Raw genomic sequence first — 138,524 nt, forward strand, 5'->3', positions numbered from 1 at the left:
CGGAGGCCATGCCCAGCCAGAGTGTCCCTTCCCCGCGGTGAGTCTGGAGGAGTGGGGGGTGGCTCTGGAGGTGCTCCGGGGGCTCCAGGGGGTGCTTGGTGGAGACCATGCCCAGCCAGAGTGGCCCTTCCCCGGGGTGAGTCTGGGGAGAGTGGGGGGTGGCTCTGGAGGAGCTCCAGGGGTTCCAGGGGGTGCTCGGCGGAGGCCATGCACAGCCAGAGTGGCCCTTCCCCGGGCATAGTCTGGGGAGAGTGGGGGGTGGCTCTGGAGGTGCTCCGGGGGGCTCCAGGGGGTGCTTGGTGGAGGCCATGCCCAGCCAGAGTGGCCCTTCCCCGGGCAGAGTCTGGGGAGAGTGGGGGGGTGGCTCTGGGGGTGCTCCGGGGGCTCCAGGGGGTGCTCGGCGGAGGCCATGCCCAGCCAGAGTGGACCTTCCCCGGGGTGAGTCTGGGGAGAGTGGGGGGTGGCTCTGGAGGGTCTCCGGGGGCTCCAGGGGCTGCTCGGCGGAGGCCATGCCCAGCCAGAGTGTCCCTTCCCCGGGGTGAGTCTGGAGGAGTGGGGGGTGGCTCTGGAGGGTCTCCGGGGGCTCCAGGGGCTCCAGGGGGTGCTCAGCGGAGGCCATGCCCAGCCAGAGTGGCCCTTCCCCGGGGTGAGTCTGGGGAGAGTGGGGGGTGGCTCTGGAGGTGCTCCGGGGGCTCCAGGGGGTGCTCAGTGGAGGCCATGCCCAGCCAGAGTGGCCCTTCCCCGGGGTGAGTTTGGAGGAGTGGGGGGTGGCTCTGGAGGAGCTCCAGGGGTTCCAGGGGGTGCTCGGCGGAGGCCATGCCCAGCCAGAGTGGCCCTTCCCCGGGCATAGTCTGGGGAGAGTGGGGGGTGGCTCTGGAGGTGCTCAGGGGGCTCCAGGGGGTGCTCAGTGGGGGACATGCCCAGCCAGAGTTGCCCTTCCCCGGGGTGAGTCTGGAGGAGTGGGGGGTGGCTCTGGAGGTGCTCCGGGGGTTCCAGGGGGTGCTCGGCGGAGGCCATGCCCAGCCAGAGTGGCCCTTCCCCGGGCAGAGTCTGGGGAGAGTGGGGGGTGGCTCTGGAGGTGCTCCCGGGGCTCCAGGGGTTCCAGGGGGTGCTCAGTGGAGGCCATGCCCAGCCAGAGTGTCCCTTCCCCGGGGTGAGTCTGGGGAGAGTGGGGGGTGGCTCTGGGGGTGCTCCGGGGGCTCCAGGGGGTGCTCGGCGGAGGCCATGCCCAGCCAGAGTGTCCCTTCCCCGGGGTGAGTCTGGAGGAGTGGGGGGTGGCTCTGGAGGTGCTCCGGGGGCTCCAGGGGGTGCTTGGTGGAGACCATGCCCAGCCAGAGTGGCCCTTCCCCGGGGTGAGTCTGGGGAGAGTGGGGGGTGGCTCTGGAGGAGCTCCAGGGGTTCCAGGGGGTGCTCGGCGGAGGCCATGCCCAGCCAGAGTGGCCCTTCCCCGCGCATAGTCTGGGGAGAGTGGGGGGTGGCTCTGGAGGTGCTCCGGGGGCTCCAGGGGGTGCTCAGTGGAGGCCATGCCCAGCCAGAGTGGCCCTTCCCCGGGGTGAGTCTGGAGGAGTGGGGGGTGGCTCTGGAGGGGCTCCAGGGGTTCCAGGGGGTGCTCGGCGGAGGCCATGCCCAGCCAGAGTGGCCCTTCCCCGGGCATAGTCTGGGGAGAGTGGGGGGTGGCTCTGGAGGTGCTCCGGGGGCTCCAGGGGGTGCTCAGTGGAGGCCATGCCCAGCCAGAGTGGCCCTTCCCCGGGCATAGTCTGGGGAGAGTGGGGGGTGGCTCTGGAGGTGCTCCGGGGGCTCCAGGGGGTGCTCAGTGGAGGCCATGCCCAGCCAGAGTGGCCCTTCCCCGGGCAGAGTCTGGAGGAGTGGGGGGTGGCTCTGGAGGGGTTCCAGGGGGTGCTCGGCGGAGGCCATGCCCAGCCAGAGTGGCCCTTCCCCGGGCATAGTCTGGGGAGAGTGGGGGGTGGCTCTGGAGGTGCTCCGGGGGCTCCAGGGGGTGCTCAGTGGAGGCCATGCCCAGCCAGAGTGTCCCTTCCCCGGGCAGAGTCTGGAGGAGTTGGGGGTGGCTCTGGAGGTGCTCCGGGGGCTCCAGGGGGTGCGCGGCGGAGGCCATGCCCAGCCAGAGTGGCCCTTCCCCGGGCATAGTCTGGGGAGAGTGGGGGGTGGCTCTGGAGGTGCTCCGGGGGCTCCAGGGGGTGCTCAGTGGAGGCCATGCCCAGCCAGAGTGTCCCTTCCCCGGGCAGAGTCTGGAGGAGTGGGGGGTGGCTCTGGAGGTGCTCCGGGGGCTCCAGGGGTTCCAGGGGGTGCTCAGCGGAGGCCATGCCCAGCCAGAGTGGCCCTTCCCCGGGGTGAGTCTGGGGAGAGTGGGGGGTGGCTCTGGAGGTGCTCCGGGGGCTCCAGGGGGTGCTCAGCGGAGGCCATGCCCAGCCAGAGTGGCCCTTCCCCGGGCAGAATCTGGGGAGAGTGGGGGGTGGCTCTGGAGGTGCTCCGGGGGCTCCAGGGGGTGCTCAGTGGAGGCCATGCCCAGCCAGAGTGGCCCTTCCCCGGGGTGAGTCTGGAGGAGTGGGGGGTGGCTCTGGAGGAGCTCCAGGGGTTCCAGGGGGTGCTCGGCGGAGGCCATGCCCAGCCAGAGTGGCCCTTCCCCGGGCATAGTCTGGGGAGAGTGGGGGGTGGCTCTGGAGGTGCTCCGGGGGCTCCAGGGGGTGCTCAGTGGAGGCCATGCCCAGCCAGAGTGGCCCTTCCCCGGGCAGAGTCTGGAGGAGTGGGGGGTGGCTCTGGAGGTGCTCCGGGGGCTCCAAGGGTTCCAGGGGGTGCTCAGTGGGGGCCATGCCCAGCCAGAGTGGCCCTTCCCCGGGCAAAGTCTGGCCGTGTGCGGGGTGGATGATCCCTGCTCCGCCTCACGCGAGTTCGAGACCGGCTGGGTGCCCTTTTATCCATGAGGCACTGCACTGCCTCCGGCAGCCGAGTTCGGGGCCCGGTGAGGGCTCCAGGCTCCAGGTGCTCCGACCCGGAGCCTCCGACCCGCAGAAGGTGCTCCCTGGCCGGGCAAAGTCTGGCCGTGTGCGGGGTGGATGATCCCTGCTCCGCCTCACGCGAGTTCGAGACCGGCTGGGTGCCCTTTTATCCATTAGGCACTGCACTGCCTCCGGCAGCCGAGTTCGGGGCCCGGTGAGGGCTCCAGGCTCCAGGGGCTCCGACCCGGAGCCTCCGACCCGCAGAAGGTGCTCCCTGGCCGGGCAAAGTCTGGCCGTGTGCGGGGTGGATGATCCCTGCTCCGCCTCACGCGAGTTCGAGACCGGCTGGGTGCCCTTTTATCCATGAGGCACTGCACTGCCTCCGGCAGCCGAGTTCGGGGCCCGGTGAGGGCTCCAGGCTCCAGGGGCTCCGACCCGGAGCCTCCGACCCGCAGAAGGTGCTCCCTGGCCGGGCAAAGTCTGGCCGTGTGCGGGGTGGATGATCCCTGCTCCGCCTCACGCGAGTTCGAGACCGGCTGGGTGCCCTTTTATCCATGAGGCACTGCACTGCCTCCGGCAGCCGAGTTCGGGGCCCGGTGAGGGCTCCAGGCTCCAGGGGCTCCGACCCGGAGCCTCCGACCCGCAGAAGGTGCTCCCTGGCCGGGCAAAGTCTGGCCGTGTGCGGGGTGGATGATCCCTGCTCCGCCTCACGCGAGTTCGAGACCGGCTGGGTGCCCTTTTATCCATGAGGCACTGCACTGCCTCCGGCAGCCGAGTTCGGGGCCCGGTGAGGGCTCCAGGCTCCAGGGGCTCCGACCCGGAGCCTCCGACCCGCAGAAGGTGCTCCCTGGCCGGGCAAAGTCTGGCCGTGTGCGGGGTGGATGATCCCTGCTCCGCCTCACGCGAGTTCGAGACCGGCTGGGTGCCCTTTTATCCAAGAATCAACTGGAGTGTGGAGCTTCTACGGGCCTCCAGGGGCACTGCCGACCCAGAGCTGTGCCCCGGCTTCAGTTCTCTGTATCTCAGGAAGTTTTTTATTTATACATTTATTTCATCCATAATCTCTGGCGCCTAACTGATGAAAGGAACTGCTAAACTTGGTTCAATTACCACAGAATCCCAGTGTGCTATAGGCTGGCCACTGCTTGGTAGGAGTTTCCCGTACGTGAGTGACTGTTCCTTGCTTCCTTCACGCCCCGCTCAACCTCGTCTTCTTCTAAAGAGTTTGGCGCTGTCCTCAGAAGCTTTGGTCTTACTCAGCACCTGAGTGGCCCCACCAAGAGCAAAGGGCACACTCTGGACCTGCTAATGACAAAGCGGGTTAATATTTCAAATTACAGTGTGGTAAATGTTACTTTGTCTGATGGTTTCTGTATTTCTCCAGGTGCAATGAGTTTGCAGTCTTCTTTGCAAGACTCAGTTCAGAACATTAAAAATACCATTATTTGCAGATAACAAGCACGCAGCCAGCTAGACAACTGGAGTTAACCCATTTTGCATTTGTGGCTGACAAAACTTTCCAAGAGATCACCACAAGTCTGAATTCCACTACATGCTGTCTTTATGCATTGCCGACTAGATTTTTAAAGTCTATGGTGAGCAGTCTGTTGGCTCCAATCAATCAAAAAGTCAACATGTTGCTTGGATCTGGAATTTTCCCAAGATCCTTAAAACTGCAGTCATTAAGCCTCTCTTAAAGAAGAGCAGTCTTGATGCCACAGTGCTAAATAATTACCGGCCCATCTCAAACCTACTACTACTCAGTTGTCCATTCAAGTATGCAAATTATTTACAACGACAGAAAATGCGCTGCTGTTACAAATTGGAATAAGATGGAAAAGTATCCCTGCACACACAGATTAACTGCACTCTTTTCACTTTTTGATTCTCAGTTTGTTGGCAAGGAATGACTGATGTGGACTCATTTTGGATGAAAAACGTGTTTTGCGTTTGTGGAAACGCACCATGGAAGGATGTATGGACTCTGTGGCGCAATGGATAGCGCATTGGACTTCTAGGCATAATTTGCAAGGGCATTTAAAGGTTGTGGGTTTGAGTCCCACCAGAGTCGCTAATGGTGAGAGAACATATTAGTTTTTTACAATGGAAAATCTGCTCGCTTTACTATCTGATGAAAGGCACTGCTGAACGAGGTTCAATTGCCAAGGGTGCTTGAAAAAGTAAGCAAATACATCGGCATTATGTCAAATAACATTATCTTGCAATTTTTCCTCAATATCCAGATTAACTGCAGTATATTGAGTGCGCAATAAATTGGCGAGAGTCGATTGATTGAAAGACTTCCAGTTTTTTTATAGCTACATTGGTACAGGGGATTTAGCTCTAAGGTAGAAAGATTGATGCCCTCGTTCTCCATTAAACACAGTTGATTGGACAGGGGCTGAACTTTCGAATGTTGCTGGCTCGCTTTAAAAAAAAAGATATTGCGGCTTGTCGAGTCACAAATATTTAATTGGGCGGGCTGTTTGTCTCTGTGGCGCAATTGGCCAGCGCGCTCTGCTGTTAACCTGGAGGTTGGTGGTTCGAGCCCACCCAGGGAAGATTGAAAGAGCTATCGCAGGCAAAATCTATGAGGTAACATTGGTCACTGAATATCTTGGTGAAACAGGTTAAAGTACCATTTAAGAGGCTCTGTGGCTTAGATGGTCAAAGTGCCTGTCTAGTAAACAGGAGATCCAGGGTTCAAATCCCAGCAGTGCCTTAATGATAGCCTTTCAAGCAAATCAGTTGTTTACATGTACAGAAAACCTTATCACCCGAAAGAGCTCTTACATTTTGCAATTAGAGATTGAAAAGTATCCCTGAATAAACAGAGTAAATGCACTCTTTTCACTCCTTGTTTCTCAGTTTGATGGTAAGGGTTGATTGAATGATTGATTGATTGATTGATTGATTGATTGATTGATTGATGTAGACCGTTTTCGGATGACTGTTTTGCTTTTGTGAAAAAGGGGAATCAGACAAAAGTTGCAAAGGCATTCAAAGGCTGTGAGTTCGAGACCCACCAAAGTTACTGTTGTAACCCCTGTTATCTACATTGGTAAATAGGAAAGCCTGCTTGTGTTATTAACTGATGAAAGGAACTGCTAAACTTGGTTCAATTACCACAGAATCCCAGTGTGCTATAGGCTGGCCACTGCTTGGTAGGAGTTTCCCGTACGTGAGTGACTGTTCCTTCCTTCCTTCACGCCCCGCTCAACCTCGTCTTCTTCTAAAGAGTTTGGCACTTTCCTCAGAAGCTTTGGTCTTACTCAGCACCTGAGTGGCCCCACCAAGGGCAAAGGGCACACTCTGGACCTGCTAATGACAAAGCGGGTTAATATTTCAAATTCCAGTGTGGTAAATGTTACTTTGTCTGATGGTTTCTGTATTTCTCCAGGTGCAATGAGTTTGCAGTCTTCTTTGCAAGACTCAGTTCAGAACATTGAAAATACCATTATTTGCAGAAAACAAGCACGCAGCCAGCTAGACAACTGGAGTTAACCCATTTTGCATTTGTGGCTGACAAAAGTGTCCAAGAGATCACCACAAGTCTGAATTCCACTACATGCTGTCTTTATGCATTGCCGACTAGATTTTTAGAGTCTATGGTGAGCAGTCTGTTGGCTCCAATCAATCAAAAAGTCAACATGTTGCTTGGATCTGGAATTTTCCCAAGATCCTTAAAACTGCAGTCATTAAGCCTCTCTTAAAGAAGAGCAGTCTTGATGCCACAGTGCTAAATAATTACCGGCCCATCTCAAACCTACTACTACTCAGTTGTCCATTCAAGTATGCAAATTATTTACAACGACAGAAAATGCGCTGCTGTTACAAATTGGAATAAGATGGAAAAGTATCCCTGCACACACAGATTAACTGCACTCTTTTCACTTTTTGATTCTCAGTTTGTTGGCAAGGAATGACTGATGTGGACTCATTTTGGATGAAAAACGTGTTTTGCGTTTGTGGAAACGCACCATGGAAGGATGTATGGACTCTGTGGCGCAATGGATAGCGCATTGGACTTCTAGGCATAATTTGCAAGGGCATTCAAAGGTTGTGGGTTTGAGTCCCACCAGAGTTGCTAATGGTGAGAGAACATATTAGTTTTTTACAATGGAAAATCTGCTCGCTTTACTATCTGATGAAAGGCACTGCTGAACGAGGTTCAATTGCCAAGGGTGCTTGAAAAAGTAAGCAAATACATCGGCATTATGTCAAATAACATTATCTTGCAATTTTTCCTCAATATCCAGATTAACTGCAGTATATTGAGTGCGCAATAAATTGGCGAGAGTCGATTGATTGAAAGACTTCCAGTTTTTTTATAGCTACATTGGTACAGGGGATTTAGCTCAAAGGTAGAAAGATTGATGCCCTCGTTCTCCATTAAACACAGTTGATTGGACAGGGGCTGAACTTTCGAATGTTGCTGGCTCGCTTTAAAAAAAAAGATATTGCGGCTTGTCGAGTCACAAATATTTAATTGGGCGGGCTGTTTGTCTCTGTGGCGCAATTGGCCAGCGCGCTCTGCTGTTAACCTGGAGGTTGGTGGTTCGAGCCCACCCAGGGAAGATTGAAAGAGCTATCGCAGGCAAAATCTATGAGGTAACATTGGTCACTGAATATCTTGGTGAAACAGGTTAAAGTAGCATTTAAGAGGCTCTGTGGCTTAGATGGTCAAAGTGCCTGTCTAGTAAACAGGAGATCCAGGGTTCAAATCCCAGCAGTGCCTTAATGATAGCCTTTCAAGCAAATCAATTGTTTACATGTACAGAAAACCTTATCACCCGAAAGAGCTCTTACATTTTGCAATTAGAGATTGAAAAGTATCCCTGAATAAACAGAGTAAATGCACTCTTTTCACTCCTTGTTTCTCAGTTTGATGGTAAGGGTTGATTGAATGATTGATTGATTGATTGATTGATTGATGTAGACCGTTTTCGGATGACTGTTTTGCTTTTGTGAAAAAGGGGAATCAGACAAAAGTTGCAAAGGCATTCAAAGGCTGTGAGTTCGAGACCCACCAAAGTTACTGTTGTAACCCCTGTTATCTACATTGGTAAATAGGAAAGCCTGCTTGTGTTATTAACTGATGAAAGGAACTGCTAAACTTGGTTCAATTACCACAGAATCCCAGTGTGCTATAGGCTGGCCACTGCTTGGTAGGAGTTTCCCGTACGTGAGTGACTGTTCCTTCCTTCCTTCACGCCCCGCTCAACCTCGTCTCCTTCTAAAGAGTTTGGCACTGTCCTCAGAAGCTTTGGTCTTACTCAGCACCTGAGTGGCCCCACCAAGGGCAAAGGGCACACTCTGGACCTGCTAATGACAAAGCGGGTTAATATTTCAAATTCCAGTGTGGTAAATGTTACTTTGTCTGATGGTTTCTGTATTTCTCCAGGTGCAATGAGTTTGCAGTCTTCTTTGCAAGACTCAGTTCAGAACATTGAAAATACCATTATTTGCAGATAACAAGCACGCAGCCAGCTAGACAACTGGAGTTAACCCATTTTGCATTTGTGGCTGACAAAAGTGTCCAAGAGATCACCACAAGTCTGAATTCCACTACATGCTGTCTTTATGCATTGCCGACTAGATTTTTAGAGTCTATGGTGAGCAGTCTGTTGGCTCCAATCAATCAAAAAGTCAACATGTTGCTTGGATCTGGAATTTTCCCAAGATCCTTAAAACTGCAGTCATTAAGCCTCTCTTAAAGAAGAGCAGTCTTGATGCCACAGTGCTAAATAATTACCGGCCCATCTCAAACCTACTACTACTCAGTTGTCCATTCAAGTATGCAAATTATTTACAACGACAGAAAATGCGCTGCTGTTACAAATTGGAATAAGATGGAAAAGTATCCCTGCACACACAGATTAACTGCACTCTTTTCACTTTTTGATTCTCAGTTTGTTGGCAAGGAATGACTGATGTGGACTCATTTTGGATGAAAAACGTGTTTTGCGTTTGTGGAAACGCACCATGGAAGGAAGTATGGACTCTGTGGCGCAATGGATAGCGCATTGGACTTCCAGGCATAATTTGCAAGGGCATTCAAAGGTTGTGGGTTTGAGTCCCACCAGAGTCGCTAATGGTGAGAGAACATATTAGTTTTTTACAATGGAAAATCTGCTCGCTTTACTATCTGATGAAAGGCACTGCTGAACGAGGTTCAATTGCCAAGGGTGCTTGAAAAAGTAAGCAAATACATCGGCATTATGTCAAATAACATTATCTTGCAATTTTTCCTCAATATCCAGATCAACTGCAGTATATTGAGTGCGCAATAAATTGGCGAGAGTCGATTGATTGAAAGACTTCCAGTTTTTTTATAGCTACATTGGTACAGGGGATTTAGCTCAAAGGTAGAAAGATTGATGCCCTCGCTCTCCATTAAACACAGTTGATTGGACAGGGGCTGAACTTTCGAATGTTGCTGGCTCGCTTTAAAAAAAAAGATATTGCGGCTTGTCGAGTCGCAAATATTTAATTGGGCGGGCTGTTTGTCTCTGTGGCGCAATTGGCCAGCGCGCTCTGCTGTTAACCTGGAGGTTGGTGGTTCGAGCCCACCCAGAGAAGATTGAAAGAGCTATCGCAGGCAAAATCTATGAGGTAACATTGGTCACTGAATATCTTGGTGAAACAGGTTAAAGTAGCATTTAAGAGGATCTGTGGCTTAGATGGTCAAAGTGCCTGTCTGGTAAACAGGAGATCCAGGGTTCAAATCCCAGCAGTGCGTTAATGATAGCCTTTCAAGCAAATCAGTTGTTTACATGTACAGAAAACCTTATCACCCGAAAGAGCTCTTACATTTTGCAATTAGAGATTGAAAAGTATCCCTGAATAAACAGAGTAAATGCATTCTTTTCACTCCTTGTTTCTCAGTTTGATGGTAAGGATTGATTGAATGATTGATTGATTGATTGATTGATTGATGTAGACCGTTTTCGGATGACTGTTCTGCTTTCGTGAAAAAGGGGAATCAGACAAAAGTTGCAAAGGCATTCAAAGGCTGTGAGTTCAAGACCCACCAGAGTCACTGTTCTAACCCCTGTTATCTACATTGGTAAATAGGAAAGCCTGCTTGTGTTATTAACTGATGAAAGGAACTGCTAAACTTGGTTCAATTACCACAGAATCCCAGTGTGCTATAGGCTGGCCACTGCTTGGTAGGAGTTTCCCGTACGTGTGTGACTGTTCCTTCCTTCCTTCACGCCCCGCTCAACCTCGTCTTCTTCTAAAGAGTTTGGCGCTGTCCTCAGAAGCTTTGGTCTTACTCAGCACCTGAGTGGCCCCACAGAGGGCAAAGGGCACACTCTGGACCTGCTAATGACAAAGCGGGTTAATATTCGGCAGGAGTTATTAAAAGTTGGTTTAATAACTGTAAAGAGACTAAAAATCTTGGGAGATATACAAGATAAGCATTTGTAAAGAAACTTGGAAAGACCTTTTTTCCACATCAAATTTTACAGTTCTTCAACCACACATGAAGAGTCACCTGAACAGGGACTTGAACCCTGGACCCTCAGATTAAAAGTCTGATGCTCTACCGACTGATGGACGCATCATATGGCAATGGCATACAGTACATACATTGGCCATTCACTCACCTTAGCCAGCACAACAGCCCAGAGGCAGCCATGAAGACACGTGAAGAGGATCCATTGCGTTGTCAGTGCAGGCAAATAAATGAACCATTTTATTGTCACCACTTGTGCTTCTTCATGTTCCTCATTTGGTTTGTCTTGTCAAAAATAGGAATTGTACTGCAGCAATCATGACTCTTGTTCCAAGTTTTATTTCCAATTAGACCTCAACCAGAGCCACTGTCTGTCTGCAATTCACAGAAAGTGCTTCATAGTTGGATTGTAGTTTTAGCTTCGCCCCCACTTGAATTGAATATTTTTGTATGGGTACTTTCTTTGTGTGTGAGTATTTTTCATTCTGATCATTTTTGCCAGAGTTCATTTCTATACAGCTACTTTTTGCTAAGGTAACATTTTGATCCAAGTCGTGTCTACCCTTGCCCTCATGTGCTATGTCTGTGTGCATTTAATAGTGCAATTATTTGTAAAATGGCTTATGATTTTCATATTTTGGCTAATAAATAAAAGTAGATCCTGATTACCTTGTCTTGATCAATGTTCGTGTAGTTCTGCACCTTTATAATGTAGCTCCAATTTGAGCTATGTGAAAGACAGTTACACAAAAGACTTGCAAAACAAATAGTAGATTTACTCAACAGGGCAAATCAAAGAGAGCAGCCATGTAGGATGCAGGCACATGCTCTGTGGTTTCATTGTGTAGAGGTCATCACATCTGCTTTACACGCAGAAGGTCCTGGGTTCGATCCCCAGTGAAACCAGCTGTGTGTTTCATGCAAACTCTCATTGACTTTGAGCATGCTGTTGGTGCTTTAAAGCTCCATGACTTTACTGTGCCCCTCTTGCATACTGAAATAAAAGCTTCATCTGTTGAGCTCATATTGTGTTCAATAGCTACAGCGTACCTATCATCTTGTATCTTTCATTCAGTCCTCTAATTCTTTCAACAAGGTTTAAAGAAATGCGCTTTCTATGTTCTCATGCAGAAATCTGGGGATGAACCAGGGACTTCTAGATCTTCAGTCTATCGCTCTGCCAAATGAGTTATTTTGGTAAGGACAGCTGGTGGGTTCATGTCTTAAACAGGAACCTACTTATACACCCCAAGCATTTGATATTTGCTGGATGCCAATGGAAATGCGTGTGCACAATCTCTCTAGGTAACTTTGCTGTGGGTTGGTTATCAATCTGATATGATTTAAAACACACGTTCAAGGGTGTTTTTTACATAGGGGGACAATGTGAAGATTGTTGCGTCATTCCACCCCAAATTCTGTCAACAAGTCGGCAGGAGTTATTAAAAGTTGGTTTAATTAAAACCCTTTAAGCGCCAAAGTCGCAGAAATCGACTTTACCGTACAAGGAAATTTATGAAATAATAGTAGAAAATGAATCACTTCAGTCATTGGTCGGTTCGGTGCAACTTCCTCTTATTAGCCAGGTATGATCTAGGGCAGATCCGGTAAGGAAAAAAATGGCCGGAGGAAGTACACGTGGCATGCAATTTACAGCAGATTCTGACTCTGAAGGAAATTATCTCCCCGAGAGTGACGATGGATTTCCAAGTGGAGATGAAGGGACTTCGAAACAACGGACAGGTGCAAAGGACAGACGGAGGCGAGGAACCAGTGGAACCAGTGGCTGCAGTAAAACTTGCCCGGTGGATGAGAGCTGGGACATGCTGAGAGAGGTCGAGGTATTTGAGGCATGGATCAAACCTTTTGAAGACCCAGTTGGCTACACAGGAGAGATGGATCTGACGGATGCTAATCCATTTGATATTCTGTCACTCTTTCTGACCGATCAGTTTTGGACTTTCATTACTGATGAGACAAATAGATATGCACATCCGTGTATGGCACCTATGATTCTGAAGCCACATTCAAGATTTCTTGAGTGGTATCATGTATCAGTCACCGAAATGAAAGCTTTCTTCGCTTTGCATCTCTCCATGGGCCTTGTTGAGAAACCTGAAATCGAGGATTACTGGGGAACATTTTGGCTTACACAAACGCCTGGATTTGGAAATGTAATGTCAAGAAACAGATTTGAAATCATTCTTTCGTTCTTTCATTTTGTCAACAATAATGATTATGTGAGAACAGGCGAGCCCGGGCACGATAAACTGTTCAAAGTCCGCCCAATAATAGATTTGATTATTCCCAAATTTGCAGCAGTTTACAGTCCAATCAAGGAGCTTTCTTTAGATGAAATGACAATAGCTTTCAAGGGGAGATCTTCACTAAAATGTTACTCTCCGAATAAACCTGACAAATATGGCTATAGAGTGTATGCCCTGAGTGAAAGCTGTTCAGGGTATGTTTTGCGCTGGTCAATGCACACTGGACAGTACAAAAATAATGCAAGCAACATCAGTGCAACACACGCAGTTGTCCGTGAGTTGGTTTCTCCCTTTACGGGCAAAGGACACGAGATTTACATGGACAGTTACTATACCTCGCCTGTAATTGCAAATGAATTAGCAGATTTGGAAACTGGACTGTGTGGGACGGTAAGGATTACCAGGTTGGGGATGCCAAAATGCCTTGGTAAAAGTGTCTTACAGCTGAAAAAAGGAGATGACCCAGTTTTTTGCAGAAAGGGAAAACTCCTGGCTTGTGCTTGGCACGATACTAAACGTCTCACCATGTTGTCCACAGTCTATGGAAATGATTGTGTTCAGAGGAGGATCCGATCCAAGACAGATGACACTGGCTTCCGTGACATCAAAAGACCTGTATGTGTCGACCAGTACAACGCCTACATGGGTGGAGTGGACACTGCTGACCAGAGGATGAAGACATACCTCTTTCCACACAGGTCCCGGAAATGGTATCATCGCATATTCAATGCCATTATAAGCATAAGTATTGTCAACTCACACATCATATACACCAAATCCACTCCAGGCCCACACAAACCTTTAAAGGTTTACATTCAGAACATTATTGATGCATTACTGGCTGATCACTCCAAAAAACAAGAGAGGCGCTCAAGACCGGAGGGTGAAATGCCACAGAGACTCACAGAGCGTCATTGGCTTTGTCAAGCAGAGGGACGTCCAGACTGCGCCGTGTGCTCTGACCGCTCTCGTACCAAAGGCAGGCGGCAAACAAAGTACAGGTGCCGTCAGTGTGGCGTTTGTGCGGTTCCATGCAACGAGAGATACCATACGCTAAAAAACTTTAAATGCTGTCATTTGGATATGTAAAAGTGCAGGGTACCTTGACCCTGGATGGACATCTTTTCTGTGATGGCTCTCTCCTTTCTTCACTGCTTTCTCCACAACCTGCCTGGCACCAATGATGGATGTATAAGTTGGAAAAATAAAAAAAATGAAAAAAATACATAATAAATACCGTGTTTGTCATCATTTGGTCAGAACTTGTAATCAGGGCCCGAGTTTGAAGATGTGAGCAAAAGGGGTGAAAATGGGTTAAAATGTGAAAAAACACCAAAATGAGCAAAATGAAATAATCCCCCATCATCAGTGCACAGTTTGCCCCCAGAAAAGCACTCCCCTGGGGCCTGGAGGTGATCTGACCACCAGAATATAGTACCATATACCCCTGCTGGACTTAGAAAAAAAACCGAGCTTCCAGCCAATAGTACACTATACCCGAGGGACTCTGTCGTTTTTCGGCAATAGTACACTATACCCGAGGGACTCTGTCGTTTTTCGGCAATAGTACACTATACCCGAGGGACTCTGTCGTTTTTCGGCAATAGTACACTATACCCGAGGGACTCTGTCATTTTTTGGCAATAGTACACTATACCCGAGCGACTCTGTCGTTTTTCCGGGCCGTAGTATGAAGTTGTGAGCAAAAGGGGTGAAAATGGGTTAAAATGTGAAAAAACACCAAAATGAGCAAAATGAAATAATCCCCCATCATCAGTGCACTGTTTGCCCCTAGAAAAGCACTCCCCTGGGGCCTGGAGGTGATCTGACCATCATAGTATAGCACCATATGCCCCTGAGGGACTTAGAGTAAAAACCAAAATAGTACACTATACCTGAAAAGACTCTGTCAGTTTTCGGCAATAGTACACTATACCCGAGCGACTCTGTCGTTTTTCCGGGCCGTAGTATGAAGTTGTGAGCAAAAGGGGTGAAAATGGGTTAAAATGTGAAAAAACACCAAAATGAGCAAAATGAAATAATCCCCCATCATCAGTGCACTGTTTGCCCCCAGAAAAGCACTCCCCTGGGGCCTGGAGGTGATCTGACCATCATAGTATAGCACCATATGCCCCTGAGGGACTTAGAGTAAAAACCGAAATAGTACACTATACCTGAAAAGACTCTGTCATTTTTCGGCAATAGTACACTATACCCGAGCGACTCTGTCGTTTTTCCGGGCCGTAGTATGAAGTTGTGAGCAAAAGGGGTGAAAATGGGTTAAAATGTGAAAAAACACCAAAATGAGCAAAATGAAATAATCCCCCATCATCAGTGCACTGTTTGCCCCCAGAAAAGCACTCCCCTGGGGCCTGGAGGTGATCTGACCATCATAGTATAGCACCATATGCCCCTGAGGGACTTAGAGTAAAAACCGAAATAGTACACTATACCTGAAAAGACTCTGTCATTTTTCGGCAATAGTACACTATACCCGAGCGACTCTGTCGTTTTTCCGGGCCGTAGTATGAAGTTGTGAGCAAAAGGGGTGAAAATGGGTTAAAATGTGAAAAAACACCAAAATGAGCCAAATGAAATAATCCCCCATCATCAGTGCACTGTTTGCCCCCAGAAAAGCACTCCCCTGGGGCCTGGAGGTGATCTGACCATCATAGTATAGCACCATATGCCCCTGAGGGACTTAGAGTAAAAACCGAAATAGTACACTATACCTGAAAAGACTCTGTCATTTTTCGGCAATAGTACACTATACCCAAGCGACTCTGTCGTTTTTCCGGGCCGTAGTATGAAGTTGTGAGCAAAAGGGGTGAAAATGGGTTAAAATGTGAAAAAACACCAAAATGAGCCAAATGAAATAATCCCCCATCATCAGTGCACTGTTTGCCCCCAGAAAAGCACTCCCCTGGGGCCTGGAGGTGATCTGACCATCATAGTATAGCACCATATGCCCCTGAGGGACTTAGAGTAAAAACCGAAATAGTACACTATACCTGAAAAGACTCTGTCATTTTTCGGCAATAGTACACTATACCCGAGCGACTGTCGTTTTTCCGGGCCGTAGTATGAAGTTGTGAGCAAAAGGGGTGAAAATGGGTTAAAATGTGAAAAAACACCAAAATGAGCAAAATGAAATAATCCCCCATCATCAGTGCACTGTTTGCCCCCAGAAAAGCACTCCCCTGGGGCCTGGAGGTGATCTGACCATCATAGTATAGCACCATATGCCCCTGAGGGACTTAGAGTAAAAACCGAAATAGTACACTATACCTGAAAAGACTCTGTCATTTTTCGGCAATAGTACACTATACCCGAGCGACTCTGTCGTTTTTCCGGGCCGTAGTATGAAGTTGTGAGCAAAAGGGGTGAAAATGGGTTAAAATGTGAAAAAACACCAAAATGAGCAAAATGAAATAATCCCCCATCATCAGTGCACTGTTTGCCCCCAGAAAAGCACTCCCCTGGGGCCTGGGGGTGATCTGACCATCAGAGTATAGCACCATATGCCCCTGAGGGACTTAGAGTAAAAACCGAAATAGTACACTATACCTGAAAAGACTCTGTCATTTTTCGGCAATAGTACACTATACCCAAGCGACTCTGTCGTTTTTCCGGGCCGTAGTATGAAGTTGTGAGCAAAAGGGGTGAAAATGGGTTAAAATGTGAAAAAACACCAAAATGAGCAAAATGAAATAATCCCCCATCATCAGTGCACTGTTTGCCCCCAGAAAAGCACTCCCCTGGGGCCTGGAGGTGATCTGACCATCATAGTATAGCACCATATGCCCCTGAGGGACTTAGAGTAAAAACCGAAATAGTACACTATACCTGAAAAGACTCTGTCATTTTTCGGCAATAGTACACTATACCCGAGCGACTCTGTCGTTTTTCCGGGCCGTAGTATGAAGTTGTGAGCAAAAGGGGTGAAAATGGGTTAAAATGTGAAAAAACACCAAAATGAGCAAAATGAAATAATCCCCCATCATCAGTGCACTGTTTGCCCCCAGAAAAGCACTCCCCTGGGGCCTGGAGGTGATCTGACCATCATAGTATAGCACCATATGCCCCTGAGGGACTTAGAGTAAAAACCGAAATAGTACACTATACCTGAAAAGACTCTGTCATTTTTCGGCAATAGTACACTATACCCGAGCGACTCTGTCGTTTTTCCGGGCCGTAGTATGAAGTTGTGAGCAAAAGGGGTGAAAATGGGTTAAAATGTGAAAAAACACCAAAATGAGCCAAATGAAATAATCCCCCATCATCAGTGCACTGTTTGCCCCTAGAAAAGCACTCCCCTGGGGCCTGGAGGTGATCTGACCATCATAGTATAGCACCATATGCCCCTGAGGGACTTAGAGTAAAAACCAAAATAGTACACTATACCTGAAAAGACTCTGTCATTTTTCGGCAATAGTACACTATATCCGAGCGACTCTGTCGTTTTTCCGGGCCGTAGTATGAAGTTGTGAGCAAAAGGGGTGAAAATGGGTTAAAATGTGAAAAAACACCAAAATGAGCCAAATGAAATAATCCCCCATCATCAGTGCACTGTTTGCCCCCAGAAAAGCACTCCCCTGGGGCCTGGAGGTGATCTGACCATCATAGTATAGCACCATATGCCCCTGAGGGACTTAGAGTAAAAACCGAAATAGTACACTATACCTGAAAAGACTCTGTCATTTTTCGGCAATAGTACACTATACCCGAGCGACTCTGTCGTTTTTCCGGGCCGTAGTATGAAGTTGTGAGCAAAAGGGGTGAAAATGGGTTAAAATGTGAAAAAACACCAAAATGAGCCAAATGAAATAATCCCCCATCATCAGTGCACTGTTTGCCCCTAGAAAAGCACTCCCCTGGGGCCTGGAGGTGATCTGACCATCATAGTATAGCACCATATGCCCCTGAGGGACTTAGAGTAAAAACCGAAATAGTACACTATACCTGAAAAGACTCTGTCATTTTTCGGCAATAGTACACTATACCCGAGCGACTCTGTCGTTTTTCCGGGCCGTAGTATGAAGTTGTGAGCAAAAGGGGTGAAAATGGGTTAAAATGTGAAAAAACACCAAAATGAGCCAAATGAAATAATCCCCCATCATCAGTGCACTGTTTGCCCCCAGAAAAGCACTCCCCTGGGGCCTGGAGGTGATCTGACCATCATAGTATAGCACCATATGCCCCTGAGGGACTTAGAGTAAAAACCGAAATAGTACACTATACCTGAAAAGACTCTGTCATTTTTCGGCAATAGTACACTATACCCGAGCGACTCTGTCGTTTTTCCGGGCCGTAGTATGAAGTTGTGAGCAAAAGGGATGAAAATGGGTTAAAATGTGAAAAAACACCAAAATGAGCCAAATGAAATAATCCCCCATTATCAGTGCACTGTTTGCCCCCAGAAAAGCACTCCCCTGGGGCCTGGAGGTGATCTGACCATCATAGTATAGCACCATATGCCCCTGAGGGACTTAGAGTAAAAAACGAAATAGTACACTATACCTAAAGACTCTGTCGTTTTTCGGCAATAGTACACTATATACCATTGGACTTAGTCGTTTTTTGGGCTCGTGGAAATAAGCGTTCAGCTCAAGAGTCCCGGGCTAAATCACGCTGCTCCCGAGAAATTCCTACGCTGCTCTCACGCGGGATGTGCAAAATGGTAATGCTGGGAGGGACGGGCGGGCGGTTTTTGAGAATGACGTTTTTCGCAATCGAAACAGGTACATTTCCTGGTTGTGCGGCTACCGGGGGAGGAGCTCGTTTGACGGACACACGAGAACCGCGATCGATGGGCCCCGTTCTGGTTTTATCCAGCTTCCAAGGCTCCTTCACAGCCGTAATCTCAAGTCATGGTTCGGAGGTGCGGAGGTGAGCGTCGGATCACGGAGCCTCTGAATGGAGCCCCGCGCTCCGCGCTCCTCCGCGCTCTAAGCGCCGCTCAGACCGGGCATGAGAGGGTCTATTTTCGGCTTGATTTTACCAGACTCGCGGGCACTTCCAGAAGCTTGCTGTTTGCTCTGATTGCTCGGGGCAGAGCACAGTGTCACGCTGACCACGGGCTGTACGTGGAGGTGAGAGCTGGTTGTAAGGCGGATCATGGAGCCTCTGAATGAGCCCCGCACTCCTCCCGCTCTTAGCGCCGCCCAGACCCGGCATGAGAGGGTCTATTTTCGGCTTGATTTTACCAGACTCCGGGGCACTTCCAGGCTGACAACGGGCTGTACGCGGAGGTGAGTGCTGGTTGGAGATGCTGGGAATTGAACCCAGGACCTCATACATGCTAAGCATGAGCTCTAAAATGATAGAATGGACAAAAACAATCAATAAGATAAGATAAGATCAGATCAGATCAGATCAGATAAGATAAGATATTCCTTTATTGTCCCACATGGGCACGATGGGTTCATACACAGGCCCCAGATGTACAAGGTTGTGGTCCGAGCTGCCCAGGGGAGGGAGGGGGAAAGAGGAATAAGCCTCCTTGGTGTTGGCAAAAAACAAGTCCAATGTTCTATTGTTTCTGGTGGGGCAGGTAACATACTGGGTGTATGTTGGTAGAACAGAAGAGGGAGAAGCGTGGTTAAAGTCACCAGAGACGAGGGAGAGAGCCTGTGGGTGCTGTGTTTGCAGCCTACAAGTGCAGGAGAGCAGTGCTTCACAAGCATATTCAGCATTGGCAGACGGGGCCACATAGACTGCGATCAAAATCACATGTGAGAACTCCCGGGGCAGATAATATATCTTTTCTTCCCGCATTCTCTCGTTCTGTCCGCCCGCAGCAGATGAAAATTGTCCAAACCTACAATAGAGTCTGGCATTTCTGCTGTTAACCAGGTCTCTGTGAAAATCAAGACACTGCTGTCCCTATAAATCCTCTGGGACCGCATGAGGCTCGCTATTTCCGTCATTTTATTTTGAAGGGACCTCACGTTACCCATGACTACGGCGGGAACCGACTTCCTGTTTGTCCCTCTCTTCTCTCGGAGTTTACGTCCAGCCCGTCTGCTTCGTTGCGTTTTCCTTATGATGTCCGCCGGGATAACGTGAAGATCTCCGGGTAAGACGACTGTTCTCCGCAGTTTCATTAGTTCCTCCTTTGTGTAAGCGCGGTACGGCGCCGACTCAGAGCCAAGACACATCGCCACGACACGACGAAAACACTCAATCCAGCCGAATAAAGTCAAAAACAGTTGAATTAAAAATGATTCCAGCGCGTGTCCCTATCCTACAGTAAAATAGAAAAAATATACTAACTATATTTACAAAATATAGGAGATAAAGCACAATAAGTGTGAGAAAAAAGAGAGAGCGTTTACACCGGGCTGCTAGCTGTACCAGCGCCTTATGACGTATAAAGAAGGCCTCATTGATGCTTGAGAGTTAAGGAACAGTTCTGTATGTAATAGATATAAGCCCATTCCACGTGCAACAAGTCTAGGGATTAGTATTTTCCTTGTGGCTCAGCCTATTAGACCATGGACCTGAAATCCACAATCCCGGATTTTGGAGGCTAGTATCCTGTGCATATTGCTTATGGGGTTATGTACCCATAATAGACTCAAATTGCTTCAAAATGTCTATTCATGGGTCTTTTTTGACCTACATCTTCTTTCACTACTCAGCTATCCTTTTCCCCAAAAAAGAAATAACAATATAGGATGGAAAAAAGAAATGTGCTGCTAGATTCAAAGCAAATGTGGAACTGGGAGCTTGCGCTGAAGATCGGCTTCCATCATCCAACACATTACTGACTAGCTTGGTTCATTTGGATTGACAATCGCAATAATGCAAGTAAAAAAAAATCTAGCAGAGGATGGTTTCGATCCATCGACCTCTGGGTTATGGGCCCAGCACGCTACCGCTGCGCCACTCTGCTGAATGGCTATGAGCATGGGACTCAAACCCACAATCCCGGTTCAAGAGGCCAGTGCGTAATGCCCATGGGGCTGTATACGTCTAATAGACTCAAATTGCTTCAAAATATGAAATCTAATTTTAAAGGAATGTGGAACTGGGATCTTGCTACGAAAGACTGTGCTCTAACACTGAGCTACATAACCATCTCTTGTCTGTCATGATTATTTTCCAAGCAAGACCTGGAGTCAACACTTTTCACTTTGTGCCATCAACAGAATATTGAATGGAGATGCAGGGGATTGAAACAAGGATTTCATACATGCCCTCGTTCTGAAGTGAGGCTCCGAAATTAAACATCACCAAACATGCTGGTTTATAGAATAGAACGCAATCTCAAAATCTGTGCTGCTAAACACACGTTGCTGACAGGAATCGAACCTGCGCGGGGAAACCCCAATGGATTTCAAGTCCATCGCCTTAACCTCTCGGCCACAACAACAATACACCTTTAAACTGTGTTTAAGAAAGTGGAAATTACCCACATTATTTTCTGAAACTAGCGCAATTACATTACCAGATTTAACTCTCCATGAATTCATGGAGACAGCATGTTTTACTAAGCATTCTAAGCTCAGGTTTGGCGAGACATACCTATACTGGAAGTTGGGAATGTCGCCCAGGCTGCCTGAATGGGCCACTTTGTCTCACCTTCCTGCAGGTAGTGTGGATGGATGAAATAATATTGTTTGAATTTTATAAGTGCTGCAAGGTTCAAAGGTAATGCGGGACTGGGAGCTTGCACTGAATCACCACATGTGCTGATTTGAAATATTTCAGTGAAGGTCTCTAAAATTCACTGCAGTGTAATCTGGCAATTGTCTAAGAGAAATGCTCCAAAAAGAAACACCAACCAACCTGCTAGTCTATAGATGCATAGAAAAGCTAAAGGTTGATTACAAATTTTCACATGCTGCGCCCAAATCGATACCATGTTTCTATGCCTCTCTTCACCTCCGTCCAGCTTGAATGTACTCGTAACCCCAGCGAGTCTTGTACATAATGCAGCTACAAGTGTTCCAGCAGGACAGACTAGATATTCCCATACCGGGAGTTGAACCCGGGCCACCTGGATTCTTTAGCTAAACAGCCCTAAACAGAATCCCATTCATTTCCTATGGTAGTGTTAAACCACTACGGATGTAATATACTTTTGGCCAGCGGCGGCGCTGTGGCGAGAGCGCGCCATGTTTGAATGCAGAGTGACGTCATTCATTCAGTGCGACCTGGACAAGTTTAGCACTAGATCTGCTCCTGTTTTCACCTTCTTATGGACATTTTACTGCCCCAGAACACTCGTATTTTGTGGCATTTATAACGGGCATTTGAAGACGTTTTCAGGTAAAGTTCGTCTTGTGTTTTGCACTTTTGAAACTGTGTTTTTAGTCACATAAAGTCACTGCTACTTCCATGTCTCTGTTGAACAACTAAACGCGACTTTTCTGTCAGTTTTGTGTGATATTCAGCCCTGTGAAGTTAAACTTTATTACATTTAAAGGTTTGCAGTTGTGCAGTTTTATATAAGGTGCAATATTACGTGATCTGTGTGTTGTGTTGTCTCTTATTGTGCATAAAAGTAGTTGTAGCTTCAACAATTCATCACAAGTAAGAGAGACTTTGTCCCACAATGGGGAAATGCCTTCACTTCATGTTAATGTGGAGGACATTCCACAACTGTTACCTAGCAACAGACTATAAACAAGAGCCAAAATCCATATGAATGACTCAACAATTCCTCCTGTCCTCCTCTGCCCCATCCTCCTCTGTCCTGTCCTCTGCCCCGTCCTCCTCTGCCCCGTACTCCTCTGTCCTGTCCTCCTCTGTCCTGTCCTCCTCTGCCCTGTCCTCCTCTGTCCTGTCCTCCTCTGTCCTGTCCTCCTCTGCCCTGTCCTCCTCTGTCCTGTCCTCCTCTCTCCTGTCCTCCTCTGCCCTGTCCTCTTTTCCACCCACTCGTGTCCCCACCAGCTCTCCTCGTGAGCCCTTGGGTGAGTATAACTACATAAATCGTGTGTTCTTGGTTTGTGTGGAGTCACACAGAGTCACACCGTGTAGAGGAGCAGTCACTTCTGTTTCATTTCATGTCTTTTCCTTTAGTAGTGGCTGAAGAGGACGCGCTGGAGAGGACAATGCTCAGCATCTCCGTCCAAACAACACGTGGATGTGTGTAATGTGTCTGTAACGCTTAAGCTCCATTTTGGATTTATCATGTGTTAAAAAGGTTTGTCTTTTATTCCAGCCGTGTCCAGTCGCTGCTGAGCTCCATCATCCTCAGGTTTACAGAAGTTCACACACAGATGTCCTGCCATGAAAGACACTTTGGGACACGTTCTGTCCTGTGCATGAGTTCAGTTGTTCCTGACCCTGTTCAGGTCCTGCTCTGAATTCATGCATCTGTGATGAGAGTAAGTCATATTATCTGGTGTTCAATATGAATGAGTGAGAGCTTCTTCTGCTCATTCACACTAACATTGCTAAATAAAACAGCAATATAAACTTACTTATGATATAAACAACAGGTCAAATGTAAGTGTGTGTTGTTACTAACAGCTAAATATGACTCATTATTCTTCTTCTTCTCTTACAGCAACTGTTCTGGAGGAACCACAGGATGTAAGAGCTTTTACTTGTTGCTTATTCACTGTAAGATCAAAGTTGATCAAACGTATCATATATTTCTTTCCTCTCTTCAGCTGCTGCAGATGTGCTGCCCCTTAAGCCTCCAGTGCCACTTCCACAGGAGCTGAGGTTTGTTCTGCCCGAGTCTGGAAGTACTTCAGCTCCAGGTCTGACATTTTAATAGAATAATCTAAACAAACATAAACCTATATTGTGGTGTTTTGGTTGTTTCAGATGCAGCTCGTCCCACACATTCTGCATCTGATGCTCCTGGAGAAGAGACAACCCAAAGTGAGTGAGCTCCATGTGTGTCTGTGTCTGTCTCAGTCAAACCATCACAGAGTGAACAGATGAATGCTTCATGCTCCATGTGTGTCTGTGTCTGTCTCAGTCAAACCATCACAGAGTGAACAGATGAATGCTTCATGCTCCATGTGTGTCTGTGTCTGTCTCAGTCAAACCATCACAGAGTGAACAGATGAATGCTTCATGCTCCATGTGTGTCTGTGTCTGTCTCAGTCAAACCATCACAGAGTGAACAGATGAATACTTCATGCTGACTGTAGTTTCACAGCCAGTGCAGTGGTTCTAAATGTGTGTCATGTGTTGTATTTCATGTGCACACGTGTTGCTTATCACTAAAACATTCATCTGTTTTGTTCTGTAGTTCCTCCTCCAGTGAAGCTTCAGCCGCAGTCGTCACAACAGGCCGCCTCCCCCTCCACTGCCCCTGAGCCAATCAGCCAACAGCGCGCTACACCCGACCACAAAACTACATATTTGTCATTACATCATCATCACATCAAATTATTAAATGCATCATCTTCACTCAACATCAGCCCGAAAAAGCTGGAGCAAACACAGACACTCTGGCAGCACCACAACTCTGCCTGTCGTCACCACGACAACTGTCGTCACCACGACCATCACCTCGTCTCCTACAGCTCTGACCATCACCGTCTCTTTCTCAGGACGCCCTGAGCAGCAGCCCTGAAGAAACACCACCTTTAAGGACATTGTGGACACAGAGTTCTTCCAGAGGGAGCTGGAGGCCACAAGACAGAGAGAGGAGGAAAGGAAGCAACAGAAGAGGAAGAGAGAGGAGTCACCTGCCCCAGGGAGAACGTGAAGGTTCTGCCCCAGGGAGAACGTGCAGGTTCTGCAAACTGGTGCTGAAGCAGGCCCCGCACAGTCCTCACATCCACACATACTTCCCTGGACTCTATATATCTGTATATTTAATGTAAATACTACTGTCAAGTAATGAATGCTGTCTGAAGTGTAAATAAATTAAACTTAATATTTCTGGTATTTTCCCTGTCAATAAATATTCTTAAAAGTACATGTTTTTTTGTGTTTTCTTTCCAATATAACAATACAACAATATTATTTAAATGATTGAGATATCATATCATTAACAATATGAGTCAATGTTTTATTTCTCTGCAGAACATAAACTGAACACAATAGTACAGTTCAGTGCTGCAGTGTTAGAGATGTGATAGTGTGACCTCTGACCCCTGCGGACTAAACACCTGGAGTTTTCTGACCCACTCCAAGTTTATTTATGCAGAAGGTGTGACGTGGGTAAATCTCTTAAGGTGAAGCAGAAATCACTATTTGTGATCAATTTGTGATTTTATTAAAATTGCAAATCAGTACCAGCAGCTGCATGTGAGTCCTTCTCATGATCTGACCTTTTAACAAGTGCAAACTGACACACCAACTCATAAACTTTATACATTTAATGTTTGAACTCATAAACTTTGTACATTTAAAGTTTTGATCCTTTGAAACGTTCCTCTTCTTCTGGGCACAGCAGGAATTGAACTCTGGTTTCTTGAGATGAATTTGTGAACGAACACGAATCTCTGCATTCTGATTGGTTGGCCTTCATCACAGTGGCACATGGCACACAGGCTCATTCTGATTGGCTGGCGCTCTATGCCCACTATCCACGGCTGGCCCCTGGGTGAGAGCCAGGAATCCTAACCGCTAGACCATATGGGAAGGCTTTGAGAAGGTAAGAGTTGATTTCATGGTAAAGAAGATAAACCAATGGGAACGAGAAGTGAACCTGGTTTTGTCTGACCAAGAGTGTAGAGTGTTTAATCGAAAGAAAAGAAAAAAGGACACACAGAAATAGTTCATTTTCTCGCTACGTTATGCCACACGTTTCCCTCCCTTGCCTAATTTATTCGATAAAGTAGCCGAAATAGCTCAGTTGGGAGAGCGTTAGACTGAATATCTAAAGGTCCCTGGTTCAATCCCGGGTTTCGGCAGGTGTACCTGAATGTTAGTCTTTGCTCAAAAATACAATGAATAGGAATGCTGGGTCTATTGGATCTTTTGCGAGATCAGGACATAAATGGCCTGGAAAGGATCTATAAAACATAAACAGCATGCTTTCATTGGAACATTGTTAGCATGAACATGTTTGGTAACATGTTTGGTTTCGCTGAATGTTGTACCCAAGACCTTCTGCGTGTAGGGCAGATGTGATGACCACCACACAATGAAACCATGAAGCAGAAGTTTGCCTACTTCAATGCTGCTCTCTTTGATATAGCCCAATGATCAAATGTCATACTTATTTTCAAAACAGGACATCCTGTAGAAAGGTGTGGTTCAACGGTATAGTGGTTAGCGCTCTGAATCCAGAGTTTTTCTTCATTTCTTATTGCAATTAGAGGCACAAGTCTTTTATGGATACGCCTAGATTCTCGTCTCTGTGGCGCAATCGGCTAGCGCGTACGGCTGTTAACCGAAAGGTTGGTGGTTTGAGCCCACCCAGGGATGACTGCTCACCTTGCCAGAGCAAGCAAGAAATACAATCCCAGAAGTAACCACTGTATGTAATTATGTAAGGAAATCAGGAAATCGTTATGGCGCTGCGGCTTCCTTGGTCAAAGGGCCTGTTTAGTAAACAGGAAATGCCTACTCTTTTGTCTATGAAAAATATTTACAAGGACAGAAAAGCCCACAAGAAGAGCCCTCAAACCCATACCTTTCTCCCTCAAGTTTACTGCTGCTACACTTTGCATTAAGAGAGGGAAAAGTATTGCTGCACATCAAGATTATTTGCACTGTTTGCACTCCTTGTTTCTCATTTTTTTGGCAAGGGATGATTGATGTAAAGACTCAAAGGAAAAGTCTGCGGTTCCATGGTGTAATGGTTAGCACTCTGGACTCTGAATCCAGCGATCCGAGTTTAAATCCCGGTGGAACCTTGAGTGCCCCGAGAGCAGCGCTACTCTTTTGAAAAAGTGCAGAAACAAGAAGAATCTTTGGGTAAAATCTGTGCTTACCCCCTGAAAGGAGCCAACCAAAGCATACAAACTAAACAAAGCTGTTAAAATCTGGAGCTGGTTTTCTCATGACCAAGCTTATGATTCAACGCCTGGATTACAAAAGGCGTAAACGTTTCACCGCATTGCAAAAGAAAATCAAATGAAAAGCATTGATGTGTTGAAGGAATCCTTTGACTTGGAGAGATAGGACATTTATAGGACTTATTATAAGCAAGAAATGAAACAAAGAAATGACCACTATAATCCTCTGACAGTAATCTTTGTTGAAACCAATCAATCAGAACTTGCGAGGGGAATCATTTCTAAATGATCTCAATGCATTGGTAATCTGGACAAAGTTGTGCTAAGTATATTCTAAACCAATGGGAACGAGAAGTGAACCTGGTTTTGTCTGACCAAGAGTGTGGAAATGTAGGAACAGCCCTGAGGAAGACCACAAAATCACATGCCTGAAGGGGAAAAATATGTTTTTTTCACCACACCATGTCAAAGTGCCCATTATTCACAAGGAAATGCTAACTGCTGGAGAACCCAGCAGGCAAACCACTATCAGGTGTTTTGGGGCTGTGCTGTTGCTCAAAAATAATGGACTGAAATTCACAGGGCACTGCAGACTGTTTTTGACTTTTCCATCCCACTCAAATTTAAAACTATGTACTTGGGCCTCAACACTCCTGCCATGGACACAATAAATGGATACCCTTGGAACATACTTTTGGCTGTAGAGAAAAAGGCCATCACAAAGAAATGCTCGACACCAACCACGCCAACGATCAAAGACTTGACTGACATAGTAACAGACATTAGACATTGGATGAATGGAAAACAGTGATATTCAGGCTTAACTTGGATAAGCACTAATTTGATTGACTTGGACCAAGTAGGACCCTTATTTTCATTTAAATGTGATTTTGTTTTTATTTTATTTTATGTTATGTTTTATGTAACTATTAAGTTCTTTTAATTACGATTTTTGCTCCCTGGTCGTGTCCTGTATTGTTTTATGTTTAATCAAAAGAAAAGAAAAAAGGACACACAGAACTAGTTCATTTTCTCGCTACGTTATTCCTGGTTCAATTCCGGGTTTCGGCATGTGTACCTGAATGTTAGTCTTTGCTCAAAAATACAATGAATAGGAATGCTGGGTCTATTGGATATTTTGCGAGATCAGGACATAAATGGCCTGGAAAGGATCTATAAAACATAAACAGCAAGCTTTCGTTGGAACATTGTTAGCATGAACATGTTTGGTAACATGTTTGGTTTCGCTGAATGTTGTACCCAAGACCTTCTGCGTGTAGGGCAGATGTGATGACCACCACACAATGAAACCATGAAGCAGAAGTTTGCCTACTTCAATGCTGCTCTCTTTGATATAGCCCAATGATCAAATGTCATACTTATTTTCAAAACAGGACATCCTGTAGAAAGGTGTGGTTCAACGGTATAGCCGTTAGCGCTCTGAATCCAGAGTTTTTCTTCATTTCTTATTGCAATTAGAGGCACAAGTCTTTTATGGATATGCCTAGATTCTCGTCTCTGTGGCGCAATCGGCTAGCGCGTTCGGCTGTTAACCGAAAGGTTGGTGGTTAGAGCCCACCCAGGGACGACTGCTCACCTTGCCAGAGCAAGCAAGAAATACAATCCCAGAAGTAACCACTGTATGTAATTATGTAAGGAAACCAGGAAATCGTTATGGCGCTGGGGCTTCCTTGGTCAAAGGGCCTGTTTAGTAAACAGGAAATGCCTACTCTTTTGTCTATGAAAAATATTTACAAGGACAGAAAAGCCCACAAGAAGAGCCCTCAAACCCATACCTTTCTCCCTCAAGTTTACTGCTGCTACACTTTGCATTAAGAGAGGGAAAAGTATTGCTGCACATCAAGATTATTTGCACTGTTTGCACTCCTTGTTTCTCATTTTTTTGGCAAGGGATGATTGATGTAAAGACTTGTAGCTTTGGATGACCGTTATCCTTCCAATGACCAGTCTGCGGTTCCATGGTGTAATGGTTAGCACTCTGGACTCTGAATTCAGCGATCCGAGTTCAAATCTCGGTGGAACCTTGAGTGCCCCGACAGCAGCGTTACTCTTTTGAAAAAGTGCAGAAACAAGAAGAATCTTTGGGTAAAATCTGTGCTTACCCCCTGAAAGGAGCCAACCAAAGCATACAAACTAAACAAAGCTGTTAAAATCTGGAGCTGGTTTTCTTATGACCAAGCTTATGATTCAACGACTGGATTACAAAAGGCGTAAACGTTTCACCGCATTGCAAAAGAAACTCAAATGAAAAGCATTGATGTGTTGAAGGAATCCTTTGACTTGGAGAGACAGGACTTTTATAGGACTTATTATAAGCAAGAAATGAAACAAAGAAATGACCACTATAATCCTCTGACAGTAATCTTTGTTGAAACCAATCAATCAGAACTTGCGAGGGGAATCATTTCTAAATGATCTCAATGCATTGGTAATCTGGACAACGTTCTGCTAAGTATATTCTAAACCAATGGGAACGAGAAGTTAACCTGGTTTTGTCTGACCAAGAGTGTGGATATGTAGGAACAGCCCTAAGGAAGACCACAAAATCACATGCCTGAAGGGGAAAAATATGTTTTTTTCACCACACCATGTCAAAGTGCCCATTATTCACAAGGAAATGCTAACTGCTGGAGAACCCAGCAGGCAAACCACTATCAGGTGTTTTGGGGCTGTGCTGTTGCTCAAAAATAATGGACTGAAATTCACAGGGCACTGCAGACTGTTTTTGACTTTGTGTCAAGAAATGAGACATACACCCGATGCTATTCCTTAACACATAGAGAACACAATTCAACTTAGAATATGAAACGACACAGAAAGATCAGACATTTGTATGGCATGCATGGGAGAAAACGCGGGGACTGATCACGCAAGCTGTTGTAAGCAGCTTACGTGATCCTCCTGCGTCTCACCCCCGCGTCTCACCCTGTTATTTCCCATGCTGGTTGGTTTTATTAGATATTCTGGAATAGGCGGGTCACATTTCTCATTGGTCAGCCTCACATCAAGGCACTTGGTATTTTTCCGTAGAGATCAAGCCTTGGGTAAACATTACCCAGACTCCTCTGGGTTATCACCCCCCCTCTGGTAAACATCCTTTGGCCATCTTTACGACCCCTTCACAAATCCAGTTTGTCACACACCCGTTCTTCTCTTAGACTAATGATGCAGATAATATATCACTATTATGCAGATAAAATACATCACAGAAATATAATCATATATTCACATTTTATCACATTTCCCTCCTGTTTATCAAAGCATTAGTCTACTGTCTCATATGCCAAACACATTACTCTTTTCAGTTTTCAACATGTCTTTCATATAGGTGTTAAAATGACACTTTTACACTCAAAAAGTCTATGCACATTTCTCAACATTGAACACACTTCTTTTCTCTCGGCCCACAACATTTCTACAGCATTACTGTCCTAAATTTTGAGTCAGATTGGTCAATCTCTGTAATTTGACAAACAGACAATTTATCTTGTCTATATTTTGTGCGGTGTGATGGGAAATATAGAAGTACAAGCGGAAAGCCCTTAAACCCGCTGCTCTCTGGTCAGTCACTTTGACTCGTCAGGGACCTCTCTGGACACCCCAATAGAATCAAATACGTAGTATCAGGTGCTACTGGGACCAGATTGTCCACTAACCTCTCGCCCTTGACCCTGCGGTATGGTTCTGGGTGATGCTGATCACAAAAGCGATACATAGGCACAACGTCCCACAAGTGTCCCCACATCACCATACGTCCTTGCTTGGTTTCTTAAGAGACCTCCTCCCGCTGCTCGCTTCGGTCACACCTATGACACATATGAACTGGTACATTTCCCATCTCAATTCATAATCTCATTAACATTACATGTAGTTATGTTGTAGCAGATAAAAAATACACTCTGTTCGTGCAAACAACAGTGGCTGTATAATATGCCATTGTGTTTCTTCAGCCTCTGTCATGTCAATTATACATTGTACATTATTACACATCATGCATTTCATAACCTTTCAAGTTGATCACTTATTTGCTTCCCTCTATTCCAGGTCTGTGTATGTTTCATTTCCCGGTATACACAGTTGTGTATGTTGATCGATTGTCCCGATTGTCCCGATTGTCCGGTGCATAATACAGGTGTTCAGCACCCATATTACCGTCATCACTTGATGATGATAACTCGTTGATTCTTTTTCACAGAGTATGGTACTCTGCGCACCGTAGCCTCTGGCTCTCGTTCATCGTAGCAGAGTATAGTACTTTGCCTACACGAATCTGTCTGTCGTCTCTGCATACAGAAACGAAGAATACAAACAAAGTCCTGCGTCTGCGATGTTAAGGATCTGCCGCTGTGTTGTCCAGACATTTCTCTCACTTTCCCATGAGAGCACCCATGTTCTCGTCCCTCCAATGGTCGGTGTGAGGACGACACGATGTGGCTCCGTCCACCTTGCTCGTCCACTTGGCTCGTTTCTGTAAACACCACATCTCCAACACGTTCTCTGCGGTGATAAAGTCTTTTCGACAATTCAGTGTATTTCAGTTTTCTTGTTTACAATTTTTTTTTTAGTAATTTTTGATTCGGAATATTTGTTTACACGTACAATAGCCCTCCTTTTTGAGATATGGCTTTGCCCATTTCTCAAACTTCTACATTTAACCAAAATTCAATAATCCAGATAGTTTACAACGTTCACTAATCCAGGATGTAATCAAGGAAGAGATGGAATTGCGTCTGTCACTCCACTCCGCAATGTCACCTCTTGACTTTTCACAGTTCAGTGGTCACATCCCTGGCTGAGCCCCCCTTCCACGGCGCTGGGCCCCCACCCTGTGTGTCTGTAATCCGACACTGCCTCTGCGATCTGTAACTTGTAAATCTGTTTTACCACCATTTGTTTCAAACTCTAAAAGTTTCAAACTCTAAATGTTTGGTTGTCCACGTGTGCGCGCGTATGTATGTATGTGTGTGTGTATGTGCAATACAACTACAAATACATCAAACAATAATAATTATCTCAATAATTCCCCCGTTGAGCTGGCCATAAGGGTCAGTTCACAACTTAGAATTCTTCACATAATTAATAATTTCACATCTCCTCTGTTTGTGTGGCCTGCATAAAGTCACACATCTAATGTAATATGTGCTAATCTTTTATATGTGCTTCAGGTGAGATTCAAACTCAATCTCTCACACCTGCTCATGTGGTGCTTTACAAACATTGTGTATTAGTTTGTTCTAGCAAGTCTATATGTGTATTAACAATCAAAATGATTCTAAACCTTCCCCTTATCCATAAGGCACGTCATTTTATCAGTCTAACCATCTCTTGCCTCCGTCCTGAGTCCTATAATGTTTAAGTCCTATTATCACTGGTTTTCATAACTTCTATAGCGTCTAAATTTAGATGATATTGTCTTATTTAAATCTATTCAATTCTTGATTGAATCTCAACAATCCTTCAGGTATTTACTTTAGAATGTCAAATTCTTTCCCTGTTAATTTTAACTTTTCCTATTACCCATCACGTCAACCCCCCCTGAGGTGGAGTTGCTGTTAATTGTCACTGTGATACGTAAAGATAACGACATCTGCTCCATCCTGAGTCCTCTCCAGATTCTTTGCCAGTCAATAGCCCCTTATCTCTGACTATCTTTATGACTTGGTGTCCTGTTGTCTTTAGTTAATGACCCATTCATGTCTTTCCAAGGAGGACATTGGCACGTCACTATTTAACTTATTCCCTCACTTACGTCTACATCGCAATACGAGGTTTCCTCATGATAATACAAATAAATAAGTTACTGATATAACTTTTCACTTTACTTACTGCCCATTCTACTGTCCAAAAACATCAGTAGTCATTAATTTACCCACATTATCACACCAGGCCTGTGCCTGCATTTGATTCTAAATTTAAAAACACTTCTGTCTTTTCGTCCTGTACTTTGATCTAGTCATGCATTAAGTCCAAAAAATATTTTTTGTCAAATCCAAAAATAAAACAAAACAAAACGTAGGTTTGTTCTGTGCACTCAAAAAAACACGATACCGTAAAAACACAACTTTTGTCATCTATGTCGGGGACAGGAAGTGTCCTGTCTGTGATCACATTCCCCAAAATATTGGCCATCTATAAAAATCTGAATTCATCTTCATCTCTTATCAAGTTTAATGAAATCTTTATAATTGATTGTTGTCAATCAAACAAAACCCTTAAATTTGTTCTACAGACTAAAATTTAAAACAGCTGAGTTTAGTTCCTAATTCATTCATTCAGAGCGTCCTCTGAGTGCTTTCTCCCCATTCTCCTGTCTTGTTGACCCCCCTTATCTCCCCCTCTCTGCCACGTCATCTGAGCACGCTGGAAGTCTCCCTCCAAAATCCTCTATAACTTTTCCTTTGTCTTTTTACAGTTTGGGGTGATAATTCTGGCATTATGTGGTCTCGGTCGTCTGAGAGAAATGCTACTTGCTTTACAGTCACGGTTAATGTCAAGCTTCTAGAGAAAATTCCTTATTAGATTCCTCCGGACATAAACGTGGTGTTTAAGATTCACCCGTGACTGCAAATTTTAGATCTCTCAGAATAACGCCTTGTGACCCTTGATTAATTGTGATTCTCACACTCGTTAGTTAATCACTTATTAATCCTCATTCACACATTCACACTTCTCTCTTACTTACTTCGCTCGTGCACAGCGCTTACATTCACACATATTTCCTCAGTAATATTAAACTGGGTATTTCCTCAGTAATACCTAAACTGCGTATTTCCTCAGTAATTTGAAACTGCCTTGCTTTATGTGAGAAACTTATCTCGTCCATAAGCCTACAATATTTTTCCAGTAAATATCAAACTAATGCATAAAAACGTTTTATGGCTAACTCTTTTTCACACACAAAATTTTGTCTGACCTTCTTTGTCGCCTGTGTTCTCCTGCTGCTTCGAAACGACGCGCTCTCCTGGCGGAGAATGAGGTGCGATGGGCGGCCACGGGAAAAGTGGACTTCTTTCAGCTGTGCACAGACTTCACCGATTCACCCGTCAATCTCCGCGAAGGGGCTGCTTGTCATCCGGCTCGATAGGACCAGAAATGTCAAGAAATGAGACATACACCCGATGCTATTCCTTAACACATAGAGAACACAATTCAACTTAGAATATGAAACGACACAGAAAGATCAGACATTTGTATGGCATGCATGGGAGAAAACGCGGGGACTGATCACGCAAGCTGTTGTAAGCAGCTTACGTGATCCTCCTGTGTCTCACCCCCGCGTCTCACCCTGTTATTTCCCATGCTGGTTGGTTTTATTAGATATTCTGGAATAGGCGGGTCACATTTCTCATTGGTCAGCCTCACATCAAGGCACTTGGTATTTTTCCGTAGAGATCAAGCCTTGGGTAAACATTACCCAGACTCCTCTGGGTTATCACCCCCCCTCGGGTAAACATCCTTTGGCCATCTTTACGACCCCTTCACAAATCCAGTTTGTCACACACCCGTTCTTCTCTTAGACTAATGATGCAGATAATATATCACTATTATGCAGATAAAATACATCACAGAAATATAATCATATATTCACATTTTATCACACTTTGCCATCCCACTCAAATTTAAAACTATGTACTTGGGCCTCAACACTCCTGCCATGGACACAATAAATGGATACCCTTGGAACATACTTTTGGCTGTAGAGAAAAAGGCCATCACAAAGAAATGCTCGACACCAACCACGCCAACGATCAAAGACTTGACTGACATAGTAACAGACATTAGACATTGGATGAATGGAAAACAGTGACATTCAGGCTTAACTTGGATAAGCACTAATTTGATTGACTTGGACCAAGTAGGCCCCCTATTTTCATTTAAATGTGATTTTGTTTTTATTTTATGTTATGTTATGTTATGTTTTATGTAACTATTAAGTTCTTTTAATTACGATTTTTGCTCCCTCGTCGTGTCCTGTATTGTTTTATGTTTAATCAAAAGAAAAGAAAAAAGGACACACAGAACTAGTTCATTTTCTCGCTACGTTATTCCTGGTTCAATCCCGGGTTTCGGCATGTGTACCTGAATGTTAGTCTTTGCTCAAAAATACAATGAATAGGAATGCTGGGTCTATTGGATATTTTGCGAGATCAGGACATAAATGGCCTGGAAAGGATCTATAAAACATAAACAGCATGCTTTCGTTGGAACATTGTTAGCATGAACATGTTTGGTAACATGTTTGGTTTCGCTGAATGTTGTACCCAAGACCTTCTGCGTGTAGGGCAGATGTGATGACCACCACACAATGAAACCATGAAGCAGAAGTTTGCCTACTTCAATGCTGCTCTCTTTGATATAGCCCAATGATAAAATGTCATACTTATTTTCAAAACAGGAAATCCTGTAGAAAGGTGTGGTTCAACGGTATAGCGGTTAGCGCTCTGAATCCAGAGTTTTTCTTCATTTCTTATTGCAATTAGAGGGACACCAACCAACCTGCTAGTCTATAGATGCATAGAAAAGCTGAAGGTTGATTACAAACTTCCGCATGCTGCGCCCAAATTGATGCCAAGTTTCTATGCCTCTCTTCACCTCCGTCCAGCTTGAATGTACTCGTAACCACGGTGAGTCTTGTACATAATGTGGCTACAAGTATTCCAGAAGGACAGACCAGATATTCCCATACCTGGAGTTGAACCCGGGCCACCTGAATGAGAGCCAGGAATCCTAACCGCTAGACCATATGGGAAGGATTTGAGAAGGTAAGAGCTAATTTAATGGTAAAAAAGATAAGATAAGATGAGATGAGATAAGATAATAAGATAAATACATAAATACCATTGCATGTGATCACAACAGTAATTGCACATGAATATGTGTCATGAAGGCACATAGATTGCACATGAATTTCACAGTAATTGCACATGAATTGCACATGGATTCCAACAGCAATTGCACATATGACGGAATTGCACATCAGTATTAGGTTAGGTCAGTATTGCGAGTGTTCAGGACTAACAGTGTTTGTTATAAAGTCTGACAGCAGCAGGAAGGAAAGACCTACGAAACCTTTCCCTCACACAGCGAGGGTGGATTAGTCTCTCACTGAAGCTGCTCTCCAGAGCGGACATAGTGTCCTGCAGGGGATGACACTCATGGTCCAGCATAGATGTGAATCTAGCCAGGACCCTCATGTCCCCCACCTCCTGCACCGAGTCCAGAGCACAGCCCAGGACGGAGCTGGACTTCTCGATGACTTTGTCCAGCCTTTTCCTCTCCCTCTCTGTGATGCTGCTGCTCCAGCAGGCCACACCGTACAGGAGGGCTGATGCCACCACAGAGTCGTAGAAGGTCTTCAGGAGTGGCCCTGTCACTCCAAAAGACCTGAGTCTCCTCAGGAGGTAGAGCCGACTCTGTCTCTTCCTGTACAGTGCGTCTGTGTTATGAGTCCAGTCCAGTTTGTGGTTCAGATCAACACCCAGGTACTTGTATGAGTCCATTCTCTCAATGTCCCGTCCCTGGATGTTCACTGGTAAGGGGGCAGTGGGGTGGCGTCTGCGGAAATCCACCACCATTTCCTTGGTCTTCCCCGCTTTGATGAGGTGGTTCCGCTGACACCAGTCCACAAAGTCCTGCGCCAGTCCTCTGTACTCTGCGTCATCTTCGTCCGTGATGAGTCCGATGATGGCAGAGTCATCAGAGAACTTCTGCAGGACACAGCTGTCCGTGTCATGTCTGAAGTCTGCAGTGTAAAGGGTGAAGAGAAAGGGCGCGAGGACAGTGCCCTGGGGCGCCCCCACACTGCAGGTCCGAGTGTCAGACACACAATCCCGTGCTCTCACAAACTGTAAATCCTCTGGGACCGCATGAGGCTCGCTATTTCCGTCATTTTATTTTGAAGGGACCTCACGTTACCCATGACTACGGCGGGAACCGACTTCCTGTTTGTCCCTCTCTTCTCTCTGAGTTTACGTCCAGCCTGTCTGCTTCGTTGCGTTTTCCTTAGGATGTCCGCCGGGATAACGTGACGATCTCCGGGTAAGACGACTGTTCTCCGCAGTTTCATTAGTTCCTCCTTTGTGTAAACGCAGTACGGCGCCGGCCGGGGGGCGGGGCCGGAGCCGGGGGACTCAGAGCCAAGACACGACGAAAACACTCAATCCAGCCGAATAAAGTCAAAACAAGTTATTTTAAAGCGATTCCAGTGCGTGTCCCGATCGTTCATGAAGTTCCTCTTTCATATAAACGTGTATATAAGCGTGTACCGACAACACGCCGTACTTTGGCGGCGGCCGGAGGGCGCGGGGGGGCTAGCTCGGATGAAAAACGCTCAAATCCAGCCGAAAAAAGTCAAAAACAGTTGAATTAAAAACGATTCCAGCGCGTGTCCCTATCGTACAGTAAAATAGAAAAAATGTACTAACTATATTTACAAAATATAGGAGATGAAGCACAATAAGTGTGAGAAAAAAGAGAGAGCGTTTACACCGGGCTGCTAGCTGCACCAGCGCCTTATGACGTATAAAGAAGGCCTCATTGATGCTTGAGAGTTAAGGAACAGTTCTGTATGTAATAGATATAAGCCCATTCCACGTGCAACAAGTCTAGTGATTAGTATTTTCCTTGTGGCTCAGCCTATTAGACCATGGACCTGAAATCCACAATCCCGGATTTTGGAGGCTAGTATCCTGTGCATATTGCTTATGGGGTTATGTACCCATAATAGACTCAAATTGCTTCAAAATGTCTAATCATGGGTCTTTTTTGACCTACATCTTCTTTCACTACTCAGCTATCCTTTTCCCCAAAAAAGAAATAACAATGTAGGATGGATAAAAGAAATGTGCTGCTAGATTCAAAGCAAATGTGGAACTGGGAGCTTGCGCTGAAGATCGGCTTCCATCATCCAACACATTACTGACTAGCTTGGTTAATTTGGATTGACAATGGCAATAATGCAAGTAAAAACATTCTAGCAGAGGATGGTATCGATCCATCGACCTCTGGGTTATGGGCCCAGCACGCTTCCGCTGCGCCACTCTGCTGAATGGTTATGATCATGGGACTCAAACCCACAGTCCCTGGTTCAAGAGGCCAGTGCGTAATGCCCATGTGGCTGTATACGTCTAATAGACTCAAATTGCTTCAAAATATGAAATCTAATTTTAAAGGAATGTGGAACTGGGATCTTGCTACGAAAGACTGTGCTCTAACACTGAGCTACATAACCATCTCTTGTCTGTCATGATTATTGTCCAAGCGAGACCTGGAGTCAACACTTTTCACTTTGTGCCATCAACATATTGAATGGAGATGCAGGGGATTGAAACAAGGATTTCATACATGCCCTCGTTCTGAAGTGAGGCTCCGAAATTAAACATCAGCAAACATGCTGGTTTATAGAATAGAACGAAACCTCAAAATCTGTGCTGCTAAACACACGTTGCTGACAGGACTCGAACCTGCGCGGGGAAACCCCAATGGATTTCAAGTCCATCGCCTTAACCTCTCGGCCACAACAACAATACACATTTGAACTGTGTTTAAGAAAGCGGAAATTATCCACATTATTTTCTGAAACTAGCGCAATTACATTACCAGATTTAACTCTCCATGAATTCATGGAGACAGCATGTTTTACTAAACATTCTAAGCTCAGGTTTGGCGAGACATACCCATACTGGAAGTTGGGAATGTCGCCCAGGCTGCCTCGGCGAGAACTAGAAATTCTAATCCCTAGACCATATGAGAAATATAAAGATCAAGTGTAACAGATTGAATTGTAACATAAGCCTCATTGATGTTTGAGAGGTTAAAGAACAGTGCATAGTTGGGTCACCAGCTTTTAAGCAAGCATTTTTAATATCTAAATGTGCTTGGTTCTGCATGTCATGGAGAGAAGCACATAGCTCGGGATTTGTATCTTTCTTTTGGTTCAGCCAAATAGAGCCAGGTCTTGGTTTTTAATACAGTTTTTTTTAATGGGGTAGGAAGCACTATCAAGCAGCTCTGAGTTTGTGTTGTCCCGCTCCAGAAAATCTGGCTGAGTGCTCTAAGGAGCTAGATTTAAGTTCCAGTCCCTGTGAAGGGATGCTTTCAAGTACAACCGCTGCTACGTTGCATGGAACAGCTAAAGGTTGATTACTGCATATTGCACGCTGCATCCTAAATGGATGGGATTTTTCAATGTCTCTCTTAACAACCCACAGCGTGTCTTATTCATACTGTGGATTCAAGTCTTCCAAAAGGCTGACCACAATGTTCCCATGCCAGGAGTTGAACCCAGGCCACCTGAATGGGCCACTTTGTCTCACCTTCCTGCAGGTAGTGTGGATGGATGAAATAATATTGTTTGAATTTTATAAGTGCTACAAGGTTCAAAGGTAATGCGGGACTGGGAGCTTGCACTGAATCACCACATGTGCTGATTTGAAATATTTCAGTGAAGGTCTCTAAAATTCACTGCAGTGTAATCTGGCCATTAGCAAAGACTACAGTGTCACCTGGAGATGCTGGGGATTGAACCCAAGACCTCATACATGCTAAGCATGCGCTCTACCACTGAGCTACATCCCCTTCCTTATCAATGCCTTAAAATGATAGACGGATAGATGGACAAAAACAGAACAGAGAATAGAATCAACAGAAACAGTGACCAGATAGGCAATTCAATTCTTCATTTTTTTTTGTTTATTCCAATTTGACTGGTTGTGACACAAAGGTTTGTCCCATTGTTACTTTACTTACATGTGCGTCACTTTTTGTGTGTTACAGTAACTTTTTTGGCCTGATCACCCAGTCCACAAGTGTTCCTGTACCTATATATTTACAAATCAAGCACTGTTAAGCAGGTGGCATCCTTTGCTGGTCAGGGGGAAGAGAAAGGTATGTTTCCAGCAGGGTTCTAAGAAATATGAAGCAATGCCAATGGATTTTTTGCCCATCAGCTTGACCACCTGGCCACCACAATACTGCATCTTTGGAAAATTACGGTGAAAGCTTGAGACCAATAAAAAAATCAAGATATGCTTGTCCAGTCAAAAATTGCTGGAAAACATGACTGATCCCAAATGAAGCAAAGTATGCGCTCTACCGCTGACCCACTTTGTCTAGAAATGCTCCAAAAAGAAACACCAACCAACCTGCTAGTCTATAGATGCATAGAAAAGCTGAAGGTTGATTACAAACTTCCGCATGCTGCGCCCAAATTGATGCCAAGTTTCTATGCCTCTCTTCACCTCCGTCCAGCTTGAAAGTACTCGTAACCACGGTGAGTCTTGTACATAATGTGGCTACAAGTATTCCAGAAGGACAGACCAGATATTCCCATACCGGGAGTTGAACCCGGGCCACCTGAATGAGAGCCAGGAATCCTAACCGCTAGACCATATGGGAAGGATTTGAGAAGGTAAGAGCTAATTTAATGGTAAAAAAGATAAGATAAGATAAGATAAGATGAGATGAGATGAGATGAGATGAGATAAGATAATAAGATAAATACATAAATACCATTGCATGTGATCACAACAGTAATTGCACATGAATATGTGTCATGACGGCACATAGATTGCACATGAATTTCACAGTAATTGCACATGAATTGCACATGGATTCCAACAGCAATTGCACATATGACGGAATTGCACATCAGTATTAGGTTAGGTCAGTATTGCGAGTGTTCAGGACTAACAGTGTTTGTTATAAAGTCTGACAGCAGCAGTAAGGAAAGACCTACGAAACCTTTCCCTCACACAGCAAGGGTGGATTAGTCTCTCACTGAAGCTGCTCTCCAGAGCGGACATAGTGTCCTGCAGGGGATGACACTCATGGTCCAGCATAGATGTGAATCTAGCCAGGACCCTCATGTCCCCCACCTCCTGCACCGAGTCCAGAGCACAGCCCAGGACGGAGCTGGACTTCTCGATGACTTTGTCCAGCCTCTTCCTCTCCCTCTCTGTGATGCTGCTGCTCCAGCAGGCCACACCGTACAGGAGGGCTGATGCCACCACAGAGTCGTAGAAGGTCTTCAGGAGTGGCCCTGTCACTCCAAAAGACCTGAGTCTCCTCAGGAGGTAGAGCCGACTCTGTCTCTTCCTGTACAGTGCGTCTGTGTTATGAGTCCAGTCCAGTTTGTGGTTCAGATCAACACCCAGGTACTTGTATGAGTCCATTCTCTCAATGTCCCGTCCCTGGATGTTCACTGGTAAGGGGGCAGTGGGGTGGCGTCTGCGGAAATCCACCACCATTTCCTTGGTCTTCCCCGCGTTGATGAGGTGGTTCCGCTGACACCAGTCCACAAAGTCCTGCGCCAGTCCTCTGTACTCCGCGTCATCTTCGTCCGTGATGAGTCCGATGATGGCAGAGTCATCAGAGAACTTCTGCAGGACACAGCTGTCCGTGTCATGTCTGAAGTCTGCAGTGTAAAGGGTGAAGAGAAAGGGCGCGAGGACAGTGCCCTGGGGCGCCCCCACACTGCAGGTCCGAGTGTCAGACACACAATCCCGTGCTCTCACAAACTGTAAATCCTCTGGGACCGCATGAGGCTCGCTATTTCCGTCATTTTATTTTGAAGGGACCTCACGTTACCCATGACTACGGCGGGAACCGACTTCCTGTTTGTCCCTCTCTTCTCTCTGAGTTTACGTCCAGCCTGTCTGCTTCGTTGCGTTTTCCTTAGGATGTCCGCCGGGATAACGTGACGATCTCCGGGTAAGACGACTGTTCTCCGCAGTTTCATTAGTTCCTCCTTTGTGTAAACGCGGTACGGCGCCGGCCGGGGGGCGGGGCCGGAGCCGGGGGACTCAGAGCCAAGACACATCGCCACGACACGACGAAAACACTCAATCCAGCCGAATAAAGTCAAAACAAGTTATTTTAAAGCGATTCCAGTGCGTGTCCCGATCGTTCATGAAGTTCCTCTTTCATATAAACGTGTATATAAGCGTGTACCGACAACACGCCGTACTTTGGCGGCGGCCGGAGGGCGCGGGGGGGCTAGCTCGGATGAAAAACGCTCAAATCCAGCCGAAAAAAGTCAAAAACAGTTGAATTAAAAACGATTCCAGCGCGTGTCCCTATCGTACAGTAAAATAGAAAAAATGTACTAACTATATTTACAAAATATAGGAGATGAAGCACAATAAGTGTGAGAAAAAAGAGAGAGCGTTTACACCGGGCTGCTAGCTGCACCAGCGCCTTATGACGTATAAAGAAGGCCTCATTGATGCTTGAGAGTTAAGGAACAGTTCTGTATGTAATAGATATAAGCCCATTCCACGTGCAACAAGTCTAGTGATTAGTATTTTCCTTGTGGCTCAGCCTATTAGACCATGGACCTGAAATCCACAATCCCGGATTTTGGAGGCTAGTATCCTGTGCATATTGCTTATGGGGTTATGTACCCATAATAGACTCAAATTGCTTCAAAATGTCTAATCATGGGTCTTTTTTGACCTACATCTTCTTTCACTACTCAGCTATCCTTTTCCCCAAAAAAGAAATAACAATGTAGGATGGATAAAAGAAATGTGCTGCTAGATTCAAAGCAAATGTGGAACTGGGAGCTTGCGCTGAAGATCGGCTTCCATCATCCAACACATTACTGACTAGCTTGGTTAATTTGGATTGACAATGGCAATAATGCAAGTAAAAACATTCTAGCAGAGGATGGTATCGATCCATCGACCTCTGGGTTATGGGCCCAGCACGCTTCCGCTGCGCCACTCTGCTGAATGGTTATGATCATGGGACTCAAACCCACAGTCCCTGGTTCAAGAGGCCAGTGCGTAATGCCCATGTGGCTGTATACGTCTAATAGACTCAAATTGCTTCAAAATATGAAATCTAATTTTAAAGGAATGTGGAACTGGGATCTTGCTACGAAAGACTGTGCTCTAACACTGAGCTACATAACCATCTCTTGTCTGTCATGATTATTGTCCAAGCGAGACCTGGAGTCAACACTTTTCACTTTGTGCCATCAACATATTGAATGGAGATGCAGGGGATTGAAACAAGGATTTCATACATGCCCTCGTTCTGAAGTGAGGCTCCGAAATTAAACATCAGCAAACATGCTGGTTTATAGAATAGAACGAAACCTCAAAATCTGTGCTGCTAAACACACGTTGCTGATAGGACTCGAACCTGCGCGGGGAAACCCCAATGGATTTCAAGTCCATCGCCTTAACCTCTCGGCCACAACAACAATACACATTTGAACTGTGTTTAAGAAAGCGGAAATTATCCACATTATTTTCTGAAACTAGCGCAATTACATTACCAGATTTAACTCTCCATGAATTCATGGAGACAGCATGTTTTACTAAACATTCTAAGCTCAGGTTTGGCGAGACATACCCATACTGGAAGTTGGGAATGTCGCCCAGGCTGCCTCGGCGAGAACTAGAAATTCTAATCCCTAGACCATATGAGAAATATAAAGATCAAGTGTAACAGATTGAATTGTAACATAAGCCTCATTGATGTTTGAGAGGTTAAAGAACAGTGCATAGTTGGGTCACCAGCTTTTAAGCAAGCATTTTTAATATCTAAATGTGCTTGGTTCTGCATGTCATGGAGAGAAGCACATAGCTCGGGATTTGTATCTTTCTTTTGGTTCAGCCAAATAGAGCCAGGTCTTGGTTTTTAATACAGTTTTTTTTAATGGGGTAGGAAGCACTATCAAGCAGCTCTGAGTTTGTGTTGTCCCGCTCCAGAAAATCTGGCTGAGTGCTCTAAGGAGCTAGATTTAAGTTCCAGTCCCTGTGAAGGGATGCTTTCAAGTACAACCGCTGCTACGTTGCATGGAACAGCTAAAGGTTGATTACTGCATATTGCACGCTGCATCCTAAATGGATGGGATTTTTCAATGTCTCTCTTAACAACCCACAGCGTGTCTTATTCATACTGTGGATTCAAGTCTTCCAAAAGGCTGACCACGATGTTCCCATGCCAGGAGTTGAACCCAGGCCACCTGAATGGGCCACTTTGTCTCACCTTCCTGCAGGTAGTGTGGATGGATGAAATAATATTGTTTGAATTTTATAAGTGCTACAAGGTTCAAAGGTAATGCGGGACTGGGAGCTTGCACTGAATCACCACATGTGCTGATTTGAAATATTTCAGTGAAGGTCTCTAAAATTCACTGCAGTGTAATCTGGCCATTAGCAAAGACTACAGTGTCACCTGGAGATGCTGGGGATTGAACCCAAGACCTCATACATGCTAAGCATGCGCTCTACCACTGAGCTACATCCCCTTCCTTATCAATGCCTTAAAATGATAGACGGATAGATGGACAAAAACAGAACAGAGAATAGAATCAACAGAAACAGTGACCAGATAGGCAATTCAATTCTTCATTTTTTTTTGTTTATTCCAATTTGACTGGTTGTGACACAAAGGTTTGTCCCATTGTTACTTTACTTACATGTGCGTCACTTTTTGTGTGTTACAGTAACTTTTTTGGCCTGATCACCCAGTCCACAAGTGTTCCTGTACCTATATATTTACAAATCAAGCACTGTTAAGCAGGTGGCATCCTTTGCTGGTCAGGGGGAAGAGAAAGGTATGTTTCCAGCAGGGTTCTAAGAAATATGAAGCAATGCCAATGGATTTTTTGCCCATCAGCTTGACCACCTGGCCACCACAATACTGCATCTTTGGAAAATTACAGTGAAAGCTTGAGACCAATAAAAAAATCAAGATATGCTTGTCCAGTCAAGAATTGCTGGAAAACATGACTGATCCCAAATGAAGCAAAGTATGCGCTCTACCGCTGACCCACTTTGTCTAGAAATGCTCCAAAAAGAAACACCAACCAACCTGCTAGTCTATAGATGCATAGAAAAGCTAAAGGTTGATTACAAACTTCCGCATGCTGCACCCTAATTGATGCCATGTTTCTATGCCTCTCTTCACCTCCGTCCAGCTTGAATGTAATTGTAACCACAGTGAGTCTTGTACATAATGTGGCTACAAGTATTCCAGAAGGACAGACCAGATATTCCCATACCGGGAGTTGAACCCGGGCCACCTGGATGAGAGCCAGGAATCCTAACCGCTAGACCATATGGGAAGGATTTGAGAAGGTAAGAGCTAATTTAATGGTAAAGAAGATAAGATAAGATAAGATAAGATAAGATAAGATAATAAGATAAATACATAAATACCATTGCATGTGATCACAACAGTAATTGCACATGAATATGTGTCATGACGGCACATAGATTGCACATGAATTTCACAGTAATTGCACATGAATTGCACATGGATTCCAACAGCAATTGCACATATGACGGAATTGCACATCAGTATTAGGTTAGGTCAGTATTGCGAGTGTTCAGGACTAACAGTGTTTGTTATAAAGTCTGAGAGCAGCAGGAAGGAAAGACCTACGAAACCTTTCCCTCACACAGCGAGGGTGGATTAGTCTCTCACTGAAGCTGCTCTCCAGAGTGGACATAGTGTCCTGCAGGGGATGACACTCATGGTCCAGCATAGATGTGAATCTAGCCAGGACCCTCATGTCCCCCACCTCCTGCACCGAGTCCAGAGCACAGCCCAGGACGGAGCTGGACTTCTTGATGACTTTGTCCAGCCTTTTTCTCTCCCTCTCTGTGATGCTGCTGCTCCAGCAGGCCACACCGTACAGGAGGGCTGATGCCACCACAGAGTCGTAGAAGGTCTTCAGGAGTGGCCCTGTCACTCCAAAAGACCTGAGTCTCCTCAGGAGGTAGAGCCGACTCTGTCTCTTCCTGTACAGTGCGTCTGTGTTATGAGTCCAGTCCAGTTTGTGGTTCAGATCAACACCCAGGTACATGTATGAGTCCATTCTCTCAATGTCCCGTCCCTGGATGTTCACTGGTAAGGGGGCAGTGGGGTGGCGTCTGCGGAAATCCACCACCATCTCCTTGGTCTTCCCCGCGTTGATGAGGTGGTTCCGCTGACACCAGTCCACAAAGTCCTGCGCCAGTCCTCTGTACTCCGCGTCATCTTCGTCCGTGATGAGTCCGATGATGGCAGAGTCATCAGAGAACTTCTGCAGGACACAGCTGTCCGTGTCATGTCTGAAGTCTGCAGTGTAAAGGGTGAAGAGAAAGGGCGCGAGGACAGTGCCCTGGGGCGCCCCCACACTGCAGGTCCGAGTGTCAGACACACAATCCCGTGCTCTCACAAACTGTAAATCCTCTGGGACCGCATGAGGCTCGCTATTTCCGTCATTTTATTTTGAAGGGACCTCACGTTACCCATGACTACGGCGGGAACCGACTTCCTGTTTGTCCCTCTCTTCTCTCTGAGTTTACGTCCAGCCTGTCTGCTTCGTTGCGTTTTCCTTAGGATGTCCGCCGGGATAGCGTGACGATCTCCGGGTAAGACGACTGTTCTCCGCAGTTTCATTAGTTCCTCCTTTGTGTAAACGCGGTACGGCGCCGGCCGGGGGGCGGGGCCGGAGCCGGGGGACTCAGAGCCAAGACTCATCGCCACGACACGACGAAAACACTCAATCCAGCCGAATAAAGTCAAAACAAGTTATTTTAAAGCAATTCCAGTGTGTGTCCCGATCGTTCATGAAGTTCCTCTTTCATATAAACGTGTATATAAACGTGTACCGACAACACGCCGTACTTTGGCGGCGGCCGGAGGGCGCGGGGGGGCTGGTGGGCTAGCTCGGAGCTAGCTCACATCACAACAACACGACGAAAAACGCTCAAATCCAGCCGAAAAAAGTCAAAAACAGTTGAATTAAAAACGATTCCAGCGCGTGTCCCTATCGTACAGTAAAATAGAAAAAATGTACTAACTATATTTACAAAATATAGGAGATGAAGCACAATAAGTGTGAGAAAAAAGAGAGCGTTTACACCGGGCTGCTAGCTGTACCAGCGCCTTATGACGTATAAAGAAGGCCTCATTGATGCTTGAGAGTTAAGGAACAGTTCTGTATGTAATAGATATAAGCCCATTCCACGTGCACCAAGTCTAGTGATTAGTATTTTCCTTGTGGCTCAGCCTATTAGACCATGGACCTGAAATCCACAATCCCGGATTTTGGAGGCTAGTATCCTGTGCATATTGCTTATGGGGTTATGTACCCATAATAGACTCAAATTGCTTCAAAATGTCTAATCATGGGTCTTTTTTGACCTACATCTTCTTTCACTACCCAGCTATCCTTTTCCCCAAAAAAGAAATAACAATATAGGATGGATAAAAGAAATGTGCTGCTGGATTCAAAGCAAATGTGGAACTGGGAGCTTGCGCTGAAGATTGGCTTCCATCATCCAACACATTACTGACTAGCTTGGTTCATTTGGATTGACAATCGCAATAATGCAAGTAAAAAAAATCTAGCAGAGGATGGTTTCGATCCATCAACCTCTGGGTTATGAGCCCAGCACGCTTCCGCTGCGCCACTCTGCTGAATGGCTATGCTCATTGGACTCAAACCCACAATCCCTGGTTCAAGAGGCCAGTGCGTAATGCCCATGGGGCTGTATACGTCTAATAGACTCAAATTGCTTCAAAATATGAAATCTAATTTTAAAGGAATGTGGAACTGGGATCTTGCTACGAAAGACTGTGCTCTAACACTGAGCTACATAACCATCTCTTGTCTGTCATGATGATTGTCCAAGCGAGACCTGGAGTCAACACTTTTCACTTTGTGCCATCAACATATTGAATGGAGATGCAGGGGATTGAAACAAGGATTTCATACATGCCCTCGATCTGAAAGAAAGGCTCCGAAATTAAACATCAGCAAACATGCTGGTTTATAGAATAGAACGAAACCTCAAAATCTGAGCTGCTAAACACACGTTGCTGACAGGACACGAACCTGCGCGGGGAAACCCCAATGGATTTCAAGTCCATTGGCTTAACCTCTCGGCCACAACAACAATACACATTTAAACTGTGTTTAAGAAAGCGGAAATTATCCACATTATTTTCTGAAACTAGCGCAATTACATTACCAGATTTAACTCTCCATGAATTCATGGAGACAGCATGTTTTACTAAACATTCTAAGCTCAGGTTTGGCGAGACATACCCATACTGGAAGTTGGGAATGTCGCCCAGGCTGCCTCGGCGAGAACTAGAAATTTTAATCCCTAGACCATATGAGAAATATAAAGATCAAGTGTAACAGATTGAATTGTAACACAAGCCTCATTGATGTTTAAGATAAGATAAGATAAGATAAGATATTCCTTTATTGTCCCACATGGGGAAATTTCATTGGTGCAACGCAGGTAGATACAGAGGTAGATACAGAAGAACAGATCACTTATAGGAAGTCTGAAAAACACTTTCAGTAGAAGATCTCCTATAAATAAATAAAAACTCCCATAAATAAATAAATACATAAATACCATTGCATGTGATCACGACAGTAATTGCACATGAATATGTGTCACGACAGCACATGAATTGCACATGAATTCCAACAGCAATTGCACATATGACAGAATTGCACATCAGTATTAGGTTAGGTTAGTATTGCGAGTGTTCAGTACTAACAGTTTTTGTTATAAAGTCTGACAGCAGCAGGAAGGAAACTATTCCAGCGCGTGTCCCTATCGTACAGTAAAATAGAAAAAATATACTAATTATATTTACAAAATATAGGAGATAAAGCACAATAAGTGTGAAAAAGAAGAGAGCGTTTACACCGGGCTGCCAGCTGTACCAGCGCCTTATGACGCAATGGGTCATCAGCTTTTAAGCAAGCATTTTTAATATCTAAATGTGCTTGGTTCTGCATGTCATGGAGAGAAGCACATAGCTCGGGATTTGTATCTTTCTTTTGGTTCAGCCAAATAGAGCCAGGTCTTGATTTTTAATACAGGTTTTTTTTAATGGGGTAGGAAGCACTATCAAGCAGCTCTGAGTTTGTGTTGTCCCGCTCCAGAAAATCTGGCTGAGTGCTCTAAGGAGCTAGATTTAAGTTCCAGTCCCTGTGAAGGGATGCTTTCAAGTACAACCGCTGCTACGTTGCATGGAACAGCTAAAGGTTGATTACTGCATATTGCACGCTGCATCCTAAATGGATGGGATTTTTCAATGTCTCTCTTAACAACCCACAGCGTGTCTTATTCATACTGTGGATTCAAGTCTTCCAAAAGGCTGACCACGATGTTCCCATGCCAGGAGTTGAACCCAGGCCACCTGAATGGGCCACTTTGTCTCACCTTCCTGCAGGTAGTGTGGATGGATGAAATAATATTGTTTGAATTTTATAAGTGCTACAAGGTTCAAAGGTAATGCGGGACTGGGAGCTTGCACTGAATCACCACATGTGCTGATTTGAAATATTTAAGTGAAGGTCTCTAAAATTCACTGCAGTGTAATCTGGCCATTAGCAAAGACTACAGTGTCACCTGGAGATGCTGGGGATTGAACCCAAGACCTCATACATGCTAAGCATGCGCTCTACCACTGAGCTACATCCCCTTCCTTATCAATGCCTTAAAATGATAGAATGGACAAAAACAGAACAGATAGAATAGAATCAACAGAAACAGTGACCAGATAGGCAATTCAATTCTTCATTTTTTTTTGTTTATTCCAATTTAACTGGTTGTGACACAAAGGTTTGTCCCATTGTTACTTTACTTACATGTGCGTCACTTTTTGTGTGTTACAGTAACTTTTTTGGCCTGATCACCCAGTCCACAAGTGTTCCTGTACCTATATATTTACAAATCAAGCACTGTTAAGCAGGTGGCATCCTTTGCTGGTCAGGGGGAAGAGAAAGGTATGTTTCCAGCAGGGTTCTAAGAAATATGAAGCAATGCCAATGGATTTTTTGCCCATCAGCTTGACCACCTGGCCACCACAATACTGCATCTTTGGAAAATTACAGTGAAAGCTTTAGACCAATAAAAAAATCAAGATATGCTTGTCCAGTCAAGAATTGCTGGAAAACATGACTGATCCCAAATGAAGTAAAGTATGCGCTCTACCGCTGACCCACTTTGTCTAGAAATGCTCCAAAAAGAAACACCAACCAACCTGCTAGTCTATAGATGCATAGAAAAGCTAAAGGTTGATTACAAACTTCCGCATGCTGCGCCCAAATTGATGCCATGTTTCTATGCCTCTCTTCACCTCCTTCCAGCTTGAATGTACTCGTAACCACAGTGAGTCTTGTACATAATGTGGCTACAAGTATTCCAGAAGGACAGAGCAGATATTCCCATACCGGGAGTTGAACCCGGGCCACCTGAATGAGAGCCAGGAATCCTAACCGCTAGACCATATGGGAAGGATTTGAGAAGGTAAGAGCTAATTTAATGGTAAAGAAGATAAGATAAGATAAGATAAGATAAGATAAGATAAGATAAGATAATAAGATAAATACATAAATACCATTGCATGTGATCACAACAGTAATTGCACATGAATATGTGTCATGACGGCACATAGATTGCACATGAATTTCACAGTAATTGCACATGAATTGCACATGGATTCCAACAGCAATTGCACATATGACGGAATTGCACATCAGTATTAGGTTAGGTCAGTATTGCGAGTGTTCAGGACTAACAGTGTTTGTTATAAAGTCTGACAGAAGCAGGAAGGAAAGACCTACGAAACCTTTCCCTCACACAGCGAGGGTGGATTAGTCTCTCACTGAAGCTGCTCTCCAGAGCGGACATAGTGTCCTGCAGGGGATGACACTCATGGTCCAGCATAGATGTGAATCTAGCCAGGACCCTCATGTCCCCCACCTCCTGCACCGAGTCCAGAGCACAGCCCAGGACGGAGCTGGACTTCTTGATGACTTTGTCCAGCCTCTTCCTCTCCCTCTCTGTGATGCTGCTGCTCCAGCAGGCCACACCGTACAGGAGGGCTGATGCCACCACAGAGTCGTAGAAGGTCTTCAGGAGTGGCCCTGTCACTCCAAAAGACCTGAGTCTCCTCAGGAGGTAGAGCCGACTCTGTCTCTTCCTGTACAGTGCGTCTGTGTTATGAGTCCAGTCCAGTTTGTGGTTCAGATCAACACCCAGGTACTTGTATGAGTCCATTCTCTCAATGTCCCGTCCCTGGATGTTTACTGTTTTTTTTTTTTGTTTTTTTTTTATCTTTTATTATCAAAAACATCAAAACAAGTATTTACATATATTTACATGAATGTACAGACAGACATGACACACAAGGGCAGGGGAATGGGATACACAAGGGCAGGGGGAGACGAGACAAAAAATTACAGAAAATCAAACACACAATCATTCTCCAAACATTCTTCAGTGATGGGGGGTGATGCCGTGGTTGGGGTTGATGCCGTGGTTGGGGGGGTTATGCCGGGGTCAGAAGATGATGTCCAGGTTTCCAGAGGGTGTGAGGTGGATCAGGGTGTTGTGGGGGACGAGGTGGGTGATGAACCGGTGCTCTGCTGCCATGTGGAGGTGTCGGAGGTGTGCGGCCAAGAGTCCTTTGAAGATGGGCCAGGGTTCTGCTGTTTTATTGTCACGGAGATGGATGTTCCTGTTGAGATATAATGTGTACCGGCTATGGAGAGGGTTAGTCGGGCGAGATGGGTGTTGGCTACAGAGCGACTCTGTCCGGGACCAAAGAGGAAGAGCCAGGGCTCCTGGTCGTCCCCTCCTAGGGCCGCCGGCAGTGGGAGCCTCCAGGACAGCCTCCGAGCGAGGAGGTCCTGCAGTCGGGACCAGAACGGGCGGACGGCCGGGCAGGTGTACAGCATGTGCTCCAGGGTCTCGGGGGGTCCGTGGCACACGGGGCAGTCCGCAGCGTAGCTGTCGGGAAGAAATGCGTGCAGTGCTGCGGATGTAAAGACGATCCTGTGTCTAAATCTGAAGTCAAAATGACCTACGTTATGTGGGGTGTACCAATTATAGATGTTGGCCCAGATGGTTGCAATGGTGCGTGCGGGGAATGTTAATGACCATTTGTGTTCCGAGGCGGGACGCCTGAGCACTCCCGGCAACAACAACTGATACAGGATGCGGGTGGGTAGGTCTGTGAAAATCCTAAACCTCCCCGTGCTAACAAATACATTAAAATTCAACTTACCTGTCGTGCTCCCCATTTGGCCCAAAGTGCTTCCCCAATGCCTGACCAGATTCCTGTTAAAAATACTTACCATACCACTAATATACTTTTTCCTAAACACTTTACCTGCTAACCTAAAACACTTCCCTATATAATCTACACTAAAATTACCTTTCACGTCAAATACCTTACCTACATATTCCAGCCCAGCCTCCTCCATCGCCCCACTGATCATGCACTCACGCTTCCCGGGGGGAGCGGAGAGCAAGTCAGGGTTATGACGGAGGGGCATGTGCGCGAGACCCTCACCGCTGTCTGGAACCGCCACAGTCAGGGGCCTGAAAGTCCTCCACGCCTCCAAGAGTTCCCTCTCGAAGGGGGGGAGGCCTTCCAGGACCGAAACAGGGGGCAACAAACACAAATTATAAACACCAAACTTACCTAGACTATTAACAAACTCACCTATATAATCCTTCCATGGAGCATCTACCTCAACGTCTAGAAATTTCCGAATTGTTTTCAGCCGGAAGGCCTTCTTCCTTAACTCTAAATCTGCTAACTTTAAACCTCCCTGATCGTACTCACCTATCATAACCTTATGTGCAATAAAGCCCCTCTCACGATTCCACAAAAAGTGGTTTATCACTAACCTTAATTTGTTAGCATAGACCCCCGGCAGGCCGTACACGGAGAGTGCATGGTTCAACATGGACATGCACAAAGAATTTACAACTAAGACTTTACCTTTTAATGTCAGATTACGACGTCTCCAAAAATTCAAGCGCGCTGTAATTTTCTCGCACAAAGGCGACCAAAGTGCAGTATGACACGCCTCCTCGTCTCTGCCCAGGGGGACGCCGAGGACCTTGTAGGAGTCCCCGGCCTCCCGGAGCTGGACAGGGAGAGGAACAGGCGTGACGCTGCCGCAAAATTTAACCGTGGTTTTATCGAAATTTATTTTGGCCCCTGAAGCGAGGCCATAAACATTGAGCACGTGGAGAGAGGCGTTCAGGCTCTCCACGTCTCGGAGGATCAGATTCGTGTCATCTGCGTACTGAAAAATTTTGACTTCCCTACCCGCAGGCGTGGTCAGTCCCCTCACCGCCGCGTCCGCCCGCAACATGGCCGCCAAAGGCTCAGCGGCGATGCTGTAGAGGAGCGACGAGAGGGGACAGCCCTGCCTGACTGATCTTTTTAAGGGGAAAGAGTCAGTTAGAAACCCGTTGACTTTGACCTTACTGACCGCAAAGGAATAGATGAGCTGTAGCCAATTAACAAACCGTTCGCCGAAACCTAACTTACCTAATACAGTCCAGAGGAACGAATGCTCAACTCTGTCGAACGCCTTGTTAAAGTCTACACTAACGTGAATACCACCGGTCGCGTGCATCTGCCGAAGGAGATATCTCAGAGACAAAACTATGTCTGAGATGTCCCTCCCGGGGACGCTGTAGGCCTGCGAGGGGTGTATGATGGATCCAATCACACGCTTTAACCTACCTGCTAATACCTTTGCTAAAATTTTATAGACTACGTTCAAAAGGCTAATGGGCCTGTAGTTGGCGAGGCTGCTCCTGTCGCCCTTCTTAAAAAGCAGAGTGACGACACTCATCGCAAAACCATCGCCAACTCTACACTCACTCTCAAAATCCTGATATAATAGGAGTAGGATCGGAGCTAACCTGGAAGCGAAACGCTTGAAAAACTCACAGGTTAGTCCGTCCTCTCCGGGGCTTTTTCCTGTATTTAAACTCTTGACTGCAGCCTCTATCTCCATGAGAGACAGAGGCGCGTCGCACAGCTCCCTATCCTCCCTGCTCAGTTTGCGCTCCAGAGCACCTACAGCCTGGTCTAAAGCCTGCTCTGCCACTCCGTCTGAACTAAAAAGCCTACTATAGAAATCCTGCGCTGTCTCTAAAACCTCACTTACCTCGGAAACAATCTTACCTGTCTTCTCTATCAACTTATCTATGTGCATCTTTCCCTGTGTAGCCTTCTCACAGCCGAAGAAGAACGCTGTCGAGCGTTCTCCTTCGACTGTGTGTCTGGCTTTTGCCCTCAAAATTGCACCCTGACACCTACTTACCTCCAGCTGCTCCAGCTCAGCGCGCACCACCAGGTACTCTGGATCCACAGGGCCAGTGGTGGAAGCTGCGCCCTGGTCCAGGACCTGCAGGCGCTGGCGGAGAGCGGTCTCCCTCCTGGTCGACAGCCACGCCTTGTGTTTGCTGTAATTGACACAGAGCTTTTTAATGCGTGTTTTTGCCGTCGGCCACCAATCGACCACGCTGTCGATCAGCTCCAGCTCCATGTCAAATACATCAAACAAAAAGTCCATTTTCCTACAAAAAGTTTCATCACCGAGGATGGAGCTGTTTAGGACCCACAGTCCTCCATTCCTCGGTGATGAAACTAACCCAAAATAAATATCTAAAGTGGAGTGATCACTCAAGCCTGACCACTTGTAGGAAGCACCACTGACTCTCTGTGCCAGGTCTGAGGAGGCAAAACAGAGGTCAATGCGGGACTGCTTCAGGACGCCCTGCCACCTGGAGAAATCCTTCAGGAAGGGGTGGACGAACCGCCACACCTCCGTCAGGTTCCTGCTGGCGGCTTCTTCCAACAGGGCTGTCCTGGCAGTGCTGTTTTTAAAAGAGTTGTTAATGCCGATGTCTGTCTTGCAAAGTGTTGTATTAAAGTCACCGATTATGATTGTATTGTCGTTTGCAAAGCGAAATATTTTTTTGAAGAATTGCCTCCTCAGACCATCATCGTTCGGGGCGTAGATATTAATTAGTCTGAACTTCACTGTGTCCGTGAAGTCCAGGACCAGGAAGGAGCCCTCTGGGTCGGCGTGTACCAGGGTGGGTTGGCCTAAGACACCAGGCCTCACCACCGTGGCCACATCGCGCGAGCACGCCGTGCCCAGGGCCCAAAATACAGAGCCTACTCCCACGTTCCGCACTCGTTGCGCGTGGCTGACATCCCAATGCGTTTCTTGGATGCAGAGCACGTCCCACTTGGAAAAGTGTAACGCGCTCTGCATCCGCACTGGGCTCCGCAGGCCGCCTGCGTTCCAAGAGGACAAGGAGAACGCCATTAAGAGGAGACTTTGGAGGATACAACCCATCTTTTATTTCGACTTCTTTTTGGCGCCCGTCGCATCTGACTCCCACACTCTTTTTCTGACTTCACGGGTGGAGAAATCCATGAAGTCATCATTAAAAACAGTCTCGAGCTCACCTCGTGGGGCAGAGCTGCGTGTGGAGGATGGTGGGTTGATGGAGCTTTCTGCTGGCGCTTTTGATGTGGCTGGAATGGAGGAGGCGGAGGAGGTGGAGCCGCTCTGAGCAGCAGCGCCCTCTCCATCTCCTGCCACCTGCTTCCTGCGTCTTGTCCCTTTCTTTTCCTTCTTCTCCACCTGTCCCCTCTTACCACCGTCCGACTGGAGCTTGGGATCATCACCCAGCCCTGTGGTGATGTCCCCCCCTTTGGAGGTAAGATGCGGGGCCTGTCCCGCACCCATCCTCCTCCCGGGTTCAGCCTCTGCCTCCACGGGCTTAGGAGTTGGACCCTCACGAGTCCCTTCCCTCTGGTCAGGAGGAGCAGTTTGTCCTGCTCCCACCTTCCCAGACGCCAGCGCTGAGCCGAGCACCATCTCCAGTGCGACGGGCGCCTCCTCGTCTGAGGAGTCAGAGGAGCAAGAGGAGCCGAACACCTCTGGCTCCCCTGACTCCTCCACAGCCTCCTCCTCCAAAACCTCCTCTACTTCGGAGAGAGCAGTTGCGGGCACGTTCTGGGCCACGTCACTGCTCTCTCCTCCAATGGCGTCCTCCCTGTCCTCCCCTCTGTCCTCCCCTCTGTCCTCCTCTCTGTCACCCGCACCACACGGACATAAGTGGCGGAACATGCGGCACTCTCTGCACTTCGGGGCCCACTGCGCGACACACTCGCGCGCGTAATGCCCCTGGCTCCCGCAGTTGCGGCACAGAAAGTCAGGGCACTCCCTCAGAATATGGCCAGGCTGGAGACACCCCCTACACACCCGCACCTGCCTGTCGTGTATTACCCTGAAGTACTCGGGGCCCCCCGCGGTGTCAAACCTGACAGAATACGGTAAGGACTGCACCGTGTCCGTGAACCTTACCCGTACAAACCTGGTGCCGTCCGCCATGTTCGTCCCCGGCCACATTCTCCTCCTCACCTCGGAGACCGCAGAGACCCCCCAGGCGTAGAGCTTGGCCAGGATCTCCTCGTCCTCGATATAAGCCGGCAGCCCCATGAAGGACATGACCAGCTCATCAACCGAGATGTCACGGGCGTGAACCCTGACTCCTCCAATGCAGTACCCATCCAGGAGCCGCTCCTTCGCTTTGGTGGTACTGACGGTTACTTCATATTTGTCCTTTGAGATGAGTCTGCACGCTACTATGGAGCCGCACACCTCCTGAGTTGATTTCAAAAAAGCTAGTGGCGTGATTTGTGCTCCCTCCGTTAGTTCCAATACCACAGTGAGTTCTTTCATAAATTTCATCCTTCTTTCTTTGTTCTTTCTATTATTTACAGATTCTTTCAAACTTTGTCTTGCCTTTGTCGTGTCCATTCCAGTGTCCGATGCCGTGTTGTCCGTCCTTTGAGCCATGCTCACAAAAAAACAAAAAATCCACCTCCCAGTAAGTTTACTGGGAGGGGAACAAACAAAAAAACTGAAAAAAGTAAATGAAAATGATCAAAATAACGATTAAAAACTCCAAAAAACTCCCAAACCTCCAGCTCCAGACCATGCAGCACACCACAAATTGCACGCACCTCAAAAAGGCGAAATCTACGAGGTAACATTGGTCACTGAATATCTAGCTGAAACAGGTGGAGTAGCATTTAAGAGGCGCTGTGGCTGTCTAGTAAACAGGACATCCTGGGTTCAAATCCCAGCAGTGCCTTCATGATAGCCTTTCAAGCAAATCAGTTGTTTACATGTACAGAAAAACTTATCACCCGAAAGAGCTCTTTTACATTTTGCAATTAGAGATTGAAAAGTATCCCTGAATAAACAGAGTAAATGCACTCTTTTCACTCCTTGTTTCTCAGTTTGATGGTAAGGATTGATTGATGTAGACTGTTTTCGGATGACTGTTTTGCTTTTGTGAAAAAGGGGAATCAGACAAAAGTTGCAAAGGCATTCAAAGGCTGTGAGTTCGAGACCCACCAGAGTCACTGTTGTAACCCCTGTTATCTACATTGGTAAATAGGAAAGCCTGCTTGTGTTATTAACTGATGAAAGGAACTGCTAAACTTGGTTCAATTACCACAGAATCCCAGTGTGCTATAGGCTGGCCACTGCTTGGTAGGAGTTTCCCGTACGTGAGTGACTGTTCCTTCCTTCCTTCACGCCCCGCTCAACCTCGTCTTCTTCTAAAGAGCTTGGCGCTGTCATCAGAAGCTTTGGTCTTACTCAGCACCTGAGTGGCCCCACCAAGGGCAAAGGGCACACTCTGGACCTGCTAATGACAAAGCGGGTTAATATTTCAAATTACAGTGTGGTAAATGTTACTTTGTCTGATGGTTTCTGTATTTCTCCAGGTGCAATGAGTTTGCAGTGTTCTTTGCAAGACTCATTTCAGAACATTAATAATACCATTATTTGCAGATAACAAGCACGCAGCCAACTAGACAACTGGAGTTAACCCATTTTGCATTTGTGGCTGACAAAACTTTCCAAGAGATCACCACAAGTCTGAGTTCCACTACATGCTGCCTTTATGCATTGCCTACTAGATTTTTAAAGTCTATGGTGAGCAGTCTGTTGGCTCCAATCAATGAAAAAGTCAACATGTTGCTTGGATCTGGAATTTTCCCAAGAGCCTTAAAACTGCAGTCATTAAGCCTCTCTTAAAGAAGAGCAGTCTTGATGCCACAGTGCTAAATAAATACCGGCCCATCTCAAACCTACTACTACTCAGTTGTCCATTCAAGCATGCAAATTATTTACAACGACAGAAAATGCGCTGCTGTTACAAATTGGAATAAGAGATGGAAAAGTATCCCTGCACACACAGATTAACTGCACTCTTTTCACTTTTTGATTCTCAGTTTGTTGGCAAGGAATGACTGATGTAGACCCATTTTGGATGAATACCGTGTTTTGCGTTTGTGGAAATGAGCATCATGGAAGGATGTATGGGCTCTGTGGCGCAATGGATAGCGCATTGGACTTCTAGGCATAATTTGCAAGGGGATTCAAAGGTCGCTAATGGTGAGAGTACATGGTTGTTTTTTACAATGGAAAGTCTGCTCGCTTTACTATCTGATGAAAGGCACTGCTGAACGAGGTTCAATTGCCAAGTGTGCTTGAAAAAGTAAGCAAATACATCGGCATTATGTCAAATAACATTATCTTGCAATTTTTCCTCAACATCCAGATCAACTGCAGTATATTGAGTGCGCAATAAATTGGCGAGAGTCGATTGATTGAGAGACTTCCAGTTTTTTTATAGCTACATTGGTACAGGGGATTTAGCTCAAAGGTAGAACGATTGATGCCCTCGCTCTCCATTAAACACAGTTGATTGGACAGGGGCTGAACTTTCGAAAGTTGCTGGCTCGCTTTTTTCAAGATTGTTTGCACTGTTTGCAATCCTTGTTTCCCATTTTTGTGGCAAGGGATGATTGATGTTAAGACTTGTAGCTTTGGATCACCGTTATCCGTCTAGGGAGCATTCTGCGGTTCAATGGTGTAATGGTTTGCGCACTTTGAATCCAGCGATCCGAGTTCAAATCTCAGTGGAACCTTGAGTGCCCCGAGAGTAGCGTTACTCTTTTGAAAAAGTGCAGAAACATGAAGAATCTTTGGGTAAAATCTGTGCTTACCCCCTGAAAGGAGCCAACCAAAGCATACAAACTAAACAAAGCTGTTAAAATCTGGAGCTGGTTTTCTTATGACCAAGCTTATGATTCAACGCCTGGATTACAAAAGGCGTAAACGTTTCACCGCATTGCAAAAGAAAATCAAATGAAAAGCATTGATGTGTTGAAGGAATCCTTTGACTTGGAGAGACAGGACTTTTATAGGACTTATTATAAGCAAGAAATGAAACAAAGAAATGACCACTATAATCCTCTGACAGTAATCTTTGTTGAAACCAATCAATCAGAACTTGCGAGGGGAATCATTTCTAAATGATCTCAATGCATTGGTAATCTGGACAACGTTCTGCTAAGTATATTCTAAACCAATGGGAACGAGAAGTTAACCTGGTTTTGTCTGACCAAGAGTGTGGAAATGTAGGAACAGCCCTGAGGAAGACCACAAAATCACATGCCTGAAGGGGAAAAATATGTTTTTTTCACCACACCATGTCAAAGTGTCCATTATTCACAAGGAAATGCTAACTGCTGGAGAACCCAGCAGGCAAACCACTATCAGGTGTTTTGGGGCTGTGCTGTTGCTCAAAAATAATGGACTGAAATTCAAAGGGCACTGCAGACTGTTTTTGACTTTTCCATCCCACTCAAATTTAAAACTATGTACTTGGGCCTCAACACTCCTGCCATGGACACAATAAATGGATACCCTTGGAACATACTTTTGGCTGTAGAGAAAAAGGCCATCACAAAGAAATGCTCGACACCAACCACGCCAACGATCAAAGACTTGACTGACATAGTAACAGACATTAGACATTGGATGAATGGAAAACAGTGACATTCAGGCTTAATTTGGATAAGCACTAATTTGATTGACTTGGACCAAGTAGGACCCCTATTTTCATTTAAATGTGATTTTGTTTTTATTTTATGTTTAGTGCTATTTATGTTCTTTTTATTTCGATTTTTGCTCCCTGGTCTTGTCCTGTATTGTTTTTATTTTTAATCAAAAGAAAAGAAAAAAGGACACACAGAACTAGTTCATTTTCTCGCTACGTTATGCCACACGTTTCGCTCCCTTGCCTAAATTTTTGAAAAAGTAGCCGAAATAGTTGGGAGAGCGTTAGACTGAAGATCTAAAGGTCCCTGGTTCAATCCCGGGTTTGGGCATGTGTACCTGAATGTTAGTCTTTGCCCAAAAATACAATGAATAGGAATGCTGGGTCTATTGGATATTTTGCGAGATCAGGACATAAATGGCATGGAAAGGATCTATAAAACATAAACAGCAAGCTTTCATTGGAACATTGTTAGCATGAACATGTTTGGTAACATGTTTGGTTTCGCTGAATGTTGTACCCAAGACCTTCTGCGTGTAGGGCAGATGTGATGACCACCACACAATGAAACCATGAAGCAGAAGTTTGCCTACTTCAATGCTGCTCTCTTTGATATAGCCCAATGATCAAATGTCATACTTATTTTCAAAACAGGACATCCTGTAGAAAGGTGTGGTTCAACGGTATAGCGGCTAGCGCTCTGAATCCAGAGTTTTTCTTCATTTTTAATTGCAATTAGAGGGTTAAACCTTTTATGGGTATGTCAAGATTCTCGCCTCTGTGGCGCAATCGGCTAGCGCGTTCTGCTGGTAGGCGAAAAGTTGGTGGTTCGAGCCCACCCAGGGACGACTGCTCACCTTGCCAGAGCAAGCAAGAAATACAATCCCAGAAGTAACCACTGTATGTAATTATGTAAGGAAACCAGGAAATCATTACGGCGCTGGGGCTTCCTTGGTCAAAGGGCCTGTTTAGTAAACAGGAAATGCCTACTCTTTTGTCTATGAAAAATATTTACAAGGAGAGTAAAGCCCACAAGAAGAGCCCTCAAACCCATACCTTTCTCCCTCAAGTTTACTGCTGCTACACTTTGCATTAAGAGAGGGAAAAGTATTGCTGCACATCAAGATTGTTTGCACTGTTTGCACTCCTTGTTTCTCATTTTTTTGGCAAGGGATGATTGATGTAAAGACTTGTAGCTTTGGATCACCGTTATCCGTCCAGGGAGCATTTTGCGGTTCCATGGTGTAATGGTTAGCACACTTTGAATCCAGCGATCCGAGTTCAAATCTCAGTGGAACCTTGAGTGCCCCGAGAGTAGCGTTACTCTTTTGAAAAAGTGCAGAAACATGAAGAATCTTTGGGTAAAATCTGTGCTTACCCCCTGAAAGGAGCCAACCAAAGCATACAAACTAAACAAAGCTGTTAAAATCTGGAGCTGGTTTTCTTATGACCAAGCTTATGATTCAACGCCTGGATTACAAAAGGCGTAAACGTTTCACCGCATTGCAAAAGAAACTCAAATGAAAAGCATTGATGTGTTGAAGGAATCCTTTGACTTGGAGAGACAGGACTTTTATAGGACTTATTATAAGCAAGAAATGAAACAAAGAAATGACCACTATAATCCTCTGACAGTAATCTTTGTTGAAGCCAATCAATCAGAACTTGCGAGGGGAAGAAGAAGAACAAGAAGAAGAAGAAGAAGAAGAAGGCGGCGGCGGCGGCGGCGACGACGAACACCTTATGCTCTCTAAACGCGGGGAAATCTCGTGGACCTCCAAGCCGTCGCTTGAGAGGCAAGGCGAGGAGGAGGAGAAGTAGGAGTAGGAGTAGACAAGTTGGCGCCCATCAGGGAGCTGTGGGACTTGTGGTGCAAGCGACTGCCGCTCATGTACAATCCGGGATCCAAGGTCACCGTAGACGAGAGGCTGGTTTCGTTTAGAGGTGATTTTTTTTATTTAAACAAATGGAGAAAAAAAAAGAGAAAATAATAATAATCAATAAATCAATAAATTAATAAATTAATAAATTAATAAATTAATAAATTAATAAATTAATAAATTAATAAATTAATAAATTAATAAATTAATAAATTAATAAATCAATAAATCATGAAAAGTAAATTCAAATTAAATAATATTTGTTGTTCTTGTGTTCTTGTTTTTCCTTCATTATTTTTTTTTATTTTTTTTCCCCTTCTTCTTCTTCTTCTTCTTCTTCTTCTTCTTCCTTCTTCCTTCTTCTTTCTTCTTCTTTCTTCGTTCTTCTTTCTTCTTTGACAGGTCGCTGCCCCTTCCCTCAAAGCCGGCGAAGTACGGAATCAAGCTGTGGGTCGCGTGCGACTCGCTGTCCAGTTACGCCTGGAAGATGCAGGTCTACACCGGGAAATCCGATAAGCGCGCGCCTCCGGAGAAGAACCTGGCCACGCGGGTCGTGCTCGATCTCACCGAGGGACTGGGACTGGGAAGGGGGGCCGGGGGGGGCGCAACGTCACGTGCGACAACTTCTTCACCTCGTACGAGCTCGCCCGCAGGCTATTCTTCGAGAGGGACGGCCTCACCCTGCTGGGGACGCTGCGCGCCAACAGGAGCGAGTTCCCGCGGGAACTGGTCGACACGAAGCGCAGGGCGATCGCGTCTTCCGTCTCGTGTTCACGTTGGGCGAGACCGCGCCGGGGACCTCTTCCAACGGCTACGGCAACGAACGGAGTCCCCTCGGTCGCCTTGGTCTCCTACCTGGCGATGAAGAGCAAGAACTTGCAGATCCTCACCACGGTGCGGCGCCACCTACGGAGACGGCAATCGCGGCGGCGGCGAGCCTCCTCCTCCGAGCAAACCGGCGGCCGTGCTGCATTACAATCGCACCAAGGGAGGCGTGGACAACCTGGACAAGGTGACAGGTACCTACAGCTGCAGGAGGAAAACCTGCCGGTGGGCCCTCGTCCTGTTCCACAACATGATCGACGTGTCCGCGTACAATGCTTTCGTCCTGTGGCGGGAGCTGAACCTGATGTGGATGGTCGGCAAACGCCACAGACGCAGGCTGTTCATGGAGCAGCTGGGGAGCGCGCTCGTCGCGCCTCGTATACGCGGGAGGGAGGAGGAAGGGAGGGGGAGGGGGAGGAGGACCCGATGACCTGGCGTCATCGGGGACATCTCGGGAGAGGGGAGAAGAGAGGGGAGAGGAGAGGGGAGAGAGGGGGGGAGGAGGAGGAGGAAGAGAACCCGCTGCTGTACCCGCGAAGAGGAAGTGGTGCCGAATATGCCCCAGGAGCAAGGACACTAAAACGACGAACGTGTACCGAGGGTGCCTCGTACACGTGTGTGGCGAGTGCGCCCCCAGCTACTGCCCGCGCTGCGCTCGGACCTAAGTATCTGTCGATCTTACGATCGCTGCCGTTGCCGCCGTTGCCTTGCCGCCGCCAAAAATTTCCTGTGTTGTGTTTTTTTTATTTTTTATATTTGTCCAAGAAGCTTATACCAGGAATGGGATCCGAACCCACGAGGGCCACCGCCCGTCGGATCTTGAGTCCGAAGCCTTAACCGCTCGGCCATCCTGGTGAAAGCCTATAATGGCGTTGCTCGCTTGTAAAAGGGGTGTCGGTCGGTCGGTCGGTCGCCGCCGCCGCCACGCTACTATTTTGAATAAAGAATGCGACAACGCCGAAAAGAGAAAAATAATATATAGATATTTTTTTAAATGCTATTGTGTCAATTTTTATTTTATTTTAAATAATAAGGATGAAAAAAAAAAAAAACAATTATGTCCTCACGATGAAGAAGTAGAGTGAAAGAGAGAGAAAGAGAAAGAGAGAAAGAGAGAGAGAGAGAAAGAGAGAGAGAGAAAGAGAGAGAGAAAGAGAGAGAGAGTAAAACGGGCGCGTGCGCAATTGCGACACCTGCAGGTCAAGCCGGGGAGGTGGCATGGCTTACTAATGATAATACTTACAGGGGGCGGTGTATCAGCGTATCGTTGTGGCCGAGCGGTTAAGGCGACGGACTCCATATCCATTGGGAGTTTACCCTGCGTTTCAAAAATGCTACTCGAACCTGTTAGTCGATATTCATTGACCAATTTTACCTCGTAGACTTTGCCTGCAATTGCTCTTCCAATCGTCCCTGGGTGGGCTCGAACCACCAACCTCCCGGTTAACAGCAGAGCGCGCTGCCCAATTGCGCCACAGAGTCATACAGCCCACGTGGTATAATAATTGCGACTCTACAAGCCGCAATATCTTTTTTTTTTTTTAAAGCGAGCCAGCAACATTCGAAAGTTCAGCCCCTGTCCAATCAACTGTGTTTAATGGAGAGCGAGGGCATCAATCTTTCTACCTTTAAGCTAAATCCCCTGTACCAATGTAGCTATAAAAAAACTGGAAGTTTTTCAATCAATCGACTCTCGCCAATTTATTGCGCACTCAATATACTGCAGTTAATCTGGATATTGAAGAAAAATTGCAAGATAATGTTATTTGACATAATGCCGATGTATTTGCTTACTTTTTCAAGCACACTTGGCAATTGAACCTCGTTCAGCAGTGCCTTTCATCAGATAGTAAAGCGAGCAGACTTTCCATTGTAAAAAACAAATATGTTCTCTCACCATTAGCGACTCATTGCGCCACAGAGCCCATACATCCTTCCATGATGCTCATTTCCACAAACGCAAAACACGGTTTTCATCCAAAATGGGTCCACATCAGTCATTCCTTGCCAACAAACTGAGAATCAAAAAGTGGACTGCTTGCCATTACAACCCGTGAAATCTTGGTCATAAATTTTCTTCTGTTGGAACCGAAAGAAGAAGAATTAAACCCTCTGTAACAATGAGATTTGAACTATTTCACTCAATTCTCATCACCTGTTAAAGTCATCTCTTTATATGGACTGTACATAATTGGAAAGACTTCATCTAGTGTAAGGTTGCCAAAGCATTTACTTTGTACTGATTTTTGGAACGTTATCTTCGAGATAAGGGAGCTCAATGTCAGCATCGCTGAAATGTCCAAGGTGTCAGGGTCAAGGTAAACTCCTACCTAAGCGTAAGCAAATTTGGTCTACAAGTGGAGGAATGGGTTCTAATCCCACTCCTGACAATGGGTTTGTCCTATATTTGACCTCATTGCAAGTGTAGGGGAATGGAGATGGACATTCCACGGCCAGATAACAGAAAATCTCTCTTTGAACATTGGGGGGTTTTCTTTCTCCCTCTCTCCCTCACCGCAGGGAGCCGCTGTGACTTTGGCGATAACAGACCTTCTCCCCCACAGTCTTACAGGAGGACGCCCCGATGAAAACTATGTTTTATGTGATTATGCCATGAATGTTTGTCCGAATCAACTCCGTACACCTCATGTTTCACCTTGTGTTACGTATTTTTCCACTGTTTAAGGTTTTATATTCCCAATGCTTTAACTCGAGTGCCCATCACAGGTGAAAGAAGATGTAAAATGTATCTACCTCAAGGAATAATGTGCACAAACTGCCAAAAGTGTTTAACGTGTCGTCGCAGTAGCGCCCGCCCCTTTCGCTCCCAGCGTGCCCTGCGGCGCTAGGTGACAAAAAGACGCTCCGAGCTTGGAACGCTCTCTTCTCCTCTCTTCTCTTCTTGCTCTCTTCTTCCTTTTTTTTTGTTCAAGCCTTTGTCTATCTCTTTGAAGCCGTCTCCACGGACGAGCCTGTTTACTTTTCCTTTGTCTCAACAAAGCGTCCGCCACGTGGGTCGACAAGACTAGGCCAGCCTCATCGCCCCCCTGAACTCTGAAAACACCTGGAAACACCTGGAACTAAGCTTAAGCGCTAAACCGGACAGAGACTTTCTTTTCTACTTCGCTTCTACTATTTTTGAAGTAATCTACGCCGTTTACGTGGATCAGCGCTACGTTCTCATCTGAGTAAAGGCCGCGTGAGGAGCTAACACGCAGCTAAAGCGTTCTACCGCTAAGGAACTCCCGGACATCGCCACGCGCCACCTCGCGCCACCGCTGCCGCCCCGCGTCACGGACATCGCGGCACGCCACTGCCTTCGCCCGCCACACCGCTCCACGCGCCGCCTCGCGCCACCGCTGCCGCCCCGCGTCACGGATATCGCGGCACGCCACTGCCTTCGCCCGCCACACCGCTCCACGCCGCTGCCTCGCCACGGATCTCGTCCGCGGACAAGGACCAGCCGGACCGAGTTCTACAAAATCGTAAGCCGACTTCAGTGTGCGGTTCTTTTGTGGCGTGATTTGGGTAGAACTCAGCTGTTCCTCCTCCCTTAGCTTCTCACTTTCCCTCTTTTTGATATAGATTAGCATAGACACGTTTGATTATCAAAGGCAAAACCCTGGTTTAACATTATCTGCATGAAATCTGCTGTTAAATCTGATATAACATCACCTGTGATTTACCTGTGCGCATTTCTGCTCCGGTGCCCTTTTTGATTGCCCTTTTGATAAATAAACTACACGAAAGAGTTATTGACTATTGTTTGTTTGATTAGACTATGCGTAAGTCCCTGAATCGTGAAACACCCTTCAGACCTTTTAACGAGCGCGATTAAGGACCGTATCTTAGCTTTTTGGGTTTTACCCTGGTGCCCCGTCTTGTCTCGTTTCTGCTAAGAAATCTTCCTTAATCGTAAACTGAATACCTGTAGTTTGAGACCCTACACAAGGATGTGAATAGCTTGTTGGCTCCTGCTTCACTAAAGGTTCTATATCCATTCAATACACAGCTTTCTTGGATGCACTACTGCTGTTACGGCTCTCGACTGACATCTCAATTGCAATAGACTTTAAAACGAAGCATTAGCTTGATGTGGACTTTTAAAGGACGCAGTAGTTTGATGTGACAACAACCACATCAAACTCCTTTAAAAAGAGACAGCAGTTTGATGTGTTTTTTTACCAAAGTATAGGTACGGTCATTTGTGCTACTGTAATAACGGATCTGATTCTGTATACTCACAGTTCACTTAAATAAAGTGTCAGGATGGACGAGCGGTCTAAGGCACCAGACTCAAGGTAAACTCCTTCCTCGCCACAGGGGATTCTGGTCTCTGAATGGAGGCGTGGGTTCAAATCCCACTCCTGACAAAAAAAAAATATTTCCTTTGGAAAGGAAGCCATTTTTACACCCTAATTTACAAGCACATATGTGTGACAATGGATGAAAAATTGTCGTATTGGCTTAAGATTTCAAATGAAGTGTTACTTCCAATGATGAATTGTGATGTGATGGCCAATCTACTACGTAGATGCTGTACTGTCAAAGCATTGAGTACATTCAGAGTGAACTGTATCATATGTCTTATACTGTAATTGTGACCACTCACTGAGAAATTAAAGTGACAGATTAATTTACCAGACTTAGTACTGAAAAATTCTGGGTTTTCATTATGACCTTTTTTTGCCTTTTGAGCAGCCAGCCTGGCTAGCTCAGTCGGTAGAGCATGAGACTCTTAATCTCAGGGTCGTGGGTTCGAGCCCCACGTTGGGCGGAGTTGATTTTAAGCTTTATGGACTGCTCGCCATTACAACCCGTGAAATCTTGGTCATAAATTTTCTTCTGTTGGAACCGAAAGAAGAAGAATTAAACCCTCTGTAACAATGAGATTTGAACTATTTCACTCAATTCTCATCACCTGTTAAAGTCATCTCTTTATATGGACTGTACATAATTGGAAAGACTTCATCTAGTGTAAGGTTGCCAAAGCATTTACTTTGTACTGATTTTTGGAACGTTATCTTCGAGATAAGGGAGCTCAATGTCAGCATCGCTGAAATGTCCAAGGTGTCAGGGTCAAGGTAAACTCCTACCTAAGCGTAAGCAAATTTGGTCTACAAGTGGAGGAATGGGTTCTAATCCCACTCCTGACAATGGGTTTGTCCTATATTTGACCTCATTGCAAGTGTAGGGGAATGGAGATGGACATTCCACGGCCAGATAACAGAAAAACTCTCTTTGAACATTGGGGGGTTTTCTTTCTCCCTCTCTCCCTCACCGCAGGGAGCCGCTGTGACTTTGGCGATAACAGACCTTCTCCCCCACAGTCTTACAGGAGGACGCCCCGATGAAAACTGTTTTATGTGATTATGCCATGAATGTTTGTCCGAATCAACTCCGTACACCTCATGTTTCACCTTGTGTTACGTATTTTTCCACTGTTTAAGGTTTTATATTCCCAATGCTTTAACTCGAGTGCCCATCACAGGTGAAAGAAGATGTAAAATGTATCTACCTCAAGGAATAATGTGCACAAACTGCCAAAAGTGTTTAACGTGTCGTCGCAGTAGCGCCCGCCCCTTTCGCTCCCAGCGTGCCCTGCGGCGCTAGGTGACAAAAAGACGCTCCGAGCTTGGAACGCTCTCTTCTCCTCTCTTCTCTTCTTGCTCTCTTCTTCCTTTTTTTTTGTTCAAGCCTTTGTCTATCTCTTTGAAGCCGTCTCCACGGACGAGCCTGTTTACTTTTCCTTTGTCTCAACAAAGCGTCCGCCACGTGGGTCGACAAGACTAGGCCAGCCTCATCGCCCCCCTGAACTCTGAAAACACCTGGAAACACCTGGAACTAAGCTTAAGCGCTAAACCGGACAGAGACTTTCTTTTCTACTTCGCTTCTACTATTTTTGAAGTAATCTACGCCGTTTACGTGGATCAGCGCTACGTTCTCATCTGAGTAAAGGCCGCGTGAGGAGCTAACACGCAGCTAAAGCGTTCTACCGCTAAGGAACTCCCGGACATCGCCACGCGCCACCTCGCGCCACCGCTGCCGCCCCGCGTCACGGACATCGCGGCACGCCACTGCCTTCGCCCGCCACACCGCTCCACGCGCCGCCTCGCGCCACCGCTGCCGCCCCGCGTCACGGATATCGCGGCACGCCACTGCCTTCGCCCGCCACACCGCTCCACGCCGCTGCCTCGCCACGGATCTCGTCCGCGGACAAGGACCAGCCGGACCGAGTTCTACAAAATCGTAAGCCGACTTCAGTGTGCGGTTCTTTTGTGGCGTGATTTGGGTAGAACTCAGCTGTTCCTCCTCCCTTAGCTTCTCACTTTCCCTCTTTTTGATATAGATTAGCATAGACACGTTTGATTATCAAAGGCAAAACCCTGGTTTAACATTATCTGCATGAAATCTGCTGTTAAATCTGATATAACATCACCTGTGATTTACCTGTGCGCATTTCTGCTCCGGTGCCCTTTTTGATTGCCCTTTTGATAAATAAACTACACGAAAGAGTTATTGACTATTGTTTGTTTGATTAGACTATGCGTAAGTCCCTGAATCGTGAAACACCCTTCAGACCTTTTAACGAGCGCGATTAAGGACCGTATCTTAGCTTTTTGGGTTTTACCCTGGTGCCCCGTCTTGTCTCGTTTCTGCTAAGAAATCTTCCTTAATCGTAAACTGAATACCTGTAGTTTGAGACCCTACACAAGGATGTGAATAGCTTGTTGGCTCCTGCTTCACTAAAGGTTCTATATCCATTCAATACACAGCTTTCTTGGATGCACTACTGCTGTTACGGCTCTCGACTGACATCTCAATTGCAATAGACTTTAAAACGAAGCATTAGCTTGATGTGGACTTTTAAAGGACGCAGTAGTTTGATGTGACAACAACCACATCAAACTCCTTTAAAAAGAGACAGCAGTTTGATGTGTTTTTTTACCAAAGTATAGGTACGGTCATTTGTGCTACTGTAATAACGGATCTGATTCTGTATACTCACAGTTCACATAAATAAAGTGTCAGGATGGCCGAGCGGTCTAAGGCACCAGACTCAAGGTAAACTCCTTCCTCGCCACAGGGGATTCTGGTCTCTGAATGGAGGCGTGGGTTCAAATCCCACTCCTGACAAAAAAAAAATATTTCCTTTGGAAAGGAAGCCATTTTTACACCCTAATTTACAAGCACATATGTGTGACAATGGATGAAAAATTGTCGTATTGGCTTAAGATTTCAAATGAAGTGTTACTTCCAATGATGAATTGTGATGTGATGGCCAATCTACTACGTAGATGCTGTACTGTCAAAGCATTGAGTACATTCAGAGTGAACTGTATCATATGTCTTATACTGTAATTGTGACCACTCACTGAGAAATTAAAGTGACAGATTAATTTACCAGACTTAGTACTGAAAAATTCTGGGTTTTCATTATGACCTTTTTTTGCCTTTTGGGCAGCCAGGCTGGCTAGCTCAGTCGGTAGAGCATGAGACTCTTAATCTCAGGGTCGTGGGTTCGAGCCCCACGTTGGGCGGAGTTGATTTTAAGCTTTATGGACTGCTCGCCATTACAACCCGTGAAATCTTGGTCATAAATTTTCTTCTGTTGGAACCGAAAGAAGAAGAATTAAACCCTCTGTAACAATGAGATTTGAACTATTTCACTCAATTCTCATCACCTGTTAAAGTCATCTCTTTATATGGACTGTACATAATTGGAAAGACTTCATCTAGTGTAAGGTTGCCAAAGCATTTACTTTGTACTGATTTTTGGAACGTTATCTTCGAGATAAGGGAGCTCAATGTCAGCATCGCTGAAATGTCCAAGGTGTCAGGGTCAAGGTAAACTCCTACCTAAGCGTAAGCAAATTTGGTCTACAAGTGGAGGAATGGGTTCTAATCCCACTCCTGACAATGGGTTTGTCCTATATTTGACCTCATTGCAAGTGTAGGGGAATGGAGATGGACATTCCACGGCCAGATAACAGAAAAACTCTCTTTGAACATTGGGGGGTTTTCTTTCTCCCTCTCTCCCTCACCGCAGGGAGCCGCTGTGACTTTGGCGATAACAGACCTTCTCCCCCACAGTCTTACAGGAGGACGCCCCGATGAAAACTGTTTTATGTGATTATGCCATGAATGTTTGTCCGAATCAACTCCGTACACCTCATGTTTCACCTTGTGTTACGTATTTTTCCACTGTTTAAGGTTTTATATTCCCAATGCTTTAACTCGAGTGCCCATCACAGGTGAAAGAAGATGTAAAATGTATCTACCTCAAGGAATAATGTGCACAAACTGCCAAAAGTGTTTAACGTGTCGTCGCAGTAGCGCCCGCCCCTTTCGCTCCCAGCGTGCCCTGCGGCGCTAGGTGACAAAAAGACGCTCCGAGCTTGGAACGCTCTCTTCTCCTCTCTTCTCTTCTTGCTCTCTTCTTCCTTTTTTTTTGTTCAAGCCTTTGTCTATCTCTTTGAAGCCGTCTCCACGGACGAGCCTGTTTACTTTTCCTTTGTCTCAACAAAGCGTCCGCCACGTGGGTCGACAAGACTAGGCCAGCCTCATCGCCCCCCTGAACTCTGAAAACACCTGGAAACACCTGGAACTAAGCTTAAGCGCTAAACCGGACAGAGACTTTCTTTTCTACTTCGCTTCTACTATTTTTGAAGTAATCTACGCCGTTTACGTGGATCAGCGCTACGTTCTCATCTGAGTAAAGGCCGCGTGAGGAGCTAACACGCAGCTAAAGCGTTCTACCGCTAAGGAACTCCCGGACATCGCCACGCGCCACCTCGCGCCACCGCTGCCGCCCCGCGTCACGGACATCGCGGCACGCCACTGCCTTCGCCCGCCACACCGCTCCACGCGCCGCCTCGCGCCACCGCTGCCGCCCCGCGTCACGGATATCGCGGCACGCCACTGCCTTCGCCCGCCACACCGCTCCACGCCGCTGCCTCGCCACGGATCTCGTCCGCGGACAAGGACCAGCCGGACCGAGTTCTACAAAATCGTAAGCCGACTTCAGTGTGCGGTTCTTTTGTGGCGTGATTTGGGTAGAACTCAGCTGTTCCTCCTCCCTTAGCTTCTCACTTTCCCTCTTTTTGATATAGATTAGCATAGACACGTTTGATTATCAAAGGCAAAACCCTGGTTTAACATTATCTGCATGAAATCTGCTGTTAAATCTGATATAACATCACCTGTGATTTACCTGTGCGCATTTCTGCTCCGGTGCCCTTTTTGATTGCCCTTTTGATAAATAAACTACACGAAAGAGTTATTGACTATTGTTTGTTTGATTAGACTATGCGTAAGTCCCTGAATCGTGAAACACCCTTCAGACCTTTTAACGAGCGCGATTAAGGACCGTATCTTAGCTTTTTGGGTTTTACCCTGGTGCCCCGTCTTGTCTCGTTTCTGCTAAGAAATCTTCCTTAATCGTAAACTGAATACCTGTAGTTTGAGACCCTACACAAGGATGTGAATAGCTTGTTGGCTCCTGCTTCACTAAAGGTTCTATATCCATTCAATACACAGCTTTCTTGGATGCACTACTGCTGTTACGGCTCTCGACTGACATCTCAATTGCAATAGACTTTAAAACGAAGCATTAGCTTGATGTGGACTTTTAAAGGACGCAGTAGTTTGATGTGACAACAACCACATCAAACTCCTTTAAAAAGAGACAGCAGTTTGATGTGTTTTTTTACCAAAGTATAGGTACGGTCATTTGTGCTACTGTAATAACGGATCTGATTCTGTATACTCACAGTTCACATAAATAAAGTGTCAGGATGGCCGAGCGGTCTAAGGCACCAGACTCAAGGTAAACTCCTTCCTCGCCACAGGGGATTCTGGTCTCTGAATGGAGGCGTGGGTTCAAATCCCACTCCTGACAAAAAAAAAAATATTTCCTTTGGAAAGGAAGCCATTTTTACACCCTAATTTACAAGCACATATGTGTGACAATGGATGAAAAATTGTCGTATTGGCTTAAGATTTCAAATGAAGTGTTACTTCCAATGATGAATTGTGATGTGATGGCCAATCTACTACGTAGATGCTGTACTGTCAAAGCATTGAGTACATTCAGAGTGAACTGTATCATATGTCTTATACTGTAATTGTGACCACTCACTGAGAAATTAAAGTGACAGATTAATTTACCAGACTTAGTACTGAAAAATTCTGGGTTTTCATTATGACCTTTTTTTGCCTTTTGGGCAGCCAGGCTGGCTAGCTCAGTCGGTAGAGCATGAGACTCTTAATCTCAGGGTCGTGGGTTCGAGCCCCACGTTGGGCGGAGTTGATTTTAAGCTTTATGGACTGCTCGCCATTACAACCCGTGAAATCTTGGTCATAAATTTTCTTCTGTTGGAACCGAAAGAAGAAGAATTAAACCCTCTGTAACAATGAGATTTGAACTATTTCACTCAATTCTCATCACCTGTTAAAGTCATCTCTTTATATGGACTGTACATAATTGGAAAGACTTCATCTAGTGTAAGGTTGCCAAAGCATTTACTTTGTACTGATTTTTGGAACGTTATCTTCGAGATAAGGGAGCTCAATGTCAGCATCGCTGAAATGTCCAAGGTGTCAGGGTCAAGGTAAACTCCTACCTAAGCGTAAGCAAATTTGGTCTACAAGTGGAGGAATGGGTTCTAATCCCACTCCTGACAATGGGTTTGTCCTATATTTGACCTCATTGCAAGTGTAGGGGAATGGAGATGGACATTCCACGGCCAGATAACAGAAAAACTCTCTTTGAACATTGGGGGGTTTTCTTTCTCCCTCTCTCCCTCACCGCAGGGAGCCGCTGTGACTTTGGCGATAACAGACCTTCTCCCCCACAGTCTTACAGGAGGACGCCCCGATGAAAACTGTTTTATGTGATTATGCCATGAATGTTTGTCCGAATCAACTCCGTACACCTCATGTTTCACCTTGTGTTACGTATTTTTCCACTGTTTAAGGTTTTATATTCCCAATGCTTTAACTCGAGTGCCCATCACAGGTGAAAGAAGATGTAAAATGTATCTACCTCAAGGAATAATGTGCACAAACTGCCAAAAGTGTTTAACGTGTCGTCGCAGTAGCGCCCGCCCCTTTCGCTCCCAGCATGCCCTGCGGCGCTAGGTGACAAAAAGACGCTCCGAGCTTGGAACGCTCTCTTCTCCTCTCTTCTCTTCTTGCTCTCTTCTTCCTTTTTTTTTGTTCAAGCCTTTGTCTATCTCTTTGAAGCCGTCTCCACGGACGAGCCTGTTTACTTTTCCTTTGTCTCAACAAAGCGTCCGCCACGTGGGTCGACAAGACTAGGCCAGCCTCATCGCCCCCCTGAACTCTGAAAACACCTGGAAACACCTGGAACTAAGCTTAAGCGCTAAACCGGACAGAGACTTTCTTTTCTACTTCGCTTCTACTATTTTTGAAGTAATCTACGCCGTTTACGTAGATCAGCGCTACGTTCTCATCTGAGTAAAGGCCGCGTGAGGAGCTAACACGCAGCTAAAGCGTTCTACCGCTAAGGAACTCCCGGACATCGCCACGCGCCACCTCGCGCCACCGCTGCCGCCCCGCGTCACGGACATCGCGGCACGCCACTGCCTTCGCCCGCCACACCGCTCCACGCGCCGCCTCGCGCCACCGCTGCCGCCCCGCGTCACGGATATCGCGGCACGCCACTGCCTTCGCCCGCCACACCGCTCCACGCCGCTGCCTCGCCACGGATCTCGTCCGCGGACAAGGACCAGCCGGACCGAGTTCTACAAAATCGTAAGCCGACTTCAGTGTGCGGTTCTTTTGTGGCGTGATTTGGGTAGAACTCAGCTGTTCCTCCTCCCTTAGCTTCTCACTTTCCCTCTTTTTGATATAGATTAGCATAGACACGTTTGATTATCAAAGGCAAAACCCTGGTTTAACATTATCTGCATGAAATCTGCTGTTAAATCTGATATAACATCACCTGTGATTTACCTGTGCGCATTTCTGCTCTGGTGCCCTTTTTGATTGCCCTTTTGATAAATAAACTACACGAAAGAGTTATTGACTATTGTTTGTTTGATTAGACTATGCGTAAGTCCCTGAATCGTGAAACACCCTTCAGACCTTTTAACGAGCGCGATTAAGGACCGTATCTTAGCTTTTTGGGTTTTACCCTGGTGCCCCGTCTTGTCTCGTTTCTGCTAAGAAATCTTCCTTAATCGTAAACTGAATACCTGTAGTTTGAGACCCTACACAAGGATGTGAATAGCCTGTTGGCTCCTGCTTCACTAAAGGTTCTATATCCATTCAATACACAGCTTTCTTGGATGCACTACTGCTGTTACGGCTCTCGACTGACATCTCAATTGCAATAGACTTTAAAACGAAGCATTAGCTTGATGTGGACTTTTAAAGGACGCAGTAGTTTGATGTGACAACAACCACATCAAACTCCTTTAAAAAGAGACAGCAGTTTGATGTGTTTTTTTACCAAAGTATAGGTACGGTCATTTGTGCTACTGTAATAACGGATCTGATTCTGTATACTCACAGTTCACATAAATAATGTGTCAGGATGGCCGAGCGGTCTAAGGCGCCAGACTCAAGGTAAACTCCTTCCTCGCCACAGGGGATTCTGGTCTCTGAATGGAGGCGTGGGTTCAAATCCCACTCCTGACAAAAAAAAAATATTTCCTTTGGAAAGGAAGCCATTTTTACACCCTAATTTACAAGCACATATGTGTGACAATGGATGAAAAATTGTCGTATTGGCTTAAGATTTCAAATGAAGTGTTACTTCCAATGATGAATTGTGATGTGATGGCCAATCTACTACGTAGATGCTGTACTGTCAAAGCATTGAGTACATTCAGAGTGAACTGTATCATATGTCTTATACTGTAATTGTGACCACTCACTGAGAAATTAAAGTGACAGATTAATTTACCACTTAGTACTGAAAAATTCTGGGTTTTCATTATGACCTTTTTTTGCCTTTTGGGCAGCCAGCCTGGCTAGCTCAGTCGGTAGAGCATGAGACTCTTAATCTCAGGGTTGTGGGTTCGAGCCCCACGTTGGGCGGAGTTGATTTTAAGCTTTATGGACTGCTCGCCATTACAACCCGTGAAATCTTGGTCATAAATTTTCTTCTGTTGGAACCGAAAGAAGAAGAATTAAACCCTCTGTAACAATGAGATTTGAACTATTTCACTCAATTCTCATCACCTGTTAAAGTCATCTCTTTATATGGACTGTACATAATTGGAAAGACTTCATCTAGTGTAAGGTTGCCAAAGCATTTACTTTGTACTGATTTTTGGAACGTTATCTTCGAGATAAGGGAGCTCAATGTCAGCATCGCTGAAATGTCCAAGGTGTCAGGGTCAAGGTAAACTCCTACCTAAGCGTAAGCAAATTTGGTCTACAAGTGGAGGAATGGGTTCTAATCCCACTCCTGACAATGGGTTTGTCCTATATTTGACCTCATTGCAAGTGTAGGGGAATGGAGATGGATATTCCACGGCCAGATAACAGAAAAACTCTCTTTGAACATTGGGGGGTTTTCTTTCTCCCTCTCTCCCTCACCGCAGGGAGCCGCTGTGACTTTGGCGATAACAGACCTTCTCCCCCACAGTCTTACAGGAGGACGCCCCGATGAAAACTATGTTTTATGTGATTATGCCATGAATGTTTGTCCGAATCAACTCCGTACACCTCATGTTTCACCTTGTGTTACGTATTTTTCCACTGTTTAAGGTTTTATATTCCCAATGCTTTAACTCGAGTGCCCATCACAGGTGAAAGAAGATGTAAAATGTATCTACCTCAAGGAATAATGTGCACAAACTGCCAAAAGTGTTTAACGTGTCGTCGCAGTAGCGCCCGCCCCTTTCGCTCCCAGCGTGCCCTGCGGCGCTAGGTGACAAAAAGACGCTCCGAGCTTGGAACGCTCTCTTCTCCTCTCTTCTCTTCTTGCTCTCTTCTTCCTTTTTTTTTGTTCAAGCCTTTGTCTATCTCTTTGAAGCCGTCTCCACGGACGAGCCTGTTTACTTTTCCTTTGTCTCAACAAAGCGTCCGCCACGTGGGTCGACAAGACTAGGCCAGCCTCGTCGCCCCCCTGAACTCTGAAAACACCTGGAAACACCTGGAACTAAGCTTAAGCGCTAAACCGGACAGAGACTTTCTTTTCTACTTCGCTTCTACTATTTTTGAAGTAATCTACCCCGTGTACGTGGATCAGCGCTACGTTCTCATCTGCGTAAAGGCCGCGTGAGGAGCTAACACGCAGCTAAAGCGTTCTACCGCTAAGGAACTCCCGGACATCGCCACGCGCCACCTCGCGCCACCGCTGCCGCCCCGCGTCACGGACATCGCGGCACGCCACTGCCTTCGCCCGCCACACCGCTCCACGCGCCGCCTCGCGCCACCGCTGCCGCCCCGCGTCACGGATATCGCGGCACGCCACTGCCTTCGCCCGCCACACCGCTCCACGCCGCTGCCTCGCCACGGATCTCGTCCGCGGACAAGGACCAGCCGGACCGAGTTCTACAAAATCGTAAGCCGACTTCAGTGTGCGGTTCTTTTGTGGCGTGATTTGGGTAGAACTCAGCTGTTCCTCCTCCCTTAGCTTCTCACTTTCCCTCTTTTTGATATAGATTAGCATAGACACGTTTGATTATCAAAGGCAAAACCCTGGTTTAACATTATCTGCATGAAATCTGCTGTTAAATCTGATATAACATCACCTGTGATTTACCTGTGCGCATTTCTGGTCCGGTGCCCTTTTTGATTGCCCTTTTGATAAATAAACTACACGAAAGAGTTATTGACTATTGTTTGTTTGATTAGACTATGCGTAAGTCCCTGAATCGTGAAACACCCTTCAGACCTTTTAACGAGCGCGATTAAGGACCGTATCTTAGCTTTTTGGGTTTTACCCCGGTGCCCCGTCTTGTCTCGTTTCTGCTAAGAAATCTTCCTTAATCGTAAACTGAATACCTGTAGTTTGAGACCCTACACAAGGATGTGAATAGCCTGTTGGCTCCTGCTTCACTAAAGGTTCTATATCCATTCAATACACAGCTTTCTTGGATGCACTACTGCTGTTACGGCTCTCGACTGACATCTCAATTGCAATAGACTTTAAAACGAAGCATTAGCTTGATGTGGACTTTTAAAGGACGCAGTAGTTTGATGTGACAACAACCACATCAAACTCCTTTAAAAAGAGACAGCAGTTTGATGTGTTTTTTTACCAAAGTATAGGTACGGTCATTTGTGCTACTGTAATAACGGATCTGATTCTGTATACTCACAGTTCACACAAACTAACCCTTTAAGCGCCAAAGTCGCAGAAATGCGACTTTACCGTACAAGGAAATTTATGAAATAATAGTAGAAAATGAATCACTTCAGTCATTGGTCGGTTCGGTGCAACTTCCTCTTATTAGCCAGGTATGATCTAGGGCAGATCCGGTAAGGAAAAAAATGGCTGGAGGAAGTACACGTGGCATGCAATTTACAGCAGATTCTGACTCTGAAGGAAATTATCTCCCCGAGAGTGACGATGGATTTCCAAGTGGAGATGAAGGGACTTCGAAACAACGGACAGGTGCAAAGGACAGACGGAGGCGAGGAACCAGTGGAACCAGTGGCTGCAGTGAAACTTGCCCGGTGGATGAGAGCTGGGACATGCTGAGAGAGGTCGAGGTATTTGAGGCATGGATCAAACCTTTTGAAGACCCAGTTGGCTACACAGGAGAGATGGATCTGACGGATGCTAATCCATTTGATATTCTGTCACTCTTTCTGACCGATCAGTTTTGGACTTTCATTACTGATGAGACAAATAGATATGCACATCAGTGTATGGCACCTATGATTCTGAAGCCACATTCAAGATTTCTTGAGTGGTATGATGTATCAGTCACCGAAATGAAAGCTTTCTTCGCTTTGCATCTCTCCATGGGCCTTGTTGAGAAACCTGAAATCGAGGATTACTGGGGAACATTTTGGCTTACACAAACGCCTGGATTTGGAAATGTAATGTCAAGAAACAGATTTGAAATCATTCTTTCGTTCTTTCATTTTGTCAACAATAATGATTATGTGAGAACAGGCGAGCCCGGGCACGATAAACTGTTCAAAGTCCGCCCAATAATAGATTTGATTATTCCCAAATTTGCAGCAGTTTACAGTCCAATCAAGGAGCTTTCTTTAGATGAAATGACAATAGCTTTTAAGGGGAGATCTTCACTAAAATGTTACTCTCCGAATAAACCTGACACATATGGCTATAGAGTGTATGCCCTGAGTGAAAGCTTTTCAGGGTATGTTTTGCGCTGGTCAATGCACACTGGACAGTACAAAAATAATGCAAGCAACATCAGTGCAACACACGCAGTTGTCCGTGAGTTGGTTTCTCCCTTTACGGGCAAAGGACACGAGATTTACATGGACAGTTACTATACCTCGCCTGTAATTGCAAATGAATTAGCAGATTTGGAAACTGGACTGTGTGGGACGGTAAGGATTACCAGGTTGGGGATGCCAAAATGCCTTGGTAAAAGTGTCTTACAGCTGAAAAAAGGAGATGACCCAGTTTTTTGCAGAAAGGGAAAACTCCTGGCTTGTGCTTGGCACGATACTAAACGTCTCACCATGTTGTCCACAGTCCATGGAAATGATTGTGTTCAGAGGAGGATCCGATCCAAGACAGATGACACTGGCTTCCGTGACATCAAAAGACCTGTATGTGTCGACCAGTACAACGCCTACATGGGTGGAGTGGACACTGCTGACCAGAGGATGAAGACATACCTCTTTCCACACAGGTCCCGGAAATGGTATCATCGCATATTCAATGCCATTATAAGCATAAGTATTGTCAACTCACACATCATATACACCAAATCCACTCCAGGCCCACACAAACCTTTAAAGGTTTACATTCAGAACATTATTGATGCATTACTGGCTGATCACTCCAAAAAACAAGAGAGGCGCTCAAGACCGGAGGGTGAAATGCCACAGAGACTCACAGAGCGTCATTGGCTTTGTCAAGCAGAGGGACGTCCAGACTGCGCCGTGTGCTCTGACCGCTCTCGTACCAAAGGCAGGCGGCAAACAAAGTACAGGTGCCGTCAGTGTGGCGTCTCTCTGTGCGGTTCCATGCAACGAGAGATACCATACGCTAAAAAACTTTAAATGCTGTCATTTGGATATGTAAAAGTGCAGGGTACCTTGACCCTGGATGGACATCTTTTCTGTGATGGCTCTCTCCTTTCTTCACTGCTTTCTCCACAACCTGCCTGGCACCAATGATGGATGTATAAGTTGGAAAAATAAAAAAAAATGAAAAAAATACATAATAAATACCGTGTTTGTCATCATTTGGTCAGAACTTGTAATCAGGGCCCGAGTTTGAAGATGTGAGCAAAAGGGGTGAAAATGGGTTAAAATGTGAAAAAACACCAAAATGAGCAAAATGAAATAATCCCCCATCATCAGTGCACAGTTTGCCCCCAGAAAAGCACTCCCCTGGGGCCTGGAGGTGATCTGACCACCAGAATATAGTACCATATACCCCTGCTGGACTTAGAAAAAAAAACCGAGCTTCCAGCCAATAGTACACTATACCCGAGGGACTCTGTCGTTTTTCGGCAATAGTACACTATACCCGAGGGACTCTGTCGTTTTTCGGCAATAGTACACTATACCCGAGGGACTCTGTCGTTTTTCGGCAATAGTACACTATACCCGAGGGACTCTGTCGTTTTTCGGCAATAGTACACTATACCCGAGGGACTCTGTCGTTTTTCGGCAATAGTACACTATGCCCATCGACTCTGTCGTTTTCCCGGGCCGTAGTATGAAGTTGTGAGCAAAAGGGGTGAAAATGGGTTAAAATGTGAAAAAACACCAAAATGAGCAAAATGAAATAATCCCCCATCATCAGTGCACTGTTTGACCCCAGAAAAGCACTCCCCTGGGGCCTGGAGGTGATCTGACCATCATAGTATAGCACCCTATGCCCCTGAGGGACTTAGAGTAAAAACCGAAATAGTACACTATACCCGAAAAGACTCTGTCATTTTTCGGCAATAGTACACTATACCCATCGACTCTGTCGTTTTTCCGGGCCGTAGTACGAAGTTGTGAGCAAAAGGGGTGAAAATGGGTTAAAATGTGAAAAAACACCAAAATGAGCAAAATTAAATAATCCCCCATCATCAGTGCACTGTTTGCCCCCAGAAAAGCACTCCCCTGGGGCCTGGAGGTGATCTGACCATCATAGTATAGCACCATATGCCCCTGAGGGACTTAGAGTAAAAACCGAAATACTACACTATACTCGAAAAATTTCAAAGTGTGGTTAAGAGTACCAAGGGCACGGGCTTCCATGTCAGAGTACCAAGGGCACGGGCTTCCAGGCGGCTGCCCCTAAGGGGTTTAGCCCGCGAGGGGGTGCTTAAGGGTGGGTCCCCGGGTTCGGAGGGAGAGCCTGGTCCCCGGTGGTCATCCCCGGAGTCCCGGAGCCCAGGACCCGGGGAAGAGTGTGCCCGGGTCGGGGCTGAGTCTGGTGGAGTGGGGGGGTGGCCCTGGGGGTGCTCCGGGGTCTCCAGGGGGTGCTCGGCGGAGGCCATGCCCAGCCAGAGTGGACCTTCCCCGGGGTGAGTCTGGGGAGAGTGGGGGGTGGCTCTGGAGGGTCTCCGGGGGCTCCAGGGGGTGCTCAGTGGAGGCCATGCCCAGCCAGAGTGGCCCTTCCCCGGGCATAGTCTGGGGAGAGTGGGGGGTGGCTCTGGAGGTGCTCCCGGGGCTCCAGGGGGTGCTCAGTGGAGGCCATGCCCAGCCAGAGTGTCCCTTCCCCGGGCAGAGTCTGGAGGAGTGGGGGGTGGCTCTGGAGGTGCTCCGGGGGCTCCAGGGGGTGCTCGGCGGAGGCCATGCCCAGCCAGAGTGGCCCTTCCCCGGGCATAGTCTGGGGAGAGTGGGGGGTGGCTCTGGAGGTGCTCCGGGGGCTCCAGGGGGTGCTCAGTGGAGGCCATGCCCAGCCAGAGTGTCCCTTCCCCGGGCAGAGTCTGGAGGAGTGGGGGGTGGCTCTGGAGGTGCTCCGGGGGCTCCAGGGGGTGCTCAGTGGAGGCCATGCCCAGCCAGAGTGGCCCTTCCCCGGGGTGAGTCTGGAGGAGTGGGGGGTGGCTCTGGAGGAGCTCCAGGGGTTCCAGGGGGTGCTCGGCGGAGGCCATGCCCAGCCAGAGTGGCCCTTCCCCGGGCATAGTCTGGGGAGAGTGGGGGGTGGCTCTGGAGGTGCTCCGGGGGCTCCAGGGGGTGCTCAGTGGAGGCCATGCCCAGCCAGAGTGGCCCTTCCCCGGGCAGAGTCTGGAGGAGTGGGGGGTGGCTCTGGAGGTGCTCCGGGGGCTCCAGGGGTTCCAGGGGGTGCTCAGTGGGGGCCATGCCCAGCCAGTGTGGCCCTTCCCCGGGCAAAGTCTGGCCGTGTGCGGGGTGGATGATCCCTGCTCCGCCTCACGCGAGTTCGAGACCGGCTGGGTGCCCTTTTATCCATGAGGCACTGCACTGCCTCCGGCAGCCGAGTTCGGGGCCCGGTGAGGGCTCCAGGCTCCAGGGGCTCCGACCCGGAGCCTCCGACCCGCAGAAGGTGCTCCCTGGCCGGGCAAAGTCTGGCCGTGTGCGGGGTGGATGATCCCTGCTCCGCCTCACGCGAGTTCGAGACCGGCTGGGTGCCCTTTTATCCATGAGGCACTGCACTGCCTCCGGCAGCCGAGTTCGGGGCCCGGTGAGGGCTCCAGGCTCCAGGGGCTCCGACCCGGAGCCTCCGACCCGCAGAAGGTGCTCCCTGGCCGGGCAAAGTCTGGCCGTGTGCGGGGTGGATGATCCCTGCTCCGCCTCACGCGAGTTCGAGACCGGCTGGGTGCCCTTTTATCCATGAGGCACTGCACTGCCTCCGGCAGCCGAGTTCGGGGCCCAGTGAGGGCTCCAGGCTCCAGGGGCTCCGACCCGGAAAATCCGACCCGCAGAAGGTGCTCCCTGGCCGGGCAAAGTCTGGCCGTGTGCGGGGTGTGTGAACCCTGCTCCGCCTCACGCGAGTTCGAGACCGGCTGGGTGCACTTTTATCCAAGAATCAACTGGAGTGTGGAGCTTCTACGGGCCTCCAGGGGCACTGCCGACCCAGAGCTGTGCCCCGGCTTCAGTTCTCTGTATCTCAGGAAGTTTTTTATTTATACATTTATTTCATCCATAATCTCTGGCGCCTAAAGGGTTAACCTGGTTTTGTCTGACCAAGAGTGTGGAAATGTAGGAACAGCCCTGAGGAAGACCACAAAATCACATGCCTGAAGGGGAAAAATATGTTTTTTTCACCACACCATGTCAAAGTGCCCATTATTCACAAGGAAATGCTAACTGCTGGAGAACCCAGCAGGCAAACCACTATCAGGTGTTTTGGGGCTGTGCTGTTGCTCAAAAATAATGGACTGAAATTCACAGGGCACTGCAGACTGTTTTTGACTTTGCCATCCCACTCAAATTTAAAACTATGTACTTGGGCCTCAACACTCCTGCCATGGACACAATAAATGGATACCCTTGGAACATACTTTTGGCTGTAGAGAAAAAGGCCATCACAAAGAAATGCTCGACACCAACCACGCCAACGATCAAAGACTTGACTGACATAGTAACAGACATTAGACATTGGATGAATGGAAAACAGTGACATTCAGGCTTAATTTGGATAAGCACTAATTTTATTGACTTGGACCAAGTAGGCCCCTATTTTCATTTAAAGGTGATTTTGTTTTTATTTTATGTTATGTTATGTTATGTTATGTTATGTTATGTTATGTTTTATGTAACTATTAAGTTCTTTTAATTACAATTTTTGCTCCCTGGTCGTGTCCTGTATTGTTTTATGTTTAATCAAAAGAAAAGAAAAAAGGACACACAGAACTAGTTCATTTTCTCGCTACGTTATTCCTGGTTCAATCCCGGGTTTCGGCAGGTGTACCTGAATGTTAGTCTTTGCTCAAAAATACAATGAATAGGAATGCTGGGTCTATTGGATATTTTGCGAGATCAGGACATAAATGGCCTGGAAAGGATCTATAAAACATAAACAGCATGCTTTCGTTGGAACATTGTTAGCATGAACATGTTTGGTAACATGTTTGGTTTCGCTGAATGTTGTACCCAAGACCTTCTGCGTGTATGGCAGATGTGATGACCACCACACAATGAAACCATGAAGCAGAAGTTTGCCTACTTCAATGCTGCTCTCTTTGATATAGCCCAATGATCAAATGTCATACTTATTTTCAAAACAGGACATCCTGTAGAAAGGTGTGGTTCAACGGTATAGCGGTTAGCGCTCTGAATCCAGAGTTTTTCTTCATTTCTTATTGCAATTAGAGGGACAAGTCTTTTATGGATATGCCTAGATTCTCGTGTCTGTGGCGCAATCGGCTAGCGCGTTCGGCTGTTAACCGAAAGGTTGGTGGTTGGAGCCCACTCACGGACGACTGCTCACCTTGCCAGAGCAAGCAAGAAATACAATCCCAGAAGTAACCACTGTATCTAATTATGTAAGGAAACCAGGAAATCATTATGGCGCTGCGGCATCCTTGGTCAAAGGGCCTGTTTAGTAAACAGGAAATGCCTACTCTTTTGTCTATGAAAAATATTTACAAGGACAGAAAAGCCCACAAGAAGAGCCCTCAAACCCATACCTTTCTCCCTCAAGTTTACTGCTGCTACACTTTGCATTAAGAGAGGGAAAAGTATTGCTGCACATCAAGATTATTTGCACTGTTTGCACTCCCTTGTTTCTCATTTTTTTGGCAAGGGATTATTGATGTAAAGACTCCAAGGAGGAGTCTGCGGTTCCATGGTGTAATGGTTAGCACTCTGGACTCTGAATCCAGCGATCCGAGTTCAAATCTCGGTGGAACCTTGTGTGCCCCGAGAGCAGCGCTACTCTTTCGAAAAAGTGCAGAAACAAGAAGAATCTTTGGATAAAATCTGTGCTTACCCCCTGAAAGGAGCCAACCAAAGCATACAAACTAAACAAAGCTGTTAAAATCTGGAGCTGGTTTTCTTATGACCAAGCTTATGATTCAACGCCTGCATTACAAAAGGCGTAAACGTTTCACCGCATTGCAAAAGAAAATCAAATGAAAAGCATTGATGTGTTGATGGAATCCTTTGACTTGGAGAGACAGGACTTTTATAGAACTTATTATAAGCAAGAAATGAAACAAAGAAATGACCACTATAATCCTCTGACAGTAATCTTTGTTGAAACCAATCAATCAGAACTTGCGAGGGGAATCATTTCTAAATGATCTCAATGCATTGGTAATCTGGACAACGTTCTGCTAAGTATATTCTAAACCAATGGGAACGAGAAGTTAACCTGGTTTTGTCTGACCAAGAGTGTGGAAATGTAGGAACAGCCCTAAGGAAGACCACAAAATCACATGCCTGAAGGGGAAAAATATGTTTTTTTCACCACACCATGTCAAAGTGCCCATTATTCACAAGGAAATGCTAACTGCTGGAGAACCCAGCAGGCAAACCACTATCAGGTGTTTTGGGGCTGTGCTGTTGCTCAAAAATAATGGACTGAAATTCACAGGGCACTGCAGACTGTTTTTGACTTTGCCATCCCACTCAAATTTAAAACTATGTACTTGGGCCTCAACACTCCTGCCATGGACACAATAAATGGATACCCTTGGAACATACTTTTGGCTGTAGAGAAAAAGGCCATCACAAAGAAATGCTCGACACCAACCACGCCAACGATCAAAGACTTGACTGACATAGTAACAGACATTAGACATTGGATGAATGGAAAACAGTGACATTCAGGCTTAATTTGGATAAGCACTAATTTGATTGACTTGGACCAAGTAGGCCCCCTATTTTCATTTAAAGGTGATTTTGTTTTTATTTTATGTTATGTTATGTTTTATGTAACTATTAAGTTCTTTTAATTACGATTTTTGCTCCCTGGTCGTGTCCTGTATTGTTTTATGTTTAATCAAAAGAAAAGAAAAAAGGACACACAGAACTAGTTCATTTTCTCACTACGTTATTCCTGGTTCAATCCCGGGTTTCGGCATGTGTACCTGAATGTTAGTCTTTGCTCAAAAATACAATGAATAGGAATGCTGGGTCTATTGGATATTTTGCGAGATCAGGACATAAATGGCCTGGAAAGGATCTATAAAACATAAACAGCATGCTTTCGTTGGAACATTGTTAGCATGAACATGTTTGGTAACATGTTTGGTTTCGCTGAATGTTGTACCCAAGACCTTCTGCGTGTATGGCAGATGTGATGACCACCACACAATGAAACCATGAAGCAGAAGTTTGCCTACTTCAATGCTGCTCTCTTTGATATAGCCCAATGATCAAATGTCATACTTATTTTCAAAACAGGACATCCTGTAGAAAGGTGTGGTTCAACGGTATAGCGGTTAGCGCTCTGAATCCAGAGTTTTTCTTCATTTCTTATTGCAATTAGAGGGACACCAACCAACCTGCTAGTCTATAGATGCATAGAAAAGCTGAAGGTTGATTACAAATTTCCGCATGCTGCGCCCAAATTGATGCCAAGTTTCTATGCCTCTCTTCACCTCCGTCCAGCTTGAATGTACTCGTAACCACGGTGAGTCTTGTACATAATGTGGCTACAAGTATTCCAGAAGGACAGACCAGATATTCCCATACCTGGAGTTGAACCCGGGCCACCTGAATGAGAGCCAGGAATCCTAACCGCTAGACCATATGGGAAGGATTTGAGAAGGTAAGAGCTAATTTAATGGTAAAAAAGATAAGATAAGATGAGATGAGATGAGATGAGATAAGATAAGATAAGATAATAAGATAAATACATAAATACTATTGCATGTGATCACAACAGTAATTGCACATGAATATGTGTCATGAAGGCACATAGATTGCACATGAATTTCACAGTAATTGCACATGAATTGCACATGGATTCCAACAGCAATTGCACATATGACGGAATTGCACATCAGTATTAGGTTAGGTCAGTATTGCGAGTGTTCAGGACTAACAGTGTTTGTTATAAAGTCTGACAGCAGCAGGAAGGAAAGACCTACGAAACCTTTCCCTCACACAGCGAGGGTGGATTAGTCTCTCACTGAAGCTGCTCTCCAGAGCGGACATAGTGTCCTGCAGGGGATGACACTCATGGTCCAGCATAGATGTGAATCTAGCCAGGACCCTCATGTCCCCCACCTCCTGCACCGAGTCCAGAGCACAGCCCAGGACGGAGCTGGACTTCTCGATGACTTTGTCCAGCCTCTTCCTCTCCCTCTCTGTGATGCTGCTGCTCCAGCAGGCCACACCGTACAGGAGGGCTGATGCCACCACAGAGTCGTAGAAGGTCTTCAGGAGTGGCCCTGTCACTCCAAAAGACCTGAGTCTCCTCAGGAGGTAGAGCCGACTCTGTCTCTTCCTGTACAGTGCGTCTGTGTTATGAGTCCAGTCCAGTTTGTGGTTCAAATCAACACCCAGGTACTTGTATGAGTCCATTCTCTCAATGTCCCGTCCCTGGATGTTCACTGGTAAGGGGGCAGTGGGGTGGCGTCTGCGGAAATCCACCACCATTTCCTTGGTCTTCCCCGCTTTGATGAGGTGGTTCCGCTGACACCAGTCCACAAAGTCCTGCGCCAGTCCTCTGTACTCCGCGTCATCTTCGTCCGTGATGAGTCCGATAATGGCAGAGTCATCAGAGAACTTCTGCAGGACACAGCTGTCCGTGTCATGTCTGAAGTCTGCAGTGTAAAGGGTGAAGAGAAAGGGCGCGAGGACAGTGCCCTGGGGCGCCCCCACACTGCAGGTCCGAGTGTCAGACACACAATCCCGTGCTCTCACAAACTGTAAATCCTCTGGGACCGCATGAGGCTCGCTATTTCCGTCATTTTATTTTGAAGGGACCTCACGTTACCCATGACTACGGCGGTAACCGACTTCCTGTTTGTCCCTCTCTTCTCTCTGAGTTTACGTCCAGCCTGTCTGCTTCGTTGCGTTTTCCTTAGGATGTCCGCCGGGATAACGTGACGATCTCCGGGTAAGACGACTGTTCTCCGCAGTTTCATTAGTTCCTCCTTTGTGTAAACGCGGTACGGCGCCGGCCGGGGGGCGGGGCCGGAGCCGGGGGACTCAGAGCCAAGACACATCGCCACGACACGACGAAAACACTCAATCCAGCCGAATAAAGTCAAAACAAGTTTTTTTAAAGCGATTCCAGTGCGTGTCCCGATCGTTCATGAAGTTCCTCTTTCATATAAACGTGTATATAAGCGTGTACCGACAACACGCCGTACTTTGGCGGCGGCCGGAGGGCGCGGGGGGGCTAGCTCGGAGCTAGCTCACATCACAACAACACGACGAAAAACGCTCAAATCCAGCCGAAAAAAGTCAAAAACAGTTGAATTAAAAACGATTCCAGCGCGTGTCCCTATCGTACAGTAAAATAGAAAAAATGTACTAACTATATTTACAAAATATAGGAGATGAAGCACAATAAGTGTGAGAAAAAAGAGAGAGCGTTTACACCGGGCTGCTAGCTGTACCAGCGCCTTATGGCGTATAAAGAAGGCCTCATTGATGCTTGAGAGTTAAGGAACATTTCTGTATGTAATAGATATAAGCCCATTCCACGTGCAACAAGTCTAGTGATTAGTATTTTCCTTGTGGCTCAGCCTATTAGACCATGGACCTGAAATCCACAATCCCGGATTTTGGAGGCTAGTATCCTGTGCATATTGCTTATGGGGTTATGTACCCATAATAGACTCAAATTGCTTCAAAATGTCTAATCATGGGTCTTTTTTGACCTACATCTTCTTTCACTACTCAGCTATCCTTTTCCCCAAAAAAGAAATAACAATGTAGGATGGATAAAAGAAATGTGCTGCTAGATTCAAAGCAAATGTGGAACTGGGAGCTTGCGCTGAAGATCGGCTTCCATCATCCAACACATTACTGACTAGCTATGTTAATTTGGATTGACAATGGCAATAATGCAAGTAAAAACATTCTAGCAGAGGATGGTTTCGATCCATTGACCTCTGGGATATGGGCCCAGCACGCTTCCGCTGCGCCACTCTGCTGAATGGTTATGATCATGGGACTCAAACCCACAATCCCTGGTTCAAGAGGCCAGTGCGTAATGCCCATGGGGCTGTATACGTCTAATAGACTCAAATCGCTTCAAAATATGAAATCTAATTTTAAAGGAATGTGGAACTAGGATCTTGCTACGAAAGATTGTGCTCTAACACTGAGCTACATAACCATCTCTTGTCTGTCATGATTATTGTCCAAGCGAGACCTGGAGTCAACACTTTTCACTTTGTGCCATCAACATATTGAATGGAGATGCAGGGGATTGAAACAAGGATTTCATAAATGCCCTCGTTCTGAAAGAAAGGCTCCGAAATTAAACATAAGCAAACATGCTGGTTTATAGAATAGAACCTCAAAATCTGTGCTGCTAAACACACGTTGCTGACAGGACTCGAACCTGCGCGGGGAAACCCCAATGGATTTCAAGTCCATCGCCTTAACCTCTCGGCCACAACAACAATACACATTTGAACTGTGTTTAAGAAAGTGGAAATTATCCACATTATTTTCTGAAACTAGCGCAATTACATTACCAGATTTAACTCTCCATGAATTCATGGAGACAGCATGTTTTACTAAACATTCTAAGCTCAGGTTTGGCGAGACATACCCATACTGGAAGTTGGGAATGTTGCCCAGGCTGCCTCGGCGAGAACTAGAAATTCTAACCCCTAGACCATATGAGAAATATAAAGATCAAGTGTAACAGATTGAATTGTAACATAAGCCTCATTGATGTTTGAGAGGTTAAAGAACAGTGCATAGTTGGGTCACCAGCTTTTAAGCAAGCATTTTTAATATCTAAATGTGCTTGGTTCTGCATGTCATGGAGAGAAGCACATAGCTCGGGATTTGTATCTTTCTTTTGGTTCAGCCAAATAGAGCCAGGTCTTGATTTTTAATACAGTTTTTTTTTAATGGGGTAGGAAGCACTATCAAGCAGCTCTGAGTTTGTGTTGTCCCGCCCCAGAAAATCTGGCTGAGTGCTCTAAGGAGCTAGATTTAAGTTCCAGTCCCTGTGAAGGGATGCTTTCAAGTACAACCGCTGCTACGTTGCATGGAACAGCTAAAGGTTGATTACTGCATATTGCACGCTGCATCCTAAATGGATGGGATTTTTCAATGTCTCTCTTAACAACCCACAGCGTGTCTTATTCATACTGTGGATTCAAGTCTTCCAAAAGGCTGACCACAATGTTCCCATGCCAGGAGTTGAACCCAGGCCACCTGAATGGGCCACTTTGTCTCACCTTCCTGCAGGTAGTGTGGATGGATGAAATAAAATTGTTTGAATTTTATAAGTGCTACAAGGTTCAAAGGTAATGCGGGACTGGGAGCTTGCACTGAATCACCACATGTGCTGATTTGAAATATTTCAGTGAAGGTCTCTAAAATTCACTGCAGTGTAATCTGGCCATTAGCAAAGACTACAGTGTCACCTGGAGATGCTGGGGATTGAACCCAAGACCTCATACAAGCTAAGCATTCGCTCTACCACTGAGCTACATCCCCTTCCTTTTCAATGCCTTAAAATGATAGAATGGACAAAAACAGAACAGATAGAATAGAATCAACAGAAACAGTGACCAGATAGGCAATTCAATTCTTCATTTTTTTTTTGTTTATTCCAATTTGACTGGTTGTGACACAAAGGTTTGTCCCATTGTTACTTTACTTACATGTGCGTCACTTTTTGTGTGTTACAGTAACTTTTTTGGCCTGATCACCCAGTCCACAAGTGTTCCTGTACCTATATATTTACAAATCAAGCACTGTTAAGCAGGTGGCATCCTTTGCTGGTCAGGGGGAAGAGAAAGGTATGTTTCCAGCAGGGTTCTAAGAAATATGAAGCAATGCCAATGGATTTTTTGCCCATCAGCTTGACCACCTGGCCACCACAATACTGCATCTTTGGAAAATTACAGTGAAAGCTTGAGACCAATAAAAAAAATCAAGATATGCTTGTCCAGTCAAAAATTGCTGGAAAACATGACTGATCCCAAATGAAGCAAAGTATGCGCTCTACCGCTGACCCACTTTGTCTAGAAATGCTCCAAAAAGAAACACCAACCAACCTGCTAGTCTATAGATGCATAGAAAAGCTGAAGGTTGATTACAAACTTCCGCATGCTGCGCCCAAATTGATGCCAAGTTTCTATGCCTCTCTTCACCTCCGTCCAGCTTGAATGTACTCGTAACCACAGTGAGTCTTGTACATAATGTGGCTACAAGTATTCCAGAAGGACAGACCAGATATTCCCATACCGGGAGTTAAACCCGGGCCACCTGAATGAGAGCCAGGAATCCTAACCGCTAGACCATATGGGAAGGATTAGAGAAGGTAAGAGCTAATTTAATGGTAAAAAAGATAAGATAAGATAAGATGATATGAGATGAGATGAGATGATGAGATGAGATGAGATGAGATGAGATGAGATAAGATAAGATAATAAGATAAATACATAAATACCATTGCATGTGATCACAACAGTAATTGCACATGAATATGTGTCATGACGGCACATAGATTGCACATGAATTTCACAGTAATTGCACATGAATTGCACATGGATTCCAACAGCAATTGCACATATGACGGAATTGCACATCAGTATTAGGTTAGGTCAGTATTGCGAGTGTTCAGGACTAACAGTGTTTGTTATAAAGTCTGACAGCAGCAGGAAGGAAAGACCTACGAAACCTTTCCCTCACACAGCGAGGGTGGATTAGTCTCTCACTGAAGCTGCTCTCCAGAGTGGACATTGTGTCCTGCAGGGGATGACACTCATGGTCCAGCATAGATGTGAATCTAGCCAGGACCCTCGTGTCCCCCACCTCCTGCACCGAGTCCAGAGCACAGCCCAGGACGGAGCTGGACTTCTCGATGACTTTGTCCAGCCTCTTCCTCTCCCTCTCTGTGATGCTGCTGCTCCAGCAGGCCACACCGTACAGGAGGGCTGATGCCACCACAGAGTCGTAGAAGGTCTTCAGGAGTGGCCCTGTCACTCCAAAAGACCTGAGTCTCCTCAGGAGGTAGAGCCGACTCTGGCTCTTCCTGTACAGTGCGTCTGTGTTATGAGTCCAGTCCAGTTTGTGGTTCAGATCAACACCCAGGTACTTGTATGAGTCCATTCTCTCAATGTCCCGTCCCTGGATGTTCACTGGTAAGGGGGCAGTGGGGTGGCGTCTGCGGAAATCCACCACCATTTCCTTGGTCTTCCCCGCGTTGATGAGGTGGTTCCGCTGACACCAGTCCACAAAGTCCTGCGCCAGTCCTCTGTACTCCGCGTCATCTTCGTCCGTGATGAGTCCGATAATGGCAGAGTCATCAGAGAACTTCTGCAGGACACAGCTGTCCGTGTCATGTCTGAAGTCTGCAGTGTAAAGGGTGAAGAGAAAGGGCGCGAGGACAGTGCCCTGGGGCGCCCCCACACTGCAGGTCCGAGTGTCAGACACACAATCCCGTGCTCTCACAAACTGTAAATCCTCTGGGACCGCATGAGGCTCGCTATTTCCGTCATTTTATTTTGAAGGGACCTCACGTTACCCATGACTACGGCGGGAACCGACTTCCTGTTTGTCCCTCTCTTCTCTCTGAGTTTACGTCCAGCCTGTCTGCTTCGTTGCGTTTTCCTTAGGATGTCCGCCGGGATAACGTGACGATCTCCGGGTAAGACGACTGTTCTCCGCAGTTTCATTAGTTCCTCCTTTGTGTAAACGCGGTACGGCGCCGGCCGGGGGGCGGGGCCGGAGCCGGGGGACTCAGAGCCAAGACACATCGCCACGACACGACGAAAACACTCAATCCAGCCGAATAAAGTCAAAACAAGTTATTTTAAAGCGATTCCAGTGCGTGTCCCGATCGTTCATGAAGTTCCTCTTTCATATAAACGTGTATATAAGCGTGTACCGACAACACGCCGTACTTTGGCGGCGGCCGGAGGGCGCGGGGGGGCTAGCTCGGATGAAAAACGCTCAAATCCAGCCGAAAAAAGTCAAAAACAGTTGAATTAAAAACGATTCCAGCGCGTGTCCCTATCGTACAGTAAAATAGAAAAAATGTACTAACTATATTTACAAAATATAGGAGATGAAGCACAATAAGTGTGAGAAAAAAGAGAGAGCGTTTACACCGGGCTGCTAGCTGCACCAGCGCCTTATGACGTATAAAGAAGGCCTCATTGATGCTTGAGAGTTAAGGAACAGTTCTGTATGTAATAGATATAAGCCCATTCCACGTGCAACAAGTCTAGTGATTAGTATTTTCCTTGTGGCTCAGCCTATTAGACCATGGACCTGAAATCCACAATCCCGGATTTTGGAGGCTAGTATCCTGTGCATATTGCTTATGGGGTTATGTACCCATAATAGACTCAAATTGCTTCAAAATGTCTAATCATGGGTCTTTTTTGACCTACATCTTCTTTCACTACTCAGCTATCCTTTTCCCCAAAAAAGAAATAACAATGTAGGATGGATAAAAGAAATGTGCTGCTAGATTCAAAGCAAATGTGGAACTGGGAGCTTGCGCTGAAGATCGGCTTCCATCATCCAACACATTACTGACTAGCTTGGTTAATTTGGATTGACAATGGCAATAATGCAAGTAAAAACATTCTAGCAGAGGATGGTATCGATCCATCGACCTCTGGGTTATGGGCCCAGCACGCTTCCGCTGCGCCACTCTGCTGAATGGTTATGATCATGGGACTCAAACCCACAGTCCCTGGTTCAAGAGGCCAGTGCGTAATGCCCATGGGGCTGTATACGTCTAATAGACTCAAATTGCTTCAAAATATGAAATCTAATTTTAAAGGAATGTGGAACTGGGATCTTGCTACGAAAGACTGTGCTCTAACACTGAGCTACATAACCATCTCTTGTCTGTCATGATTATTGTCCAAGCGAGACCTGGAGTCAACACTTTTCACTTTGTGCCATCAACATATTGAATGGAGATGCAGGGGATTGAAACAAGGATTTCATACATGCCCTCGTTCTGAAGTGAGGCTCCGAAATTAAACATCAGCAAACATGCTGGTTTATAGAATAGAACGAAACCTCAAAATCTGTGCTGCTAAACACACGTTGCTGACAGGACTCGAACCTGCGCGGGGAAACCCCAATGGATTTCAAGTCCATCGCCTTAACCTCTCGGCCACAACAACAATACACATTTGAACTGTGTTTAAGAAAGCGGAAATTATCCACATTATTTTCTGAAACTAGCGCAATTACATTACCAGATTTAACTCTCCATGAATTCATGGAGACAGCATGTTTTACTAAACATTCTAAGCTCAGGTTTGGCGAGACATACCCATACTGGAAGTTGGGAATGTTGCCCAGGCTGCCTCGGCGAGAACTAGAAATTCTAATCCCTAGACCATATGAGAAATATAAAGATCAAGTGTAACAGATTGAATTGTAACATAAGCCTCATTGATGTTTGAGAGGTTAAAGAACAGTGCATAGTTGGGTCACCAGCTTTTAAGCAAGCATTTTTAATATCTAAATGTGCTTGGTTCTGCATGTCATGGAGAGAAGCACATAGCTCGGGATTTGTATCTTTCTTTTGGTTCAGCCAAATAGAGCCAGGTCTTGGTTTTTAATACAGTTTTTTTTAATGGGGTAGGAAGCACTATCAAGCAGCTCTGAGTTTGTGTTGTCCCGCTCCAGAAAATCTGGCTGAGTGCTCTAAGGAGCTAGATTTAAGTTCCAGTCCCTGTGAAGGGATGCTTTCAAGTACAACCGCTGCTACGTTGCATGGAACAGCTAAAGGTTGATTACTGCATATTGCACGCTGCATCCTAAATGGATGGGATTTTTCAATGTCTCTCTTAACAACCCACAGCGTGTCTTATTCATACTGTGGATTCAAGTCTTCCAAAAGGCTGACCACAATGTTCCCATGCCAGGAGTTGAACCCAGGCCACCTGAATGGGCCACTTTGTCTCACCTTCCTGCAGGTAGTGTGGATGGATGAAATAATATTGTTTGAATTTTATAAGTGCTACAAGGTTCAAAGGTAATGCGGGTCTGGGAGCTTGCACTGAATCACCACATGTGCTGATTTGAAATATTTAAGTGAAGGTCTCTAAAATTCACTGCAGTGTAATCTGGCCATTAGCAAAGACTACAGTGTCACCTGGAGATGCTGGGGATTGAACCCAAGACCTCATACATGCTAAGCATGCGCTCTACCACTGAGCTACATCCCCTTTCCTTATCAATGCCTTAAAATGATAGACGGATAGATGGACAAAAACAGAACAGATAGAATAGAATCAACAGAAACAGTGACCAGATAGGCAATTCAATTCTTCATTTTTTTTTTGTTTATTCCAATTTGACTGGTTGTGACACAAAGGTTTGTCCCATTGTTACTTTACTTACATGTGCGTCACTTTTTGTGTGTTACAGTAACTTTTTTGGCCTGATCACCCAGTCCACAAGTGTTCCTGTACCTATATATTTACAAATCAAGCACTGTTAAGCATGTGGCATCCTTTGCTGGTCAGGGGGAAGAGAAAGGTATGTTTCCAGCAGGGTTCTAAGAAATATGAAGCAATGCCAATGGATTTTTTGCCCATCAGCTTGACCACCTGGCCACCACAATACTGCATCTTTGGAAAATTACAGTGAAAGCTTGAGACCAATAAAAAAATCAAGATATGCTTGTCCAGTCAAGAATTGCTGGAAAACATGACTGATCCCAAATGAAGCAAAGTATGCGCTCTACCGCTGACCCACTTTGTCTAGAAATGCTCCAAAAAGAAACACCAACCAACCTGCTAGTCTATAGATGCATAGAAAAGCTAAAGGTTAATTACAAACTTCCGCATGCTGCGCCCTAATTGATGCCATGTTTCTATGCCTCTCTTCACCTCCGTCCAGCTTGAATGTAATTGTAACCACAGTGAGTCTTGTACATAATGTAAGCCGGGAGTTGAACCCGGGCCACCTGGATGAGAGCCAGGAATCCAAAACCGCTAGACCATATGGGAAGGATTTGAGAAGGTAAGAGCTAATTTAATGGTAAATAAGATAAGATAAGATAAGATAAGATAAGATAATAAGATAAATACATAAATACCATTGCATGTGATCACAACAGTAATTGCACATGAATATGTGTCATGACGGCACATAGATTGCACATGAATTTCACAGTAATTGCACATGAATTGCACATGGATTCCAACAGCAATTGCACATATGACGGAATTGCACATCAGTATTAGGTTAGGTCAGTATTGCGAGTGTTCAGGACTAACAGTGTTTGTTATAAAGTCTGACAGAAGCAGGAAGGAAAGACCTACGAAACCTTTCCCTCACACAGCGAGGGTGGATTAGTCTCTCACTGAAGCTGCTCTCCAGAGCGGACATAGTGTCCTGCAGGGGATGACACTCATGGTCCAGCATAGATGTGAATCTAGCCAGGACCCTCATGTCCCCCACCTCCTGCACCGAGTCCAGAGCACAGCCCAGGACGGAGCTGGACTTCTTGATGACTTTGTCCAGCCTCTTCCTCTCCCTCTCTGTGATGCTGCTGCTCCAGCAGGCCACACCGTACAGGAGGGCTGATGCCACCACAGAGTCGTAGAAGGTCTTCAGGAGTGGCCCTGTCACTCCAAAAGACCTGAGTCTCCTCAGGAGGTAGAGCCGACTCTGTCTCTTCCTGTACAGTGCGTCTGTGTTATGAGTCCAGTCCAGTTTGTGGTTCAGATCAACACCCAGGTACTTGTATGAGTCCATTCTCTCAATGTCCCGTCCCTGGATGTTTACTGTTTTTTTTTTTTGTTTTTTTTTTATCTTTTATTATCAAAAACATCAAAACAAGTATTTACATATATTTACATGAATGTACAGACAGACATGACACACAAGGGCAGGGGAATGGGATACACAAGGGCAGGGGGAGACGAGACAAAAAATTACAGAAAATCAAACACACAATCATTCTCCAAACATTCTTCAGTGATGGGGGGTGATGCCGTGGTTGGGGTTGATGCCGTGGTTGGGGGGGTTATGCCGGGGTCAGAAGATGATGTCCAGGTTTCCAGAGGGTGTGAGGTGGATCAGGGTGTTGTGGGGGACGAGGTGGGTGATGAACCGGTGCTCTGCTGCCATGTGGAGGTGTCGGAGGTGTGCGGCCAAGAGTCCTTTGAAGATGGGCCAGGGTTCTGCTGTTTTATTGTCACGGAGATGGATGTTCCTGTTGAGATATAATGTGTACCGGCTATGGAGAGGGTTAGTCGGGCGAGATGGGTGTTGGCTACAGAGCGACTCTGTCCGGGACCAAAGAGGAAGAGCCAGGGCTCCTGGTCGTCCCCTCCTAGGGCCGCCGGCAGTGGGAGCCTCCAGGACAGCCTCCGAGCGAGGAGGTCCTGCAGTCGGGACCAGAACGGGCGGACGGCCGGGCAGGTGTACAGCATGTGCTCCAGGGTCTCGGGGGGTCCGTGGCACACGGGGCAGTCCGCAGCGTAGCTGTCGGGAAGAAATGCGTGCAGTGCTGCGGATGTAAAGACGATCCTGTGTCTAAATCTGAAGTCAAAATGACCTACGTTATGTGGGGTGTACCAATTATAGATGTTGGCCCAGATGGTTGCAATGGTGCGTGCGGGGAATGTTAATGACCATTTGTGTTCCGAGGCGGGACGCCTGAGCACTCCCGGCAACAACAACTGATACAGGATGCGGGTGGGTAGGTCTGTGAAAATCCTAAACCTCCCCGTGCTAACAAATACATTAAAATTCAACTTACCTGTCGTGCTCCCCATTTGGCCCAAAGTGCTTCCCCAATGCCTGACCAGATTCCTGTTAAAAATACTTACCATACCACTAATATACTTTTTCCTAAACACTTTACCTGCTAACCTAAAACACTTCCCTATATAATCTACACTAAAATTACCTTTCACGTCAAATACCTTACCTACATATTCCAGCCCAGCCTCCTCCATCGCCCCACTGATCATGCACTCACGCTTCCCGGGGGGAGCGGAGAGCAAGTCAGGGTTATGACGGAGGGGCATGTGCGCGAGACCCTCACCGCTGTCTGGAACCGCCACAGTCAGGGGCCTGAAAGTCCTCCACGCCTCCAAGAGTTCCCTCTCGAAGGGGGGGAGGCCTTCCAGGACCGAAACAGGGGGCAACAAACACAAATTATAAACACCAAACTTACCTAGACTATTAACAAACTCACCTATATAATCCTTCCATGGAGCATCTACCTCAACGTCTAGAAATTTCCGAATTGTTTTCAGCCGGAAGGCCTTCTTCCTTAACTCTAAATCTGCTAACTTTAAACCTCCCTGATCGTACTCACCTATCATAACCTTATGTGCAATAAAGCCCCTCTCACGATTCCACAAAAAGTGGTTTATCACTAACCTTAATTTGTTAGCATAGACCCCCGGCAGGCCGTACACGGAGAGTGCATGGTTCAACATGGACATGCACAAAGAATTTACAACTAAGACTTTACCTTTTAATGTCAGATTACGACGTCTCCAAAAATTCAAGCGCGCTGTAATTTTCTCGCACAAAGGCGACCAAAGTGCAGTACGACACGCCTCCTCGTCTCTGCCCAGGGGGACGCCGAGGACCTTGTAGGAGTCCCCGGCCTCCCGGAGCTGGACAGGGAGAGGAACAGGCGTGACGCTGCCGCAAAATTTAACCGTGGTTTTATCGAAATTTATTTTGGCCCCTGAAGCGAGGCCATAAACATTGAGCACGTGGAGAGAGGCGTTCAGGCTCTCCACGTCTCGGAGGATCAGATTCGTGTCATCTGCGTACTGAAAAATTTTGACTTCCCTACCCGCAGGCGTGGTCAGTCCCCTCACCGCCGCGTCCGCCCGCAACATGGCCGCCAAAGGCTCAGCGGCGATGCTGTAGAGGAGCGACGAGAGGGGACAGCCCTGCCTGACTGATCTTTTTAAGGGGAAAGAGTCAATTAGAAACCCGTTGACTTTGACCTTACTGACCGCAAAGGAATAGATGAGCTGTAGCCAATTAACAAACCGTTCGCCGAAACCTAACTTACCTAATACAGTCCAGAGGAACGAATGCTCAACTCTGTCGAACGCCTTGTTAAAGTCTACACTAACGTGAATACCACCGGTCGCGTGCATCTGCCGAAGGAGATATCTCAGAGACAAAACTATGTCTGAGATGTCCCTCCCGGGGACGCTGTAGGCCTGCGAGGGGTGTATGATGGATCCAATCACACGCTTTAACCTACCTGCTAATACCTTTGCTAAAATTTTATAGACTACGTTCAAAAGGCTAATGGGCCTGTAGTTGGCGAGGCTGCTCCTGTCGCCCTTCTTAAAAAGCAGAGTGACGACACTCATCGCAAAACCATCGCCAACTCTACACTCACTCTCAAAATCCTGATATAATAGGAGTAGGATCGGAGCTAACCTGGAAGCGAAACGCTTGAAAAACTCACAGGTTAGTCCGTCCTCTCCGGGGCTTTTTCCTGTATTTAAACTCTTGACTGCAGCCTCTATCTCCATGAGAGACAGAGGCGCGTCGCACAGCTCCCTATCCTCCCTGCTCAGTTTGCGCTCCAGAGCACCTACAGCCTGGTCTAAAGCCTGCTCTGCCACTCCGTCTGAACTAAAAAGCCTACTATAGAAATCCTGCGCTGTCTCTAAAACCTCACTTACCTCGGAAACAATCTTACCTGTCTTCTCTATCAACTTATCTATGTGCATCTTTCCCTGTGTAGCCTTCTCACAGCCGAAGAAGAACGCTGTCGAGCGTTCTCCTTCGACTGTGTGTCTGGCTTTTGCCCTCAAAATTGCACCCTGACACCTACTTACCTCCAGCTGCTCCAGCTCAGCGCGCACCACCAGGTACTCTGGATCCACAGGGCCAGTGGTGGAAGCTGCGCCCTGGTCCAGGACCTGCAGGCGCTGGCGGAGAGCGGTCTCCCTCCTGGTCGACAGCCACGCCTTGTGTTTGCTGTAATTGACACAGAGCTTTTTAATGCGTGTTTTTGCCGTCGGCCACCAATCGACCACGCTGTCGATCAGCTCCAGCTCCATGTCAAATACATCAAACAAAAAGTCCATTTTCCTACAAAAAGTTTCATCACCGAGGATGGAGCTGTTTAGGACCCACAGTCCTCCATTCCTCGGTGATGAAACTAACCCAAAATAAATATCTAAAGTGGAGTGATCACTCAAGCCTGACCACTTGTAGGAAGCACCACTGACTCTCTGTGCCAGGTCTGAGGAGGCAAAACAGAGGTCAATGCGGGACTGCTTCAGGACGCCCTGCCACCTGGAGAAATCCTTCAGGAAGGGGTGGACGAACCGCCACACCTCCGTCAGGTTCCTGCTGGCGGCTTCTTCCAACAGGGCTGTCCTGGCAGTGCTGTTTTTAAAAGAGTTGTTAATGCCGATGTCTGTCTTGCAAAGTGTTGTATTAAAGTCACCGATTATGATTGTATTGTCGTTTGCAAAGCGAAATATTTTTTTGAAGAATTGCCTCCTCAGACCATCATCGTTCGGGGCGTAGATATTAATTAGTCTGAACTTCACTGTGTCCGTGAAGTCCAGGACCAGGAAGGAGCCCTCTGGGTCGGCGTGTACCAGGGTGGGTTGGCCTAAGACACCAGGCCTCACCACCGTGGCCACATCGCGCGAGCACGCCGTGCCCAGGGCCCAAAATACAGAGCCTACTCCCACGTTCCGCACTCGTTGCGCGTGGCTGACATCCCAATGCGTTTCTTGGATGCAGAGCACGTCCCACTTGGAAAAGTGTAACGCGCTCTGCATCCGCACTGGGCTCCGCAGGCCGCCTGCGTTCCAAGAGGACAAGGAGAACGCCATTAAGAGGAGACTTTGGAGGATACAACCCATCTTTTATTTCGACTTCTTTTTGGCGCCCGTCGCATCTGACTCCCACACTCTTTTTCTGACTTCACGGGTGGAGAAATCCATGAAGTCATCATTAAAAACAGTCTCAAGCTCACCTCGTGGGGCAGAGCTGCGTGTGGAGGATGGTGGGTTGATGGAGCTTTCTGCTGGCGCTTTTGATGTGGCTGGAATGGAGGAGGCGGAGGAGGTGGAGCCGCTCTGAGCAGCAGCGCCCTCTCCATCTCCTGCCACCTGCTTCCTGCGTCTTGTCCCTTTCTTTTCCTTCTTCTCCACCTGTCCCCTCTTACCACCGTCCGACTGGAGCTTGGGATCATCACCCAGCCCTGTGGTGATGTCCCCCCCTTTGGAGGTAAGATGCGGGGCCTGTCCCGCACCCATCCTCCTCCCGGGTTCAGCCTCTGCCTCCACGGGCTTAGGAGTTGGACCCTCACGAGTCCCTTCCCTCTGGTCAGGAGGAGCAGTTTGTCCTGCTCCCACCTTCCCAGACGCCAGCGCTGAGCCGAGCACCATCTCCAGTGCGACGGGCGCCTCCTCGTCTGAGGAGTCAGAGGAGCAAGAGGAGCCGAACACCTCTGGCTCCCCTGACTCCTCCACAGCCTCCTCCTCCAAAACCTCCTCTACTTCGGAGAGAGCAGTTGCGGGCACGTTCTGGGCCACGTCACTGCTCTCTCCTCCAATGGCGTCCTCCCTGTCCTCCCCTCTGTCCTCCCCTCTGTCCTCCTCTCTGTCACCCGCACCACACGGACATAAGTGGCGGAACATGCGGCACTCTCTGCACTTCGGGGCCCACTGCGCGACACACTCGCGCGCGTAATGCCCCTGGCTCCCGCAGTTGCGGCACAGAAAGTCAGGGCACTCCCTCAGAATATGGCCAGGCTGGAGACACCCCCTACACACCCGCACCTGCCTGTCGTGTATTACCCTGAAGTACTCGGGGCCCCCCGCGGTGTCAAACCTGACAGAATACGGTAAGGACTGCACCGTGTCCGTGAACCTTACCCGTACAAACCTGGTGCCGTCCGCCATGTTCGTCCCCGGCCACATTCTCCTCCTCACCTCGGAGACCGCAGAGACCCCCCAGGCGTAGAGCTTGGCCAGGATCTCCTCGTCCTCGATATAAGCCGGCAGCCCCATGAAGGACATGACCAGCTCATCAACCGAGATGTCACGGGCGTGAACCCTGACTCCTCCAATGCAGTACCCATCCAGGAGCCGCTCCTTCGCTTTGGTGGTACTGACGGTTACTTCATACTTGTCCTTTGAGATGAGTCTGCACGCTACTATGGAGCCGCACACCTCCTGAGTTGATTTCAAAAAAGCTAGTGGCGTGATTTGTGCTCCCTCCGTTAGTTCCAATACCACAGTGAGTTCTTTCATAAATTTCATCCTTCTTTCTTTGTTCTTTCTATTATTTACTGATTCTTTCAAACTTTGTCTTGCCTTTGTCGTGTCCATTCCAGTGTCCGATGCCGTGTTGTCCGTCCTTTGAGCCATGCTCACAAAAAAACAAAAAATCCACCTCCCAGTAAGTTTACTGGGAGGGGAACAAACAAAAAAACTGAAAAAAGTAAATGAAAATGATCAAAATAACGATTAAAAACTCCAAAAAACTCCCAAACCTCCAGCTCCAGACCATGCAGCACACCACAAATTGCACGCACCTCAAAAAGGCGAAATCTACGAGGTAACATTGGTCACTGAATATCTAGCTGAAACAGGTGGAGTAGCATTTAAGAGGCGCTGTGGCTGTCTAGTAAACAGGACATCCTGGGTTCAAATCCCAGCAGTGCCTTCATGATAGCCTTTCAAGCAAATCAGTTGTTTACATGTACAGAAAAACTTATCACCCGAAAGAGCTCTTTTACATTTTGCAATTAGAGATTGAAAAGTATCCCTGAATAAACAGAGTAAATGCACTCTTTTCACTCCTTGTTTCTCAGTTTGATGGTAAGGATTGATTGATGTAGACTGTTTTCGGATGACTGTTTTGCTTTTGTGAAAAAGGGGAATCAGACAAAAGTTGCAAAGGCATTCAAAGGCTGTGAGTTCGAGACCCACCAGAGTCACTGTTGTAACCCCTGTTATCTACATTGGTAAATAGGAAAGCCTGCTTGTGTTATTAACTGATGAAAGGAACTGCTAAACTTGGTTCAATTACCACAGAATCCCAGTGTGCTATAGGCTGGCCACTGCTTGGTAGGAGTTTCCCGTACGTGAGTGACTGTTCCTTCCTTCCTTCACGCCCCGCTCAACCTCGTCTTCTTCTAAAGAGCTTGGCGCTGTCATCAGAAGCTTTGGTCTTACTCAGCACCTGAGTGGCCCCACAGAGGGCAAATGGCACACTCTGGACCTGCTAATGACAAAGCGGGTTAATATTTCAAATTCCAGTGTGGTAAATGTTACTTTGTCTGATGGTTTCTGTATTTCTCCAGGTGCAATGAGTTTGCAGTGTTCTTTGCAAGACTCATTTCAGAACATTAATAATACCATTATTTGCAGATAACAAGCACGCAGCCAACTAGACAACTGGAGTTAACCCATTTTGCATTTGTGGCTGACAAAACTTTCCAAGAGATCACCACAAGTCTGAGTTCCACTACATGCTGCCTTTATGCATTGCCTACTAGATTTTTAAAGTCTATGGTGAGCAGTCTGTTGGCTCCAATCAATGAAAAAGTCAACATGTTGCTTGGATCTGGAATTTTCCCAAGAGCCTTAAAACTGCAGTCATTAAGCCTCTCTTAAAGAAGAGCAGTCTTGATGCCACAGTGCTAAATAAATACCGGCCCATCTCAAACCTACTACTACTCAGTTGTCCATTCAAGCATGCAAATTATTTACAACGACAGAAAATGCGCTGCTGTTACAAATTGGAATAAGAGATGGAAAAGTATCCCTGCACACACAGATTAACTGCACTCTTTTCACTTTTTGATTCTCAGTTTGTTGGCAAGGAATGACTGATGTAGACCCATTTTGGATGAATACCGTGTTTTGCGTTTGTGGAAATGAGCATCATGGAAGGATGTATGGGCTCTGTGGCGCAATGGATAGCGCATTGGACTTCTAGGCATAATTTGCAAGGGGATTCAAAGGTCGCTAATGGTGAGAGTACATGGTTGTTTTTTACAATGGAAAGTCTGCTCGCTTTACTATCTGATGAAAGGCACTGCTGAACGAGGTTCAATTGCCAAGTGTGCTTGAAAAAGTAAGCAAATACATCGGCATTATGTCAAATAACATTATCTTGCAATTTTTCCTCAACATCCAGATCAACTGCAGTATATTGAGTGCGCAATAAATTGGCGAGAGTCGATTGATTGAGAGACTTCCAGTTTTTTTATAGCTACATTGGTACAGGGGATTTAGCTCAAAGGTAGAACGATTGATGCCCTCGCTCGCCATTAAACACAGTTGATTGGACAGGGGCTGAACTTTCGAAAGTTGCTGGCTCGCTTTTTTCAAGATTGTTTGCACTGTTTGCAATCCTTGTTTCCCATTTTTGTGGCAAGGGATGATTGATGTTAAGACTTGTAGCTTTGGATCACCGTTATCCGTCTAGGGAGCATTCTGCGGTTCAATGGTGTAATGGTTTGCGCACTTTGAATCCAGCAATCCGAGTTCAAATCTCAGTGGAACCTTGAGTGCCCCGAGAGTAGCGTTACTCTTTTGAAAAAGTGCAGAAACATGAAGAATCTTTGGGTAAAATCTGTGCTTACCCCCTGAAAGGAGCCAACCAAAGCATACAAACTAAACAAAGCTGTTAAAATCTGGAGCTGGTTTTCTTATGACCAAGCTTATGATTCAACGCCTGGATTACAAAAGGCGTAAACGTTTCACCGCATTGCAAAAGAAAATCAAATGAAAAGCATTGATGTGTTGAAGGAATCCTTTGACTTGGAGAGACAGGACTTTTATAGGACTTATTATAAGCAAGAAATGAAACAAAGAAATGACCACTATAATCCTCTGACAGTAATCTTTGTTGAAACCAATCAATCAGAACTTGCGAGGGGAATCATTTCTAAATGATCTCAATGCATTGGTAATCTGGACAACGTTCTGCTGAGTATATTCTAAACCAATGGGAACGAGAAGTTAACCTGGTTTTGTCTGACCAAGAGTGTGGAAATGTAGGAACAGCCCTGAGGAAGACCACAAAATCACATGCCTGAAGGGGAAAAATATGTTTTTTTCACCACACCATGTCAAAGTGTCCATTATTCACAAGGAAATGCTAACTGCTGGAGAACCCAGCAGGCAAACCACTATCAGGTGTTTTGGGGCTGTGCTGTTGCTCAAAAATAATGGACTGAAATTCAAAGGGCACTGCAGACTGTTTTTGACTTTTCCATCCCACTCAAATTTAAAACTATGTACTTGGGCCTCAACACTCCTGCCATGGACACAATAAATGGATACCCTTGGAACATACTTTTGGCTGTAGAGAAAAAGGCCATCACAAAGAAATGCTCGACACCAACCACGCCAACGATCAAAGACTTGACTGACATAGTAACAGACATTAGACATTGGATGAATGGAAAACAGTGACATTCAGGCTTAATTTGGATAAGCACTAATTTGATCGACTTTGGACCAAGTAGGACCCCTATTTTCATTTAAATGTGCTTTTGTTTTTATTTTATGTTTAGTGCTATTTATGTTCTTTTTATTTCGATTTTTGCTCCCTGGTCGTGTCCTGTATTGTTTTATGTTTAATCAAAAGAAAAGAAAAAAGGACACACAGAACTAGTTCATTTTCTCGCTACGTTATGCCACACGTTTCGCTCCCTTGCCTAAATTTTTGAAAAAGTAGCCGAAATAGTTGGGAGAGCGTTAGACTGAAGATCTAAAGGTCCCTGGTTCAATCCCGGGTTTCGGCATGTGTACCTGAATGTTAGTCTTTGCTCAAAAATACAATGAATAGGAATGCTGGGTCTATTGGATATTTTGCGAGATCAGGACATAAATGGCATGGAAAGGATCTATAAAACATAAACAGCAAGCTTTCATTGGAACATTGTTAGCATGAACATGTTTGGTAACATGTTTGGTTTCGCTGAATGTTGTACCCAAGACCTTCTGCGTGTAGGGCAGATGTGATGACCACCACACAATGAAACCATGAAGCAGAAGTTTGCCTACTTCAATGCTGCTCTCTTTGATATAGCCCAATGATCAAATGTCATACTTATTTTCAAAACAGGACATCCTGTAGAAAGGTGTGGTTCAACGGTATAGCGGCTAGCGCTCTGAATCCAGAGTTTTTCTTCATTTTTAATTGCAATTAGAGGGTTAAACCTTTTATGGGTATGTCAAGATTCTCGCCTCTGTGGCGCAATCGGCTAGCGCGTTTTACTGGTAGGCGAAAAGTTGGTGGTTCGAGCCCACCCAGGGACGACTGCTCACCTTGCCAGAGCAAGCAAGAAATACAATCCCAGAAGTAGAGTCATACAGCCCACATGGTATAATAATTGCGACTCTACAAGCCGCAATATCTTTTTTTTTTTTTAAAGCGAGCCAGCAACATTCGAAAGTTCAGCCCCTGTCCAATCAACTGTGTTTAATGGAGAGCGAGGGCATCAATCTTTCTACCTTTAAGCTAAATCCCCTGTACCAATGTAGCTATAAAAAAACTGGAAGTTTTTCAATCAATCGACTCTCGCCAATTTATTGCGCACTCAATATACTGCAGTTAATCTGGATATTGAGGAAAAATTGCAAGATAATGTTATTTGACATAATGCCGATGTATTTGCTTACTTTTTCAAGCACACTTGGCAATTGAACCTCGTTCAGCAGTGCCTTTCATCAGATAGTAAAGCGAGCAGACTTTCCATTGTAAAAAACAAATATGTTCTCTCACCATTAGCGACTCATTGCGCCACAGAGCCCATACATCCTTCCATGATGCTCATTTCCACAAACGCAAAACACGGTTTTCATCCAAAATGGGTCCACATAAGTCATTCCTTGCCAACAAACTGAGAATCAAAAAGTGGACTGCTTGCCATTACAACCCTTGAAATCTTGGTCATAAATTTTCTTCTGTTTGAACCGAAAGAAGAAGAATTAAACCCTCTGTAACAATGAGATTGCAACTATTTCACTCAATTCTCATCACCTGTTAAAGTCATCTCTTTATATGTACTCTACATAAATGGAAAGACTTCATCTAGTGTAAGGTTGCCAAAGCATTTACTTTGTACTGATTTTTGGAACGTTATCTTCGAGATAAGGGAGCTCAATGTCAGCATCGCTGAAATGTCCAAGGTGTCAGGGTCAAGGTAAACTCCTACCTAAGCGTAAGCAAATTTGGTCTACAAGTGGAGGAATGGGTTCTAATCCCACTCCTGACAATGGGTTTGTCCTATATTTGACCTCATTGCAAGTGTAGGGGAATGGAGATGGACATTCCACGGCCAGATAACAGAAAATCTCTCTTTGAACATTGGGGGGTTTTCTTTCTCCCTCTCTCCCTCACCGCAGGGAGCCGCTGTGACTTTGGCGATAACAGACCTTCTCCCCCACAGTCTTACAGGAGGACGCCCCGATGAAAACTATGTTTTATGTGATTATGCCATGAATGTTTGTCCGAATCAACTCCGTACACCTCATGTTTCACCTTGTGTTACGTATTTTTCCACTGTTTAAGGTTTTATATTCCCAATGCTTTAACTCGAGTGCCCATCACAGGTGAAAGAAGATGTAAAATGTATCTACCTCAAGGAATAATGTGCACAAACTGCCAAAAGTGTTTAACGTGTCGTCGCAGTAGCGCCCGCCCCTTTCGCTCCCAGCGTGCCCTGCGGCGCTAGGTGACAAAAAGACGCTCCGAGCTTGGAACGCTCTCTTCTCCTCTCTTCTCTTCTTGCTCTCTTCTTCCTTTTTTTTTGTTCAAGCCTTTGTCTATCTCTTTGAAGCCGTCTCCACGGACGAGCCTGTTTACTTTTCCTTTGTCTCAACAAAGCGTCCGCCACGTGGGTCGACAAGACTAGGCCAGCCTCATCGCCCCCCTGAACTCTGAAAACACCTGGAAACACCTGGAACTAAGCTTAAGCGCTAAACCGGACAGAGACTTTCTTTTCTACTTCGCTTCTACTATTTTTGAAGTAATCTACGCCGTTTACGTGGATCAGCGCTACGTTCTCATCTGAGTAAAGGCCGCGTGAGGAGCTAACACGCAGCTAAAGCGTTCTACCGCTAAGGAACTCCCGGACATCGCCACGCGCCACCTCGCGCCACCGCTGCCGCCCCGCGTCACGGACATCGCGGCACGCCACTGCCTTCGCCCGCCACACCGCTCCACGCGCCGCCTCGCGCCACCGCTGCCGCCCCGCGTCACGGATATCGCGGCACGCCACTGCCTTCGCCCGCCACACCGCTCCACGCCGCTGCCTCGCCACGGATCTCGTCCGCGGACAAGGACCAGCCGGACCGAGTTCTACAAAATCGTAAGCCGACTTCAGTGTGCGGTTCTTTTGTGGCGTGATTTGGGTAGAACTCAGCTGTTCCTCCTCCCTTAGCTTCTCACTTTCCCTCTTTTTGATATAGATTAGCATAGACACGTTTGATTATCAAAGGCAAAACCCTGGTTTAACATTATCTGCATGAAATCTGCTGTTAAATCTGATATAACATCACCTGTGATTTACCTGTGCGCATTTCTGCTCCGGTGCCCTTTTTGATTGCCCTTTTGATAAATAAACTACACGAAAGAGTTATTGACTATTGTTTGTTTGATTAGACTATGCGTAAGTCCCTGAATCGTGAAACACCCTTCAGACCTTTTAACGAGCGCGATTAAGGACCGTATCTTAGCTTTTTGGGTTTTACCCTGGTGCCCCGTCTTGTCTCGTTTCTGCTAAGAAATCTTCCTTAATCGTAAACTGAATACCTGTAGTTTGAGACCCTACACAAGGATGTGAATAGCCTGTTGGCTCCTGCTTCACTAAAGGTTCTATATCCATTCAATACACAGCTTTCTTGGATGCACTACTGCTGTTACGGCTCTCGACTGACATCTCAATTGCAATAGACTTTAAAACGAAGCATTAGCTTGATGTGGACTTTTAAAGGACGCAGTAGTTTGATGTGACAACAACCACATCAAACTCCTTTAAAAAGAGACAGCAGTTTGATGTGTTTTTTTACCAAAGTATAGGTACGGTCATTTGTGCTACTGTAATAACGGATCTGATTCTGTATACTCACAGTTCACATAAATAAAGTGTCAGGATGGCCGAGCGGTCTAAGGCGCCAGACTCAAGGTAAACTCCTTCCTCGCCACAGGGGATTCTGGTCGCTGAATGGAGGTGTGGGTTCAAATCCCACTCCTGACAAAAAAAAAATATTTCCTTTGGAAAGGAAGCCATTTTTACACCCTAATTTACAAGCACATGTGTGACAATGGATGAAAAATTGTCGTATTGGCTTAAGATTTCAAATGAAGTGTTACTTCCAATGATGAATTGTGATGTGATGGCCAATCTACTACGTAGATGCTGTACTGTCAAAGCATTGAGTACATTCAGAGTGAACTGTATCATATGTCTTATACTGTAATTGTGACCACTCACTGAGAAATTAAAGTGACAGATTAATTTACCAGACTTAGTACTGAAAAATTCTGGGTTTTCATTATGACCTTTTTTGCCTTTTGGGCAGCCAGCCTGGCTAGCTCAGTCGGTAGAGCATGAGACTCTTAATCTCAGGGTCGTGGGTTCGAGCCCCACGTTGGGCGGAGTTGATTTTAAGCTTTATGGACTGCTTGCCATTACAACCCGTGAAATCTTGGTCATAAATTTTCTTCTGTTGGAACCGAAAGAAGAAGAATTAAACCCTCTGTAACAATGAGATTTGAACTATTTCACTCAATTCTCATCACCTGTTAAAGTCATCTCTTTATATGTACTCTACATAAATGGAAAGACTTCATCTAGTGTAAGGTTGCCAAAGCATTTACTTTGTACTGATTTTTGGAACGTTATCTTCGAGATAAGGGAGCTCAATGTCAGCATCGCTGAAATGTCCAAGGTGTCAGGGTCAAGGTAAACTCCTACCTAAGCGTAAGCAAATTTGGTCTACAAGTGGAGGAATGGGTTCTAATCCCACTCCTGACAATGGGTTTGTCCTATATTTGACCTCATTGCAAGTGTAGGGGAATGGAGATGGACATTCCACGGCCAGATAACAGAAAATCTCTCTTTGAACATTGGGGGGTTTTCTTTCTCCCTCTCTCCCTCACCGCAGGGAGCCGCTGTGACTTTGGCGATAACAGACCTTCTCCCCCACAGTCTTACAGGAGGACGCCCCGATGAAAACTATGTTTTATGTGATTATGCCATGAATGTTTGTCCGAATCAACTCCGTACACCTCATGTTTCACCTTGTGTTACGTATTTTTCCACTGTTTAAGGTTTTATATTCCCAATGCTTTAACTCGAGTGCCCATCACAGGTGAAAGAAGATGTAAAATGTATCTACCTCAAGGAATAATGTGCACAAACTGCCAAAAGTGTTTAACGTGTCGTCGCAGTAGCGCCCGCCCCTTTCGCTCCCAGCGTGCCCTGCGGCGCTAGGTGACAAAAAGACGCTCCGAGCTTGGAACGCTCTCTTCTCCTCTCTTCTCTTCTTGCTCTCTTCTTCCTTTTTTTTTGTTCAAGCCTTTGTCTATCTCTTTGAAGCCGTCTCCACGGACGAGCCTGTTTACTTTTCCTTTGTCTCAACAAAGCGTCCGCCACGTGGGTCGACAAGACTAGGCCAGCCTCATCGCCCCCCTGAACTCTGAAAACACCTGGAAACACCTGGAACTAAGCTTAAGCGCTAAACCGGACAGAGACTTTCTTTTCTACTTCGCTTCTACTATTTTTGAAGTAATCTACGCCGTTTACGTGGATCAGCGCTACGTTCTCATCTGAGTAAAGGCCGCGTGAGGAGCTAACACGCAGCTAAAGCGTTCTACCGCTAAGGAACTCCCGGACATCGCCACGCGCCACCTCGCGCCACCGCTGCCGCCCCGCGTCACGGACATCGCGGCACGCCACTGCCTTCGCCCGCCACACCGCTCCACGCGCCGCCTCGCGCCACCGCTGCCGCCCCGCGTCACGGATATCGCGGCACGCCACTGCCTTCGCCCGCCACACCGCTCCACGCCGCTGCCTCGCCACGGATCTCGTCCGCGGACAAGGACCAGCCGGACCGAGTTCTACAAAATCGTAAGCCGACTTCAGTGTGCGGTTCTTTTGTGGCGTGATTTGGGTAGAACTCAGCTGTTCCTCCTCCCTTAGCTTCTCACTTTCCCTCTTTTTGATATAGATTAGCATAGACACGTTTGATTATCAAAGGCAAAACCCTGGTTTAACATTATCTGCATGAAATCTGCTGTTAAATCTGATATAACATCACCTGTGATTTACCTGTGCGCATTTCTGCTCCGGTGCCCTTTTTGATTGCCCTTTTGATAAATAAACTACACGAAAGAGTTATTGACTATTGTTTGTTTGATTAGACTATGCGTAAGTCCCTGAATCGTGAAACACCCTTCAGACCTTTTAACGAGCGCGATTAAGGACCGTATCTTAGCTTTTTGGGTTTTACCCTGGTGCCCCGTCTTGTCTCGTTTCTGCTAAGAAATCTTCCTTAATCGTAAACTGAATACCTGTAGTTTGAGACCCTACACAAGGATGTGAATAGCCTGTTGGCTCCTGCTTCACTAAAGGTTCTATATCCATTCAATACACAGCTTTCTTGGATGCACTACTGCTGTTACGGCTCTCGACTGACATCTCAATTGCAATAGACTTTAAAACGAAGCATTAGCTTGATGTGGACTTTTAAAGGACGCAGTAGTTTGATGTGACAACAACCACATCAAACTCCTTTAAAAAGAGACAGCAGTTTGATGTGTTTTTTTACCAAAGTATAGGTACGGTCATTTGTGCTACTGTAATAACGGATCTGATTCTGTATACTCACAGTTCACATAAATAAAGTGTCAGGATGGCCGAGCGGTCTAAGGCGCCAGACTCAAGGTAAACTCCTTCCTCGCCACAGGGGATTCTGGTCGCTGAATGGAGGTGTGGGTTCAAATCCCACTCCTGACAAAAAAAAAATATTTCCTTTGGAAAGGAAGCCATTTTTACACCCTAATTTACAAGCACATGTGTGACAATGGATGAAAAATTGTCGTATTGGCTTAAGATTTCAAATTAAGTGTTACTTCCAATGATGAATTGTGATGTGATGGCCAATCTACTACGTAGATGCTGTACTGTCAAAGCATTGAGTACATTCAGAGTGAACTGTATCATATGTCTTATACTGTAATTGTGACCACTCACTGAGAAATTAAAGTGACAGATTAATTTACCAGACTTAGTACTGAAAAATTCTGGGTTTTCATTATGACCTTTTTTGCCTTTTGGGCAGCCAGCCTGGCTAGCTCAGTCGGTAGAGCATGAGACTCTTAATCTCAGGGTCGTGGGTTCGAGCCCCACGTTGGGCGGAGTTGATTTTAAGCTTTATGGACTGCTTGCCATTACAACCCGTGAAATCTTGGTCATAAATTTTCTTCTGTTGGAACCGAAAGAAGAAGAATTAAACCCTCTGTAACAATGAGATTTGAACTATTTCACTCAATTCTCATCACCTGTTAAAGTCATCTCTTTATATGTACTCTACATAAATGGAAAGACTTCATCTAGTGTAAGGTTGCCAAAGCATTTACTTTGTACTGATTTTTGGAACGTTATCTTCGAGATAAGGGAGCTCAATGTCAGCATCGCTGAAATGTCCAAGGTGTCAGGGTCAAGGTAAACTCCTACCTAAGCGTAAGCAAATTTGGTCTACAAGTGGAGGAATGGGTTCTAATCCCACTCCTGACAATGGGTTTGTCCTATATTTGACCTCATTGCAAGTGTAGGGGAATGGAGATGGACATTCCACGGCCAGATAACAGAAAATCTCTCTTTGAACATTGGGGGGTTTTCTTTCTCCCTCTCTCCCTCACCGCAGGGAGCCGCTGTGACTTTGGCGATAACAGACCTTCTCCCCCACAGTCTTACAGGAGGACGCCCCGATGAAAACTATGTTTTATGTGATTATGCCATGAATGTTTGTCCGAATCAACTCCGTACACCTCATGTTTCACCTTGTGTTACGTATTTTTCCACTGTTTAAGGTTTTATATTCCCAATGCTTTAACTCGAGTGCCCATCACAGGTGAAAGAAGATGTAAAATGTATCTACCTCAAGGAATAATGTGCACAAACTGCCAAAAGTGTTTAACGTGTCGTCGCAGTAGCGCCCGCCCCTTTCGCTCCCAGCGTGCCCTGCGGCGCTAGGTGACAAAAAGACGCTCCGAGCTTGGAACGCTCTCTTCTCCTCTCTTCTCTTCTTGCTCTCTTCTTCCTTTTTTTTTGTTCAAGCCTTTGTCTATCTCTTTGAAGCCGTCTCCACGGACGAGCCTGTTTACTTTTCCTTTGTCTCAACAAAGCGTCCGCCACGTGGGTCGACAAGACTAGGCCAGCCTCATCGCCCCCCTGAACTCTGAAAACACCTGGAAACACCTGGAACTAAGCTTAAGCGCTAAACCGGACAGAGACTTTCTTTTCTACTTCGCTTCTACTATTTTTGAAGTAATCTACGCCGTTTACGTGGATCAGCGCTACGTTCTCATCTGAGTAAAGGCCGCGTGAGGAGCTAACACGCAGCTAAAGCGTTCTACCGCTAAGGAACTCCCGGACATCGCCACGCGCCACCTCGCGCCACCGCTGCCGCCCCGCGTCACGGACATCGCGGCACGCCACTGCCTTCGCCCGCCACACCGCTCCACGCGCCGCCTCGCGCCACCGCTGCCGCCCCGCGTCACGGATATCGCGGCACGCCACTGCCTTCGCCCGCCACACCGCTCCACGCCGCTGCCTCGCCACGGATCTCGTCCGCGGACAAGGACCAGCCGGACCGAGTTCTACAAAATCGTAAGCCGACTTCAGTGTGCGGTTCTTTTGTGGCGTGATTTGGGTAGAACTCAGCTGTTCCTCCTCCCTTAGCTTCTCACTTTCCCTCTTTTTGATATAGATTAGCATAGACACGTTTGATTATCAAAGGCAAAACCCTGGTTTAACATTATCTGCATGAAATCTGCTGTTAAATCTGATATAACATCACCTGTGATTTACCTGTGCGCATTTCTGCTCCGGTGCCCTTTTTGATTGCCCTTTTGATAAATAAACTACACGAAAGAGTTATTGACTATTGTTTGTTTGATTAGACTATGCGTAAGTCCCTGAATCGTGAAACACCCTTCAGACCTTTTAACGAGCGCGATTAAGGACCGTATCTTAGCTTTTTGGGTTTTACCCTGGTGCCCCGTCTTGTCTCGTTTCTGCTAAGAAATCTTCCTTAATCGTAAACTGAATACCTGTAGTTTGAGACCCTACACAAGGATGTGAATAGCCTGTTGGCTCCTGCTTCACTAAAGGTTCTATATCCATTCAATACACAGCTTTCTTGGATGCACTACTGCTGTTACGGCTCTCGACTGACATCTCAATTGCAATAGACTTTAAAACGAAGCATTAGCTTGATGTGGACTTTTAAAGGACGCAGTAGTTTGATGTGACAACAACCACATCAAACTCCTTTAAAAAGAGACAGCAGTTTGATGTGTTTTTTTACCAAAGTATAGGTACGGTCATTTGTGCTACTGTAATAACGGATCTGATTCTGTATACTCACAGTTCACATAAATAAAGTGTCAGCATGGCCGAGCGGTCTAAGGCGCCAGACTCAAGGTAAACTCCTTCCTCGCCACAGGGGATTCTGGTCTCTGAATGGAGGTGTGGGTTCAAATCCCACTCCTGACAAAAAAAAAATATTTCCTTTGGAAAGGAAGCCATTTTTACACCCTAATTTACAAGCACATGTGTGACAATGGATGAAAAATTGTCGTATTGGCTTAAGATTTCAAATGAAGTGTTACTTCCAATGATGAATTGTGATGTGATGGCCAATCTACTACGTAGATGCTGTACTGTCAAAGCATTGAGTACATTCAGAGTGAACTGTATCATATGTCTTATACTGTAATTGTGACCACTCACTGAGAAATTAAAGTGACAGATTAATTTACCAGACTTAGTACTGAAAAATTCTGGGTTTTCATTATGACCTTTTTTGCCTTTTGGGCAGCCAGCCTGGCTAGCTCAGTCGGTAGAGCATGAGACTCTTAATCTCAGGGTCGTGGGTTCGAGCCCCACGTTGGGCGGAGTTTATTTTAAGCTTTATGGACTGCTTGCCATTACAACCCGTGAAATCTTGGTCATAAATTTTCTTCTGTTGGAACCGAAAGAAGAAGAATTAAACCCTCTGTAACAATGAGATTTGAACTATTTCACTCAATTCTCATCACCTGTTAAAGTCATCTCTTTATATGGACTGTACATAATTGGAAAGACTTCATCTAGTGTAAGGTTGCCAAAGCATTTACTTTGTACTGATTTTTGGAACGTTATCTTCGAGATAAGGGAGCTCAATGTCAGCATCGCTGAAATGTCCAAGGTGTCAGGGTCAAGGTAAACTCCTACCTAAGCGTAAGCAAATTTGGTCTACAAGTGGAGGAATGGGTTCTAATCCCACTCCTGACAATGGGTTTGTCCTATATTTGACCTCATTGCAAGTGTAGGGGAATGGAGATGGACATTCCACGGCCAGATAACAGAAAAACTCTCTTTGAACATTGGGGGGTTTTCTTTCTCCCTCTCTCCCTCACCGCAGGGAGCCGCTGTGACTTTGGCGATAACAGACCTTCTCCCCCACAGTCTTACAGGAGGACGCCCTGATGAAAACTATGTTTTATGTGATTATGCCATGAATGTTTGTCCGAATCAACTCCGTACACCTCATGTTTCACCTTGTGTTACGTATTTTTCCACTGTTTAAGGTTTTATATTCCCAATGCTTTAACTCGAGTGCCCATCACAGGTGAAAGAAGATGTAAAATGTATCTACCTCAAGGAATAATGTGCACAAACTGCCAAAAGTGTTTAACGTGTCGTCGCAGTAGCGCCCGCCCCTTTCGCTCCCAGCGTGCCCTGCGGCGCTAGGTGACAAAAAGACGCTCCGAGCTTGGAACGCTCTCTTCTCCTCTCTTCTCTTCTTGCTCTCTTCTTCCTTTTTTTTTGTTCAAGCCTTTGTCTATCTCTTTGAAGCCGTCTCCACGGACGAGCCTGTTTATTTTTCCTTTGTCTCAACAAAGCGTCCGCCACGTGGGTCGACAAGACTAGGCCAGCCTCATCGCCCCCCTGAACTCTGAAAACACCTGGAAACACCTGGAACTAAGCTTAAGCGCTAAACCGGACAGAGACTTTCTTTTCTACTTCGCTTCTACTATTTTTGAAGTAATCTACGCCGTTTACGTGGATCAGCGCTACGTTCTCATCTGAGTAAAGGCCGCGTGAGGAGCTAACACGCAGCTAAAGCGTTCTACCGCTAAGGAACTCCCGGACATCGCCACGCGCCACCTCGCGCCACCGCTGCCGCCCCGCGTCACGGACATCGCGGCACGCCACTGCCTTCGCCCGCCACACCGCTCCACGCGCCGCCTCGCGCCACCGCTGCCGCCCCGCGTCACGGATATCGCGGCACGCCACTGCCTTCGCCCGCCACACCGCTCCACGCCGCTGCCTCGCCACGGATCTCGTCCGCGGACAAGGACCAGCCGGACCGAGTTCTACAAAATCGTAAGCCGACTTCAGTGTGCGGTTCTTTTGTGGCGTGATTTGGGTAGAACTCAGCTGTTCCTCCTCCCTTAGCTTCTCACTTTCCCTCTTTTTGATATAGATTAGCATAGACACGTTTGATTATCAAAGGCAAAACCCTGGTTTAACATTATCTGCATGAAATCTGCTGTTAAATCTGATATAACATCACCTGTGATTTACCTGTGCGCATTTCTGCTCCGGTGCCCTTTTTGATTGCCCTTTTGATAAATAAACTACACGAAAGAGTTATTGACTATTGTTTGTTTGATTAGACTATGCGTAAGTCCCTGAATCGTGAAACACCCTTCAGACCTTTTAACGAGCGCGATTAAGGACCGTATCTTAGCTTTTTGGGTTTTACCCTGGTGCCCCGTCTTGTCTCGTTTCTGCTAAGAAATCTTCCTTAATCGTAAACTGAATACCTGTAGTTTGAGACCCTACACAAGGATGTGAATAGCCTGTTGGCTCCTGCTTCACTAAAGGTTCTATATCCATTCAATACACAGCTTTCTTGGATGCACTACTGCTGTTACGGCTCTCGACTGACATCTCAATTGCAATAGACTTTAAAACGAAGCATTAGCTTGATGTGGACTTTTAAAGGACGCAGTAGTTTGATGTGACAACAACCACATCAAACTCCTTTAAAAAGAGACAGCAGTTTGATGTGTTTTTTTACCAAAGTATAGGTACGGTCATTTGTGCTACTGTAATAACGGATCTGATTCTGTATACTCACAGTTCACATAAATAAAGTGTCAGGATGGCCGAGCGGTCTAAGGCGCCAGACTCAAGGTAAACTCCTTCCTCGCCACAGGGGATTCTGGTCTCTGAATGGAGGTGTGGGTTCAAATCCCACTCCTGACAAAAAAAAAATATTTCCTTTGGAAAGGAAGCCATTTTTACACCCTAATTTACAAGCACATGTGTGACAATGGATGAAAAATTGTCGTATTGGCTTAAGATTTCAAATGAAGTGTTACTTCCAATGATGAATTGTGATGTGATGGCCAATCTACTACGTAGATGCTGTACTGTCAAAGCATTGAGTACATTCAGAGTGAACTGTATCATATGTCTTATACTGTAATTGTGACCACTCACTGAGAAATTAAAGTGACAGATTAATTTACCAGACTTAGTACTGAAAAATTCTGGGTTTTCATTATGACCTTTTTTGCCTTTTGGGCAGCCAGCCTGGCTAGCTCAGTCGGTAGAGCATGAGACTCTTAATCTCAGGGTCGTGGGTTCGAGCCCCACGGTTGGGCGGTGTTGATTTTAAGCTTTATGGACTGCTCGCCATTACAACCCGTGAAATCTTGGTCATAAATTTTCTTCTGTTGGAACCGAAAGAAGAAGAATTAAACCCTCTGTAACAATGAGATTTGAACTATTTCACTCAATTCTCATCACCTGTTAAAGTCATCTCTTTATATGGACTGTACATAATTGGAAAGACTTCATCTAGTGTAAGGTTGCCAAAGCATTTACTTTGTACTGATTTTTGGAACGTTATCTTCGAGATAAGGGAGCTCAATGTCAGCATCGCTGAAATGTCCAAGGTGTCAGGGTCAAGGTAAACTCCTACCTAAGCGTAAGCAAATTTGGTCTACAAGTGGAGGAATGGGTTCTAATCCCACTCCTGACAATGGGTTTGTCCTATATTTGACCTCATTGCAAGTGTAGGGGAATGGAGATGGACATTCCACGGCCAGATAACAGAAAAACTCTCTTTGAACATTGGGGGGTTTTCTTTCTCCCTCTCTCCCTCACCGCAGGGAGCCGCTGTGACTTTGGCGATAACAGACCTTCTCCCCCACAGTCTTACAGGAGGACGCCCTGATGAAAACTATGTTTTATGTGATTATGCCATGAATGTTTGTCCGAATCAACTCCGTACACCTCATGTTTCACCTTGTGTTACGTATTTTTCCACTGTTTAAGGTTTTATATTCCCAATGCTTTAACTCGAGTGCCCATCACAGGTGAAAGAAGATGTAAAATGTATCTACCTCAAGGAATAATGTGCACAAACTGCCAAAAGTGTTTAACGTGTCGTCGCAGTAGCGCCCGCCCCTTTCGCTCCCAGCGTGCCCTGCGGCGCTAGGTGACAAAAAGACGCTCCGAGCTTGGAACGCTCTCTTCTCCTCTCTTCTCTTCTTGCTCTCTTCTTCCTTTTTTTTTGTTCAAGCCTTTGTCTATCTCTTTGAAGCCGTCTCCACGGACGAGCCTGTTTATTTTTCCTTTGTCTCAACAAAGCGTCCGCCACGTGGGTCGACAAGACTAGGCCAGCCTCATCGCCCCCCTGAACTCTGAAAACACCTGGAAACACCTGGAACTAAGCTTAAGCGCTAAACCGGACAGAGACTTTCTTTTCTACTTCGCTTCTACTATTTTTGAAGTAATCTACGCCGTTTACGTGGATCAGCGCTACGTTCTCATCTGAGTAAAGGCCGCGTGAGGAGCTAACACGCAGCTAAAGCGTTCTACCGCTAAGGAACTCCCGGACATCGCCACGCGCCACCTCGCGCCACCGCTGCCGCCCCGCGTCACGGACATCGCGGCACGCCACTGCCTTCGCCCGCCACACCGCTCCACGCGCCGCCTCGCGCCACCGCTGCCGCCCCGCGTCACGGATATCGCGGCACGCCACTGCCTTCGCCCGCCACACCGCTCCACGCCGCTGCCTCGCCACGGATCTCGTCCGCGGACAAGGACCAGCCGGACCGAGTTCTACAAAATCGTAAGCCGACTTCAGTGTGCGGTTCTTTTGTGGCGTGATTTGGGTAGAACTCAGCTGTTCCTCCTCCCTTAGCTTCTCACTTTCCCTCTTTTTGATATAGATTAGCATAGACACGTTTGATTATCAAAGGCAAAACCCTGGTTTAACATTATCTGCATGAAATCTGCTGTTAAATCTGATATAACATCACCTGTGATTTACCTGTGCGCATTTCTGCTCCGGTGCCCTTTTTGATTGCCCTTTTGATAAATAAACTACACGAAAGAGTTATTGACTATTGTTTGGTTGATTAGACTATGCGTAAGTCCCTGAATCGTGAAACACCCTTCAGACCTTTTAACGAGCGCGATTAAGGACCGTATCTTAGCTTTTTGGGTTTTACCCTGGTGCCCCGTCTTGTCTCGTTTCTGCTAAGAAATCTTCCTTAATCGTAAACTGAATACCTGTAGTTTGAGACCCTACACAAGGATGTGAATAGCCTGTTGGCTCCTGCTTCACTAAAGGTTCTATATCCATTCAATACACAGCTTTCTTGGATGCACTACTGCTGTTACGGCTCTCGACTGACATCTCAATTGCAATAGACTTTAAAACGAAGCATTAGCTTGATGTGGACTTTTAAAGGACGCAGTAGTTTGATGTGACAACAACCACATCAAACTCCTTTAAAAAGAGACAGCAGTTTGATGTGTTTTTTTACCAAAGTATAGGTAGGTCATTTGTGCTACTTTAATAACGGATCTGATTCTGTATACTCACAGTTCACATAAATAAAGTGTCAGGATGGCCGAGCGGTCTAAGGCGCCAGACTCAAGGTAAACTCCTTCCTCGCCACAGGGGATTCTGGTCTCTGAATGGAGGCGTGGGTTCAAATCCCACTCCTGACAAAAAAAAAAATATTTCCTTTGGAAAGGAAGCCATTTTTACACCCTAATTTACAAGTACATATGTGTGACAATGGATGAAAAATTGTCGTATTGGCTTAAGATTTCAAATGAAGTGTTACTTCCAATGATGAATTGTGATGTGATGGCCAATCTACTACGTAGATGCTGTACTGTCAAAGCATTGAGTACATTCAGAGTGAACTGTATCATATGTCTTATACTGTAATTGTGACCACTCACTGAGAAATTAAAGTGACAGATTAATTTACCAGACTTAGTACTGAAAAATTCTGGGTTTTCATTATGACCTTTTTTTGCCTTTTGGGCAGCCAGCCTGGCTAGCTCAGTCGGTAGAGCATGCGACTCTTAATCTCAGGGTCGTGGGTTCGAGCCTCACGTTGGGCGGAGTTAATTTTAAGCTTTATGGACTGCTCGCCATTACAACCCGTGAAATCTTGGTCATAAATTTTCTTCTGTTGGAACCGAAAGAAGAAGAATTAAACCCTCTGTAACAATGAGATTTGAACTATTTCACTCAATTCTCATCACCTGTTAAAGTCATCTCTTTATATGGACTGTACATAATTGGAAAGACTTCATCTAGTGTAAGGTTGCCAAAGCATTTACTTTGTACTGATTTTTGGAACGTTATCTTCGAGATAAGGGAGCTCAATGTCAGCATCGCTGAAATGTCCAAGGTGTCAGGGTCAAGGTAAACTCCTACCTAAGCGTAAGCAAATTTGGTCTACAAGTGGAGGAATGGGTTCTAATCCCACTCCTGACAATGGGTTTGTCCTATATTTGACCTCATTGCAAGTGTAGGGGAATGGAGATGGACATTCCACGGCCAGATAACAGAAAATCTCTCTTTGAACATTGGGGGGGTTTCTTTCTCCCTCTCTCCCTCACCGCAGGGAGCCGCTGTGACTTTGGCGATAACAGACCTTCTCCCCCACAGTCTTACAGGAGGACGCCCCGATGAAAACTATGTTTTATGTGATTATGCCATGAATGTTTGTCCGAATCAACTCCGTACACCTCATGTTTCACCTTGTGTTACGTATTTTTCCACTGTTTAAGGTTTTATATTCCCAATGCTTTAACTCGAGTGCCCATCACAGGTGAAAGAAGATGTAAAATGTATCTACCTCAAGGAATAATGTGCACAAACTGCCAAAAGTGTTTAACGTGTCGTCGCAGTAGCGCCCGCCCCTTTCGCTCCCAGCGTGCCCTGCGGCGCTAGGTGACAAAAAGACCCTCCGAGCTTGGAACGCTCTCTTCTCCTCTCTTCTCTTCTTGCTCTCTTCTTCCTTTTTTTTTGTTCAAGCCTTTGTCTATCTCTTTGAAGCCGTCTCCACGGACGAGCCTGTTTACTTTTCCTTTGTCTCAACAAAGCGTCCGCCACGTGGGTCGACAAGACTAGGCCAGCCTCATCGCCCCCCTGAACTCTGAAAACACCTGGAAACACCTGGAACTAAGCTTAAGCGCTAAACCTGACAGAGACTTTCTTTTCTACTTCGCTTCTACTATTTTTGAAGTAATCTACGCCGTTTACGTGGATCAGCGCTACGTTCTCATCTGAGTAAAGGCCGCGTGAGGAGCTAACACGCAGCTAAAGCGTTCTACCGCTAAGGAACTCCCGGACATCGCCACGCGCCACCTCGCGCCACCGCTGCCGCCCCGCGTCACGGACATCGCGGCACGCCACTGCCTTCGCCCGCCACACCGCTCCTCGCGCCGCCTCGCGCCACCGCTGCCGCCCCGCATCACGGATATCGCGGCACGCCACTGCCTTCGCCCGCCACACCGCTCCACGCCGCTGCCTCGCCACGGATCTCGTCCGCGGACAAGGACCAGCCGGACCGAGTTCTACAAAATCGTAAGCCGACTTCAGTGTGCGGTTCTTTTGTGGCGTGATTTGGGTAGAACTCAGCTGTTCCTCCTCCCTTAGCTTCTCACTTTCCCTCTTTTTGATATAGATTAGCATAGACACGTTTGATTATCAAAGGCAAAACCCTGGTTTAACATTATCTGCATGAATTCTGCCTTTAAATCTGATATAACATCACCTGTGATTTACCTGTGCGCATTTCTGCTCCGGTGCCCTTTTTGATTGCCCTTTTGATAAATAAACTACACGAAAGAGTTATTGACTATTGTTTGTTTGATTAGACTATGCGTAAGTCCCTGAATCGTGAAACACCCTTCAAACCTTTTAACGAGCGTGATTAAGGACCGTATCTTAGCTTTTTGGGTTTTACCCTGGTGCCCCGTCTTGTCTCGTTTCTGCTAAGAAATCTTCCTTAATCGTAAACTGAATACCTGTAGTTTGAGACCCTACACAAGGATGTGAATAGCCTGTTGGCTCCTGCTTCACTAAAGGTTCTATATCCATTCAATACACAGCTTTCTTGGATGCACTACTGCTGTTACGGCTCTCGACTGACATCTCAATTGCAATAGACTTTAAAAAAAAGCATTAGCTTGATGTGGACTTTTAAAGGACGCAGTAGTTTGATGTAACAACAACCACATCAAACTCCTTTAAAAAGAGACAGCAGTTTGATGTGTTTTTTTACCAAAGTATAGGTACGGTCATTTGTGCTACTGTAATAACGGATCTGATTCTGTATACTCACAGTTCACACAAACTAACCCTTTAAGCGCCAAAGTCGCAGAAATGCGACTTTACCGTACAAGGAAATTTATGAAATAATAGTAGAAAATGAATAACTTCAGTCATTGGTCGGTTCGGTGCAACTTCCTCTTATTAGCCAGGTATGATCCAGGGCAGATCCGGTAAGGAAAAAAGTGGCTGGAGGAAGTACACGTGGCATGCAATTTACAGCAGATTCTGACTCTGAAGGGTATTATCTCCCCGAGAGTGACGATGGATTTCCAAGTGGAGATGAAGGGACTTCGAAACAACGGACAGGTGCAAAGGACAGACGGAGGCAAGGAACCAGTGGAACCAGTGGCTGTAGTAAAACTTGCCCGGTGGATGAGAGCTGGGACATGCTGAGAGAGGTCGAGGTATTTGAGGCATGGATCAAACCTTTTGAAGACCCAGTTGGCTACACAGGAGAGATGGATCTGACGGATGCTAATCCATTTGATATTCTGTCACTCTTTCTGACCGATCAGTTTTGGACTTTCATTACTGATGAGACAAATAGATATGCACATCCGTGTATGGCACCTATGATTCTGAAGCCACATTCAAGATTTCTTGAGTGGTATGATGTATCAGTCACCGAAATGAAAGCTTTCTTTGCTTTGCATCTCTCCATGGGCCTTGTTGAGAAACCTGAAATCGAGGATTACTGGGGAACATTTTGGCTTACACAAACGCCTGGATTTGGAAATGTAATGTCAAGAAACAGATTTGAAATCATTCTTTCGTTCTTTCATTTTGTCAACAATAATGATTATGTGAGAACAGGCGAGCCCGGGCACGATAAACTGTTCAAAGTCCGCCCAATAATAGATTTGATTATTCCCAAATTTGCAGCAGTTTACAGTCCAATCAAGGAGCTTTCTTTAGATGAAATGACAATAGCTTTCAAGGGGAGATCTTCACTAAAATGTTACTCTCCGAATAAACCTGACAAATATGGCTATAGAGTGTATGCCCTGAGTGAAAGCTGTTCAGGGTATGTTTTGCGCTGGTCAATGCACACTGGACAGTACAAAAATAATGCAAGCAACATCAGTGCAACACACGCAGTTGTCCGTGAGTTGGTTTCTCCCTTTACGGGCAAAGGACACGAGATTTACATGGACAGTTACTATACCTCGCCTGTAATTGCAAATGAATTAGCAGATTTGGAAACTGGACTGTGTGGGACGGTAAGGATTACCAGGTTGGGGATGCCAAAATGCCTTGGTAAAAGTGTCTTACAGCTGAAAAAAGGAGATGACCCAGTTTTTTGCAGAAAGGGAAAACTCCTGGCTTGTGCTTGGCACAATACTAAACGTCTCACCATGTTGTCCACAGTCCATGGAAATGATTGTGTTCAGAGGAGGATCCGATCCAAGACAGATGACACTGGCTTCCGTGACATCAAAAGACCTGTATGTGTCGACCAGTACAACGCCTACATGGGTGGAGTGGACACTGCTGACCAGAGGATGAAGACATACCTCTTTCCACACAGGTCCCGGAAATGGTATCATCGCATATTCAATGCCATTATAAGCATAAGTATTGTCAACTCACACATCATATACACCAAATCCACTCCAGGCCCACACAAACCTTTAAAGGTTTACATTCAGAACATTATTGATGCATTACTGGCTGATCACTCCAAAAAACAAGAAAGGCGCTCAAGACCGGAGGGTGAAATGCCACAGAGACTCACAGAGCGTCATTGGCTTTGTCAAGCAGAGGGACGTCCAGACTGCGCCGTGTGCTCTGACCGCTCTCGTACCAAAGGCAGGCGGCAAACAAAGTACAGGTGCCGTCAGTGTGGCGTTGGCCTCTGTGCGGTTCCATGCAACGAGAGATACCATACGCTAAAAAACTTTAAATGCTGTCATTTGGATATGTAAAAGTGCAGGGTACCTTGACCCTGGATGGACATCTTTTCTGTGATGGCTCTCTCCTTTCTTCACTGCTTTCTCCACAACCTGCCTGGCACCAATGATGGATGTATAAGTTGGAAAAATAAAAAAAATGAAAAAAATACATAATAAATACCGTGTTTGTCATCATTTGGTCAGAACTTGTAATCAGGGCCCGAGTTTGAAGATGTGAGCAAAAGGGGTGAAAATGGGTTAAAATGTGAAAAAACACCAAAATGAGCAAAATGAAATAATCCCCCATCATCAGTGCACAGTTTGCCCCCAGAAAAGCACTCCCCTGGGGCCTGGAGGTGATCTGACCACCAGAATATAGTACCATATACCCCTGCTGGACTTAGAAAAAAAACCGAGCTTCCAGCCAATAGTACACTATACCCGAGGGACTCTGTCGTTTTTCGGCAATAGTACACTATACCCGAGGGACTCTGTCGTTTTTCGGCAATAGTACACTATACCCGAGGGACTCTGTCGTTTTTCGGCAATAGTACACTATACCCGAGGGACTCTGTCGTTTTTCGGCAATAGTACACTATACCCATCGACTCTGTCGTTTTTCCGGGCCGTAGTACGAAGTTGTGAGCAAAAGGGGTGAAAATGGGTTAAAATGTGAAAAAACACCAAAATGAGCAAAATGAAATAATCCCCCATCATCAGTGCACTGTTTGACCCCAGAAAAGCACTCCCCTGGGGCCTGGAGGTGATCTGACCATCATAGTATAGTACACTATGCCCCTGAGGGACTTAGAGTAAAAACCGAAATAGTACACTATACTCGAAAAATTTCAAAGTGTGGTTAAGAGTACCAAGGGCACGGGCTTCCATGTCAGAGTACCAAGGGCACGGGCTTCCAGGCGGCTGCCCCTAAGGGGTTTAGCCCGCGAGGGGGTGCTTAAGGGTGGGTCCCCGGGTTCGGAGGGAGAGCCTGGTCCCCGGTGGTCATCCCCGGAGTCCCGGAGCCCAGGACCCGGGGAAGAGTGTGCCCGGGTCGGGGCTGAGTCTGGTGGAGTGGGGGGGTGGCCCTGGAGGTGCTCCAGGGGCTCCAGGGGTTCCAGGGGGTGCTCAGTGGGGGCCATGCCCAGCCAGAGTTGCCCTTCCCCGGGGTGAGTCTGGAGGAGTGGGGGGTGGCTCTGGAGGTGCTCCGGGGGTTCCAGGGGGTGCTCGGCGGAGGCCATGCCCAGCCAGAGTGGCCCTTCCCCGGGCAGAGTCTGGGGAGAGTGGGGGGTGGCTCTGGAGGTGCTCCCGGGGCTCCAGGGGTTCCAGGGGGTGCTCAGTGGAGGCCATGCCCAGCCAGAGTGTCCCTTCCCCGGGGTGAGTCTGGGGAGAGTGGGGGGTGGCTCTGGGGGTGCTCCGGGGGCTCCAGGGGGTGCTCGGCGGAGGCCATGCCCAGCCAGAGTGTCCCTTCCCCGCGGTGAGTCTGGAGGAGTGGGGGGTGGCTCTGGAGGTGCTCCGGGGGCTCCAGGGGGTGCTTGGTGGAGACCATGCCCAGCCAGAGTGGCCCTTCCCCGGGGTCAGTCTGGGGAGAGTGGGGGGTGGCTCTGGAGGAGCTCCAGGGGTTCCAGGGGGTGCTCGGCGGAGGCCATGCACAGCCAGAGTGGCCCTTCCCCGGGCATAGTCTGGGGAGAGTGGGGGGTGGCTCTGGAGGTGCTCCGGGGGCTCCAGGGGGTGCTCAGTGGAGGCCATGCCCAGCCAGAGTGGCCCTTCCCCGGGGTGAGTCTGGAGGAGTGGGGGGTGGCTTTGGAGGGGCTCCAGGGGTTCCAGGGGGTGCTCGGCGGAGGCCATGCCCAGCCAGAGTGGCCCTTCCCCGGGCATAGTCTGGGGAGAGTGGGGGGTGGCTCTGGAGGTGCTCCGGGGGCTCCAGGGGGTGCTCAGTGGAGGCCATGCCCAGCCAGAGTGGCCCTTCCCCGGGCATAGTCTGGGGAGAGTGGGGGGTGGCTCTGGAGGTGCTCCGGGGGCTCCAGGGGGTGCTCAGTGGAGGCCATGCCCAGCCAGAGTTGCCCTTCCCCGGGCAGAGTCTGGAGGAGTGGGGGGTGGCTCTGGAGGTGCTCCGGGGGCTCCAGGGGTTCCAGGGGGTGCTCAGTGGGGGCCATGCCCAGCCAGAGTGGCCCTTCCCCGGGCAAAGTCTGGAGGAGTGGGGGGTGGCTCTGGAGGGGATCCAGGGGGTGCTCGGCGGAGGCCATGCCCAGCCAGAGTGGCCCTTCCCCGGGCATAGTCTGGGGAGAGTGAAGGGGGTGGCTCTGGAGGTGCTCCGGGGGCTCCAGGGGGTGCTCAGTGGAGGCCATGCCCAGCCAGAGTGGCCCTTCCCCGGGGTGAGTCTGGAGGAGTGGGGGGTGGCTCTGGAGGAGCTCCAGGGGTTCCAGGGGGTGCTCGGCGGAGGCCATGCCCAGCCAGAGTGGCCCTTCCCCGGGCATAGTCTGGGGAGAGTGGGGGGTGGCTCTGGAGGTGCTCCGGGGGCTCCAGGGGGTGCTCAGAGGAGGCCATGCCCAGCCAGAGTGGCCCTTCCCCGGGCATAGTCTGGGGAGAGTGGGGGGTGGCTTTGGAGGTGCTCCGGGGGCTCCAGGGGGTGCTCAGTGGAGGCCATGCCCAGCCAGAGTGTCCCTTCCCCGGGCAGAGTCTGGAGGAGTGGGGGGTAGCTGTGGAGGTGCTCCGGGGGCTCCAGGGGGTGCTCGGCGGAGGCCATGCCCAGCCAGATTGGCCCTTACCCGGGCATAGTCTGGGGAGAGTGGGGGGTGGCTCTGGAGGTGCTCCGGGGGCTCCAGGGGGTGCTCAGTGGAGGCCATGCCCAGCCAGAGTGTCCCTTCCCCGGGGTGAGTCTGGAGGAGTGGGGGGTGGCTCTGGAGGTGCTCCGGGGGGCTCCAGGGGGTGCTTGGTGGAGGCCATGCCCAGCCAGAGTGGCCCTTCCCCGGGCAGAGTCTGGGGAGAGTGGGGGGGTGGCTCTGGGGGTGCTCCGGGGGCTCCAGGGGGTGCTCGGCGGAGGCCATGCCCAGCCAGAGTGGACCTTCCCCGGGGTGAGTCTGGGGAGAGTGGGGGGTGGCTCTGGAGGGTCTCCGGGGGCTCCAGGGGCTGCTCGGCGGAGGCCATGCCCAGCCAGAGTGTCCCTTCCCCGGGGTGAGTCTGGAGGAGTGGGGGGTGGCTCTGGAGGGTCTCCGGGGGCTCCAGGGGCTCCAGGGGGTGCTCAGCGGAGGCCATGCCCAGCCAGAGTGGCCCTTCCCCGGGGTGAGTCTGGGGAGAGTGGGGGGTGGCTCTGGAGGTGCTCCGGGGGCTCCAGGGGGTGCTCAGTGGAGGCCATGCCCAGCCAGATTAGCCCTTCCCCGGGGTGAGTTTGGAGGAGTGGGGGGTGGCTCTGGAGGAGCTCCAGGGGTTCCAGGGGGTGCTCGGCGGAGGCCATGCCCAGCCAGAGTGGCCCTTCCCCGGGCATAGTCTGGGGAGAGTGGGGGGTGGCTCTGGAGGTGCTCAGGGGGCTCCAGGGGGTGCTCAGTGGGGGCCATGCCCAGCCAGAGTTGCCCTTCCCCGGGGTGAGTCTGGAGGAGTGGGGGGTGGCTCTGGAGGTGCTCCGGGGGTTCCAGGGGGTGCTCGGCGGAGGCCATGCCCAGCCAGAGTGGCCCTTCCCCGGGCAGAGTCTGGGGAGAGTGGGGGGTGGCTCTGGAGGTGCTCCCGGGGCTCCAGGGGTTCCAGGGGGTGCTCAGTGGAGGCCATGCCCAGCCAGAGTGTCCCTTCCCCGGGGTGAGTCTGGGGAGAGTGGGGGGTGGCTCTGGGGGTGCTCCGGGGGCTCCAGGGGGTGCTCGGCGGAGGCCATGCCCAGCCAGAGTGTCCCTTCCCCGGGGTGAGTCTGGAGGAGTGGGGGGTGGCTCTGGAGGTGCTCCGGGGGCTCCAGGGGGTGCTTGGTGGAGACCATGCCCAGCCAGAGTGGCCCTTCCCCGGGGTCAGTCTGGGGAGAGTGGGGGGTGGCTCTGGAGGAGCTCCAGGGGTTCCAGGGGGTGCTCGGCGGAGGCCATGCACAGCCAGAGTGGCCCTTCCCCGGGCATAGTCTGGGGAGAGTGGGGGGTGGCTCTGGAGGTGCTCCGGGGGCTCCAGGGGGTGCTCAGTGGAGGCCATGCCCAGCCAGAGTGGCCCTTCCCCGGGGTGAGTCTGGAGGAGTGGGGGGTGGCTTTGGAGGGGCTCCAGGGGTTCCAGGGGGTGCTCGGCGGAGGCCATGCCCAGCCAGAGTGGCCCTTCCCCGGGCATAGTCTGGGGAGAGTGGGGGGTGGCTCTGGAGGTGCTCCGGGGGCTCCAGGGGGTGCTCAGTGGAGGCCATGCCCAGCCAGAGTGGCCCTTCCCCGGGCATAGTCTGGGGAGAGTGGGGGGTGGCTCTGGAGGTGCTCCGGGGGCTCCAGGGGGTGCTCAGTGGAGGCCATGCCCAGCCAGAGTTGCCCTTCCCCGGGCAGAGTCTGGAGGAGTGGGGGGTGGCTCTGGAGGTGCTCCGGGGGCTCCAGGGGTTCCAGGGGGTGCTCAGTGGGGGCCATGCCCAGCCAGAGTGGCCCTTCCCCGGGCAAAGTCTGGAGGAGTGGGGGGTGGCTCTGGAGGGGATCCAGGGGGTGCTCGGCGGAGGCCATGCCCAGCCAGAGTGGCCCTTCCCCGGGCATAGTCTGGGGAGAGTGAAGGGGGTGGCTCTGGAGGTGCTCCGGGGGCTCCAGGGGGTGCTCAGTGGAGGCCATGCCCAGCCAGAGTGGCCCTTCCCCGGGGTGAGTCTGGAGGAGTGGGGGGTGGCTCTGGAGGAGCTCCAGGGGTTCCAGGGGGTGCTCGGCGGAGGCCATGCCCAGCCAGAGTGGCCCTTCCCCGGGCATAGTCTGGGGAGAGTGGGGGGTGGCTCTGGAGGTGCTCCGGGGGCTCCAGGGGGTGCTCAGAGGAGGCCATGCCCAGCCAGAGTGGCCCTTCCCCGGGCATAGTCTGGGGAGAGTGGGGGGTGGCTTTGGAGGTGCTCCGGGGGCTCCAGGGGGTGCTCAGTGGAGGCCATGCCCAGCCAGAGTGTCCCTTCCCCGGGCAGAGTCTGGAGGAGTGGGGGGTGGCTGTGGAGGTGCTCCGGGGGCTCCAGGGGGTGCTCGGCGGAGGCCATGCCCAGCCAGATTGGCCCTTACCCGGGCATAGTCTGGGGAGAGTGGGGGGTGGCTCTGGAGGTGCTCCGGGGGCTCCAGGGGGTGCTCAGTGGAGGCCATGCCCAGCCAGAGTGTCCCTTCCCCGGGGTGAGTCTGGAGGAGTGGGGGGTGGCTCTGGAGGTGCTCCGGGGGGCTCCAGGGGGTGCTTGGTGGAGGCCATGCCCAGCCAGAGTGGCCCTTCCCCGGGCAGAGTCTGGGGAGAGTGGGGGGGTGGCTCTGGGGGTGCTCCGGGGGCTCCAGGGGGTGCTCGGCGGAGGCCATGCCCAGCCAGAGTGGACCTTCCCCGGGGTGAGTCTGGGGAGAGTGGGGGGTGGCTCTGGAGGGTCTCCGGGGGCTCCAGGGGCTGCTCGGCGGAGGCCATGCCCAGCCAGAGTGTCCCTTCCCCGGGGTGAGTCTGGAGGAGTGGGGGGTGGCTCTGGAGGGTCTCCGGGGGCTCCAGGGGCTCCAGGGGGTGCTCAGCGGAGGCCATGCCCAGCCAGAGTGGCCCTTCCCCGGGGTGAGTCTGGGGAGAGTGGGGGGTGGCTCTGGAGGTGCTCCGGGGGCTCCAGGGGGTGCTCAGTGGAGGCCATGCCCAGCCAGATTAGCCCTTCCCCGGGGTGAGTTTGGAGGAGTGGGGGGTGGCTCTGGAGGAGCTCCAGGGGTTCCAGGGGGTGCTCGGCGGAGGCCATGCCCAGCCAGAGTGGCCCTTCCCCGGGCATAGTCTGGGGAGAGTGGGGGGTGGCTCTGGAGGTGCTCAGGGGGCTCCAGGGGGTGCTCAGTGGGGGCCATGCCCAGCCAGAGTTGCCCTTCCCCGGGGTGAGTCTGGAGGAGTGGGGGGTGGCTCTGGAGGTGCTCCGGGGGTTCCAGGGGGTGCTCGGCGGAGGCCATGCCCAGCCAGAGTGGCCCTTCCCCGGGCAGAGTCTGGGGAGAGTGGGGGGTGGCTCTGGAGGTGCTCCCGGGGCTTCAGGGGTTCCAGGGGGTGCTCAGTGGAGGCCATGCCCAGCCAGAGTGGCCCTTCCCCGGGGTGAGTCTGGAGGAGTGGGGGGTGGCTCTGGAGGAGCTCCAGGGGTTCCAGGGGGTGCTCGGCGGAGGCCATGCCCAGCCAGAGTGGCCCTTCCCCGGGCATAGTCTGGGGAGAGTGGGGGGTGGCTCTGGAGGTGCTCCGGGGGCTCCAGGGGGTGCTCAGTGGAGGCCATGCCCAGCCAGAGTGGCCCTTCCCCGGGCAGAGTCTGGAGGAGTGGGGGGTGGCTCTGGAGGTGCTCCGGGGGCTCCAAGGGTTCCAGGGGGTGCTCAGTGGGGGCCATGCCCAGCCAGAGTGGCCCTTCCCCGGGCAAAGTCTGGCCGTGTGCGGGGTGGATGATCCCTGCTCCGCCTCACGCGAGTTCGAGACCGGCTGGGTGCCCTTTTATCCATGAGGCACTGCACTGCCTCCGGCAGCCGAGTTCGGGGCCCGGTGAGGGCTCCAGACTCCAGGGGCTCCGACCCGGAGCCTCCGACCCGCAGAAGGTGCTCCCTGGCCGGGCAAAGTCTGGCCGTGTGCGGGGTGGATGATCCCTGCTCCGCCTCACGCGAGTTCGAGACCGGCTGGGTGCCCTTTTATCCATGAGGCACTGCACTGCCTCCGGCAGCCGAGTTCGGGGCCCGGTGAGGGCTCCAGGCTCCAGGGGCTCCGACCCGGAGCCTCCGACCCGCAGAAGGTGCTCCCTGGCCGGGCAAAGTCTGGCCGTGTGCGGGGTGGATGATCCCTGCTCCGCCTCACGCGAGTTCGAGACCGGCTGGGTGCCCTTTTATCCATGAGGCACTGCACTGCCTCCGGCAGCCGAGTTCGGGGCCCGGTGAGGGCTCCAGGCTCCAGGGGCTCCGACCCGGAGCCTCCGACCCGCAGAAGGTGCTCTCTGGCCGGGCAAAGTCTGGCCGTGTGCGGGGTGGATGATCCCTGCTCCGCCTCACGCGAGTTCGAGACCGGCTGGGTGCCCTTTTATCCATGAGGCACTGCACTGCCTCCGGCAGCCGAGTTCGGGGCCCGGTGAGGGCTCCAGGCTCCAGGTGCTCCGACCCGGAGCCTCCGACCCGCAGAAGGTGCTCCCTGGCCGGGCAAAGTCTGGCCGTGTGCGGGGTGGATGATCCCTGCTCCGCCTCACGCGAGTTCGAGACCGGCTGGGTGCCCTTTTATCCATTAGGCACTGCACTGCCTCCGGCAGCCGAGTTCGGGGCCCGGTGAGGGCTCCAGGCTCCAGGGGCTCCGACCCGGAGCCTCCGACCCGCAGAAGGTGCTCCCTGGCCGGGCAAAGTCTGGCCGTGTGCGGGGTGGATGATCCCTGCTCCGCCTCACGCGAGTTCGAGACCGGCTGGGTGCCCTTTTATCCATGAGGCACTGCACTGCCTCCGGCAGCCGAGTTCGGGGCCCGGTGAGGGCTCCAGGCTCCAGGGGCTCCGACCCGGAGCCTCCGACCCGCAGAAGGTGCTCCCTGGCCGGGCAAAGTCTGGCCGTGTGCGGGGTGGATGATCCCTGCTCCGCCTCACGCGAGTTCGAGACCGGCTGGGTGCCCTTTTATCCATGAGGCACTGCACTGCCTCCGGCAGCCGAGTTCGGGGCCCGGTGAGGGCTCCAGGCTCCAGGGGCTCCGACCCGGAGCCTCCGACCCGCAGAAGGTGCTCCCTGGCCGGGCAAAGTCTGGCCGTGTGCGGGGTGGATGATCCCTGCTCCGCCTCACGCGAGTTCGAGACCGGCTGGGTGCCCTTTTATCCAAGAATCAACTGGAGTGTGGAGCTTCTACGGGCCTCCAGGGGCACTGCCGACCCAGAGCTGTGCCCCGGCTTCAGTTCTCTGTATCTCAGGAAGTTTTTTATTTATACATTTATTTCATCCATAATCTCTTGCGCCTAAAGGAACTGCTAAACTTGGTTCAATTACCACAGAATCCCAGTGTGCTATAGGCTGGCCACTGCTTGGTAGGAGTTTCCCGTACGTGAGTGACTGTTCCTTGCTTCCTTCACGCCCCGCTCAACCTCGTCTTCTTCTAAAGAGTTTGGCGCTGTCCTCAGAAGCTTTGGTCTTACTCAGCACCTGAGTGGCCCCACCAAGAGCAAAGGGCACACTCTGGACCTGCTAATGACAAAGCGGGTTAATATTTCAAATTACAGTGTGGTAAATGTTACTTTGTCTGATGGTTTCTGTATTTCTCCAGGTGCAATGAGTTTGCAGTCTTCTTTGCAAGACTCAGTTCAGAACATTAAAAATACCATTATTTGCAGATAACAAGCACGCAGCCAGCTAGACAACTGGAGTTAACCCATTTTGCATTTGTGGCTGACAAAACTTTCCAAGAGATCACCACAAGTCTGAATTCCACTACATGCTGTCTTTATGCATTGCCGACTAGATTTTTAAAGTCTATGGTGAGCAGTCTGTTGGCTCCAATCAATCAAAAAGTCAACATGTTGCTTGGATCTGGAATTTTCCCAAGATCCTTAAAACTGCAGTCATTAAGCCTCTCTTAAAGAAGAGCAGTCTTGATGCCACAGTGCTAAATAATTACCGGCCCATCTCAAACCTACTACTACTCAGTTGTCCATTCAAGTATGCAAATTATTTACAATGACAGAAAATGCGCTGCTGTTACAAATTGGAATAAGATGGAAAAGTATCCCTGCACACACAGATTAACTGCACTCTTTTCACTTTTTGATTCTCAGTTTGTTGGCAAGGAATGACTGATGTGGACTCATTTTGGATGAAAAACGTGTTTTGCGTTTATGGAAACGCACCATGGAAGGATGTATGGACTCTGTGGCGCAATGGATAGCGCATTGGACTTCTAGGCATAATTTGCAAGGGCATTTAAAGGTTGTGGGTTTGAGTCCCACCAGAGTCGCTAATGGTGAGAGAACATATTAGTTTTTTACAATGGAAAATCTGCTCGCTTTACTATCTGATGAAAGGCACTGCTGAACGAGGTTCAATTGCCAAGGGTGCTTGAAAAAGTTAGCAAATACATCGGCATTATGTCAAATAACATTATCTTGCAATTTTTCCTCAATATCCAGATTAACTGCAGTATATTGAGTGCGCAATAAATTGGCGAGAGTCGATTGATTGAAAGACTTCCAGTTTTTTTATAGCTACATTGGTACAGGGGATTTAGCTCAAAGGTAGAAAGATTGATGCCCTCGTTCTCCATTAAACACAGTTGATTGGACAGGGGCTGAACTTTCGAATGTTGCTGGCTCGCTTTAAAAAAAAAGATATTGCGGCTTGTCGAGTCACAAATATTTAATTGGGCGGGCTGTTTGTCTCTGTGGCGCAATTGGCCAGCGCGCTCTGCTGTTAACCTGGAGGTTGGTGGTTCGAGCCCACCCAGGGAAGATTGAAAGAGCTATCGCAGGCAAAATCTATGAGGTACCATTGGTCACTGAATATCTTGGTGAAACAGGTTAAAGTAGCATTTAAGAGGCTCTGTGGCTTAGATGGTTAAAGTGCCTGTCTAGTAAACAGGAGATCCAGGGTTCAAATCCCAGCAGTGCCTTAATGATAGCCTTTCAAGCAAATCAGTTGTTTACATGTACAGAAAACCTTATCACCCGAAAGAGCTCTTACATTTTGCAATTAGAGATTGAAAAGTATCCCTGAATAAACAGAGTAAATGCACTCTTTTCACTCCTTGTTTCTCAGTTTGATGGTAAGGGTTGATTGAATGATTGATTGATTGATTGATTGATTGATTGATTGATTGATTGATGTAGACCGTTTTCGGATGACTGTTTTGCTTTTGTGAAAAAGGGGAATCAGACAAAAGTTGCAAAGGCATTCAAAGGCTGTGAGTTCGAGACCCACCAAAGTTACTGTTGTAACCCCTGTTATCTACATTGGTAAATAGGAAAGCATGCTTGTGTTATTAACTGATGAAAGGAACTGCTAAACTTGGTTCAATTACCACAGAATCCCAGTGTGCTATAGGCTGGCCACTGCTTGGTAGGAGTTTCCCGTACGTGAGTGACTGTTCCTTCCTTCCTTCACGCCCCGCTCAACCTCGTCTTCTTCTAAAGAGTTTGGCACTTTCCTCAGAAGCTTTGGTCTTACTCAGCACCTGAGTGGCCCCACCAAGGGCAAAGGGCACACTCTGGACCTGCTAATGACAAAGCGGGTTAATATTTCAAATTCCAGTGTGGTAAATGTTACTTTTTCTGATGGTTTCTGTATTTCTCCAGGTGCAATGAGTTTGCAGTCTTCTTTGCAAGACTCAGTTCAGAACATTGAAAATACCATTATTTGCAGAAAACAAGCACGCAGCCAGCTAGACAACTGGAGTTAACCCATTTTGCATTTGTGGCTGACAAAAGTGTCCAAGAGATCACCACAAGTCTGAATTCCACTACATGCTGTCTTTATGCATTGCCGACTAGATTTTTAGAGTCTATGATGAGCAGTCTGTTGGCTCCAATCAATCAAAAAGTCAACATGTTGCTTGGATCTGGAATTTTCCTAAGATCCTTAAAACTGCAGTCATTAAGCCTCTCTTAAAGAAGAGCAGTCTTGATGCCACAGTGCTAAATAATTACCGGCCCATCTCAAACCTACTACTACTCAGTTGTCCATTCAAGTATGCAAATTATTTACAACGACAGAAAATGCGCTGCTGTTACAAATTGGAATAAGATGGAAAAGTATCCCTGCACACACAGATTAACTGCACTCTTTTCACTTTTTGATTCTCAGTTTGTTGGCAAGGAATGACTGATGTGGACTCATTTTGGATGAAAAACGTGTTTTGCGTTTGTGGAAACGCACCATGGAAGGATGTATGGACTCTGTGGCGCAATGGATAGCGCATTGGACTTCTAGGCATAATTTGCAAGGGCATTCAAAGGTTGTGGGTTTGAGTCCCACCAGAGTTGCTAATGGTGAGAGAACATATTAGTTTTTTACAATGGAAAATCTGCTCGCTTTACTATCTGATGAAAGGCACTGCTGAACGAGGTTCAATTGCCAAGGGTGCTTGAAAAAGTAAGCAAATACATCGGCATTATGTCAAATAACATTATCTTGCAATTTTTCCTCAATATCCAGATTAACTGCAGTATATTGAGTGCGCAATAAATTGGCGAGAGTCGATTGATTGAAAGACTTCCAGTTTTTTTATAGCTACATTGGTACAGGGGATTTAGCTCAAAGGTAGAAAGATTGATGCCCTCGTTCTCCATTAAACACAGTTGATTGGACAGGGGCTGAACTTTCGAATGTTGCTGGCTCGCTTTAAAAAAAAAGATATTGCGGCTTGTCGAGTCACAAATATTTAATTGGGCGGGCTGTTTGTCTCTGTGGCGCAATTGGCCAGCGCGCTCTGCTGTTAACCTGGAGGTTGGTGGTTCGAGCCCACCCAGGGAAGATTGAAAGAGCTATCGCAGGCAAAATCACTGAATATCTTGGTGAAACAGGTTAAAGTAGCATTTAAGAGGATCTGTGGCTTAGATGGTCAAAGTGCCTGTCTGGTAAACAGGAGATCCAGGGTTCAAATCCCAGCAGTGCGTTAATGATAGCCTTTCAAGCAAATCAGTTGTTTACATGTACAGAAAACCTTATCACCCGAAAGAGCTCTTACATTTTGCAATTAGAGATTGAAAAGTATCCCTGAATAAACAGAGTAAATGCATTCTTTTCACTCCTTGTTTCTCAGTTTGATGGTAAGGATTGATTGAATGATTGATTGATTGATTGATTGATGTAGACCGTTTTCGGATGACTGTTCTGCTTTCGTGAAAAAGGGGAATCAGACAAAAGTTGCAAAGGCATTCAAAGGCTGTGAGTTCAAGACCCACCAGAGTCACTGTTCTAACCCCTGTTATCTACATTGGTAAATAGGAAAGCCTGCTTGTGTTATTAACTGATGAAAGGAACTGCTAAACTTGGTTCAATTACCACAGAATCCCAGTGTGCTATAGGCTGGCCACTGCTTGGTAGGAGTTTCCCGTACGTGTGTGACTGTTCCTTCCTTCCTTCACGCCCCGCTCAACCTCGTCTTCTTCTAAAGAGTTTGGCGCTGTCCTCAGAAGCTTTGGTCTTACTCAGCACCTGAGTGGCCCCACAGAGGGCAAAGGGCACACTCTGGACCTGCTAATGACAAAGCGGGTTAATATTCGGCAGGAGTTATTAAAAGTTGGTTTAATAACTGTAAAGAGACTAAAAATCTTGGGAGATATACAAGATAAGCATTTGTAAAGAAACTTGGAAAGACCTTTTTTCCACATCAAATTTTACAGTTCTTCAACCACACATGAAGAGTCACCTGAACAGGGACTTGAACCCTGGACCCTCAGATTAAAAGTCTGATGCTCTACCGACTGATGGACGCATCATATGGCAATGGCATACAGTACATACATTGGCCATTCTCTCACCTTAGCCAGCACAACAGCCCAGAGGCAGCCATGAAGACACGTGAAGAGGATCCATTGCGTTGTCAGTGCAGGCAAATAAATGAACCATTTTATTGTCACCACTTGTGCTTCTTCATGTTCCTCATTTGGTTTGTCTTGTCAAAAATAGGAATTGTACTGCAGCAATCATGACTCTTGTTCCAAGTTTTATTTCCAATTAGACCTCAACCAGAGCCACTGTCTGTCTGCAATTCACAGAAAGTGCTTCATAGTTGGATTGTAGTTTTAGCTTCGCCCCCACTTGAATTGAATATTTTTGTATGGGTACTTTCTTTGTGTGTGAGTATTTTTCATTCTGATCATTTTTGCCAGAGTTCATTTCTATACAGCTACTTTTTGCTAAGGTAACATTTTGATCCAAGTCGTGTCTACCCTTGCCCTCATGTGCTATGTCTGTGTGCATTTAATAGTGCAATTATTTGTAAAATGGCTTATGATTTTCATATTTTGGCTAATAAATAAAAGTAGATCCTGATTACCTAGTCTTGATCAATGTTCGTGTAGTTCTGCACCTTTATAATGTAGCTCCAATTTGAGCTATGTGAAAGACAGTTACACAAAAGACTTGCAAAACAAATAGTAGATTTACTCAACAGGGCAAATCAAAGAGAGCAGCCATGTAGAATGCAGGCACATGCTCTGTGGTTTCATTGTGTAGAGGTCATCACATCTGCTTTACACGCAGAAGGTCCTGGGTTCGATCCCCAGTGAAACCAGCTGTGTGTTTCATGCAAACTCTCATTGACTTTGAGCATGCTGTTGGTGCTTTAAAGCTCCATGACTTTACTGTGCCCCTCTTGCATACTGAAATAAAAGCTTCATCTGTTGAGCTCATATTGTGTTCAATAGCTACAGCGTACCTATCATCTTGTATCTTTCATTCAGTCCTCTAATTCTTTCAACAAGGTTTAAAGAAATGCGCTTTCTATGTTCTCATGCAGAAATCTGGGGATGAACCAGGGACTTCTAGATCTTCAGTCTATCGCTCTGCCAAATGAGTTATTTTGGTAAGGACAGCTGGTGGGTTCATGTCTTAAACAGGAACCTACTTATACACCCCAAGCATTTGATATTTGCTGGATGCCAATGGAAATGCGTGTGCACAATCTCTCTAGGTAACTTTGCTGTGGGTTGGTTATCAATCTGATATGATTTAAAACACACGTTCAAGGGTGTTTTTTACATAGGGGGACAATGTGAAGATTGTTGCGTCATTCCACCCCAAATTCTGTCAACAAGTCGGCAGGAGTTATTAAAAGTTGGTTTAATTAAAACCCTTTAAGCGCCAAAGTCGCAGAAATGCGACTTTACCGTACAAGGAAATTTATGAAATAATAGTAGAAAATGAATCACTTCAGTCATTGGTCGGTTCGGTGCAACTTCCTCTTATTAGCCAGGTATGATCTAGGGCAGATCCGGTAAGGAAAAAAATGGCCGGAGGAAGTACACGTGGCATGCAATTTACAGCAGATTCTGACTCTGAAGGAAATTATCTCCCCGAGAGTGACGATGGATTTCCAAGTGGAGATGAAGGGACTTCGAAACAACGGACAGGTGCAAAGGACAGACGGAGGTGAGGAACCAGTGGAACCAGTGGCTGCAGTAAAACTTGCCCGGTGGATGAGAGCTGGGACATGCTGAGAGAGGTCGAGGTATTTGAGGCATGGATCAAACCTTTTGAAGACCCAGTTGGCTACACAGGAGAGATGGATCTGACGGATGCTAATCCATTTGATATTCTGTCACTCTTTCTGACCGATCAGTTTTGGACTTTCATTACTGATGAGACAAATAGATATGCACATCCGTGTATGGCACCTATGATTCTGAAGCCACATTCAAGATTTCTTGAGTGGTATGATGTATCAGTCACCGAAATGAAAGCTTTCTTCGCTTTGCATCTCTCCATGGGCC

The 138,524-nt window shown here is 47.2% G+C and overlaps 49 non-coding genes and 1 pseudogene across 49 annotated transcripts; 30 read left to right on the top strand and 20 right to left on the bottom strand.

Moving 5' to 3' along the window:
• Nucleotides 1–4,934: 4,934 nt before the first annotated feature.
• trnar-ucu (transfer RNA arginine (anticodon UCU)) lies at nucleotides 4,935–5,025 on the top strand. The gene is given in 2 exon segments: nucleotides 4,935–4,971; nucleotides 4,990–5,025. It is a non-coding gene; the product is annotated as a tRNA-Arg (tRNA).
• Nucleotides 5,026–6,950: 1,925 nt separating this feature from the next.
• Nucleotides 6,951–7,041, top strand: trnar-ucu (transfer RNA arginine (anticodon UCU)). The gene is given in 2 exon segments: nucleotides 6,951–6,987; nucleotides 7,006–7,041. It is a non-coding gene; the product is annotated as a tRNA-Arg (tRNA).
• A 1,913-nt stretch (nucleotides 7,042–8,954) lies between these two features.
• Nucleotides 8,955–9,045, top strand: trnag-ucc (transfer RNA glycine (anticodon UCC)). Its single transcript is given in 2 exon segments — nucleotides 8,955–8,991; nucleotides 9,010–9,045. It is a non-coding gene; the product is annotated as a tRNA-Gly (tRNA).
• A 2,204-nt stretch (nucleotides 9,046–11,249) lies between these two features.
• trnav-uac (transfer RNA valine (anticodon UAC)) lies at nucleotides 11,250–11,322 on the top strand. Its single transcript has one exon. It is a non-coding gene; the product is annotated as a tRNA-Val (tRNA).
• A 9,186-nt stretch (nucleotides 11,323–20,508) lies between these two features.
• trnam-cau (transfer RNA methionine (anticodon CAU)) lies at nucleotides 20,509–20,580 on the bottom strand. The gene has a single exon. It is a non-coding gene; the product is annotated as a tRNA-Met (tRNA).
• Nucleotides 20,581–20,978: 398 nt separating this feature from the next.
• Nucleotides 20,979–21,060, bottom strand: trnas-uga (transfer RNA serine (anticodon UGA)). Its single transcript has one exon. It is a non-coding gene; the product is annotated as a tRNA-Ser (tRNA).
• Nucleotides 21,061–25,443: 4,383 nt separating this feature from the next.
• trnaf-gaa (transfer RNA phenylalanine (anticodon GAA)) lies at nucleotides 25,444–25,516 on the top strand. The gene has a single exon. It is a non-coding gene; the product is annotated as a tRNA-Phe (tRNA).
• An 876-nt stretch (nucleotides 25,517–26,392) lies between these two features.
• Nucleotides 26,393–26,464, top strand: trnaq-cug (transfer RNA glutamine (anticodon CUG)). The gene has a single exon. It is a non-coding gene; the product is annotated as a tRNA-Gln (tRNA).
• Nucleotides 26,465–28,539: 2,075 nt separating this feature from the next.
• On the top strand, nucleotides 28,540–28,611 carry trnaq-cug (transfer RNA glutamine (anticodon CUG)). Its single transcript has one exon. It is a non-coding gene; the product is annotated as a tRNA-Gln (tRNA).
• Nucleotides 28,612–35,264: 6,653 nt separating this feature from the next.
• trnae-cuc (transfer RNA glutamic acid (anticodon CUC)) lies at nucleotides 35,265–35,336 on the bottom strand. The gene has a single exon. It is a non-coding gene; the product is annotated as a tRNA-Glu (tRNA).
• Nucleotides 35,337–38,028: 2,692 nt separating this feature from the next.
• Nucleotides 38,029–38,110, bottom strand: trnas-uga (transfer RNA serine (anticodon UGA)). Its single transcript has one exon. It is a non-coding gene; the product is annotated as a tRNA-Ser (tRNA).
• A 981-nt stretch (nucleotides 38,111–39,091) lies between these two features.
• Nucleotides 39,092–39,163, bottom strand: trnaa-agc (transfer RNA alanine (anticodon AGC)). Its single transcript has one exon. It is a non-coding gene; the product is annotated as a tRNA-Ala (tRNA).
• A 747-nt stretch (nucleotides 39,164–39,910) lies between these two features.
• trnae-cuc (transfer RNA glutamic acid (anticodon CUC)) lies at nucleotides 39,911–39,982 on the bottom strand. Its single transcript has one exon. It is a non-coding gene; the product is annotated as a tRNA-Glu (tRNA).
• A 2,730-nt stretch (nucleotides 39,983–42,712) lies between these two features.
• Nucleotides 42,713–42,794, bottom strand: trnas-uga (transfer RNA serine (anticodon UGA)). Its single transcript has one exon. It is a non-coding gene; the product is annotated as a tRNA-Ser (tRNA).
• Nucleotides 42,795–43,775: 981 nt separating this feature from the next.
• On the bottom strand, nucleotides 43,776–43,847 carry trnaa-agc (transfer RNA alanine (anticodon AGC)). Its single transcript has one exon. It is a non-coding gene; the product is annotated as a tRNA-Ala (tRNA).
• A 747-nt stretch (nucleotides 43,848–44,594) lies between these two features.
• trnae-cuc (transfer RNA glutamic acid (anticodon CUC)) lies at nucleotides 44,595–44,666 on the bottom strand. The gene has a single exon. It is a non-coding gene; the product is annotated as a tRNA-Glu (tRNA).
• Nucleotides 44,667–46,939: 2,273 nt separating this feature from the next.
• On the bottom strand, nucleotides 46,940–47,011 carry trnam-cau (transfer RNA methionine (anticodon CAU)). The gene has a single exon. It is a non-coding gene; the product is annotated as a tRNA-Met (tRNA).
• Nucleotides 47,012–47,408: 397 nt separating this feature from the next.
• trnas-uga (transfer RNA serine (anticodon UGA)) lies at nucleotides 47,409–47,490 on the bottom strand. The gene has a single exon. It is a non-coding gene; the product is annotated as a tRNA-Ser (tRNA).
• Nucleotides 47,491–48,973: 1,483 nt separating this feature from the next.
• On the bottom strand, nucleotides 48,974–49,045 carry trnaa-agc (transfer RNA alanine (anticodon AGC)). The gene has a single exon. It is a non-coding gene; the product is annotated as a tRNA-Ala (tRNA).
• A 742-nt stretch (nucleotides 49,046–49,787) lies between these two features.
• trnae-cuc (transfer RNA glutamic acid (anticodon CUC)) lies at nucleotides 49,788–49,859 on the bottom strand. The gene has a single exon. It is a non-coding gene; the product is annotated as a tRNA-Glu (tRNA).
• Nucleotides 49,860–57,863: 8,004 nt separating this feature from the next.
• LOC140380232 (piggyBac transposable element-derived protein 4-like) lies at nucleotides 57,864–62,451 on the top strand (annotated as a pseudogene).
• A 342-nt stretch (nucleotides 62,452–62,793) lies between these two features.
• On the bottom strand, nucleotides 62,794–62,876 carry trnal-caa (transfer RNA leucine (anticodon CAA)). The gene has a single exon. It is a non-coding gene; the product is annotated as a tRNA-Leu (tRNA).
• Nucleotides 62,877–66,284: 3,408 nt separating this feature from the next.
• On the top strand, nucleotides 66,285–66,394 carry trnal-caa (transfer RNA leucine (anticodon CAA)). Its single transcript has 2 exons — nucleotides 66,285–66,322; nucleotides 66,349–66,394. It is a non-coding gene; the product is annotated as a tRNA-Leu (tRNA).
• Nucleotides 66,395–66,725: 331 nt separating this feature from the next.
• On the top strand, nucleotides 66,726–66,798 carry trnak-cuu (transfer RNA lysine (anticodon CUU)). The gene has a single exon. It is a non-coding gene; the product is annotated as a tRNA-Lys (tRNA).
• A 2,250-nt stretch (nucleotides 66,799–69,048) lies between these two features.
• Nucleotides 69,049–69,158, top strand: trnal-caa (transfer RNA leucine (anticodon CAA)). Its single transcript has 2 exons — nucleotides 69,049–69,086; nucleotides 69,113–69,158. It is a non-coding gene; the product is annotated as a tRNA-Leu (tRNA).
• A 331-nt stretch (nucleotides 69,159–69,489) lies between these two features.
• trnak-cuu (transfer RNA lysine (anticodon CUU)) lies at nucleotides 69,490–69,562 on the top strand. Its single transcript has one exon. It is a non-coding gene; the product is annotated as a tRNA-Lys (tRNA).
• Nucleotides 69,563–71,812: 2,250 nt separating this feature from the next.
• trnal-caa (transfer RNA leucine (anticodon CAA)) lies at nucleotides 71,813–71,922 on the top strand. Its single transcript has 2 exons — nucleotides 71,813–71,850; nucleotides 71,877–71,922. It is a non-coding gene; the product is annotated as a tRNA-Leu (tRNA).
• A 332-nt stretch (nucleotides 71,923–72,254) lies between these two features.
• Nucleotides 72,255–72,327, top strand: trnak-cuu (transfer RNA lysine (anticodon CUU)). Its single transcript has one exon. It is a non-coding gene; the product is annotated as a tRNA-Lys (tRNA).
• A 2,250-nt stretch (nucleotides 72,328–74,577) lies between these two features.
• trnal-caa (transfer RNA leucine (anticodon CAA)) lies at nucleotides 74,578–74,687 on the top strand. The gene is made up of 2 exons: nucleotides 74,578–74,615; nucleotides 74,642–74,687. It is a non-coding gene; the product is annotated as a tRNA-Leu (tRNA).
• A 329-nt stretch (nucleotides 74,688–75,016) lies between these two features.
• trnak-cuu (transfer RNA lysine (anticodon CUU)) lies at nucleotides 75,017–75,089 on the top strand. Its single transcript has one exon. It is a non-coding gene; the product is annotated as a tRNA-Lys (tRNA).
• An 8,809-nt stretch (nucleotides 75,090–83,898) lies between these two features.
• On the top strand, nucleotides 83,899–83,970 carry trnaq-cug (transfer RNA glutamine (anticodon CUG)). Its single transcript has one exon. It is a non-coding gene; the product is annotated as a tRNA-Gln (tRNA).
• Nucleotides 83,971–85,748: 1,778 nt separating this feature from the next.
• trnae-cuc (transfer RNA glutamic acid (anticodon CUC)) lies at nucleotides 85,749–85,820 on the bottom strand. Its single transcript has one exon. It is a non-coding gene; the product is annotated as a tRNA-Glu (tRNA).
• Nucleotides 85,821–88,566: 2,746 nt separating this feature from the next.
• On the bottom strand, nucleotides 88,567–88,648 carry trnas-uga (transfer RNA serine (anticodon UGA)). Its single transcript has one exon. It is a non-coding gene; the product is annotated as a tRNA-Ser (tRNA).
• Nucleotides 88,649–89,630: 982 nt separating this feature from the next.
• Nucleotides 89,631–89,702, bottom strand: trnaa-agc (transfer RNA alanine (anticodon AGC)). The gene has a single exon. It is a non-coding gene; the product is annotated as a tRNA-Ala (tRNA).
• A 744-nt stretch (nucleotides 89,703–90,446) lies between these two features.
• On the bottom strand, nucleotides 90,447–90,518 carry trnae-cuc (transfer RNA glutamic acid (anticodon CUC)). Its single transcript has one exon. It is a non-coding gene; the product is annotated as a tRNA-Glu (tRNA).
• A 2,758-nt stretch (nucleotides 90,519–93,276) lies between these two features.
• trnas-uga (transfer RNA serine (anticodon UGA)) lies at nucleotides 93,277–93,358 on the bottom strand. Its single transcript has one exon. It is a non-coding gene; the product is annotated as a tRNA-Ser (tRNA).
• A 981-nt stretch (nucleotides 93,359–94,339) lies between these two features.
• Nucleotides 94,340–94,411, bottom strand: trnaa-agc (transfer RNA alanine (anticodon AGC)). Its single transcript has one exon. It is a non-coding gene; the product is annotated as a tRNA-Ala (tRNA).
• A 13,908-nt stretch (nucleotides 94,412–108,319) lies between these two features.
• trnal-caa (transfer RNA leucine (anticodon CAA)) lies at nucleotides 108,320–108,429 on the top strand. The gene is made up of 2 exons: nucleotides 108,320–108,357; nucleotides 108,384–108,429. It is a non-coding gene; the product is annotated as a tRNA-Leu (tRNA).
• Nucleotides 108,430–108,757: 328 nt separating this feature from the next.
• On the top strand, nucleotides 108,758–108,830 carry trnak-cuu (transfer RNA lysine (anticodon CUU)). The gene has a single exon. It is a non-coding gene; the product is annotated as a tRNA-Lys (tRNA).
• A 2,252-nt stretch (nucleotides 108,831–111,082) lies between these two features.
• On the top strand, nucleotides 111,083–111,192 carry trnal-caa (transfer RNA leucine (anticodon CAA)). The gene is made up of 2 exons: nucleotides 111,083–111,120; nucleotides 111,147–111,192. It is a non-coding gene; the product is annotated as a tRNA-Leu (tRNA).
• Nucleotides 111,193–111,520: 328 nt separating this feature from the next.
• On the top strand, nucleotides 111,521–111,593 carry trnak-cuu (transfer RNA lysine (anticodon CUU)). Its single transcript has one exon. It is a non-coding gene; the product is annotated as a tRNA-Lys (tRNA).
• A 2,252-nt stretch (nucleotides 111,594–113,845) lies between these two features.
• On the top strand, nucleotides 113,846–113,955 carry trnal-caa (transfer RNA leucine (anticodon CAA)). Its single transcript has 2 exons — nucleotides 113,846–113,883; nucleotides 113,910–113,955. It is a non-coding gene; the product is annotated as a tRNA-Leu (tRNA).
• A 328-nt stretch (nucleotides 113,956–114,283) lies between these two features.
• Nucleotides 114,284–114,356, top strand: trnak-cuu (transfer RNA lysine (anticodon CUU)). Its single transcript has one exon. It is a non-coding gene; the product is annotated as a tRNA-Lys (tRNA).
• A 2,252-nt stretch (nucleotides 114,357–116,608) lies between these two features.
• trnal-caa (transfer RNA leucine (anticodon CAA)) lies at nucleotides 116,609–116,718 on the top strand. The gene is made up of 2 exons: nucleotides 116,609–116,646; nucleotides 116,673–116,718. It is a non-coding gene; the product is annotated as a tRNA-Leu (tRNA).
• A 328-nt stretch (nucleotides 116,719–117,046) lies between these two features.
• Nucleotides 117,047–117,120, top strand: trnak-cuu (transfer RNA lysine (anticodon CUU)). The gene has a single exon. It is a non-coding gene; the product is annotated as a tRNA-Lys (tRNA).
• Nucleotides 117,121–119,371: 2,251 nt separating this feature from the next.
• Nucleotides 119,372–119,481, top strand: trnal-caa (transfer RNA leucine (anticodon CAA)). The gene is made up of 2 exons: nucleotides 119,372–119,409; nucleotides 119,436–119,481. It is a non-coding gene; the product is annotated as a tRNA-Leu (tRNA).
• Nucleotides 119,482–119,813: 332 nt separating this feature from the next.
• Nucleotides 119,814–119,886, top strand: trnak-cuu (transfer RNA lysine (anticodon CUU)). Its single transcript has one exon. It is a non-coding gene; the product is annotated as a tRNA-Lys (tRNA).
• A 13,074-nt stretch (nucleotides 119,887–132,960) lies between these two features.
• trnar-ucu (transfer RNA arginine (anticodon UCU)) lies at nucleotides 132,961–133,051 on the top strand. Its single transcript is given in 2 exon segments — nucleotides 132,961–132,997; nucleotides 133,016–133,051. It is a non-coding gene; the product is annotated as a tRNA-Arg (tRNA).
• Nucleotides 133,052–134,980: 1,929 nt separating this feature from the next.
• On the top strand, nucleotides 134,981–135,071 carry trnar-ucu (transfer RNA arginine (anticodon UCU)). The gene is given in 2 exon segments: nucleotides 134,981–135,017; nucleotides 135,036–135,071. It is a non-coding gene; the product is annotated as a tRNA-Arg (tRNA).
• A 2,182-nt stretch (nucleotides 135,072–137,253) lies between these two features.
• Nucleotides 137,254–137,326, top strand: trnav-uac (transfer RNA valine (anticodon UAC)). Its single transcript has one exon. It is a non-coding gene; the product is annotated as a tRNA-Val (tRNA).
• Nucleotides 137,327–138,524: the final 1,198 nt, after the last annotated feature.

This window comes from Eucyclogobius newberryi, unplaced genomic scaffold (assembly GCF_026437365.1).
Source record: "Eucyclogobius newberryi isolate DKJ021-1_F unplaced genomic scaffold, fEucNew1.0.hap1 SCAF_46, whole genome shotgun sequence".
Taxonomy (NCBI): domain Eukaryota; kingdom Metazoa; phylum Chordata; class Actinopteri; order Gobiiformes; family Gobiidae; genus Eucyclogobius; species Eucyclogobius newberryi.